Source organism: Lithobates pipiens, unplaced genomic scaffold (genome assembly GCF_037356315.1).
Source record: "Lithobates pipiens isolate NorthernLeopardFrog02 unplaced genomic scaffold, aLitPip1_a1.2 Scaffold_28, whole genome shotgun sequence".
Classification (NCBI taxonomy): Eukaryota; Metazoa; Chordata; class Amphibia; order Anura; family Ranidae; genus Lithobates; species Lithobates pipiens.
The window spans coordinates 188981744-189125922 of NW_027507789.1; the positions used below are offsets into that span (position 1 = coordinate 188981744).

General features: G+C 44.8%; 2 protein-coding genes across 3 annotated transcripts; one reads left to right on the forward strand and one right to left on the reverse strand.

Moving 5' to 3' along the window:
- The first annotated feature begins 3727 nt into the window (after nucleotides 1-3727).
- Nucleotides 3728-17680, forward strand: PSMC5 (proteasome 26S subunit, ATPase 5). 2 transcript variants are annotated; one of them, XM_077460166.1, is made up of 12 exons: nucleotides 3728-3884; nucleotides 5874-5945; nucleotides 6751-6820; nucleotides 9826-9923; nucleotides 10012-10068; nucleotides 10149-10379; nucleotides 10456-10582; nucleotides 10906-11096; nucleotides 11615-11713; nucleotides 14273-14383; nucleotides 15371-15457; nucleotides 16522-17680. In XM_077460166.1, the coding sequence occupies exons 1-12, from the start codon at nucleotides 3837-3839 to the stop codon at nucleotides 16573-16575; spliced, it is 1245 nt and encodes a 414-aa protein (XP_077316292.1). In that variant the 5' UTR covers nucleotides 3728-3836; the 3' UTR covers nucleotides 16576-17680. The 2 variants fall into 2 exon arrangements, with proteins under 2 accessions (XP_077316292.1, XP_077316291.1); XM_077460165.1 differs by having other exon boundaries at nucleotides 3758-3890.
- Nucleotides 17681-23874: 6194 nt separating this feature from the next.
- SMARCD2 (SWI/SNF related BAF chromatin remodeling complex subunit D2) lies at nucleotides 23875-109303 on the reverse strand. Its single transcript, XM_077460167.1, has 13 exons — nucleotides 108568-109303; nucleotides 58992-59176; nucleotides 57030-57072; nucleotides 55206-55328; nucleotides 51075-51194; nucleotides 49215-49310; nucleotides 47401-47502; nucleotides 45256-45417; nucleotides 44240-44337; nucleotides 36630-36765; nucleotides 35427-35549; nucleotides 31209-31310; nucleotides 23875-27386 (listed from the first exon to the last, which is right to left on the reverse strand). The coding sequence occupies exons 1-13, from the start codon at nucleotides 108667-108669 to the stop codon at nucleotides 27333-27335; spliced, it is 1446 nt and encodes a 481-aa protein (XP_077316293.1). The 5' UTR covers nucleotides 108670-109303; the 3' UTR covers nucleotides 23875-27332.
- Nucleotides 109304-144179: the final 34876 nt, after the last annotated feature.

Below are 144179 nucleotides of genomic sequence, written 5' to 3' on the forward strand. Positions count from 1 at the left end.
CACTGACAGGGGGGACACATTTTTTATTCAGGCAGGCAAAGCAGGGGGCAGGTGGGCACTGGCAGGGGGCAGGTGGGCACTGGCAGGGCTGGCCGTGATCGGGACTGATGTCTCGATCACGGCCGCCGGTGATCGGCTTTTTTTTTCTCCTCGCGCTGTCAGCGCGAGGAGGAATAATAGCTGATTACTGGCTCCGTTATATCACATGATCAGCTGTCATTGGATGACAGCTGATCACGTGATAAGGGGTCGGGATCGACCCCTTGCACGGATCGGTGATCAGGCGAGTCTCGTAGACTCGCCGATCATAGAGCACGCCGCGCGCGCCCCTCAGGGGGCGCGCAGGCCGCTCGTGCACGGGACTACGTCAATAGACGTTGTCCCGGAAAAGGAGATCCGCGCTGTAGCCGTCATTCGGCTATAGCGCGGGTCTCAAGTGGTTAAGTAAATTTTCACTTTGCCCATTCAGCAACAGTTTTGCTTTAAAGCTGCAGTGTAGCTAAACTAATGCCTCGTACACACGTAGCAGACTATCCGGCGGACTTAGTCTGGCGGACTTCCCGCCGGACTGTCCGCCGGACTTTTCGAACGAGCTACTTGCCCACACACGGCACTTTTTCAGCGTACTAAGTCCGCCGGACTATCCGCCGTACTTTTGAAATGAACGGACTCGCCCACACACGCGGAGGAAAGTCTGCGTCTCCAGGTAGCCGGGGCCAGCGAAGGAGGCGTCACTGGCCTCGTCACCTGGTATGGAATTAAAGGGGAACCCCTACGCCAAAAAATCGGCGTGGGCCCCCCCCAGTCCATATCAGACCCTTATCCGAGCACGCAACCCGGCCGGCCAGGAAAGGGGGTGGGGACGAGCGAGCGCCCCCCCCCCTCCTGAGCCGTACCAGGCCGCGTTCCCTCAACATGGGGGGTGCCTTGGGGAAGGGGGGGTCGCGCAGCCCCCCCACCCCAAAGCACCTTGTCCCCATGTTGATGAGGACAAGGGCCTCTTCCCGACAACCCTGGCCGTTGGTTGTCAGGGTCTGCGGGCGGGGAGCTTATCGGAAACCGGGAGCCCCCTACAATCACTTTAACTTCTCTTATTTGTTCTCATTTGGGTCTAATAAGTATACCATTGAAAGCATGTTATATTTTTTCGATAAGTAAAAAAACCCTGTTGGTCCTGTCAGAATTTCAGCTTTGTCCTGTGCACACATCCTGCGTTATTTCAAGGAGTCCTCAGTTCTTATCTTGGACGACAGAAGCCTTAAAGTGTTACTAAACCCACAATCAGCCTGTATATGCAGTAAAGCATGCTTGTTATACTCACTGTGGAACTAAAGGGGGTTAATCCTGTGTATTGTGTAAAAAAGCTGTTTGACACTGTCTTCTCTGATCCTCTCTTTTTTCCACAGTCCCCAAATCATCTCCTGATAGAACAGAGTCTTCTTGCTCAATTTGGTCTGTATTGCTAGAAAGTTGTTTTTTTATTATTATTATTTTTTATCTGCATTAATTACAGGGATGGACTACAGATTTACAAAGCCTTGCCATATACTTTAACCCCTTCGCAACCGCGCATTAGCCGAATGATGGCTACCGCATGGCCGCACTTTGCTGGGAGTCCATCATAGGATGTCCTCCTGTGCTTGTGCTCCCTGCGCACACGCTGCGATCGGTGGTCGCTGCATCCTTTGGACGTGGCTTATTACAGATCGTGGTAGAGAGCCAATCATGGTGGCTCTTTACCATCAGTGCTTTCTCATCAGTGTCTCCATTAGTGCCGCCTTATCAGTGGCCATCATTGCCGCCTATCATTGTCGCCTATCAGTGCTGGCCATCCGTGCCTCCTCATCAGTGTCTCCAACAGTGCCGTCTTATCAGTGTCTCCATCAGTGCCTCATTAGTGTCTCCATCAGTGCTGGCCATCAGTGCCTTCTCATCAGTGTCACTTTATCAGTGTCTCCATCAGTGCTGCCTTATCAGTGTCTCCATCAGTGCTGCCTTATCAGTGTCCCCATCAGTGCCGCCTTATCAATGTCTCCACCAGTGCCTATAATTGCCGTCTATCATTGTCGCCTATCAGTGCTGGCCATCAGTGCCTTCTCATCAGTGTCTCCATCAGTGCCACCTTATCAGTGTCTCCATCAGTGATGCCTTATCAGTGTCTCCATCAGTGCCACCTTATCAGTGTCTCCATCAGTGATGCCTTATCAGTGTCTCCATCAGTGCCACCTTATCAGTGTCTCCATCAGTGATGCCTTATCAGTGTCTCCATCAGTGCCTCCTCATTAGTGTCTCCATCAGTGCCTTCTCATCAGTGTCTCCATCAGTGCCACCTTATCAGTGTCTCCATCAGTGGCGCCTTATGAGTGGCCATCATTGCCGCCTATCATTGTCGCCTCTCAGTGCCATCCATCAGTGCTGGCCATCGGTGTCACCTCATCAGTGTCCATCAGTGCCACCTCAGCCGCCTTATCAGTGCCCCTCTGTGTAGCCTCATCCATGCACATCAGTGAAGGAGAAAAATTACTTATTTACAAAATGTTATAACCAAAACTAAGAAAACCTTTTTTTTTTTTTAAGGTTCTGTCTTTTTTTGTTTATTTAGGGAAAAAATCAGTGGTGATTAAATACCACCAAAAGAAAGCTTTATCTGTCGCACAGAATGATAAATATTTAGTTTGGGCATAGTGTAGCATGACCGCGCAATTGTCATTCAAAGTGTGACAGCGCTGAAACCCGAAAATTGGACTGGGCATGAGGGGGGTGAAGGTGCCCGGTAGGCAGGTGGTTAAGGTATAACCAAAGCCCAGACTTTTTTTGGAGGGATTTTTGGGATAGAGTAAAGAGGGATTACAACATCTGTCCAGTTTTTTATTGCTGTCTGTGTCCCCGTTAGGGAGATTCACCCTTTCTATCTGTCATATCACTATAAGTGACAGTAAATCTTCCAATGAGGATACTCATAGCTAACAACTGTCCCTGATTTAGAGGGACTGTCCCTGATTTGTTGCAATGTCCCTCTGTCCCTCATTCCTCCTGATTTGTCCTTCATTTTGGTCTGATCTGTATAGTTGCACATTTTATCTATCACAAAGTGTTTTCCGGTGCTAAACCTTTCATCTGATTTCTAAATTGCTGCATTTGTAAATCCAAAAAGCCGATATAAAGGAATATTAGTGGTAAAAAAAGCACTTGTGTGTTTAACCAATCTTGTTTTTTGTACAATTCCCCTTTAAAGGGGGTGTGGCAAGGGGTGTGTCCTATACCTGAATACTTTTTCTGATAGGTGTCCCTCATTCCCATCCTAAAAAGGTGGGAGAATACTGGTTCTGATGACACCCAGGAATTTCCTTAACGTGGGGGGGATTTCCTCTCACTTCCTGTTTTGGCTGTGGGACAGGAGATGAAGGTAAAAAAAAAAACCTGTGTTGAGACATAAATGTCAACAAAGAAACTGACGGGGATATAACAATCTCTGACACTATCCAAAATAGAAAAACAAGGTTTCCCTATAGTTCTACATGAAATGCTTGAATTTTTATAGATATATATAAATGGAAGGAGGACAGAGGGGTTGGAGGCTGACATGTCATACTAAACATCTGTATACAGTGAAGAGAACCCCTCTAGGGGCGCCACTGCACCTCCTCTTCTATCTGCAGAGAGCAGAGGGCGCTCTCGCTAGTTCCGCCTCCGTCCATAAGGGGGCGCTGTGTCAGCTTAGCGCTCCGGTGTGCTGTAGTGACATGTCTATGGCTCATGCCGGGAGGCCGGAAGTACGTCAGGAAGGGGACTCGTCGATTTCCCGCTTCCGGTCCTGAGTCACGGTGAAGCAGAGAATGGCTCCGCCGGGCGATTACAAGATGGTGGGGGAAGCGGTGGAGCAGGTGCGGGTAATATGCGGCTGTTTTGTTGCTTAGAGCGGTCATGTGTTGTTGTGTATCCTCCTCCCTGTCCGTAGCGGGCATGTCGTGTACCTGTGCCCGTGTACTCCCGGCTCACACTTCCCGGGGCCGGTTGGTCGCTGTGGGGACTACAGATCCCAGCAGTCGTGCCGGTCCTCACAGCACACCGAGACCTGTGCAGTTCATGTAGACGACCCCGGCTCACCCACATTCAGTGTGCATCAGAAATCATTCCCATTTATAGTCCTGAAATACGGGCTACACACGTTTTTGTTTTTAATGTTTTGTTACATCTCTGTGCTGCCGATCTCCTGCAGCCTCTTTACAGCCACTTCCTGTCTGCATACCCTCCGGGCTCCTGATGGTGACAACTCTGAACCATGCATGTATGAGATGGGCACTGGGAGGCTTCTTCTGAAGACCGGGTGGCAACACAGGGGAAGGGGACGGAGCGGTGTCACCCCGTAACAGGAAGTGCCTGAGCAAGAGGAGCCTTCATGGCAGGATCATCAGTTATTTTACCACCTGATGACTGGGCACTTTTATCCCCCTTCCTGCCCAGGCCGATATATTCAGCGCTGTCGCACTTAGACAATTGCGCGGTCATACAACACCCTACTCGCACATCACATTTTATCTTCCGTTGTTTTTTTTCCCACACAAATAGAGCTTTCTTTTGGCAATATTTAATCACCCCTGGCTTTTTTACTTTTGCTAAACAAACGAAAAAAGAGCAAAAATAGATTCCGTTATAAAATTTTACTAACGGGTCATTTTTCTCTTTCACTGATGTGTGCTGATTGGAGGCTTCTCTGATCACCAGGGTGCTGATTGGGGGCTGCATCGATCACTGGGGGGGGGGGGGGGGCTGCACCGATCACCGGGGCGCTGATTGGGGGCTGCACCGATCACCGGGGCGCTGATTGGGGGCTGCACCGATCACCGGGGCGCTGATTGGGGGCTGCACCGATCACCGGGACGCTGATTGGGGGCTGCACCGATCACCTTCTCTGATCATCGGGACGCTGATGATCAGTGCCCTAATTATCGGTGTAGATGTCTCCTTTCACACTTGCCGCTTACAGCATGAGAAAAGTACTGCCGATAACCAGTAAGTGTGATCACGTGGTAAAGGGCTGCAGTGATTGGCCCTTTACCCCAATCTGTGATCAGCTGTGTCCAAAGGACGTCAATTGAAGGTTGTTTGGCTATAATGCGGTCAGCAAGTGGTTAATGAATTTTGCAGATTTAAAAACATTGAGCATTACTTTTTGAAATATTAAAGAGTAACTAAAGCCAACTCTTCATTTTCGATAGCGTAAGAGAGACATAACCCATCTCAGTTAATTTTTTTTTTGCCATCTGTGTCCCATGGGGAGCTTTCCCTTCACTTCCTCTCCCATAGTGAAAACAGGAAGTGAGAGGAAATCCATCCAAAGGGAAGAGAATCCCTGGTTGTCACCAGAACTAGTGTCCCCATCAGAAGATTCCCGCTCTATTCCTGTTCTGTGGACAACCCCAAAATTTGTGACTTTCTTTCACTTTTAAAGATAATGGTAAACCAGACAAATAGGGTGAAGCTCCCTAACGGGGCACAGAAAATGATAAAAACTGACAGGTGTTCTAATCCCTTTCCACTTCATCCACAATGGGGGGGAAAAAAAAGAGTTTTGCCTTTGGTTATACTTTAAGTCCAATAAAAAAACTGATGAATCGTGGTATAGAATGCATGAAGGTAAAAAAATAACCTTCAGCTTTTACTGCCACTTCAATCTTATATCCCACAGTTATTTACAGCAGATATCCCGTTGTCTTTTTATTGCCCATGTGAGGTTTATTATCAATGTGATCTGCCAAAATAGGACAGAAGGGCTTTCCTTGTGTTTTATATGCCAGCAATAATTGTGCACAGTTTATTTATACACAAATGTTATACTGACCTACATTTTTATTTTTTTCTGTCTGTAACAGATGGATATGGACGAGTCACGTGGCGGCACTGGCTTACGCCAGTATTATTTGTCTAAAATTGAGGATCTCCAGGTAAGGTTCTTCAATTTCATATCATCATCCTAGATAGTAAGCAAAATTCTCAAGGAGAATATAGAAGAATTCTAAATCCCTTCTTTTGACCACAGTTTGTATTTTAATGTCACCTGTCATTGTCGGTGTGTATAAGTTACACGTTTTTTTTTTTTTTTTTTTAAAGGGGTTATAAGCATTCATGTTTTTTCACCTTAAAGCGGTTCTCGACCCTAAAGTGGAAGTTCCGCTCATCTAATCCCTCCCCCCCTCCGGTGCCACAATCGGCACCTTTCAGGGGGGAGGGGGGTGCAGTTACCTGGATAATCCAGTTATCTGCACACACTTCCGGGACAGACCGCCGCAGATGCCCCCCCCCCCCCCCCCCCCCCCCAGTTGTGTTCTGGGAAACACACAGTTCCCAGGACACAGCGGGGACCAGCGACTCGCGCATGCACAGTAGAGAACCGGGCAGTGAAGCTGCAGCGCTTCACTTCGCGATTCCCTGACAGAGGATGGCGGCGGGGGCAGCAGAGAGACGAGCGATCGCTAGTCATCTGCCGCCGACATCGCTGGACCCTGGGGCAGGTAAGTGTCAATTTATTAAAAGTCAGCAGCTGCAATATTTGTAGCTGCTGGCTTTTAATATTTTTTTTTAAGGTGCAGAACCACAGAGGGAAAAAAAGTCTTCAAAAGGAAAACTAATGCAGCCACCATGTTATTGAACTTCTGTTTTTTTTTTTTTTTTTGGATGGTAAGCTTTTGACTGCTTAGGCGTTTTTTTTTTAAGCCGCCTTTGTATAACCATGTTTTTTTTATTCTCTAGTTGGTTGTCAATGAAAAAAGTCAAAATTTAAGACGTCTTCAAGCTCAAAGAAATGAGTTGAATGCTAAAGGTAAACACAATATTTATTCCACATTTACCAGATATGACTCTGATTGGGGGCCTTTTTAATAAATGTATAAATTCCTAACAAGTCTAAAAAATGACATTCAAAAATAAACCTTTTATTGATGAAATGCAGTGTTTTAACTCCAGTCAAGTGATTATACCCTGGGATGGTTTCTCAGTCTGCCTGGGAGCGAGAATTTCATTTGCTGCAGGCAGGCTAGGAAATGTCATCTTTTTTGCTCAGTAATCAGTTGTGTTCTGTCAGGTCACCCAGTAATGTGACCTTGCTCTCACCCAGGATTGTCCTCTAAGAACACGACATCTGTTTGTAAAAAAAAATATTGGTATTTTGTGGCGGAGAGAACGCTGTTAGTGACAGTCCCTTGTGACCTAGAAAAGATGAGGTAAAATTGTCGTACCTTGAAGGGGGACCTATCAGACGCTCAGCAGAAAAAAAATGACACAACACTTACAATAATATAACACTTAATTTTTATTCATAAAATCCTCCTCCTGCTGCTCTAAAGTAAAATTGCAACAATATAAAATCTGCTTCTACAGTGCCTTTAAAGCATTCCTATCCCTTGAAATTTTCCACATTTTGGTCATGTTACAATCAAAAACATATTTCATGTGATAGACCAAGACAAAGTGGCACAGAATTGTGAAGTGGAAGATAAATGGTTTTCAAAATATTATTTATTTATTTACAAATAAATATCTGAAGTGTGGCGTACATTTGTATTCATCCACCTTTTTACTCTGATACCCCTAAGGCCTCTTTCACACGGGGCGGATCAGTAATGATCCGCCCCGTGAAGATCCGCTCGCTCAGTGGGGATCGCTCAGTTGTCCCCGCTGAGCCGGCTGCGGACAGGGCGTTCTCCGCACACTGTGCGGGGACCGCCCTGTCAGCTCTCCGCTCTCCTCTATGGGGATCGGATGAGCACGGATCGTGTGTCCGTGTTCATCCGATCCGCTCTGCAGACGGACAGAAAAATAGGATTTTCCTCCGTCTGCAGAATCGGACAGTTGCGGAGGCGGACAATAGCGGGTGTCTGCGGATGCTCATCTGCAGACACCTGCTATCCCATAGGGATGAATGTATGGCCCGTATTTCATCCGCAAACGGATGGAATACGGACATACCATCCGCATGTGTGAAAGGGGCCTAACTAAAATGGCTTTCAGAAGTCACCTAATTGGTAAACAGAGTCCACCTGTGTGTAATTTAATCTCTGTATAATTACAGCTTTTCTGTGAAGCCCTCTGAGGTTTGTTAGAAAACCTTTGTGAACAAACAGCATCATGAAAGCCAAGAAGACGTTTAAAGCAGGGTTAGCTTATATATCCAAAGCTTTGAACATCGCACGTAGCACTGTTCAATCCATTATCTGGAAATGGAAAGAGTATGGCACAAATGCAAATCTACCACTACATGGCCGTCCACCTAACCTGACAGGCCGGGCAAGGAGAACATTAATCAGAGAAGCAGCCAAGAGGCTCATGGTAACTCTGGATGAGCTGCAGAGATCCACAGCTCAGGTGGGAGAATCTGTCCACAGGACAACTATTAGTCGTGCACTCCACAAATCTGGCTTTTGTGGAAGAGTGACAAGAAGAAAGTCATCATGAAATATGGTGATGACAGCATCGTGTTGTGGGGATGCTTTTTTTTCACCAGGGACAGGGAAGCTGGTCAGAGTTGATGGATGGAGCCAAATACAGGGCAATCCTAGAAGAAAACCTGTTAGAGTCTGCAAAAGACTTGAGACTGGAGCGGAGGTTCACCATCTAGCTGCACAGACAGTGAAGGTTTTTTTTTATTCACCCTACTGCATACCATGCATTAAAGCGGAGTGCCGCCAATTTTTATTTTAAGTCCGCAGCTACAAATACTGCAGCTGCTAACTTTTTAAAATATGGACACTTGCCTGTCCACAGCGCCTGCAGTGTCAGCACCCAAAGCCGATCTGGCTCTCTGGTGGAGGCGTCACCATCTTCAGTAAGGGAAGCCTTGTGGCTTCACAGCCTGGTTCCCTACTGCACAGTCTCCAGAAGACAGCGGAGGAGGCGCCGGACATGGTGTAGATATCCGCAGGTACTGTGGCTATCTATCCCTGGAAGTGGGAGCAAATACCTGGATTAGACGGGTATCTGCTCCCCCTGAAAGGTACCAAATGTGACACCGGAGGGGTGCAGGATTCCAAAAAGCGGAAGTTACCTTTTTGGGTAGAACTCCACTTTAAGGTAAAAAAATCCTTTTAGCTTTAGGACCACTTTGACGTGACTGAGACAAAGCTGATGGATGTTAGGAGCCATTAGCTATTGGTCTTCAGAACCAAACTACAGCAGTTTCATTTAAAGATTTTGTCTTAGTGGAAGATTTTTCTCCCTTAGGCCGCGTACACACGGGCGGATTGTCTGTCCAACTTAGTCCGCTGAACAGTGTTTCAGCGGACAATCCGCTCGTGTGTGGGCTTCAGTGGACTTTTTCAGCGGACAATCTGAGGAACAAAGTCTTACGGAATTTCCGTAAGACAGTCCGTTCAAACTTGGTTTTGTCCGTCCAAACTTGGTTTCAGCGGACAGTCCGCTCGTGTGTAGGCAAGTTGGACGGACTAAGTATGGCGCATGCTCAGAAAGGATTTACACGGCCGAAGGTTGCATTGCAGTGTATAGGACGTCGTTTTTCTAGTCCCGTCGTACGTGCTGTACACGTCATCACGCACGCTTTCAGCGTACTGTCTGCTCATCGTATGTGGTCAAGTCCGTTCATGCAAATTTTGAACGGACTGTCTGTCGGATTGTCTGACGAACTTAGTTGGGCAGACAATCCGCCCGTGTGTACGCGGCCTTAAAGTGTCTGGCTGGTCTAAAATTCCACAGATATTTGCACTCTCCTGTTTTTATGTATAAGGGGCTATCTCAAAAACATGTTATACTTTCTAATATCGAGAAGACCCATGTTTTAAACTACTTGTATGCATTTTTTTTTTTTTTTTTTAGTACGTCTTCTGCGTGAAGAACTGCAGTTGCTTCAGGAACAGGGCTCCTATGTGGGCGAGGTGGTCAGGGCAATGGATAAAAAGAAGGTTCTGGTCAAGGTAAGCAGTTCAATCTTACCAGCCTAATTTTGGTCCTTTTTTTGTTATGTGAACTATCCATAAATCTGTCTGTATAATCTTCCTCTAGGTCCACCCAGAAGGGAAGTTTGTGGTGGATATTGATAAGAATATTGACATCAATGATGTGAGTATTTTAGATGGATCAAAATGATGGTTTGGTAACATCATATTTACTATATTATTGACCTCAGCCTCTCTCCATAGGTAACACCAAATTGCAGAGTAGCTCTGCGGAATGACAGTTACACCCTTCATAAGATTTTGCCCAACAAGGTGGACCCATTGGTGTCACTGATGATGGTTGAGAAAGTTCCAGACTCCACCTATGAAATGATTGGTGGCTTAGATAAGCAAATCAAAGAAATCAAGGAAGTTATTGAGCTGCCTGTTAAACATCCAGAGCTATTTGAGGCCCTGGGGATTGCCCAGCCTAAGGTTTGTTCTTTGTCCTAAAATTATAACATTTCCTTTTTGTTGTCGCTTTTTAAATCTTAACACTTTGTCCTTGCAGGGAGTGCTGCTTTATGGGCCACCTGGTACAGGGAAGACTCTGCTGGCCCGTGCAGTTGCTCATCATACAGACTGCACATTTATTCGTGTGTCAGGATCTGAACTTGTACAGAAGTTCATTGGAGAAGGTAAAAGAACAAATCCAACCACTGTGTCATATTTTTAAAGGGAACCTGTCAGCGCTTTTACCAAACTGCATGAATACATTCTCAATGTGTCATAATATGCAGCGATAGCATAATAAAATAAAAAGTATAATTAAGCTCCTGACGTGACATGGCTTGAATGAAGAGAAGATGGGGGGGAAAAAAAAAATATATTATAATAAAAAGGGGGCCATGTTTGATGAATCACTTGGACCTTTTTCTGCTGTCACTCTACTATGTTTCTATTGACTATCAGGCTAGTGTGTGGGCCTGTATACTAACCAATAATAATTGTACATCTGCAGGAGCCCGCATGGTGCGTGAACTCTTCGTAATGGCTCGTGAACATGCTCCCTCAATTATCTTCATGGATGAGATTGATTCTATTGGATCTTCGCGGTTAGAAGGAGGGTCTGGTGGTGATAGTGAGGTCCAGCGTACAATGCTTGAGCTGCTGAATCAGTTGGATGGCTTTGAGGCAACCAAGAACATTAAGGTAGATCACATAATGCACAGAGATAACAACGATCCCGAACAATTGTCCTTAAAGTGAATAGGTGCTTTGCCTACTGGTTCAAATCAATACACTCCTTCTTGGCCCCACATACTTTCCTTTCTTAAGGGGGTCTAAGTATACGCAGTTACTTGTTTTTGTTTATTTTTTTTATTTTTATTTTGTACTGCGTTCTATTTTTGGTTTTCTTGGAGCGCTACCTACAGGTGAAATCTGGTATTGTGAAACAATCTGAAAGTACAGTTGTTATTTGTGTCAGAAGTCACACCTTGTGGGCAGGCTTCAGTCTGTCAACAAAAACAGATTTGGGTGCCTGCTTTAGGTAGAGGCATTGGAAATTGGGGTCACCTGTGTTAATATATAGAAGATCCCAGTTAAACTTGGTGGGAAAATGTTAGATTTGTAAGGTAGTCAGCTGCGAGTATGTAACAGAAGCTTAAATGAGGTGCAAATGCATGTATTAACTATCATTATTTTAATCGCTGTTATTTGTTTCTTAGGTCATCATGGCAACAAACAGAATTGACATTTTGGACTCCGCTCTCCTGCGTCCTGGTCGTATTGATAGAAAAATTGAGTTCCCCCCTCCTAATGAGGAGGTAATTCGTTAAAGACTTGCTCATGTCTTCGTTTTAACGTTTTTTTAATCCCTCATTTTCATCTACTTGATTTTCTGTTTCATTTTATTTAGCATTTTCTTTCCCGTGTGATTTTTTATTTATTTTTTTCCTTCATTTCCTGGAAGATAATTTTTCTCGCATCAGACCTGTACTATTTATTTTATATATAGTTTATCTTTCAGTAATACAAAAGAACTGATATACAAATGTAAAGAAAAGCAGATCCTAGGGGGTACAGACTATAGTCCAGGGTATACAGGTCCATTGTATGATAAGACAAGGCCTAAAAGCTAAAGGTGCACAGGACATACAGTAGTAGTCGTTTGTAGTATGCGCAAAACGTACTCTTTTGATTCATCTTGAAGAGCCAAAATTAAAACAGTCCAGTGATGCAGTGAATAAGTAATTATCTCCTGTCTGCCCTACAAAACCAAACACTGGCAAAAATAATGGAAGGAACAAGAATGGGAATGGGGGCAATGCGATAATCCGGAAGCAGAAAGGGTACAAGAAGCCTACGATTTAAATATTACTAAAACTATAGATAATGACAGCCTTACGGATTCCTACCTACAGCGATGCATAAAATTGTTTATGGCTGGTTCTCTTTGGTAGTTATAAAGTGTGTTCAGGTTGCCCACTTTTCATAAAACTTGTCAAATCTGTCCTGACAGGTATGTACACATTCCTCTGCCTTCATGATGTCATTGACCTGTTTCATCCAATGCTCTATGGAGGGCATCTGTGTCCTTTTTCCAAAAGTTTGAAGTTAACCCCTTGGGAGTTTAGTAAATGAGGAATAATCATCATCATTTATTATTTTTTTTTTTTTTTATGCCCCAGTGAAGCTGGTGGTGACTTGAAGGAGAAATTGTACAGTAGTGATATTTGAAATCATTTTCCTAATTACAGCCCAGTACGGCCTTATTTTGGAACACTCACACCATATGTGCACACTAGACCCCTGCTGGCCACAAACTTGCCATCTATCTGAGACTGAGGGACACACTAGAGCTAACAGCTTTGGGACCCTATACAACCTTGTCATGAGTTTATAGTCACTCTTGTATTTGTGTACAAATAGAGGAGGTATGCACCAGTCTTGGCTCTTCTGAGAGTCTGTAAAATGACACCTGCGAATCTAAGACCGTGAGGGCGCTATGGTGGTTTAAAAGTTTATTAGTAGGGGATTGCATAGGGACTCAAAGGCGGTGAGAGAATCCACCACTCTAATGCCCCTCAGGTAAGTAATGTTGTAATTGCTGGTACCTCCCAGGCATCCATAGGGAACCTTCTATACACCTCTCTGACTTCCTCCAGTGGGCATCATTTACCACCCTACAGGAATTTGAGGCAAACTGTTTCACCATCAGTTGCTTATGTCCTGAAAAAAGACAGATTCACCTGGAGGGAACCAAAGGAGGCCACATAGTAGGAGGTGTGAAACTGGTGGGCAAGAGTCTTCCAGCTCATTAACGGAGTCCTAGAGTTTGGATAGTGAGAATAAAGGTGGTGTCCGAAAGGCCTTGAGGGGCATGAGTAAACTTAAGACTTTCCAACATTTTCTCCAGCATCACCCAGACTTTTTGAGTAACCCGATGCATGCAGCTAAGAATTCTGGTCAATGCTTCTGCTCTATAATAGTTCCTCAAATTGAGGAGGCCTAGCCCACCTTCAGATTTAGGATTTGGCACACTCCAGTTTAGGCTTTGCCTTTATGACAGGCAAAATACGTAAATGTCTGCCTAATGCCAATCTTCTTCACTTTTAATAAAGACTGTTAAAAATCGGTCTGCATGATATTGACAATGTTTAAGGAAGCGGTGAAGGGAACTTGGCAAAGTGTCCCATGACCATTGCCAGAACAGAATTTAAAATATTGCCTCTGCTCTTTGGGAACTGAAGTTCAGGTATAGCTGATTAATCAACAGCTCTACAGTCACATTGTTGGAAACTTGTAGGGTTATGTATGCTAGTAATGTACAGCAATGGTGCTACTCATGTGCCCAAGGAAAATGGTGAATGTTACTTTCCTTGCTTTTATTCCTTATGAAATGCTTACGACTTTCCATTCAGTTGAGCTTCATTGTTGCTGTTATTTATACTAGGCTATAAGCAGCCACACAGATTGAACCAGTTGTAGGCACAAGATTCCTTTATAGAAAAAGAGTTTGTCTCTGCAGAAGACTGACCCCCTCCTATGTAAGCTTATGCCTGGCTGTAATTTCCGGGTTTGTCTCAGTAGACAGTCTCTTTGGAATCAACAAGATAGGGGGAGACTCTACTTTTGAAATAAGGATAATCCTATTTATGTACTTGGGTCTTTTATGCAGTATTGGCACCACACTAACCCATCAGAATTTCTGATTTACATGAATGGTTTTCTGTAAAACAAATTAATTTTGCCTAGTGTTCAATCCCTTTAAGGGTTTTATTTCATTTTTTTTTAAGTGAGACGCTTTGGTTAATTAAAATTGCCACCATCTCACTCTGTGTATTGGCCATGACTGTTCTACAATGATCTATCCTTTCATGCAGGCACGTTTGGACATCCTCAAAATCCATTCCCGCAAAATGAATCTGACTCGCGGTATCAACCTGCGCAAGATTGCCGAATTGATGCCTGGCGCATCCGGGGCTGAGGTGAAGGTAAGCGTGCCCTTAATAAGTGGAGGGACTTGCAATGTACTGTGTGGAAGACAAACTTGGTGACGTGTCTTTGGGCTGGAACCCAGGTCCTTGTAAACAATAGATTAATAGGGAGCAGATGAATTTTTGTAGCACTAGTTGCTGCCTAGAGTCCCAGAATGGAGCTTGAGCACTGGAAACCAGATGTTGTTGTGCAATCATGTGCCCCCCCCCCCCCCCACACACCCCCCCCCTCCCCCCCACACCATTCTGTGTTCAACACCCATTCCCAAAACCACATTCTGAGAATCCCTTAATCTCAAATGCTAGTGGGAATTGAAAGCTTTTTATTCCAGTCCAAGTATTGCTGGGAGTTGTACAAAAAATTACTGTGTTCTCTTATAATTATTAACAGGCCAGATTCTCAGTGATTAAACGGAACCTCAGCAAGAATGACAGAACCCTTATATGTAGATATTAGAGCAGTACTGTGTCTGCTACATCAACAGTCATTATATAGTAGGCTATCTATCTAGTTAAGTGCCCCAAAATATTAATTTATGTAAAAAAGAAAAGATTGCAGACTCCCAGGCCTGGCTGCTCTGATGTCATTGTTGGCTAAAGAAAACAGGGCTAACTTGTGATGTCAGTTAGAACAGATTCTCTTTAGAGTCAATCTCGGCATATAAAGAATGCGAACTCCCTTGAGTCACTATAGTGCCTGGATGCAGGAAGCTACTTTTTTTTTTTTTTTTTTTTTTCTCGAGTTTCTGAAAGCAGCTATATTCACTCTAGGGACCATTGCCTATTCCCAAAAAATAGCTCCAAATGCTATTGGGAGATTAACTCTTCATTCCAGTACATCAGTAAAATGCCATTGTGCATAACAAAATGATTTGTCTGCCAGATAGTAGCTTAATTGTGCTAGGCTCACCTTTCAGGTTGTATTACAAAATGTGCGCCCTCATGATTCAGGTTGATCTGTGTAACATACTAATGTGATTCCAGGGTGTGTGTACGGAGGCTGGGATGTACGCACTACGGGAGAGGAGAGTACACGTCACACAAGAAGACTTTGAAATGGCGGTAGCAAAGGTAAGACTCCTGTTGTTATATTTGGAAATAAGTTTATCAGCGACTAACCAAACCATTTTGTCCATGAGTGCCTTATCCCTGGACAATATTCCATTGGCAGTAAACGGCTTTGTTCAGCAGCTTAGAAAAAGCTGTAGCAATAATGTGAATCCTACCAAGTGTTGTCATTAGTGGTATGTGCCTCATTGTATAAACAATATGCAAGGTCGTCCTCGTGCCCTCAGCATAAATTATGACCATTCCACAGAATTAATCTCCAATCCTCAATCTGTAAGAGCGGAGGGAGAGACTTCAGTTGTTCTGGACTGTAAATCTCTTGCCAGGTAGAGACATGGGTACTTTTAAAAAGAATAGGAAAGGCAAATAAAATTCTGCCTGTGGAAGGGAAATCGTAAAGTGGAGCTAACCCTTTTTTTTTGGGAGTTTATTTCTGCTTTAACATTTTACACGGTTCATAAAGGTCATTAGAGACCCTTGGATGAGGGTCCCTAATCTCCTGTCCTATTCCACCCCCCCGGACCTGTTTCTACCTGCTCTCCCTCCCCTCATAGTTCTGTTTTTGCTTTTCTTCACAACCCCCTTCCCTTCTCCACCATCTGCCTTCCCCCTCTGTCTTCTCTCTTCTCACCCTGACTCCTGTTACTCGCAGACTACCCTGAACAGGCCAGATCCGCTTGTGTGCAAAACCAACTCCACTCACACTACCTATAGTAGCCTATCTAGTTTCCTCAAACTTTCAAGCCCAATACCCTTAGTTGTATATATCCCATATGTTACCTTGCAAAATACTTCATGTGGGTTTAGCTGTCGTGAAGGGTTGTCCTTCTCCTTCCCTACACAACCTAGCTGGACATTTTGGGGTTTACCATACTCCCCTATAAAGTGCTATACTTCAGTCATTAATTGTTTTAATGTCATTGCTTTCCCTACTACTTTGTTATGGGCTGCGTCCCTACTAAATTGGTGCAATAGTGTAAACACTGTTTTACACCCTTTCTCGTTGGGGTTAATCCTCCTCCTCCTCCCCCCAAAACTATAACTAAAGCTTTCATTCTCTCTTTCAGGTGATGCAGAAAGACAGTGAAAAGAATATGTCTATAAAGAAACTATGGAAATAACAATATGATGGGCAAATCCTTGGAAGATGTCAGCAGTTCATTTTGTGTCTGTGTACAGCGGCTGCATTGTGATGGTGCAGCCTGGGTGAAACCTCACTTGAAGACTCCTGCCACCATACTGTAACATTCAAGCAGCCAGGGGGAGTTATTTTAATGAAAACCCATGGGAAATTTTGAATCCTATCTGTAGCTGATGGCAGCACTAGGGGGCACATTGTGGGGGTGGTTTATGCTATCAAATTTTGGCTTATTTAGATTTTTCACAAGTTTCCTTTTACCTACTTTTTTTTTTTTTTTTAAGGAATCTTGTATCAGTTTTTAAGCATTGATATAAGATTTGATTGGAAAAGTCAGTAATTTTCAGTCTCTGCTGCTGCTCCCCTTTTGTACCCCAGGAATCTTATTTAGGAAACCAATTGTGAGAGAAATATGCAGGCTGCCATTGTTGACTTGGGACAAGTATTCAGATAAGGACTCTTTGCTTCCCTGATCTGCATGTTTGTTCTGGGGCACTGACTCATGGAGGCTGATTTGAGAATCTTCACATAATATGTTGTCTGGATAGTCACTTCAGTTGTGCAGCCGCACAAAAAGCAAATTGTGTTTACTTGTTTTCATCTGCACATGATTGAGTAATTGAAGTGAAAAATCATACAATTTATTGTTTTGAAGCTCCTCAATTCCTTTAGTAAATCAGCCCAAATGTTTTGAAGCCAGAGGAGTCGGCATTACAGGATAAAAACTTAAATTTTCAGAAAAGGATAACAATGGCAGCCCCCCCTGTTATGAAAAGTTTACTTTAAGATAGGTGTCCATATGATCACTGTAGTGTAGATGGTAAGGATGTATGTAAGTGGGAATGGGTTTCAGTATTGTTCTTTTCAGTAATCGTTAAACTAAAAAATGGCATTTCTTTTTGTAACATTAATAACCACATTCTGTGATCTGTTTTTAATAAAGAACAGAACAAGTTAAAAAAAAAAAGACAAAAGCTTTTATTTGTTAACATTCAACAGTTTTTGCAAACAATTCTTTATTATACACATTTGGTCCCCACTCCCACAGCTATGTAAACTACACAACGTATTAAAGTCATAGATAAAAATATATTGTCATTATTTGTTGTACCTGCAGCCGTTTTGTGTCCTATGTCTACGTAATGTTACTTGTTCTGTGTGGCTGCACCAGAGGCCTTGACTTTACCTAGTCTGTTTTTTTTTTTTTTTTTCTTGGAAATTTTTTTTTTATTTTTTTTTTTCAGGGCTGACAATTGGTAGGAAAACGCATTAAAATGCCTGCTTATTGGAATGTTAACAAGGCACATTTTACAGGCTTTGTTAGAAGATCTCTCTTACATATTTAAATTATACTGCCAGTATTGGTCCTTGTTCACTGTTCTTGTTTGACAGTGATGGGGTAATTTTCCACAGGTTTATGCACCTATAAGCCGTGTCTACTTTAAGGCAACTACCTAGATAGCTGATTTCTTTTGTAGTTGACCTGTGAGGTTGCAAATTATGAAAACTGACATTTTTTTTATGATGGAAATACACCCAAGTACTCAAATCAGAGTGTACTCACACTAGGCAATCTATACTGTGCCTGAGAACATTTGACCCAAAGTCTAATTTGGTTGACTAATGTCCTCGCTCTTTATTGTGCCCTGGCCTTCTTAAGGAGGTGGGCTTGGGTACTTTACACAAACACTGTGATCGCTAACCACACCCGAGCATGGAAAGCTCAGTTTACTGGGCTTTACAGAGCACAGGAATTCCTGTGGTCTGACTAAACCACATACAAAAAAACTAAACAGTTATCACATTTGTCAAATTTCTAAGTGCCCGTTCACACAGGGGCGACGTGACTTGCAGCGCGTCTCACAGACGCGACCTGCACACGATTTCAGCGGCGACTTGCAAAATGACTTCTGTATAGAAGTCAATGCAAGTCGCCTGAAGTCGCCCCGAAAATACTACAGGAACCTTTTTCTAAGTCGGAGCGACTTGTGTCGCTCCTATTAGAACGGTTCCGTAGTACAGAACGGAGCGCGACTTGTCAGGCGGCTAAGTCGCCTGACAAGTCGCGGTAGTGTGAACCGGCACTTACTGTTTAAGAGATATCACTTATTGAACTTTCAGGAAGTCAGTTTTGTGACTCAAAAAATGCAGCCTGTATTCTGGGAGGTGTTAGAACAGTGATTGCATCATATCCTCTGCTCCCTCTAACTGTAATCGGCCTACATTTCCCATGAATACTTGGGATGGGAGTGAATGTGGGAGGTACACTAGGTCTGGGCATGTGAACTTGCCCACTTCAACATAAATCACGCCTCTTGTTCTGCAGCCAGCAAGCCATATATAACACATGGTATGATAGGTTACAGCCTTTATAAATACAAAGCAGTGCAGCGTGTCAGGGACCACCAGTGCCTCCTGACAGTCCCACCAGTGCAGAGCATGGATTATTATCCGTATACATACCCTTTAAATCTGCTAAATACATGCTAAGAGCACCTCCACTCTGCCTGCTAGCTCCATGCAGAGTGGGCATTCTCATCAGTAATGAGTTGTATGACACAGCGGGGATCTCTCACTGTGTCAGGTATAGTATACGAGAACACCGCTCGCTGATCTCCCACCTTTATGATTGACAGCGCACTGTGCCAGTAACGGCACAGTGCGTGGTCAATCATAAAGGCGTCAGGCTGGGCACCAGCAATCAATGTTCTCGTATGCTATACCTGACACAGTGTGAGATCCCCCTCTCTGCCCAGAGATAACAGGCAAGGGGCGGACCACCAAGCCCGAAAGAGGAGGACACCTCCTCCCTTGGTGGCACAGACTGTGGGCTGGGAGACCCCCTCTGTGACATAGAACTCCCTTCTTGGCTTTAAGAGGACTTACAAAGGGGGCATTGCCAGACTGCTGGCTGAGCTTAGGAGAGGGGCAGCGGTCTTACAAACAAGAAGTCAGCAGCCTATTACAGAGCTCAGAAGAACATGGATGGCAAAGTTGGTGAAGGTAGGAGATCAAGGACATGGGGAAAAAAAATTTGGCCGGAGTTTTGCTTTAAGCGTGCTCGGGCCCAGAGCTCAGGTCAACGGGGGACAATTGTTCCTAATGCGTATGATGTAAAACATAAAGTTGTATGAAACCTAGAACATTATACAATGCCTTGCAAAAGTATTCACCCCGCCTTGGCATTTTTCGTGGTTTGTTGCCTCACAACCTGGAATTAGCATGGATTGTTTCAGGTTTTACATCATTTAATTTACAGAACATGCCCACAATTTGGAAGGTGTGGGTGTTTTTTTTTTTTTTAATTGTGAAGCAAACAACAAATAGGACAAAATAACAGAAAAAGGTCAATGTGCATAACTATTCACCCCCCTAAAGTCAATACTTTGTAGAGCCACCTTTTGCGGCTATCACAGCTCCAAGTCGATTTGGATAAGTCTGCTTGCCACATCTTACCACTGGGATTTTTGCCCATTCCTCCTTGCAAAACTGCTCCAGCTCCCTCAAGTTGGATGGTTTGTGCTTGTGAACAGCAATCTTTAAGTCTGACTACAGATTTTCTATTGGATTGAGGTCTGGGCTTTGACTAGGCCATTCCAACACATTTACATGTTTCCCCTTAAACCACTCAAGTGTTGCTTTAGCAGTGTGTTTGGGGTCATTGTCCTTCTGGAAGGTGAACCGCCGTCCTAGCCTCAGAGCACCATCCATCTTTCCCTCAACTCTGATCAGTTTCCCAGTCCCGACTGCTGAAAAATCCACACAGCATGATGCTGCCACCACCATATTTTCCTGTGGGTATGGTGTTCTTTGGGTGATGTGATGTGTTGGGTTTGCGCCAGACATAGCGTTTTGATTGCCAAAAAGTTAAATTTTAGTCTCATCAGACCAGAGCACCTTCCTCCATACATTTTGGAAGTCTCGCACATGCCTTTTCGCAAACGCAAAATGTGCCATTTTGTTTTTTTGCTGAAAGTAATGGCTTTCTTCTGGCCACTCTGCCATAAAGCCCAACTCTATGGAGCGTACGGCTTTTTGTCGTCCTATGTACCGATACTCCAGTCTCTGCTGCGGAATTCTGAAGCTCCTCCAGGGTTACCTTAGGTCTCTGTGCTGCCTCTCTGATTAATGCCCTCCTAACCGGGTCCATGAATTTTGGTGTGGCAGGTTTAGCTGTTATGCCATGTTCTTTCCACTTGGTTATGATAGATTTGAGGGTGCTCCTAGGGATCATCAAAGATTTGGATATTTTTTTTTTATAACCTAACCCTGACTTGTACTTCTCAACAACATTGTCCCTTGTTTAGAGAGTTCTTTGGTCTTCATGGCAGTGTTTGGTTAGTGGTGACTCTTGCTTAGGTGTTGCAGCCTCTGGGGCCTTTCAAAAAGGTATGTATATGACAGATCATGTGACACTTAGATTGAACACAGGTGGACATCATTTCACTAATTACGTGACTTGTGAAGGTAATTGGTTGCACCAGAGCTTTTTATGGGTTCCATAACAAAGGGGGTGAATACATACGCACATACAAATCAGTTTTTTATTTCTGAAAAATAGTTTTATGTATATATTTTTCTAATTTTACTTCACCAACTTAGACTATTGTGTTCTGATCCATCACATATAATTCAGATTAAAAAAACAAACATTGAACTAAAGGCTGTAATGTAACAAAATAGGTAAAAAGCCAAGGGGGGTGAATACTTTTGCAAGGCACTGTATATTGCAGATTACCAATCCTTAAAGTAATTCTAAAAGTATTTTTTTGTCCATTTAAAATAACAAACATGATATACTTACCAGCTTTATACAATAGTTTTGCACATAACAGCCCCCCCCCCCCCCCCTTCTAAGTGCCCCTATAACAAGCCCTCCTCATGCACAGACTGACAGCAGGACTTACCCCCGTCAATGGCTGTGATTGACAACAGAACAGCAGGAGCCAATGAGGAGGGAGACAGCAGAGAGAGCCTCTGCTCTCTAGCCATTGCTGGATCAGGATCAAGCTTAAGTATAAGGGGCAGCTGGGGGGGGGGGGCTGCCTTTAGACCCCTTTCACACTGGGGCTGCATTAGCACTAAAGCGCCACTCGGTGTAGCGCTGTTTAAGCAGCGCTTTTCGGCCCTTAGCGGGGAGCTTTTAACCCCCAAAAAGTGGTTAAAAACTCCAGTTTTGTGGCGCTTTCAAAGTTATTTGAATGCGCTGCCCATTCATTCCAATGGGAAGGGGTGTTTTGGGAGCGCGCTGTATACAGCCCTGTTTTAAGCTCTGTGTGTATATAAAGCCTAAGGATAAAGTTTAGTATCACTTTAATGTGATATAAGATACAAACACTGGGGCTTTTAATTGATCCTGGCTTCACTATATAGGGCCATGTCACACAAGTGAACCGTGTAATAGTCTCTCCCTCTGCTGCTTGGCAACACATCACTTGTGTGACATCTGCTTTTCCAAGACATTATCGTCTTGGGGAAAAAAAAGAGAAGGTATGCGGGGGCAGCTTATTTAATGTTAGGTCAGTAACCTGCTAGGTAGTGAAACCAGAAATAAAAGATTACAGTTTCTGAAACCAGTATCTTTTAACCACTTCAGCCCCGGAAGCCCCCTTAATGACCAGAGCATTTTTTTTGCAATACAATTATTGCGTTGCTTTAACTGACCATTCTGCTTTTTTTTTGCGCTATAAACAAAAAATACCGACAATTTTGAAAAAAAAAAAAGAAAAAAAACTTTTTTTTAGTTTTTGCAATAATAAATATCCCCCAATTAAAAAAAAAAAAAAAAAAAAAAAACGAATTTCTTCATCAGTTTAGGCAAATATATATTCTACATATTTTTTGGGGGAAAAAATCGCAATAAGTGTATATTGCTTGGTTTATAGCGTTTACAAAATAGGGGATAGTGGTATTTATTTTATTTTTATCAGTAATGGCGGTGATCAGCAATTTTTGCGACATTGCGGCGGACAGATCCGACACTTCTGACACTTTTGGGACCATTGACATATATACAGCGATCAGAGCTAAAAATGGCCACTGATTAGTGTATAAATGTCACTGGCAAAACTGGGGTTTGTGTGTTTACACACAGAGATCCCCATTCTGTCTGTTATTCCCACGATCACTGGTGGCCGGTGGTCATCGAGGCCACACGCATCGAGTCCCCCGCCATGCAGCACGTGCCTGCTAAGGCTCTTAAAGGAGCCAACGTACCTGTACGTCTTTTTGCGCAGGAGAGCCAACCTGCCGATGTATATGTACGTAAGCCGGCCGGGAAGTGGTTAAAAAATTGCTGCCAATGGTAGCTTTCATTTTTTTTTTTTTTTTTTTTTAAATCCTCATTGGTTCTTTTGGAACTGTTACTAGTACCTGATAGGAGATAATAATCTTTCATTTTCAAATGTTCTAAAAATGGCATCAGTTTGTTTGGCTTGGCAAACCAAGTTTCCTTGCTTCTACTTTTTTGTATGTGTAGATGTTCCCTATCCTATAGGCCAGTGATGATGAACCTTGGCACCGCAGATGTTTTGGGACTACATTTCCCATGATGCTCATCCATTCTGCAGTGTAGTTGAGCATCATAGGAAATTTAGTTCCAAAACATCTGGGGTGCCAAGGTTCGCCATCACTGGCCTATAGGCTTACTGAGGGCCCTTTCCATAGACTTGGATTATTCCTAGTACAACACCCAGCGGCTCCAGCGCTGTATGATGCTCCAGAATGCCGTTTGAACTGGGTCTCTTTGTTTCCTGTCTAGAAGCAGCATAGCTATTCTATTTTCCTACACCCACCAACAGTTTTACATCACATTAGTCCACCTCATGTAAAAGAACTTAGTACAAAATCGTTTAAACCTATGAAGTATTCGCATGGCTTTTTTTTTCTTTTTTTTTCTTTTTTTTTGGATTCTTATTTGGTCCAAAGTCATGATTTTGCACTTGCATATATCAATAGCACACACACACATACACACACACCCTGAGATACAAACAGTATGGCTCCAGGTTGCAAGTTGCACATTCAGCATTTTGCGCAGCAGATTCACAGCATGTACCTCCCCATTTCCACTTTTTGCTGGAGGGGTAATAATTGCAAACACAGAAAAGGCTACAATGTCACCAAGCAGTGATCTGGCTTATTCCCGCCATCTGGCAAAACATCACTGCTGGAAATTTGCAAAACTTAGTGCAAAAGTATTCATAAGAAGTTGCATATAAAAGACTATAAAACAAATGGTCACCTTAGACATTTAAAAAAAAAAAAAAAAAAAAAGAACATATAATAAAAACTCTGAACCTTGTATTCCTCAGGAAGCAGAGATCCTTCCCCAGCAGTACCATAGGAAAAAAAAGCTTTAAACCCCTTCCCCACCATATAGTGCAAATAGTACACTTGCATATAGAAAACATCAAACACAAATCCTAAAACTACGCCTAAACTGACTGAAATGCTACTATTGCCTTATAATAAAAAAATAAAAATAAACGTCAAGTACTGGATTCAATTAAGTTGGCATTATTTGAATAGGGAAATTCCTGAGTTTTAATTTAAAGGATAAGGTTATAGGGGGCTGTTTATTTATTTAATTCGCACAGTCTCATAAATTTGGCATTATAGTAATTGTGGCTTTCCAAATTTATAATAAAAGCATTGTACGCCATACACAATGTGGAGTTGATGTATGGTGGTAAAAAAAAAAATTCATGTCTGATGCCGCGTACACACGATCAGAATTCCGGACAGAAAAAGACCGTTGAGAGCTTTTCATCAGAAAATGCGACCGTGTGTATGCTCCATCGGAAATTTAGCTGTCCGAATTCCCGCCAGCCAAAAATTGATAGCATGTTCTCAATTTTCCCGACGGAAAAACTTTCTATCGGAAACCGATCGTGTGTATGCAATTCCGACACGCCAAAAATCACGCATGATCAGATTCAACTACGAGACGGAAGCTATTGGCTACTGGCTATTGAACTTCCTTTTTCTAGTCCCGTCGTACGTGTTGTACGTCACCGCATTGTAAACAATCGGAATTTGGTGTGACCGTGTGTAGGCAAGACGGCTTGAGCGGAATTCCGTCGGGAAAACCATCTGAGGTTTTTCTGATGAGAATTCCGATCGTGTGTACGCGGCATTAGAATTAAAGAACAGCTCCAGGAAATGAAAAACTCAACAGGGCAAAGTGATTAAATTATTACCAGAAATATAGCTTTAGGCCCCGTTCACACCTATGCGAATGAGATGTGGCTTACACTGCATCCAATTCGCAGGACATTTTAAAATACATTCATTTGAATGCATCTGGTTCACATATGTGCGTTGTGTTTGCACACGTTTTTTGGGCATTGCGGTGCGAATTACAAGCACATTATCTTCTATGGGAACGCATCTGATTCTCAGATGCATTCTGTTGTGAACACAAATTCTCTCTTTCTTCTCACTACACCTCCCCCTCTCCCTGATCCGCAGCTACAACGGAGAGGAACCGCTGAACAGCTGTTTTTTCTCTTCGCAGGGAAAACGGAGCTGTAATTCGCACCGCACATGTGTGGAACCCAGCCTTATAGTGAATTCCCACACCGGCTAAAAGTTTAAATCAGACTTGCAGTGCAAGGGTCTGCGCTGTAAACTGATAAGGGGACAAGGAAGTACCCGTTCACAGATTTTCTGCAAATTTTTGTCTTCAGATTTACCAAAACCATATACTATGAGGTCAAATCTTAAGAGTTTCTGTTTGTATGCAATCAGGCAGGCCCTTACACTACATGGATTTGGTAAATCTGAAGACAAAAATCTCCAGAAAATCTAATAGTGTGTATGGGGTCTTGTGCTTCATACACACGATTAGACTTTCCGCCAACAAAACCATAGAATTTTGTCCGAAGGGCGTTGGCTCAAACTTGTCTTGCATACACACGTTCACACAAATGTTCTAAACGTACTACGTGGTTTTTCAGCTGTTTAGCGCCACCCTTTGGGCTCCTTCTGCTAATTTCATGTTAGTAGAAGTTTGGTGAGTGTTGATTTGCGCTTTTTGCGTTTTTCATTTTGCGCTTTTAAAGTTTGCGCTTTTCATTTCATGCTTTTCAGTTTTGTTTCTGAACGGCCGTTCGCCAACCAGACATGTTACTGACTCGGAGGAGATAATGTGTTATTTATTATTGGCCTTGGCGTTATTGCTTTGACATAATTTTTTTAGTTGAATAATGATTTGATTTGGTATATTTTCGATATTTTTGGATGCATAGAATGCAGTTTTTGGTTAAGTTCTTTTGGCAGATTGCAGGTCTAATTTTATTTATCTGATAGCTTCTATGCAGAGCTGCACCAGATTTTGCATGCTCTCGTTTTAGTAAATCCCACCCTAAATACTGTAACAAAAATGGAAGCCTTTTTTTTTTTTTTTGGACCTGTAGGGCCCTAAAGACTGGATGGAGAGCCAAAAACTGCCCACGTATTCCTCACACTCCATTCTGGGCCTCTGTGTAAAAGTGTGTCACATGTTGGCTGACAATCAATAACAGGAATTAAGCTGTACACAGGAAACGTATCAATGAAACAAATCCATGGGGTTAACTGTGTTTAAACCCACAGCACCCAATTAGATAATTCCTTTAGAAACCAACAAGGTCTAATTGGATTGAAAATGCAACCTTTTCCTTATGTTGCCAGAGACAGAATTTTGCATAGTTTCGGTAAATGAAAAGGCAGCTAACTTTTATCGTACCTGAGGACTGACACACAGCTTTTCTAAGGTGACAGAATGGGGGTTATTTACGAAAAGGCCAATCCACTTTGCACTGAAAGTGCACTTGGAAGTGCAGTCGCTCTAAATCTAATAGCGCGTACACGCGATTGGAAATCCCGCCAGCAAAAGTCCGATGAGAGCTTTTGATCGGAAAATGCGATCGTGTGTATGCTTCATTGGACTTTTGCTGGTCGCATTCCGGCCAGCAAAAGATTGAGAGCATGTTCTCAATTTTTCGGTCGGAAAAAGTTCAGATGGGAAATTCCGTCTGCACAAATTCTGACGCGCAAAATTCCTACACATGCTCAGAAGCGTTAAACTTCATTTTCTTTGCTCGTCGTAGTATTGCACATCACCGCGTTCTTGACAGTCGAAAGTTCAGAGAATTTTTGTATGACCGTGTGTATGCAAGACAAGCTTCTGCCGGAAAAACCATCTGAACTTTTTCCGATCAAAATTCCGATCGTGTGTATGCGGCATAAGGGGTAGATCTGAAATGAGGGGAAGCTCTGCTGATTTTATCATCCAATCATGTGCAAGCTAAAATGCTGTTTGTTATTTTCCTTGCATGTCCCCCTCGGATCAACAGCGACTGCATTTCCAAGTGCACTTAGCCTCCGTTCACACAGGGGGCGACGCGAGGCGACACGACTTGCCGTGCCGCAACCTGACAAGTCGCCCCCGTTCTGTACTACGGAACCGTTCTAAGAGGAGCGACTCGAGTCGCTCCGACTTAGAAAAAAGGTTCCTGTACTACTTTTGGGCGACCTCGGCCGACTTGCATTGACTTCTATACAGAAGTCATTTGCAAGTCGCCGCTGACGTCGCGGCAGGTCGCGGCGAGGCAAGTCGTGTCGCCTCGCATCGCCCCCTGTGTGAACCGAGGCTCACAGTGCAAAGTGGATTTTCCTTTAGTAAATAACCCCCTATGTATATAACATGTATATTAAGGCACATGAAATTTAAGTACAAGCTGCTCCAGACTGCGCTCATGTCAGACGTATTCCCAGAACCTGCTCAAGCTCTTGTCTCCGCTGCTGGACCTGGAACATAATAGACAATAGTACAACTCCGATTAATAAAAAACCTTATAAATAACATTTTCTCTTTCTCATGCATTGAGGGACACAGGAATTTAGATACCATTTAGTTATACTGCCTCCTGCAGGGGGATCTGGACACTGGCAATTAAATAAATCTATGGGCTGGTCCAGAATAACCCCTTCTCTAAAGGCCCGTACACACGGTCGGACTTTTTGACAACAAACATGCAAATTAGCTGTTTTGGAGCAACATCCGACTGTGTGTACGCTCCATCGGACAAACTTTTTCTGTTTTCATCGGACTTTTGTTGGCTCTGCGAACGGACAAACTTTTTGACAACAGAAGTCCGATGGAGCAAAGTCCTACCGTGTGTACGCAAAAGCATCGGACTTTTGTACAAGGTACAAACACGCATGCTCAGAACCATTGCAAACGATCAGACTACAATACAGAAGTTGACCAAAGGTGGCGCTGGAGTCATTGAACGTCCTCTTTTGAAGCGGCGTCAGTACGTTGTGACGTCATTACGTTCGTGTTTGTTGTCAAAAAGTCCGACCGTGTGTATGCAATACAAACTTGTGGACAACACACTTTGTACAAAAGTCCACGGAAAAGTTTGTACAAGTCCGACCGTGTGTATGGGGCTTTAGGATCGGAATATTATCATCATTCCAAAAACATTTCATACATGAAATGAACAAAACTAGGTACTTGGACCCCAGTGAATAATAAAATAAAAAAAAAAAAATATGTACGCGTACGTATAAAGTTAAACATTTGAAGATAAATAATAGTAATTATAAAATTAACACCAATTTATTCAATGTGAGCAACAACTACACATAAAAAGCAGCAGGATGCGCAATATGATTGCAATATTGTCGATCATAAAGTTCATTATTATCATGTGAAATTGCAGGGATGCCAGAGATGAAATAACACCGATAATGGCAGCAATAGCTCAGGGTGATGCAGAATATGTCAGTCTCACACTGCTGGGGGGGGAGGGGGGGAGAGTGGATTAGCTGCAATGATAGTGACCGTCTCTAGTAGAGATGTAGAGAAAAGTATTGTTGAAGGGAAAAAAAAATAAGAAAAATACCGGCAAAAAAATGTTCATTAACAAAAGAGCTGAAAAAATACAGCCTACTGAGGCTTGCTGGAAGTAGGAGGAGTTATCCTGGGCCCGCCTACATGTTTTTTTTTTGTTTGCAGTGTCCTATTTGCCATCATTAACGTTTAAACAGGAACTGCAGTCTGCTCACCTAATTTGTGATAAAAACATCTTTGACATTCTGAAGCTTCCCTCCCACCTCTTTGCATCTCATTTTATATATACTGTGATTCTGTACTTGCCACTAACACTCCGGCCTGTCAGTGCCCATGATTAATTCACGGGCACCCGGCACCGCAAGGAAGTGGTTGTATGTTTAATATTGTTATCTGCAAGTGTCTGCGTTATATAACAAAACTGCAGCTATAGAACCTCATTAAGAGCGCCACTCGGCACCTTTCTCCTCCTCCCCTCCTGACTGATGTCATTTCTGGCCCCACCCACTGAATTGTCAGACGAGGAGAAGAGAATGACGGTGAGTAATCTGAGCACCGAGTGGAGCTCTTAATAAGGTAATATAGCTACAGTTTTGTTATATAATGCAGCCACTTTTGCAGATAACAATATTAAACATCTTTATTGTTGTTTGCACCCAGTCCACAGCCACCACTGTACCCCCCCATCCACAGCCACCACTGTACCCCCCAGTCCACAGCCACCAATGTACCCCCCTATCCACAGCCACCACTGTACCCCCAGCCCACAGCTCCCACTTTCCCCCAGTCCACAGCCACCACTGTACCCCCAGTCCACAGCCACCACTGTATCCACAGCCACCACTGTAGCCCCCCCATCCACAGCCACCTCTGTACCCCCCCATCCACAGCCACTACTGTATCCCCCATCCACAGCCACCACTGTACCCGCCATCCACAGCCACCACTGCACCCCCCAATTCTCAGCCACCACTGTACCCCCCCATGTCCACAGCCACCTCTGGATCCCCCAGTCCACAGCCACCTCTGTACCCCCCTTTCCACAGCCACCATTGTATTCCCCAGTCCATAGCCACCACTGTACCCCCATCCACAGCCACCTCAGTACCCCCATCCACAGCCACCTCAGTACCCCCATCCACAGCCACCTCAGTACCCCCATCCAAAACCACCCTCTGTAACCCAGACCACAGACACCACTGTACCCCCCAGTCCACAGCCACCACTGTACCCCCATCCACAGCCACCACTGTACCCCCATCCACAGCCACCACTGTACCCCCCAGTCCACAGCCACCACTGTACCCCCCATCCACAGCCACCACTGTACCCCTCAGTCCACAGCCACCACTGTACCCCCCAATCCACAGCCACCGCTGCACCCCCACAGTCCACAACCACCTCTGTACTCCCCCATCCACAGCCACCACTGTACCTCCCAGTCTACAACCACTTCTGTAACCCCCCTGTCCACAGTCACCTCTGTACCCCCCATGTCCACAGCCACCTCTGTACCCCCCCAGTCCACAGCCACCTCTGTACCCCCCCAGTCCACAGCCACCTCTGTACCCCCCCAGTCCACAGACAGCTCTGTACCCCCCCAGTCCACAGACAGCTCTGTACCCCCCCAGTCCACAGACAGCTCTGTACCCCCAGTCAACAGGAACCTCTGTACCCCCCAGTCCACAACCACCTCTGTACCCCCCCATGTCCATAGCCACCTCTGTACCCTCCCAGTCCACAGCCACCGCTGTCCTCCCTAGTCCACAGCCACCTCTGTACCCCCCAGTCCACAGCCACCACTGTACCCCCCAGTCCACAGCCACCACTGTACCCCCCAGTCCACAGCCACCTCTGTATTCCCCCCCCTGTCCACAGCCACCTCTGTACCCCCCAGTCCACAGCCACCACCACCCCCAACCTCATTTAATATCAAGTGACTGTGCACCTCCTTGCATTACACATACATTGAATCTGGCCCTTAAGTGGAAAAAGGTTGCTGACCCCTGCTCTACAGTCTATGGGGCTGATTCTTGCTTTATATGATAGTGCCAATCAATTATTGGTGATACAGGTATATAGGCAGTCACTTACGTGTTTTTTTGTTGTGTTACGGTAGGGTGAAAATTTGGATAAAGTTACCTTTACTTGTAAAGATCCACATTAAAAGAATTGTAATGAAATATAGACTTTACATATGGATCTTTTCCATTTAGTTGGTTTTGAAGCCAGTGCCCATCAATATTTGCTAAGTCTTTATCTGAAATATAGTTGAGTATCTCTTTTTGTTTAAACATTTCACATTTTGGGTGAGGGACACGAGCTCTAAGTCCCGGTTCACACTTGTGCGTGGTGCGAGATCGCATGCGATTCGCACCGCACTGCATGTCTCCTGTCCTGCCCGATGTAGTTATGCTGTGTGGCAGAGCTGTGTAAAACTGAGGACTGAAGGAGCAGAAATACAAATCCTTTATCTGTATTTCATCTGTATATTTAGCTGTTTGCCTGAAGTTCAGCCTTTACATACAAATACATATGAAATATCTTACAGCCTTCTATACATATCAATATTCCAGCCCTTGGCTTTCATAATGCAGCTACTACCACAATTGAGATATCATTCTTCATTTAGAAAATGGGTCAAACCATTTTAACATTAAACATGTCCCCTTTCAGCTAAGTATACTTAGTTCTTGAAAAGGAAACAGTCGTTAGGAAATGTAGTTAGAAATGGATGTAAGGTTCAATAAGAGAGAATAAGAAAAGCAGACCTTGAAGAAAACATATCTCCCCACAGCCTCCTGAGTCCATGGCTCTTCATAGAACTCTGAATGTCTCTCTTCCTCTGGATTTCCCATCACATCCGTCATGATCTGGAAATACATCATCTCTTAATTACAATGCAGAATTTATATATAATAAATGATTTCAATAACTTTAATTTTATCATCTGTAGACTGTATTAAACCAACCTTCAAGTTACAAAATATGACCTTGTGCAGCACCTGTTAGCCACAGGACCTTTTTTAAGATATACAGAAATTGAATTTTTCTTTTGGAAATAGGTTGGCGCTGCCTCATTCAGGTTTACAAATGCCTGAATATCTGGTATAAATTGTATATGTATGTATATATATATATATATATATATATATATATATATATATATATATATATATATATTGAGCAAAATTATAAACGCAACACTTTTGTGTTTGCCCCTAATTATGATGAGCTGAACGCAAAGATCTACGACTTTTTCTATGTACACAAAAGGCCTATTTCTCTCATATATTGTTTACAAATCTGTCTAAATCTGTATTAGTGAGCACTTCTCCTTTGCCGAGATAATCCATCCACCTCACAGGTGTGGCATATTAAGATGCTGATTAGACAGCATGATTGTTGCACAGGTGTGCCTAATGGCCCATACACATGATCCAAAAATCGGATGAAAAATACCGCTTTCGACGTGCTCATACGATAATTGGATGGTTAGTACAGAGCTTTTGCCGATCACGACAATTCATCCGATATTATTTGATCGGAGAAGCAGGAAAATGTTCCTCGTACGATACCAGATCATATGATCTTCGTTTAGTTGGTGCAGTTGTCATCCGAAAATACAATACAAATACACTACAACACACGACATCACTTGCGATTTTTTTTTCTGTCGTATGAGAATTTTTGTGACTTTAGTAACCTATTCAATTTCTACTTGCATCTATAAAGCGAAAAAAGTTGTACGATCTGTCGTACAATATTCAGATTGTGTGTACAGGCCACTAGGCTGGCCGCAATAAAAGGCCACTCTAAAATGTGCAGTTTTATCACACAGCACAATGCCACGGATTTTGCAAGTTTTGAGGGAATGTGCAATTGGCATGCTGACTGCAGGAATGTCCACCAGAGCTGTTGCCCTTGAATTGAATGTTAATTTCTCTACCATAAGCCGTCTCCAAAAGCATTTCAGAGAATTTGGCAGTACATCCAACCGGCCTCACAACCACAGACCACGTGTAACCACACCAGCCCAGGACCTCAACATCCAGCATCTTCACCTCCAAGATCATCTGAGACCAGCCACCTGGACAGCTGCTGCAACAATGGGTTTGCATAACCAAAGAATTTCTGCACAAACTGTCAGAAACCGTCTCAGGGAAGCTCATCTGCATGCTCATCGTCCTCATTGGGGTCTCGACCTGAATGCAGTTCGTCGTTGTAACCAACTTGAGTGGGCAAATGCTCACATTCAATGGCATCTGGCACTTTGGAGAGATGTTCTCTTCACGGATGAATCCCAGTTTTCACTGTACAGAACAGGTGGCAGACAGCGTGTATGGCATTGTGCGGGTGAGTGGTTTGCTGATGTCTACATTGTGGATCGAGTGGCCCTTGGTGGCGGTGGGGTATGTTATGGGCAGGCGTATTCTATGGACAATGAACACAGGTGCATTTTATACATGGCATTTTGAATGCACAGAGATACCGTGATAAGATCCTGAGGCCCATTGTTGTGCCATTCAATGACCATCACCTCATGTTGCAGCATGATAATGCCCGACCCCATGGTGCAAGGATGATCTGTACACAAATCCTGGAAGCTGAAAACATCCAATTTCTTGCATGGCCAGCATCATCACCGGACATGTTGCCCATTGAGCATGTTTGGGATGCTCTGGATTGGCGTATACCACAGTGTGTTCTGTTCCTGTCAATATCCAGCAACTTCGCACAGTCATTGAAGAGGAATGGACCAACATTCCACAATCAACAATCAACAATCTGATCAACTCTATGCAAATGAGACATGCTGCACTGCATGAGGCAAATGGTGGTCACACCAAATACTGACTGGTTTTCGGACCCCCCCCCCCCCCCCCATACAGTGAAAGCACATTTTAGAGTGACCTTTTATTGTGGCCAGCCTAAGGCACAGCTGTGCAATAATCATGCTGTCTAATCAGTATCTTAATATGACACATCTGTGAGATGGAAGGATTATTTTGGCAAAGGAGAGGTGCTCACTAAGGCTGCTTTCACACTGCAGCGGGAGCGGCGTCGGCGGTAAAGTGCAGCTATTTTTAGCGGCGCTTTACCGTCGTTTTAGCGGCGGTCTGCGGGCGCTAGCGGGGTGGTTTTAACCCCCGCTAGCGGCCGAAAAAGGGTTAAACCCGCCCGCAAAGCGCCGCTGCAGCGGCGCTTTGCCGGCGGTATTGCCGCGGTGTCCCATTGATTTCAATGGGTAGGAGCGGTTTAGGAGCAGTGAATACACCACTCCTTCACCGCTCCAAAGATGCGGCTAGCAGGACTTTTTTCACCGTCCTGCCAGCGCATCGCTCCAGTGTGAAAGCCCTCCGGCTTTCACACTGGAGAGAAAGGGGCCGGTTTTTTCCAGGCGCTACACAGGCGCTATTTTTAGCGCTGTAACGCCTGAATACCGCCCCAGTGTGAAAGCAGCCTAACACAGATTTAGACAGATTTATGAACAATATTTGAGAGAAATAGGCCTTTTATGTACATAGAAAAAGTCGTAGCTCTTTGTTTTCAGATAATGATAAATAGGGGAAAAAACAAAGGCGTTTATAATTTTGCTCAGTGTAATATGGTATAGAATAACTGTAGGGAGCTGCACCAAGATATAATACAGAATTAAAGTAGGCAATCAAGAAATCACTTAAGCCCTTCCTTTTGTGTCTAAAATAACTGCATAACAAAACATCATTGTCATGTTAGAAAAGAAGCTGCACCATTTCTGCTAAAAGGGCTTTTGTGATACAGAGCTCAGGTGTTATGTGTAAGGATAATGACACAGGGCCAACTCTGCCCCCAGCAATCCTGCAGATGGCAATTTGTGGAACTCAGCAGTGGCTAAGAGGTTGCCTCTGTGTCTCTATGGAATCGCTCCCATTCCTGCTGAGGCAATGAGATGTCATGCACATCATTAATTATTGATTCAGCAGCATTTGGGCCAGGGATAGAACGGCACCTCGCTGCATCTGTCTACCGAGGGAGAAATTCCATAGGTACAGATAGGCAGTCTTTTTAGTGATCCTGCCACTGGCAATCTGTTGCTAGTGGAAGAATTGCCCGTGTGTTACCAGCCTAACAGAAATAATGATAAAGCTAAATTTCACAACATTCCTGTGCTATTAACCCTTTTCATGCCTTCAATTTGTGGATTAACAACCCCCTGACCAATTACCTGTGCTAAAGGTATGTTTAGGTATGTTTATTTATGTCCTCTCTTCTAGAAGTAGTAGCAACAGTTTGCATGGATGCAGTTGGAAGTGCAACAGCATGTACTATGGATTCTGGACTATAGATGGCACTGTAGTTAAATACTAGCATCTGTATGTTTATATATGCTTGTATATTCTTCACAGGAATTGAAAAAAAAAAAAAGTATAGGTTTACTTTTTATTTAATGCCTACCTAGGGGGATGCTGCATCTGTCCCCCGGCGCCTCTAACACAGAGAACCGAGCGATCTAACACCGCCGATCACTCACTGGAGAGCTGGGCTGTGGAGGGGGGCGGGGACAGAATTCCGCTCAAGCTTGCCTTGCATACACACGGTCACACAAAAGTTCTCTGAACTTTCCAACTTCAAGAACGCGGTGACGTGCAACACTACGACGAGTTGAGAAAATTAAGTTCAATGCTTCCGAGCATGCATCGAATTGTTTCTGAGCATGCGTAGGAATGTTGTGCGTCAGAATTTGTACAGACGATCGGAATTTCTGATCTGAACTTTTTCTGACCCAAAAAATTAAGAGAACCTGCTCTCAATCTTTTGCTGGCTGGAATTCTGGCAGAATTTCTGATCGTGTGTATGGGGCCAATGACCTCACAAAAGGAGTCTGCTGCTACTACACAGACCTTATTTCCGTGACTACGTTTTGCTAAGTATAACTGTGCAGACAACCAAAATGTTTAGTATTCACAGATCTAATCAGTGTTTTGCCCTTGTGATGTGCAAATCACCTTGAGATCCCTGCTTTGAGATTTTAGCCAGTCTTGGATAAATTCCTGGGGGGTGTTGCTAAAGCTTAACATGAAATCCCTCTGTGTCTTCAGCTGGTTGATGGATTCAATCGTCTCATGAATCTAAAAAGAAAAAAAAAAAAAACAACACAGTTAGCAAGTATAAAATGATGTGACATAAAGTGACATAGGTCATCTGAAATACCAAATCACTTTGCAAGATGCCGGACTGGAATGGGACAATTGCTCAGATATTTTAACTTTTGTCCTGTCTACTGCAATTTAACTCACCTTTCAATTGATATACAGTAGTTGAATGTTCACCTTTAAAAAAAAAATGCACTTTTTTTTGCGGGTAAAAAAAAAAAAGTGAATTTACTATTTTTTGTAGGAGCAGATCTCGGGTGCAATGCAGGGCTCCTGTAGACTGTCAGTGTAAGTATACATCGTACAGGCAGGCAGTTACACGATAAAAGGAAGAATCAATGAACTGCCACAGCACAACAACAGCGACCTGGTAGTTCACTGAGAGCTACAAGACGTCAGCTGCAGAGGTTGTCAGTACTTGTTGTTCATTCATTCACTGAACACTGTGAAGGAATAAATGATGTGGCAATGTGGGAGGAGCCCCGCACGGCCACTCTCTTTTTAAATAGTGACCATCCCTGGTCCACTGTCACGGAGGGGAGTGGCTGCAGGAGCGGGAACATGTAAGCCCTTGTACACACGGTCGGACATGTCGAACACCAAAATCCGTCGGATTTTGTCCGAAACTGGTGTTGCATACACACGGTCGGACAAAGTTGTTGGAAAATCCGATCGTTCGTAACGTGATGACGTAATTTAGTTACGACGGGACTATGTTCAGGCTAGTAGCCAATAGCTTTGGTCTAAGAATTTGATCTGAGCATGCGTGGCACTTTGTCCGATCGGAATTCTCTACAAACGATCGGAAAAAGTCAGATCGGATCATGTTGTCTCTAAAACTTTGTCGGTCGGATATTCCGACGGAAACAGTCAAATGAAGCCCACACATGGTCGGATTATCCGACAACACGGTCCGGTCGGACATTTTCCACGGAATGTCCGACCGTGTGTACAAGGGCTTACATATTCTACCCTAAACACAGGTGGAACATGGAGCATGTTCTCAAAGGTGAACTTATCCTTTAACAAAATTAGCAGAGTGTAGGTAACTCTAACCTTGACATCCAGGTTGGCGATCTCCTGCTGGTTAGTAGTCGACTGAAGAAAGTTGCTCATTTGGGCCTTTAAGGGGTCATCCACCTCCACATCAATGTCGTAGCACGCTGTCTTCTTCTGATCGTTAGGGTCCACACTAAACCAAAAGGGTAAATAAAGCATTAAAATCCAAACTGATTCTTATGGAATAATTACTAATAACACTAGCAAGGAACCAAATGAACCATTGAATGATTGATATTTCAGTTTTGAGTGGGTGATGGTGTATAAAAGCTCCTGATATTTTAATACTTTAATGGGAACCTGTCAGGATATAAATATGTAGGCTGCCGCTGCTGATTTCTCTTTCTGGCTTGTGATGCTGATGTTTAGCCTTCAATAATCTGTAATGCCCCGTACACACGATCGGAAATTTCCGACAGAAAAAGTCAGACGGGAGCTTTTTATCGTATATTCCAACCATGTGCATGCCCCATCGGACTTATTACGCCGACATTTCTGACGGACCTAGAAAGAGAACATGTTCTATATTTTTTCAGACGGAACAAATTGCTATCGGGGAAACCGCTCGTCTGTATGCTGTTCCGATGGACCAAAAACGACGCATGCTCTGAAGCTAGTACGAGACGGAAGCTATTGGCTACTGGCTATTGAACTTCTTTTCTAGTCCCGTCGTACGCATTGTACGTCACCGCGTTCATGATGGTCGGAATTTGGTTTGATCGTGTGTAGGCAAGACAGCCTCAGTGGAATTCCGTTGGAAAAACCTTCAGAGTTTATTCCGACGGGAAAACCGGTCGTGTGTACAGGGCATAAGTCACTGACCTGAAATAAGTACTGAGAAAAACAAGAGAAACCTGGTGCCATACGGCACGGTTGTACCCCTCCGGATACCCCTCCGGATTTTAGTAGACAGACCAGATATGCATAAAAAAAACGAGGTTTATTACAAAAATATATTGTAAATACAGATAATGTTCATCATAAAATACATCAGTATACTATACTATACAGGGAGTTACGATCATCCAACTTCCGGCGAATGACTCCTACTTATGAACAGCAGGTGGCGCCAGCAGGCACATTGGAAAACAGCAGAAAACTACGTTGGAAAACATTAAAAAACATCAGAAACGCCACTCTGCGCATGCGTGTCCGGATTACGAACAAATCCAACTTCAGAACACACAGGCAGTCCCTAACCTGTTGGTAACTCGGGGACTGCCTGTACTGATGTATTTATAATGAACATTATCTGTATTTACAATATACATATATATATATATATATATATATATATATATATATATATATATATTTTGTAATAAACCTACTTTTTTTTATACATATCTGGTCTGTCTGCTAAAATCCTGAGGGGTACAATTGTGCCGAATGGCACCAGGTTTCTCTTGTTTTGCTGCTTTATTGGATTAGACAGACTGATTTCACACACATTTACCAATCCTCTCCTTTTTTTCTAAGTACTGCGATAAGGAATTATTGACTTGTCATTGAAAGGTCAATCAAAGTATCAGGAGTGGTGGAACCCTCCACACCATACACATTTAAATTTCTCTCAGTGGCACCATCCCACAATTATGAATCAAATTTAAAAACCTCCCCCAAAAGAGCGGAGCATATGCTCCCTACTTTTGGGAGATTGGGGGGGGGATTTTTTTATTTGACTCGGAAATATGACCTGATGACCTCTAGTTGGCTGGAAGTCAAGATAATCCTTTTTTTTTTGGTGAATTCTGAGTCAGACTCGTTACATGCTTTTAGTAAGTGTAGTCAGATTTTTTTTCTGTGCCGATGACTCAAAAAATACCGTATTGTAGCCGTTAGAAGGGCATGGCAGCCAGGCAGGGTGCCATTTCTGTCTTAACTGCAGGAAGATTCGTGCCAGCAAAAGCAGATGGACTATTTCCAACCTGTGTCTCACTCTCTTCTCCAGAATGTGTGGGTATATGGCTGTGGAATTTTCATTAGTGTATGGATTCCTGATTGTGGCTTTTAATAAGACCTAATAAAGATGTTGATGATTTTCTTTTTCTTTTCCTTCATACATTTTTTATTTAAATAGCGTCAGCAGAGCAACCAACAAAACATCTGTGAACAGTGTAACATAAAAAAAGCAACAATACAATGTTTTTTTGTTATACTAAAAGAAATAGTACGTTCCCCTAGAAGAAAAGAGGCCAACTATAAGCCCTTGTACACACGGTCGGACATTCTGACAACAAAATCCGTCGGATTTTGTCCAAAACTGGTGTTGCATACACGCGGTCGGACAAAGTCGTTGGAAAATCCGATCGTTCGTAACGTGATGACGTTATTTCGTTACGACGGGACTACGTTCAGGCTAGTAGCCAATAGCTTTGGTCTAGGAATTTGATCTGGGCATGCGTGGCACTTTGTCTGACCGGAATTCTCTACAAACGATCGGACAAAGCCCGATCGGATCATGTTGTCGGAAAATTAATGTTACAGTTTTTTTACGGGACCCGTCCAGACCCTTCATTGCCCTCTATGGAATGGCGGATGTAAACGAACATGTGTCTATTTACACCCACCGACATCCGATCTGCTAAAAATAGACAGATCGGGTCGGAGGCTGTGTCTGCTCTGCATAAGCGGAGTGGACACGGACCTGTCATTCACCTGCTCAGTGGGGTTAGGCAGAGAGATAGCTCAGAAGGCTATCTCTCTACTTAACCCCACCGAGCAGGTGGACCCGCTGGCATAGTCCACCAGTGTTAAAGTGCCCCAAAGAGAGTGGATGCATTTTACTTTTCTTTTTTGGACCATATACAGTATATTTCAACCCTTTAAAGCTAACCTCCGGGAAAATTGAAGGTCCCCCTTGCAGTGGAGCTGCCCCTGCACTGCAATAGTGAACTGCTCTAGGAAATGATAAAAGCACTTTTAATTACCTGATCCTCTGCTCCTCCAGCAGACGGTACTCCCCTACACTCTTGTAGTGGATTGTCCATTGGAGTCCTTATGTCCAGTACAGGTCTATGGTCCCTGCACTAGTCTTGACTACATCAGAGGCATCTGACTAGTGGAGTACATGGGGAGGAGAGGCTGCAAGAACTGGTCTAGCAGCATGAAGAATCCTGCGGGAGTGGAGGATCAGGTAAGTAAAACTGCTTTACCTGGTCCCCCCTAGACATAAATGAGCTGCAGCCCGAAATGCAAGGGGGGACTTTAAGGCTGGGTTCACACTACTGCAAATAGTGGATGCCAGTTCACATATCTCCGCTGTGGCTCCAGTGCAAATTTGCAGAGGAGCTCTGTGTGTCTTTTGCTCTGTTTCAGGTCCGAATTCAGACAAAAATGCGGGCTGAAATTGGACCTAAAATGGTGAACGGGGATGCACCGGACCCCTGCTGTGAGCCACATGTGAAGATAGTGTGAAGATAGTGTGAACCCAGCCTTAAAGAGAACTATAGGTTAACAAAAAAAATGTATACTCACCTAGGTGGATGCAGCATCGGTTTCTCGCCAACTCTAATGCCGCGTACACACAATCGGAAATTCCCCCAGCAAAAGTCTGATGAGAGCTTTTGGTCAGAAATTCTGACAGTGTGTATGCTCCATCAGACTTCTGCTGGCGGAATTCCCGCAGGTTCTCTATTTTGATTGAATGCAGGTTCTCTATTTTTCGGTCGGAAAAAGTTCTGTACAAATTCCGACGTGCAAAATTCCTACGCATGCTCGGAAGCATTGTTGATTTTCTCGGCTCGTCGTAGTGTTGTACATCACAGCGTTCTTGACGTTTGAAAGTTCAGAGAACTTTTGTGTGACCGTGTGTATGCAAGCCAAGCTTGAGCGGAATTCTGTCCCCGCCCCCCTCCACAGCCCAGCTCTCCAGTGAGGGAGCTCTGAGAATTGAGTAATCGGCGGTGTTAGATCGCTTGGTTCTCTGTGTTAGAGGCGCCGGGGGACATCCGCTTGTGCGTACGGGGCAAAAGACTGAGAACTGAGCGGTCAAAGACCACTGATCGCCCAGTGTTCCTTGAGAAGAGAGCTGGGGACTGTCAGTCTATGACTCTCTGCTCTGCCCCTCCAGCGCTCACTGGAGTGCTGGGCTGTGGAGGGGCTGGCTTAGGCTCTCAGCGGATCGCTGAGAGGCTGAGCCAGCTGCCAAGTCCAGGCTTCTAGGTGGATCCCGACCATATGGTTGAGATCTTTTCAGAGCCTGAACCAACTCTGTGACTGAAAACGGGTCACAGGAGTGCAGTTCGTTCAGCCCCAGAAGAAGTATAGCCAAAAGAGCTTTGGTTATACTTCTCCTTTACGTTTTCCAGAAGTTCACCTTTAAACAAAATTCCTTCACATGTATGTATATAAACTTTTTCTTTTTTTAAGTACAGTTCCTTTCTAGCAACGTATACATTACAAAATGTATATGTTATGAACTGATATTTCCCTTTAGAGGTATAAAAAATAAAAAAAACAGATGGTCCTGTATAGCAGTGTGCATACTTTGCGGCATCGGTTGCGGCGGTGGTTGGCAATCCCCCCAGCAGTTTACAGCTCGTCCGGTGATGAGTGGAGCGATGAAGGCACAACGAATGTTATGCACATCATATAAGTGTATAAGTGTCAGCCCCAGGTGCATTACACCCTGTCAGGACTTTAACAAACCAGATTTGGATGATCCTAAAGGGAAATAATTTTAGTACAAATCAATTTTGCGCCAAGCTGAGCATATGTTGCCTGTCAAAGGGAAACGTGTTGAAATTTAAGCATGAAGTTTCACTTCTTTAAAAACACATATGCTTCCTGTTGTTCAGTAAGCAGCATGCTGGTGTTTTTTCCTCCATATACCAATCTGAAAATGATTAATCTGTGAAATCTCTGTTTTGTGTGTGGGGGTTTTATGTAGATTGCAGTTGGGTGTCAAGAAAACATTCTGAAAATAGGCGAATCCCCTGCACTAATATAGAGTATGTGCTTCCTAAAACAGAAGGCACTACAGCCCATAATCTCTATCAAAATAAGACATCTGTCTTCTAAAACGAGGGAGGAATGTATAGTATTGCCTGCCTTTCACAGTTCACTTTGCATGTTTGTCTATAACACTCGGTAGTGTTCAATTAAAGCACAGATGTACTTTTGTAATAAACACAACGCTGTAAAGGAGAATGCTAGTGGAGCCAGACACTGTATTGTGTTCTTCCATTAGAAGAGGTTTTAATGTATTGTTTTGGAACTGCCATACCTACTTGCTTGCAGGCACCAGGAGGTGCGCTACTAAAAGGCAACTAGGCCCAGGAATGTCCAGATCTAGGATGAATGTGTAGACCACCCATCTTTCCGAAGATTGACCACCCTCTCCCCAAAACCTCCACTCACACACTACCTAGGGGACATGCTGGAAATGTAAGGGGCTCTACTGTATTCATGAATTACATATGGGAGGAAAGAAATTGTTTAAGTGTATACCAGTGATAGATTTACTTTGAGATCGGAATCCTTAGCTTTTCCAGAATCCCGTGAGAAGTCCCATTGACATCACCCTGGCCTAGGTAGGTGCACCAGAAATCAGGGTGTAAGGCAAAATGGGGTGTACAATTCACAGGGGTCCGATCAGTAAAACTTTCCTCCAGCAGAGGTCCAAGTCCTTCACATCACAGCCCCCTCTCCTCTTAGATCACAATCCTGTTCTTTCATCAGTGTCCTCTGCCCCTCCACAGTAGTGTTCTGAACCCCCATTCACAATATTGCCCCCACAGTAGTGTCCTCCTCTGCTCCCCTAACCCTTTCACAGTAGTGTTCTGAACCCCCATTTACATCACCCCCCCCCCCCCACATCACTGCCTTCACAGAAGTGTCCTCCTCTGCTCCCCTCCCCCTTTCACAGTAGTGTTCTGAACCCCCATTTACATCACTCCCCCCCCACAGAAGTGTCCTCTGCCCCTCCCACATCACCCCCCAGTAGTGTCCTTCTCTGCTCCACCCCCCTCCCCTAGTAGTGCCTTTTGCCCCTCTCACATTGCCCCTCCACAATGGTCCTCCTCTGCTCCCCCCACACACATCAGCCACCCCCCCCCCCCCCCCGTAGTCCTTTCTGCCCACTTCACATCACCCCCACCCACACACACGGTACACCCCCCCCCTCCAGTACACAAAAGTGTGCTCTGCTCCTTTACATACCCCCCTTCACACCCACCTACCCCCCACCATTAGTGTTTTGTGCCCACTTCATCTCGCCTCCCCCACACACACAGTAGTGTGCTCTGCCCCTTTGCATCACTTCCCCCAGCAGTCTTTTCTGCCCCTTCACATTAATTCCCCACCCCAGTAGTGTCCCCTGACCCTTTACACCACCCATCCCCCTCAGTAGTCCTTTTTGCTCCCTTCACATCACCCCTCAACATACAGTTGTGTGCTCTGCCCCTGTACATCACCCCCCCAGTAGTCCTATGGCTCAAATCACAATGGATTTGCATGAAAAAGGTGCAGGAACCTTTTTTTTCCCCACACTGGAATCGGACTGCATAGGTGTTCACATCCATGCGATCCTGTGCAAATTCCATGCGATCCATGCAATTCCTGTGCAAATTCACAGTTAGCACTGCGATCTGCGAACTGATCTGGGGGTGTCATTAACTTTGTATTGACATCAGAAGCAGTTCGCATTGGGCAGTGTGAACTGCCTGCAGGAGAGATGAGACGCAGGAAACGGCACTGAAATCGCATTGGTTCCTGTATCACAATAGTGTGAACCCAGGCTTAAGGCAACACAAAAGGTTTGCTTTATTCCTCCCAAAAACATATACTTACCTTTATTTTGCTCTCCACTCTGTTCAGTGTCAGGAGCTGAAGGAAGGACTTCCATGTGACAGGGCTGGTCTAGCAAATTGTAATTTAAACAGGTTTTTTGTTTGTTTTTTCTCCTAGGGACTGACCAAGACAGTGGGTGAGCAAAATGAAGATATGTATATGCTGGGATAGATAAATAAAGTAAACCTATTACTTTGTCCTGTTTGGGCAAAGCACAGGTTCACTCTAAGCCCTTGTACACACGGTCGGAAATTCCGACGGAAAATGTCCGATCGGACCATGTTGTCGGATAATCCGACCGTGTGTGGGCTCCATCGGACTTTTTACGTCGGAATGTCCGACCAACAAAGTTTGAGAGCTGGATATAAAATTTTCCGACAACATGATCCGATCGGACTTTGTCCAATCGTTTGTAGAGAATTCCGATCGGACAAAGTGCTACGCATGCTCAGATCAAATTACAAGACCAAAGCTATTGGCTACTAGCCGTAGTCCCGTCGTAACGAACGAACGTCATCACGTCCCGAACGATCTTTGTCTGACCCTGTGTATGCAACACCAGTTTCGGACAAAATCCGTCGGACAAAATCAGACGGATTTTGTTGTCGGAATGTCCGACCGTGTGTACAAGGGCTAAGAGAGGTTACAGTTGGCATTATGACTGGGCAGGAAATCAGCAGTTATCACCATACTAGTTTCACTTTTTATATGATCTTTTCTAACAAGGTTCTAAACTTTTTACAAATGTATGGGAAGAATTATTATTGTGCCATAAACTAACTTGCAGTTCTTTCAGTGAAGTGTTTTTTACTCACCTAATATTGTGGTTAATTATTATGGGATCCGGGTGCTGCAAAAGACTTGCCAGCTTCATGGGGATGTCGGAGAACTTCATTCGGATGCAGTTAAAGATCTGTGTTTGTAAGTACCCAAAACAGATAAGCACAAAACTGAACAAATTCAGTATATTTTTTTTAACAAATTCTGTATATTTTTGTGTATATTTATTGCTAAGTTTAAAAAAACAATATATCTATACATACAAAGTATTTATGACATATATACCAGTGTTGCCAACCGTCAGTATTTTTACTGGCAGTCAGTAAAAAACAGGCAATTTTTCTCCTGCCAGTAAAGGGAAAAATTTGCCAGTAAAAAATATGGCTGTGATATAGGGGTCGGTCCAAGCAGCTCTGGCGGAGGTGGTGCCCGAGTGTGTCGTGTGATGTCATGGTGCAAGGTAGCTAAACAGAGCCAGAGCCTAGTGTGTGGGTCTACAGGACAGGAGCAGGGCAGGTCAGGAGCGGGACTGTCAGAGCTGTTTAGACTGAAGGGACCAAGAGTCGTGTGTGTGTGTGTGTGTATGTCTTCCTATTCTAATTTCTTGCCCTCCTGAGTGCTGTCCTTGAGCTACTTACTATATCTAAAATAAAATAAGAAATCATTTTTTTGCCCTAATATCTACCTTAAATCACATTGCTAATTGCATATTGTACTTGTTTGTAGCCTAAATACTAAAATTTGCACTTAAAACTGTAATTTTGTAACTTTTGGAAATGCCAGTAAAAACTTGGCTGTGCCTGGAAATTTTGGGTGCCGTGTCAGTAAATTTCAATCTGGTAGGTTGGCAACACTGATATATACCTAGAGATGAAATTAATCATGAAGGTCACAGAAAACCATGAAATGCCAAGAGGTGTGGCAAATGCATAGGTAGACACACGTGTGTAGGCTTTGGTAATGGATATATGGGAAGGCCATGCATGCATGCTAGGACTTGTTATTCCATAACAAATGGAGAGTCGCTCCTGCTACTGCAGGTGTTTCTTACCTGCCTGAAATACCGGTTACAGTTGATGTACTCCTTCTCATGGCTGTCCTGAAGCTTGTTATTCTTGATGTACAGCCACAGAGCTTGCATGATGTTGGCACGAGTCTGAGTGTGAACACCCAAGAGCCGAGCCAGGCGGGTGTCCAATTTATATTGGGGAGGCTGCCAAAGCACAATGGCACAATGGAAGGCATTAATAAGGAACTGTTTGTATCCAGATTATGTACCCTATCTTAGCTACACACTACATGGACAATCACTTTTATGCAACTTGTACTCCTAGAATAAAAAATATTTCCATTATACATACAAGAGCCAAATACAGAGGTTTATTTACAGGCCATCTTTAGTTAAATCAGTTATTTCTTATTTGCATAGTCACCAGCAAGCAAACTGACATACGGTTATACAAATTTTGGATTTTCACTACTATTGGAATCCGTTGTTTTTACCATATGCCATGATCAATACAAAGCCAAATGATTGTGCCACGTGCCTCCATTGACTTGTAACGTACAATAATAATAATAAACACAAAACTGAAGATTTACACCTTCATTTTGATCTTGTAGGACAGAGTGGGGTAAAGTAATACTACCAGATCTTGTTCCTCGCCCAAACTTGTGATTGGACAGTGAAAGGAGAAGCAGAAGACTAAAGCCTAGTACACACAATGAGATTATCGGACGTTTATGTGCATCGGAGGAATGATTGTCTCTTAGGATAAATCAACGGTGCCATGTCATCTCTAATTGTTAATGAACTGTAGGCCATATCAGTTCTTGGTGAACATCCTGCTGCCATGCAATTTCTTTTTTAGTGTTGATCTTCTCTTTATGAGGCCCATTTACTGAGTGAATGCAATATTTTTGATCCCTTGTTGGTTGAATATTGGTTTAGCCCGAGTATGAAGCTAGTCATCTAATTATTTATGCTCCTTTGTACAGGATAAATCCATTTTCATTTTTGTGTATCGTACTATTATGCTGCGCCACAGGGTATACTATAGCCTAGCGCCACACGGCACACCATTGGTCTTTGCTGGGCTCATAACAGGTGCATGTAAGGCAGGCCATACATGGGTCGAATTTCGAGGTAAAATTGAAGGCTTGGTTGGTGGAATTTCGAAATCAATAGTGGCACCATCAAATCACAAAATGCACAAATTTTCTGATTTTCAAAAGAAAATTCTTTCCAAAATTTGACCATTCGGATTAGGTTGTCTAGATGAACATAGTATATCTTGCTGCTATATATTATGTAGTATATTACCTACTCATATTGATTTGTTGTGCATTTTCTTTTGCATAGGCCATTTTTGTCTTTGCAGTCAAGATAATAAGGCCCTAAGGAATCAATTTTGTGAAACACATCAACCTCTTAAAACAATAGCAAAGAATATTATGCACAAGCACTGAGTATTTGGCCTGTATCATCCAAATAAGCACCTGATCGATGTTTTTACAGATATAAGTTTATTCCTATTTTAAGGAATTTTTTGTAATAAAAATATTTGATATGAATGTCTGTTTTACTGTCCTTCTCTGGTACCAGTAAAGTCCGCAAGGTTCTATAGTTCTTTTTTGAGTATTTAAATATGGATGAGGTATATCGCCTAAATTAAATTTTTCGGAAGATCGTTTGTCCAATTTTCTTTTCAGATGCTTGTCTTCATATCCAAAACAAATAGGTTACTAAAATACGAAAATTCTCGTATGACAGAATAAAATTTCGGAAGTGATGTAAAGTATATTTGGCCGAAAACGGTGCCGATTAAACAATAACCATACGGTCTGGTATTGTACGAGAACAATTTTCGATTTTGTCCCTTTCGGACAATTTTGGATGAAAGCTGTGTACTAATGATCAGATTATCGTATGATCGCTTCGAAAGCGGTATTTTTTGTACGATATCCTGATCATGTGTACAGGGCTTAAAAAGCAAATCTTTATGTCACTCTGCTCCCTCAGCATGTTAGGAAGTTTTGTAAATGTTAGATCTGTTAAAAAAATGGCTAAAGTTGAACTTTAGTTTTGCCCCCAGTTTGTACCAGAAAAAAATAGCATGGGATATTGTTCTGGTTATTTCAACAGATGGATTTATTCTTTTAACACTGCAAAATCTCAACATCTCAGTGTTCTTACTTGGTGGTCCAACATTAGAAGCAAGGTGCATTTCACGTTCACGTCCCCTGGTCTCTTCACCTGGAATCCATCTGTTTCCTGAGTGGTTGCCATTCTGTGCCACTGGAGGGAGAGGAGTTTTCTTGTAAAAATGTATTTAGAGAGTGGAAATCGTTTTGATTCCCTCACTAATGCCATAGGATTATTTTTGCTCCATGTATAAAAAAATTGCTCTGTGAGCCAAACAAAACAGACACTAGAGGACACTGACACTGCTGTGTTGTAATACCCACACAAACTATTTTATGGTTAATTATTTTTCTATTAATAGCAATAAATGTAACTGTATATGTGATAAAAAAAAAAAACCTTGGATGGCCACAATTTCCTTCACAATTGAACTGTGACAAGACTAAAGTCATGCTTATTGGCACCCCCCATAAATTATGTAAGGCCAGTCCTAATAGCTTGTATTTGAGCTTCAGTTTAAAATGGAAAATCTAGGGGTATATTTGATGCTAGTTTAACCTTTGATCCACAAGTACAAAATGTTGGCATCTTTTTTCTACTTGGGAAACATTGCCCGGCTTTGTCCTATGCTATTATACACTGTAGCTGAAAAGCTGATCCATACATTTGCACAGCGCCATTGGCTCCCGTCAGTCAAACTCAGTCAGCCAATGAGGAGAGAAAGGGGGCAGGGCCGAGCCACAGCTCCATACACAGGGAGCTGTGACTCGGCTCGGGTGCCCCAATAGCAAGCTGCTTGCTGTGGGGGGCACTCAACAGAAGTGATGGGGGCCAGGAGCACCGACGAGGGACCTGGGCTGCTCTGTGCAAATACATTACACAGGGCAGGTAAGTATAAGATATTTGTTATTTTTAACTAAAAATAAAGGAGAATTTACAAAAACTTTAAAGTGGTTGTAAACCCTTACAAACCACTTTGACCTACAGGTAAGCCTAGATTAAGGCTTACCTGTAGGTCCAAGAAATATCTCCTAAACATACACGATTTAGGAGATATTTGCCGAAAGACAGGCACCGCTGTCTACGGCGCATGCGCACAGGCGCACTGAGCGCGCCGCAGTTAACGGCGTTATGCCGCGAGTGGCGGCTCCCGTGCACATGCGTGGGAGTAACGTCATCGCGGCTCCGACGAATGACAGCGCAGGAGCAGCGAGACCCACCGAGAAGATGGATGCGCCGGACTACAGGGGACAGCGGTGACTTCGCTGGCTCCTGTGTCAGGTAAGTGACACATAATGGACTACTATGCGATGCATAGTAGTCCATTATGCTTTACCTTTGCAGGGAATCAAAGAGGAAGTAAACCCATCAGGGTTTACTCCCTCTTCAAGTAGGGGAATGCTAGAATCCCTGTTACAGTGTTATTGTTGTGCTTTTCACAGATATTCCCTCGCTTCCTGTCTGATAAAACCCTGTCCCCAGAACAGGAAAGTGAGGGGAAATCTCTTTAACTGAGCCCCAGATAGCAGTATAACCTGACAGAAATTCTAACCTTTCCTTACTCTATCTAGAACAAAAACAGTTTTGGCTATAGATACACGTTAACCTACATGGACTTTAATCGGTGTATTATATTATACTGTGCTGAACCAGTACAATTTAGCAGAGGGGTTAGCCACAGGCACAACATTTTTTTAGATGTAAGTCTTGGTCTAACATATAAGCCAAGCCATCCAGGGTAAAAAAAAATAAAAAATTTTGTATCCAGTAATTTATTAAACAATATTCTTTTTATTTTATAGGCATGTGATGCTTTTTGCTTATGATTTAAGAACAGGACTTCTTTCAGTTGGTATTTTACTTACCTCCACTAAGTGGTTGTCTGGCCCATAAAGATCTTTATCCAACTCGATAACAAGGCTCTTAAAGAATGAAGAGAACTTCCTCTTCTGCTTAGTGGGCTGTTAAAATACAGGAAAAATCTGGCTGTTACACCATCATACCAATCAAAGCCTCGCCTAAGGCCACCTATACAACAACTGTTACCTACTCATCCCACCCAGAGACTGAGTAAGGCAGAATAGGCCCCTAGTCAAAGTAGCAGCTTTGGTACCCCTCCATCCCTTTCATTGACAATGAAAATGATTGCAATCGGTACATAAATACTGCCCCATCTGCATTGTCTGTGCTGGCATAGCCCTCAGCCCTTCTTCTGATATCAAGTGCATCCTCCCCTGTGAAGTGACAAGCAGGTGCACAGCTTTGACCAGTTGCGCTATTACCCTGGTTTACTGCAGGAACATGTCTGCATGACATCTATGGGGGGGTCCTAGGCTCTTACCTAGATAGCCTTGTGGAGCACCTGGCTCTGATTCCCCCCCACCAACAATGCCAATGGTGTACAGAACTCCCACTAGATATGTGTGATTGGCTTACTGATTTCCCCTGAAGTCTGCACTAACATGCAAGTCAGAGTTTGAACATCGTCTGCAACAAAAATGTCATTTTTGGTGATATTCCCAGTAGGAAATCACGTCTAAATAGATGCAGACCCTGCCACATTCCTTATTAGAACCCTGCAGGTGCAGCAGCTGATTGACAATTATAAAACCACAACCATACAGATTCACTTTACACATGGACACAGACAAACAAGCTATTTCTTCAGAATAACAAAAGGTAGGAATCTGCAACAAAGTTTAAAGCGGTTCTGCACCTTTAAAAAAAATATTAAAAGCCAGCAGATACAAATATTGCAGCTGCTGACTTTTAATAAATTGACACTTACCTGTCCCAGGGTCCAGCGATGACGGCGGCCGATGACGAGCAATTGTTCGTCTCTCTGCTGCCCCCGCCGCCATCCTCTGTCAGGGAATCGGGAAGTGAAGCATTGCGGCTTCACTGCCCAGTTCCCTACTGCGCATGCGCGAGTTGCGCTGCGCGTCTCTGCTGGTCCCCGCTGTGTCCTAGGAACTGTGTGTTTCCCAGAACACAATGGGGGGGGGGGGGGGGGCAGGGCATCTGCGGCGGTCTTGTCCCGGAAGTGGGTGCAGATACCTGGATTATCCAGGTAACTGCACCCCCTCCCCCCTGAAAGGTGCCGATTGTGGCACCGTAGGGGGAGGGATCAGATGAGCGGAACTTCCACTTCAGGGTGGAGGACCGCTTTAAAATCTCTGCAATGTATATAGATCACCCAGAGGGAAAAGTTTTTATTTTCTTTAATTAACCAGAATCAAACGCCTGTTTCTTACTCCTGTGAAACGAATGCCCCGTACACATGATCGGAAATTCGGCTAGCAAAAGAGCGGTAAGAGCTTTTAGTCAGAAAATGCAACCGTGTGTATGCTCCATCGGACTTTTGCTGGCGGAATTCAAGCCAGCAAAAGAGTGAGAGCATGTTCTCTATTTTTCGGTCTGAAAAAGTTCAGATCGGAAATTCCAATCGTCTGTAGCAATCCCGACGCACAAAATTCCTTCGCATGCACAAAAAAAAAATTGGTCGCATGCTCGGATGCATTGAATGTCATTCTCTCAGCTCATCGTAGTGTTGTACGTCACCGCGTTCTTGACGGTCGAAAGTTCAGAGAACTTTTGTGTGACCGTGTGTATGCAAGCCAAGTTTGAGCGGAAGTCCGACGGAAAAGTCGCTCATGTATACATGGCATAAGGCCCAGGTGTTTCAAACTTTGTCACGATCATTACAATAGTACAATCTTACTCACATCATCCAGCAGTTTTCCTTCAACCCGCAGCTCCCAGGAACTGACTCTCTCTGCTTCCTCTCCGTCAGGTTTCCCGGGAGTGTATGTGTTGGAAATATATATCCTCAGCTTCCGCTTTTGCTGGAAAGTGAAATTCTTTGTCAGAAACTCGTGTCTCAGGCAGTGTGAGATCTGCACTAACTCCGTCTAATTAAACCTCTCAAACAACGGGTAGATCAAAAGCACACATTTGGTTTTGGATAATGAGGATAAGGGACTGATTTGTAAAAATAGAATTAAAACCAGAGCACATCAACCAGGCTTCATCAAGAAGCTGACTCCATCAAAGCCTAATGAGCACCAAGAAATTCTTTTTTTTTTTTTTTTTGACAGGCAGCTAGACTATAGTCACCATTTAAGTGATTACATGGATTAGATTGTAAACTTGTTTGAACAGAACTCCTTTTCCACACCATTGAATAGTCTTTGTTTAAATAAAACTATACAACACATCTCTGCCATACAACATGCACATTTCTTCATGTTTTAGTCTCTTAAGACCCCATTCACACCTGAGCGTTTTGTAGCTTGAAGCCTGAAGCTACAAAACGCTAGAGAGGAAAAAATCTATTATTCTCAATGGAGATGGTTCACATCTCCACTCCATATCGCCTGAAGCCGAACGCCTGAAGCTCAAACAAGTTCCGGACCCTTTTTTGTCGCTTGAATTGATCAGATTTGGGCGTTTTTCTACTTTTAACATTGGTGACCTTTTGCCCTGCACAAAATCGCGGCAAATTGCGGTAAAAAACACAGCGAATCGTGGTAAAAAACGCTGCAAAAAACGCCGCAAAATCACAGTAAATTTGCACGATTTTCTGCTTGAAAACGCTGCGCTCAGGTGTGAATGCAGCCTAAAACATTGCAAGCACAGGAAAAAAAACAGTTGACCCTGCCAGAAATCCAGTGAGCTCCTAACTGTGTGTAGTGAGTTGACAACACGATGGCAGCTTCTGTTATGTTATGAAGATAAGTAGAGGGGTGGGCATTCTGTTGTCCAGCAGAGAAAAGTGCTGGGGCTGACAACACTGCTTGAGATTTCAGTGTAGCAGAGGCAGTGTTGTTAGCTTCAGCAGGAGGCGAGGAGCTCACTGGATTTCTAATGCCGCGTACACACGACCGGACCTTCCAGCAGACTAGGTCCGAAGGAATCAGTCCGTCGGACAATACGATCGTGTGTGGGCTAATCCGATCGTTTTTCATAAAAAAAAAAAAAAATCAGACGGACCTAGAAATAGAACATGTTTCAAATCTGTCCGACGGACTCAATTCCTATTGGGAAAACCGTTAGTCTGTATGCTGGTCCGACGGAACAAATATGACGCAAGGGCAGCTATTGGCTACTGGCTATTGAACTTCCTTTTTTAGTCCCGTCGTACGCCATCACATTCAAAACTAAAGGACTTTCGAATGGACTTAGTCTGTTCGTGTGTGTGTGCAAGTCCATTCGTTCGGAAGGTCCGTTGGAACTCCGCCGAAAGTCCGTTGGGAAGACCGTCGGACCTAGTCTGCTGTGTACATGGCATTACAGTTCAACTAGGGTTGCCACCTGTCCAGGACTCACCCGGACAATTTGGGTTTTGAATCATGTGTCCGAGTTTCAGTCCACCTGAAACCTGGACACATTATTCAGACCAGGCTGTGCCCCCCCAAGTAACCAAGATAGTCATACACAAATACTACTACTCTCCTTGGAGCAACCAAATGTAGCCAAGGTCTTTTAGAATACTATAGTGTTTACTGCAAAAAAATAAAATGTCCATGTGCTGCAAAAGTGTTCGGGTTTGGCTTGAAGAAAAGGTGGCAACCCTAAGTTCAACAGGTGTACAGTATGCAGTGTTTTTAAGAAGAAAATAAACACGTGGATACAGTCCGCAAGGGGCCCTTCTACAAAAACACTCTTGCCCCTATTATATTACAGTAATCAGTACGTCAGTTAGAATGTCTCCCTCTATTCACTGACCTTAGCGGTGTACAGTGTCCTTGTCTATGTGGCAGTGGAAGGTGTCCCAGCACCTGCCTGACCTACATGTCTTGTAAAGGAGCCCTATAAGTTTTAGGCCCATTGTGGGAGATTGTGCAGCCAATCTTTTTTATTGCACTACAAAGAGCATGTTGCAGAGAAGACAATGCAGCATTAGGTAAACAAAGATACTGTGGCCTGAGAGAAAAATCACTTCTCAGATAAGTTACATTTGAAATGCAATACAGGGCCTTGAAAAAGTATTCATACCCCTTGACATTTTCCACATTCTGTTATGTTACAACCAAAAATGCAAATGTATTTTATTGGGATTTTATGTGATTGACCAACACAAAGTGGCACATAATTATGTAGTGGAAGGAAAATGATAAATGGTTTACAATTTTTTTACAAATAAATATGTGAAAAGTGTGGCGTGTATTTGCATTCAGCCCCCCTAAGTCAATACTTTGTAGAACCACCTTTCCCTGCAATTACAGCTGCAAATCTTTTTGGGGATGTCTCTACCAGCTTTACACATCCAGAGAGTGACATTTTTGTCCATTTTTCTTTTCAAAATAGCTCAAGATTTGTCTGATTGGATGGAGCGCGTCTGTGAACAGCAATTTTTAAGCCTTGCCACAGATTCTCAATTGGATTTAGGTTTGGACTTTGACTGGGCCATTCTAACACATGAATATGCTTTGAACTATTCCATTGTCGCTCTGGCTGTATGTTTAGGGTTGTTGTCCTCCTGGAAGGTGACCCTCCACCCCAGTCTCAAATCTTTTGCAGCCTCTAATAGGTTCTCTTCTAAGATTGCCCTGTATTTGTCTCCATCCATCTTCCTATCAACTCTGACCAGCTTCCCTGTCTCGGCTGAAGAAAAGCATCCCCACAACATGATGCTGCCACCACCATGTTTCACGGTGGGGGTGGTGTGTTCAGGGTAATGTGCAGTGTTAGTTTTCTGTCACACATTGCATTTTGCTTTTAGGCCAAAAAGTTAGATTTTGGTCTCATCTGACCAGAGCACCTTCTTCTACATGTTTGCTGTGTCCTCCACATGACTTCTTGCAAACTGCAAACTGGGCTTTTTATGGCTTTCTTTCAGCAATTACTTTCTTCTTGTCACACTTCCATAAAGGCCAGATTTGTGGAGTCCACGACTAATAGTTGTCTTGTGGACAGATTCTCCAACCTGAGCTGTGGATCCCTGCAGCTCATCCAGAGTTACCATGGGCCTCTTGGCTGCTTTTCTGAGTATTGCTCTCCTTCCCTGGCTGTCAGTTTAGGTGAACGCCCATGTCTTGGTAGGTTTGCCGTTGTGCCATACTCTTTACATTTTCAGATGATAGATTGAACAGTGCTACGTGAGATGTTCAAAGCCTGGGATTTTTTTTTAAAACCTAACCCTGCTTTACACTTTTCCACAATGTTATCCCTGACCTGTCTGGTGTGTTCCTTGGCCTTCATGATGCTGTTTTTTCACTAAGGTTCTCTAACAAACCTCTGAGGGCTTCAGAGAACAGCTGTATTTATACTGAGATTAAATTACACACAGGTGGACTCTATTTACTAAGTGACTTCTGAAGGTAATTGGTTCCACTAGATTTTAGTTAGGGGTATCAGAGTTAAGGGGGATGCATAAAAATGCAAGCCACACTTTTCAGATATTCATTTGTAAAAAAATTCGAAAACCGTTAATCATTTTCATTCCACTTCACTATTATGTGCCACTTTGTGTTGGTCTTTTATATAAAATCCCAATAAAATATGTTTACATTTTTGGTTGTAACATAACAAAATGTGGAAAATTTCAAGGGATATGAATACTTTTTCAAGGCACTGTACATGGAAAGCACCCTAAAATTCAGATTTTACTTTATATAGCATTCTTCTCTAATTATTTAAAGACTTTGCTTTGTTTACAAGCAATCTGATTAAAAAGAAAATGGGGAACTAAAAGAAGTTTAACAGTCATATACACTTCATCTGAATATTGTTGCCATTATTCCACTTAAAAAATGCATTCATTTTTCAATACAGTAAGTGATTGTGTTTGTGGCCAGTAAAATAGTTTTTCCTATAAATTCCTAATTGAATTCCCAATATCAGGAAGTACTTACGGTCAGGGGCTTTTTAATGGCATCCTGGATCTCCATCCTTTTCCTGGCTATTGTCTGGTCTAGTTTTCTTTCAAAAGCCAACAGGTCCATGTATGCCTGTGACTCGGGGACCAATTCTCGGATCTGTACAGACAGAAGTTATGAAATGTAATGTTAAGTGCATTAACCTGAAACAACATATATTATCAAGCAAAACTGATCCAGGGTTCAAGTTGATCAAAACCATAACTGAATGACATTTAGTTTGCCAAAACACTATGTTTTTAGCCACTTCCTGTCTACATGGACTCCAGTGTCAGCTATACATTATTGCTCTGGATTGACTTTCTGACAACATTAAACCATGCCTGCACAGCTGCGTGTAGTCTCTGCCAGCAAAGTATGTAACAGGGTGACAGTTAAAGTGGAAGTAAACCCCCCTATCGTTTTCAGCCAAGGAAGCTGCCATCTTTGCCTCTGTTTAATCTTCAACTGCTATGGTGCTGCACATGTGATTCATTATGACACCAGCCATTGGATGGTTTCATAGTTTGGCTGAGAGCACAGCCAATGTGCAGTTAGCATTCCTGGCATGCCCCTTTTTTTTTTTTTAACTGTTTAAATCGATGGGTTTACTTCCACTTTAAGGTGCACAACTGGGAGCTGTCAACCCTTAACAAGAAGTACACCAACAAGGACCTAGATGGCAGGACCAACACGTATTATATTTAACAAAAGCTGACGTTTTTAAAAGATTGAGAGCTATTTTTGAAATGACAATAGCATATTAAAGTATATACAGTATTAGATGATAGTGATTGGGTTCTGATCTATTCCCTTCGTGCAAATGGACAGTCAGCCGAAGCAGAACTTTATCCTTTCTGCCTCTCTTAACCACCAGCGGAATGCCTCTTGTAGGATCATGGTGGCAGGCCGGCTCTCCTGTGCCAGATCACAATATCTAGACTAATGATTGCCCTCCGGCACCCGTTGATCAGCAAGGAGGAAAACCGGACAGAGCTCTGTCAATGTAAAAAATTAGAGAAGCAAAACCGACACATCCCTTAGTGAAAGCACCTCACAGCACACACATAAACACTGGTTAGGCACACATTTACTTTTTGATCGCCCTAGAGGTTTACTCTCTTCCCAGCTAGTCTCATTAGTACAGTGACAGTGTACATTTTTAGCACTGATCACTGAATTGGTGTCATTGGTTCCCACAAAGTGTTAAAAGTGTCAGATTGCCTTCCATATACTATCGCAGACCTGCTATAAGTCCCTGATCGCCACCATAAAAAAATAAAAAAAATAATACAAATTCAAGTATATATACCATAGTTTGTAGATGCTATACATTTCAAGCAAACCAATCAATATACGCTTACTGGGATTTTTTTTTTTTTACCAAAAATATGTAGCAGAATACATATTGGCCTAAATTTATGAAGAAATTTGATTTTTTCAATTTTTTATTGGATATGTTTTATAGCAGAAAGTAAAAAAAATATATTTTTTCAAAACTCAGTCTGTTTTCATTTATAAACGCAAAAAATAAAAAACCCAGAAGTGCTCAAATACCACCAAAAGAAAGCTCTATTTATGTAAAAAATATTAATTTTATTTAATTTGTGTACAGTGTTGCACAACCATGCAATTGTCAGATAAAGTAATGCAGTGCCAAAAAGCAAAAAATGGCCTGGTCAGGAACGGGTGGGTAAATCGTCCGGAGGTCAAATGGTTAATAGATTATAGCTGAAGGAACAGCACTGATCTTGAAGTTATCTTTTATCACATTACCTAAAATGTTCCCTTTAATATCATCAGCATTAATCTGTTACCTACCCTCTGGGGCAGAACCTTGTCAGCCATTTTCCTTCTCTTCATTCTAAAAAAAGAAAATTCAGTGTTATAACATTGCAGAAAATATTAAGATCCAACTCCAGCCATACATTTATATTTTGTTTTGGGTAGGACCGGTAAGGGATAAGAGCCTCTGCCACGTTTTTACTCTGCGCTGTGTCTATATAAGGGACCTTTCCCCCAATCTCTTGGCAGGACAGGAAGTGACAATAAATCTCTTCAACTGTGGCAAATACAAATACCTTTTTTAGTGGACTAAAGCCATCCATAGAAGGATCAAATTCAGCCAGTTCAGCAGGAACAGGACAAATTTCCATCCATCTATGGGCTGGCTGGTTGTACTGAAGTCTATTGATCATCTTCAGTACAACTAGCCTCCTTTTTTTTTTGTTTGTTTTTTGGCTGGATATAGCCGGCAGCAGGGATTATTGTGTATTGACGCAGGAGGAAACCAGCTGGAGGGATCCTGCTATCAATACTGACTGTGTTGATGGGGAATGAAGTGATTTTCTTTTCTTCAACCACAGAAAATTGCATAATGTGTGGCCTTAGGAAGGGTTATTATTTATTATTGCCTCCTGTGTTTTCCTGTCTAAGTTTACCCATAGCTCCCAACTGTCCCTGATTTCAAGGGACTGTCCCTGATTTCGAGCAATGTCCCTCTCTCCCTGTTCCTCTTCATTTGTTCCTCATTTTGGTCTGATCCATATAGTTGTATATAAAATGCACTTTTTATCTTTCAAAATGTATTTCCCAGTGCTAAACCTTTTATCCAAATTGCTGCATTTGTCAATTTTAAAAGGCAATATAAAGAAATATTAGTGGTAAAAAAAAAGCAATAAAAAAAAAGGATTTAAATAACCTTTTTTTTGGGTTATGTCCCCTTTAAGGGGGTGTGGCAGGGGGCATGCCCTATGCCTACATACGTTTGCTAGTAGGTGTCCCTCATTCCCATCTCAAAATGTTGGGAGGTATGGTTTACCTCTACCACCCATTTCTTTTTCTTTTTTTTTTTTATCTTTATTTATGAATTTCAAGCCATACAGGAACAATTAAAGCGGGAGTCCGCCGGGACTCCGCGTTTTTTTTTTTAAAAGTCAGCAGCTACAAATACTGCAGCTGCTGACTTTTAAAATAGTGACACTTACCTGTCCAGCGCGCCCGCAATGTCGGCACCCGAAGCCGATCTCTAGTTCGACACTCGAGTGCTGCCGCCGCCATCTTGGGTATGGGAATCAGGAAATGGAGCCTTTCGGCTTCATTTCCCGGTTCCCTACTGCGCATGCGCGAGCCGCGTTGCGCAATGAGGACGGTCCCCGCTGCCTCTGGGATCTGTGTGTTTCCCAGCAGGCAGCGGGGCACTTGCGGAAGGGGGCGGGCACTTGCGGAAAGGGGCGTAATGTACGCCCCTTTCCGCAGAGAGCTAGCCCGGAAGTGGGTGCAGTTACCTGAATTATCCAGGTAACTGCACCCCCCTCCCCCCTGAAAGGTGCCAATTGTGGCGCCGGAGGGGGGGAGGAATCCGATGAGCGGAAGGTCCATTTTAGGGTGGACCTCCGCTTTAAATCCAGTATACTTCAAAATACAACATGGTATGGTCAGTGAGCTTTGTACATATGCCTATTCGAAATTGTCTTTGGATTCCACACAGGAAAGTATTACATTAGTCAATATCAGTAGACCAGGATTGTAAATGATAGAATCAGAAATAGTAAAACCCATTATGCCCCATGACTGCTACCGGGGGCTCTTTCTGTACCCGCCCCATTTCTTTTACTGTCTTCAAAGGGACGGGAAGTGATGACAAATTTTCACTATAGGATCATAGACAGAATTGAAAACCTGATAAAAATTTTAGTTCTTTGTTTTATCCAAAATGAAATAAATATAACTGCAATTGGGCTTAATAAAATGGAAAACTCAAGAAACATCTGCATTACTTACCCCCTCCTGTGGGCCACTACAGAAGGATGCCCTTGTGGGGCCATAAGTCTCTTTCTAAATGGTTCAATCAACATAGGATTCATTCCAGGCCTCATGGGAGAACCTGCACCATATCCTGGCATCATGGGTGAACCAACCGGCATGCCTGGCACTTGCATCCGTGCTCCGGGAAGCATTCCAGGTCTCTGGAAAAAAAACCATAAAAATAATATTAGCAGTGGAAAACACTACACCTGAAGAAGAACTAGAGGAACGGAGAAAAATAGGTGATTACTCCATAATGCAGACATGCTATACATCAAAAGACAATGCAGTCTGTGACCAGTATTAAGCCAGAAAATGACAGTAACTTCTGCATTTGCATCTAAATTGTTACTATAAATTTGCTGTAGCAAGTGTACCAATGGCTGCACGGGGCAGACCTCTTTGGCTGCCACATCCACTTGCAGGTGGGTGGTTGGGGAGCAGTAAAAATGGGGATCAACCACTTGCTTTTATTGCCCCTGTGTGAAGAAGGAGTACTAAATAGCATAGGTGGACGAATCTCCACCAAAGATGAGCTCAGGCGTTCTCCAAACTCATGGTGGGTTTACTTCCTCTTTGGTTCCCTGCAAAGGTAAAGCATAATGGACTACTATGCGATTATGTGTCACTTACATGACACAGGAGCCAGCGAAGTCACCGCTGTCCCCTGTAGTCCGGCGCATCCATCTTCTCGGTGGGTCTCGCTCGTCCGCCGCTGTCATTCGACGAAGCCGCGATGACGTCACTCCCGCGCATGGGAGCCGCCACTCGCGCCATATCGCTGTTGACAGCGGTGCCTGTGTTTTGGCAAATATCTCCTAAACCGTGTAGGTTTAAGAGATATTTCTTGGACCTACAGGTAAGCCTTAATCTAGGCTTACCTGTAGGTCAAAGTGGTTTGTAAGTGTTTACAACCACTTTATCTTCCTCATAGCCCAGGTGAACAAATGGGCAGGATGGTGACATCAGAGTCATTATATGGAGACATGCCCACTTTTAATCAATATGGGCATGTCCCATATAAAGGAACTAAAAACAGGGTGCGACAAATCCCAGGCGCCAGGTCTACTAGAAGTTGTGCCCTGGTGCCTGGGCTTTTGTTGGCCGCCTGCTTCATTACTGAAATATAGTCGATAGATGGCTACAGCATGGCTCTGTTGTTCTGGGAGGGCATCCATGGACCATGCCCCCTGGGGACACAGGTGACTACATGCGCTGTCACAGCGTGAGGAAAGCAGAGCCGGTAACCGGCAAGTGTGACAGGGGATATGTATACAGCGCATCAGTGCCCACCAGTGCAACCTCATCAGTGCCCACCAGCGCAGCCTCATCAGTGCCCACCAGCGCAGCCTCATCAGTGCCCACCAGTGAAGGAGAAAAATTACTTATTTGCAAAATTTTATAACAGAAACTTAAAAAAACAAAAAACTTTTTTTTTTTCAAAATGTCATTCAAAGCGCGACTGGTCAGGAAGGGGGGTGACAGTGCCCAGTATTGAAGTGGTTAAATGTGCCATCCCGGGCCTGCCCACATAGAAAGCTAGACTGGGACTCGAGTTATTCCATGTGAAGTCAAGAGGGAAGGACTTAAAAGAGTACTTCAGCTACCCATTGGCTAAAGAGGTAGCAGGAGGCGAGCTGAACCGTCTCCCACTTCCGCTCAGCCAATGGGTACACGGGATGTGGTGTCCATCACTTTACACTAAGGTCCAGAACAGGAAGTGAGCGGAAATCTCTGTAACAGAGCCATGTGCAGCTTATAAACCTGCCAGGAGTTCTAATTCCTACCCGGGCTACCTAAAACAAGGAAAAATATCTACACTTTAAATCACTTTTATCCAATATAAGCCCTGTAAAGTCAACTCAATATACACCCATATTGTAGCTCTTATGCCGCGTACACACGGTCGGATTTTCCGATGGGAAACGTTTCGATGGGAGCTTGTTTTCGGAAATTCCGACTGTGTGTAGGTTCCATTGGACATTTTCCATTTGAATTTCTGACACACAAAATTTGAGATCTGGATCTCAAATTTTCCGACGACAAAATCCGTTGTCGGAAATTCCGATTGTGTGTACACAATTCTGACGCACAAAGTTCCACGCATGCTCGGAATCAAGCAGAAGAGCTGCACTGGCTATTGAACTTCAATTTTCTCTGCTCGTCGCACGTCACTGCGTTCTTGACGTTCGGAAATTTCCGACAACATTGTGTGACCGTGTGTATGCAAGACAAGTTTGAGCCAACATCCGTCGGAAAAAATCCCATGGATTTTGTTGTCGGAATGTGCGATTGTGTGTATGCGGCATAACACATTTTCCAGCACATGTTCTGGTGTTGTTAAAGCTAGGAGCGTTATAAACGGACCTTTATTCCATGTATTCATACAGACACCCCCTATACACCCAAAACCAAAACCTTGCTGACAGACTACGACACCTTCCTCAGCATGCTCAGTGCTGAGCTCTGTGGAGCCCGCCTTTTTCTCTGCACTATGGAGTGGAGCTCTCAGGCGGAGCTGGTGTGAGGGAGTAGGTCTGTGTGATAACGGGGGGAGGTTGGTGATATTTATGTACAATTATACTTAGCAGACATTGTAGTTCATGATTTGGATGTGTCGGGTCTGACTTATGGCGGTTTTATAGTTATATTTGGTGGAGAAGGGTGAGGGGCTGTATGTATGCAGCAGGTGTTGTATGTGAGGTAAAATCACCTTCCGGAGGAGAAATAATCTTCAATGAGAACCCTTTCACACTGAGGCATTTTTCAGGTGCTTCAGCACTGGAAATGGCCTCTGCTAAGCGCTTTTCACACTGGGGCGGTTCGATTGTGGGACGTTAGGAAAAGTCCTGCAAGCAGCATCTTTGGGGCGGTCTGGGAGTGCTGTATTTAGCGCCCCCAAAATGCCCTGCCCATTGCAATGAATGGGCAGCGCTACCAAAGCTCCTGCAAAGCACTATGAAAACTGGAGTTTTTACTTTTTTTGGAGGGTAAAAAGCGCCCCGCTAGCGAATGTAAATTGCGGCAAATATGAGCGGCGCTTTAGCTTCAACAGCCGGGCAACTCAGCGTGAAAGTAACCTTAATCTCAGTGAGGCGGAGTTCACATTGGCATTGAAAGCAGGCGGTTTTAGTGCCCCTCAAATGCCTATGTGGAGGAGGACCCAGGGAGCCCACAAAGGACCTAGAAAGCCTGAGGAGGACACGTGGGACAGTCAGGGGTGATCAGTGCGGCGGTGGGGTCAGTTATAAGCATCAATCTACCTGTATAACTTTCAATAGAGCAGCTGACAGCGGTGGGAGGGAGAGGAGGGGAAGCGGCTGTCAGATGCTTTATTGAAAGCTATACAGGTAGATTGATGCTTATAACTGACCCCACCGCCTCACCAATATAGGGTGAAGCATCGGAGCAACGAGTACAATTATTCGTGCAAATGTTTGGTATCGGCACCGATACTAGTATCGGTGCAACCTTAATTTAGGGCCCCTTTCACACTTGTGCGACCGTCACATGAAGCCTGTGTAATCTTGAGGTTTATGGACCTCAAGTCACATCTAAGTCAACCAATGTAGTGCAGGTACTACTTTGAAGTCGCACAAATATGAACGGTACTCATTGGAAATCATGGGGTACGACTTTTCATGCGATTTTGCATTCCCAAGTTGCAGGACAAGTCGCACAAGTGTGAAAGGGGTCTTAGCGGTAGTAAACTCAGGAACACAAATGCACAGCAATCATAAGGCCACAAAGCTAAACATTTTCCAACACACTGAAGTAGTAATTCTCCTCATAACATGTTTCTTACTGTTTTTACAGATTTTTTTCCCTTCCAGCTGAAGCCGGGGCCATATTGGCGGTGGTCTTCCGATTTAATGTTTATTTCTGCCTTCTCTGTTCTCATTCCCATTAATCTCGTGCATTCGCGGTAACTATTAACCAAGCCTCATTTTCGTGGCGACATAACCAACTGGATTGTGTGTTGATGCATAACGCCAAAGTTCACACCCCTGTGACATGGCAGATCATACTCTCGCAGCATTGCAATACCATGGAGTGATGCTGAGGGAGGCAAACCACCTGTATGTATAGACTGACGGCACAGTGCGCGTGCTGACAATCGGGGGGGGGGGGACAAAATGTGCATGCGCAAGTGATGTTATTGACATCAATGCATTTCTGTGCCTCTGCGTTTTTAGAAAGGGTCAAAAGCTTCATTTTTTTTTTTTTGCTTTTGTGGTTCAATAGACTTCAGTGGAGAAGATGCAGAAACGCAAATCGCAGCAAAACACGGAAAAAAAAAAACTGCAGAAAAGCTCAAAAGCAAACTGCATAGGTGTCAATGAATTCTTATGCCACATAGACACAATCGTAATATTGGTCGGAAAAAGCTCTGATGGTTTTCCCGACAGAATTTCGCTCAAGCTGTCTTGCCTACACACGGTCACACCAAATTCCGACCGCCGAGAACACGGTGACGTACAACACGTATGACGGGACTAGAAAAAGGAAGTTCAACAGCCAGTAGCCAATATCTTCTGTAGTCGAATCGTGTAGTTGAATCTAAGCACGCGTGAGTTTTTGCGCGTCGGAATTGCATACACACGAACGCATTTTTGGATAGGAACTTTTTCCGACCGAAAAATTGAGAAACTGCTCTCAATCTTTTGCTGGCCGAAATTCGGGCAGCAAAAGTCTGATGGAGCTTACACACGATCGCATTTTCCGACCAAAAGCTCTCATCGGTCTTTTGCTGGCTGAGTTTCCGATCGTGTGTGCGCGGCATTAGACCCCTTTCACACCGGTTGGTTTTCAGGCGCTTTAGCTCTGAAAATAGCTTCCGCTCAGCACCTGAAAACCGCCTCCCAATCATTCGAGTGTAACTTTTCACACTGGGGCGGTGCGCTTGCGGGAAGTTCCAACAAGTCCTGCAAGCAGCTTTTCTGCGGTGGGTTGGGAGCGCTGTATTTAGCGCTCCAAAAATGCCCTGCCCAATGGAATGTATGGGCAGCGCTTCCGAAGCGCCTGAAAAGTGATTCGGAAGCGCTGCAACATGGTCGTTTTTAAACCCTTCTCTGTTTAAGTGGCTGAAAAGCGGCGCTTAAACAGAAGTAAAGCCTCGCTAAAACAAGCGGCGCTTCTCCGTGAACACGGCCCCAGTGTGAAAGGGGTCTCACTGCATGGTTTGTGGTGCGCTGAAACACTGGTGCATTGGGGTGCGATTCAGAATGAGTTTAGCACCTGTTACCTCAGCACACTGGTATAAATGGGCCCTTATAAGATGAAAAATGCAGCGGGGGGTGTGAGACTGCTGGAGAAGACCTCACCGTGGAAAGATAGAAGCTATTTGGAGAGTCCAAAAATCAGGGTCCCTCCTGTAGCTATATATAAAAAAAAAAAAAAAAAATGAAGTATAGTTGACTTTTTTTAATACAAAAAAAAATAAATAAAAATGAAGTATAGTTGACTTTTTATTAATACTAAAAAAAAGAAAAATTTAAGTATAGTTGACTTTTTTCCTATTTTTTTAATATGAAAAAAAAATTGAAGTATAGTTGACTTTTTTAACACAAAAAAAAAGAAAAATTGAAGTAAAGTTGACTCTTTATCAATACAAAAAAAAAAAGAAAAAGGGAAAAAAAAAGAAAATTGAAGTATAGTTGACTTTTTTTCCTATTTTTTTTTAATACGAAATAAAAAAAGATTGAAGTATAGTTGACTTTTTTTTTAATACAAAAAAAAAAAAATTGAAGTATAGTTGTCTTTTTTAACACAAAAAAAAAAGAAAAAATTGAAGTATAGTTGACTTTTTATTAATACAAAAAAAAAAAAAAGAAAAGGAAAAAAAGAAAAAATTGAAGTATAGTTGACTTTTTTTCCTATTTTTTTTAATACGAAAAAAAAAAAGATTGAAGTGTAGTTGACTTTTTTTTTAATACTAAAAAAAAAAAAAAAAAATTGAAGTATAGTTGACTTTTTTAACACAAAAAAAAAAAGAAGAAAAAATTGAAGTATAGTTGACTTTTTATTAATACAAAAAAAAAAAAAAGAAAAAGAAAAAAAAAGAAAAATTGAAGTATAGTTGACTTTTTTTCCTATTTTTTTTAATACGAAAAAAAAAAAGATTGAAGTGTAGTTGACTTTAAAAAGAAAAAAAAAGTAAGTATATAGTTGACTTTTTTAACACAAAAAAAAGAAAAATTGAAGTATAGTTGACTTTTTATTAATACAAAAAAAAAAAAAATATATATATATATATATATATATATATATATATATATATATATATATATATATATTGTAGACATGTCACTGGAGAAGTGATCGAGGGGGTGTACATCTCACCTAGGTTGCTACACAGTGTGAGATGGTAAATCCAGGATGGATCAGTTTCTCAGCAGCGATATGCTGCTGAGTTGTTATTTAATTTTGCCGGGCCTGGGTTTATATGGAATGGCAGGTAGGTTTGGTAGAGGGACCTGTCATTCCACATCCCCCGATCCAGTTCTGGGTTTGGGATCAGGTGAGCTTTGATCCTAATTAGCCTGGGAAGCTAAAGGCTCTGCAGGGTCTGCAGGTGATTGCTCTCAGCCAGGGAATGAACAATCTGTGTGTTGAAGGAAGCTGCAAGCACAGCCACTGCTGGAGCTAAAACTAAAACTCACCCTGCGATATCCAGGCGAAAGACGCTGTGTTTGTAAGTGTCAGATAGGTGAGCAGAACCTGTTAGTAAGCGCCCAGCCGGGCTAGGACTTTTATTTTTGTTGTACTTAGAAAGCACGGTGTTGCTGTATATTTTGTTTGCTGGACTGTTTGTACCACGAATAAACGCCAAGATCTGCTTTATAAATTCCAAGTCTGCTGTGAACTGTGTCCAAACACACCCTACCCCGGGAAGATCCCTTACAATTGGTGGAGGTAGCGGGCAACACGGTTGCTAGGGGCAACGGTGTGGACAGACTTGGCTACAGCTGCTTATGTCTTGGGTGAAAGCTGCAACTACACTCCAAGAACAGTCCAGCAACATGGAGGAGATGCTGAAGCAGTTTATGCAAGTGAGTTTGCAACAACAGCAACGACATGAACAGTCCATGGCTGCACAACAACAACTTATCGAGCACCTGATAGCAATTCGAGAGGCTCCTGTGGTTGCTAATCCACCCACAGTGATGGGAGCCGCTCCAGAGATTTTTTTTGGGAGAAGGACTGTGCAGAAAGCGCTGCAAAAGATGACTGCTGAGGACGATGTTGAGGCCTTTCTAACAGTATTTGAGCGCGTGGCTGAGCGAGAGAAGTTACCAGCCGCTGAGTGGGCAGAGGTAATTGCGCCCTATTTAACAGGTGAACCCCAAAAGGCCTACTATGACCTCAGTGAGCAAGAGGTTAAGGACTATACTCGGCTAAAAGAGGAGATACTTGCCCGACTAGGAGTTACTACTGCAGTCCGTGCCCGGAGGGTACGCAACTGGAGCTACAGTCTGGACAAATCAGCGAGGTCCCAGATGTATGACCTAATCCATTTGGCAAGAAAGTGGTTGGAGCCAGACACTTCTACTCCTGCACAAATCCTAGAGAAGGTCGTGATGGATCGCTACCTCCGAGCACTTCCTACTGACCTGCAACGCTGGGTGGGACAAGGTGATCCTAAGAATGCAAACGAACTTGTCAACCTTGTGGAGAGGTTCCAGGCGACTGAGGACTACCTCCGTGATGTTCCTGCAGCATCTTCACCTCCCCGGAGCGCCAGATCTGTGCCGTCAGCTGGTAAGAGACTTCCATCTATTGGGGGAGTGTGGAGGGGTGCTGATAGAGGGAAAAGGGCTCAAATGGTGTCTCAGGGACAAAAGACTGGTGATGGTCCCGGGTGGCTAAGGGGCTCTGAAAAGGACTCCTTGCCAAAGAGACCAGGCCCTATCCAGTGTTGGAGATGCCATGAGGCGGGACACGTGTCGGCCCATTGCCCTCTTACCTCTGAACCCATGGAATGTGACGCTAGCCGGCGTCAGTCGCTATTTGCGGAACCATCTTGTGCTGCAGTTCCTGGACTAGAGACTGAACCGCAAATCTGCAACATCACAATCAATGACTTTCCTGTTAAAGCGTTAATGGACTCAGGAAGCCTTGTAACCTTGGTGCATGCTAGCCTGGTGACTGGGGACTTAGAGTCTAAAAAGCATATGAGCGTTGTGTGTATACATGGTGATACAAAAGTGTACCCTATAGTGCTGGCTAAAGTCGGGACTGAACAAGGCACAGTACAATATGAAGTGGGTGTGGTTAAAAACCTCATGCATAATGTAATATTGGGGCGCGATTTTCCTTTATTCTGGGCTCTCTGGGAAAAAAGAAAAATCCCCAAAAGGAGTGAGGATACCTCTAAGGTGGTTGCCTTGTCCACTGTGAATGATAAAAGTATGCAGGATGAAAATGATTGTTTTCCTTTACAGGTCCTGGCTGGGGAGGAGGAGGCTCCTCCCACTGAGCAAAATATACTAGACTTAGAGGTGTCTAGGGATAATTTTGGGGCTGCACAATTACAGGACCCCACTCTCAAAAATGCGAGAGAGCAGGTTGCTGTAATGAATGGGGTACCTCAGGAACCAGATGCTGAAAAAAGGTTTCCACATTTTTCGGTGACTAATGATCTTTTCTATAGAGTCAATAAGATTAAGGATGAGATTGTGGAACAGCTTCTGGTACCTAAGCCGTACCGGCGTCAGGTGCTTGACATGGCACATAACCATGTTCTTGGGGGACACTTGGGGACTGACAAAACGCGAGAGAGGGTTCTCCAGAGGTTTTTTTGGCCGGCCATATATGATGACATTAAAAAATACTGTGAGTCGTGCCCCACATGTCAGGTTAGTGCCCCAGTGTCACATTTTCGCAGTCCTTTGGTTTCGCTCCCTATTATAGAGGTGCCTTTTGAGCGTATTGCCATGGATTTAGTGGGTCCCATTGTAAAGTCAGCTAGAGGACACCAGTATATTTTGGTAGTCCTGGATTATGCGACCCGCTATCCTGAGGCTGTACCCTTAAGAAACACTGCATCTAAAACAATTGCACGTGAGTTGTTTTATATGTTCTCTAGGACTGGGATCCCCAAAGAAATCCTAACTGACCAAGGTACGCCATTTATGTCGAAAGTAATGAAGGAATTATGCAGACTATTTAAAATCTCACACATCCGTACCTCTGTATACCACCCCCAGACGGACGGATTGGTGGAGAGATTTAATAAAACTTTGAAACATATGTTGAAGAAAGTGGTGGCAAAAGATGGTCGTGACTGGGATCATTTATTACCCTACCTCATGTTTGCTATTAGGGAGGTGCCCCAAGCGTCCACAGGGTTCTCACCATTCGAGTTGGTCTATGGTCATCACCCTAGGGGTCTACTAGACATTGCAAAAGAGACATGGGAGAATGAGTCCACCCCATACAAGAGTGTTATTGAGCATGTAGCACAAATGCAGGACCGTATAGCCACTGTAATGCCCCTGGTAAGGGAACACCTCCAGAGGGCTCAAGAGGCCCAAAGTAGAATTTACAACCGGTCCGCAAGAATCAGGACATTCAACCCAGGCGATAGGGTCCTTATACTAGTCCCCACTGTTGAGAGTAAATTCTTGGCGAAGTGGCAAGGTCCCTATGAAATTGTTGAAAAGGTCAGTGAGGTGAACTACAAGGTGCACCAACCAGGTAGAAGGAAGCCTTTCCAAGTTTATCACATAAACTTGATCAAGCCCTGGAAAGACAGGGAATCCTTGGTGGCGACAAATACTGTTAATAATTTGTCACCACCAATCCCTCCAGTCAAGGTAGGTGATACTCTATCAGTGTCACAGAAACAGGAGGCTCAGGAATTTTTACAGAAAAACAAAAACAAGTTCTCTGACCTCCCAGGGCGTACACACCTCATCCATCATCACATTGAAACTGAGCCTAGAAGCAGAGTAAACCTTAAGCCCTATAGGATACCCGAGGCACGTAGGGAAGCCGTATCGGCCGAGGTAAAACGTATGCTTGCTCTGGGGGTAATTGAGGTGTCACAGAGTGAATGGTCCAGCCCAATTGTGCTAATCCCAAAGCCCAATGGAACTTGGAGGTTCTGTAACGATTTCAGAAAGTTGAATGAGATCTCCAAGTTCGATGCGTATCCTATGCCCAGGGTAGATGAGTTGATTGAGAAGTTGGGTAACGCCAGGTACATAACCACCCTCGATCTCACAAAGGGCTACTGGCAGATTCCACTTTCTGGTGAGGCTAAAGAGAAAACTGCATTCTCCACCCCTGATGGGCTATTCCAGTATGTAGTGATGCCATTCGGGTTACATGGAGCGCCTGCAACTTTCCAGAGGTTGATGGACTTGATTCTGCGACCACATCGTGATTACTCAGCTGCCTACCTCGATGATGTGGTCATTTTTAGCCCTGATTGGGAAAGTCACCTCTGTAAGGTACAGGCCGTGTTGGATGCCATAAGTGATGCGGGGTTGACCATAAATGCCGAGAAGTGTGCTCTAGCCCTAGAAGAGGCCAAATATCTGGGCTACATTATTGGGAGAGGGTTGATTAAGCCACAGCTAAATAAAATTGAGGCAATACAGAGTTGGCCTAGACCCCTGACAAGGAAACAGGTTAGAGCTTTCCTGGGTATTACGGGGTATTACCGTAGATTTGTGCCGAACTTTGCCTCAGTTGCTGCTCCACTAACTGACTTGACAAAGGGCGGAAAGACAGCAATGGTCACGTGGACCCCAGAGGCCGAGAAGGCTTTCCAAAGCCTTAAGTCTGCCTTGTGCCAACCACCTGTCTTAGTTACCCCCGATTTCAGGCGAGAATTTCTGGTCCAGACAGATGCCTCTAACACAGGCTTAGGTGCAGTACTCTCACAAGTAGTGAATGGTGAGGAGCATCCAGTGACGTACTTGAGTAGAAAACTAACCCCGGCCGAGAAAAATTATGCCATTGTGGAGCGAGAATGTTTGGCAGTAAAGTGGGCCCTAGAATCGTTAAAGTATTACTTGCTAGGCAGGAAATTCAAGTTGGTGACAGACCATGCCCCCCTAACATGGATGAAGTTAAACAAGGAGAGAAATGCAAGAGTGACTAGATGGTTTCTCTCCCTACAAAACTTTAATTTCACTGTGGAACACAGGCCAGGGAAATTACAGGCAAATGCTGACGCATTGTCAAGGGTAAGTTGTCTGTGGGGACAAAAGGCTCAGCCCTCCGGTCTGAAAAAGAGGGGGGGGATATGTAGACATGTCACTGGAGAAGTGATCGAGGGGGTGTACATCTCACCTAGGTTGCTACACAGTGTGAGATGGTAAATCCAGGATGGATCAGTTTCTCAGCAGCGATATGCTGCTGAGTTGTTATTTAATTTTGCCGGGCCTGGGTTTATATGGAATGGCAGGTAGGTTTGGTAGAGGGACCTGTCATTCCACATCCCCCGATCCAGTTCTGGGTTTGGGATCAGGTGAGCTTTGATCCTAATTAGCCTGGGAAGCTAAAGGCTCTGCAGGGTCTGCAGGTGATTGCTCTCAGCCAGGGAATGAACAATCTGTGTGTTGAAGGAAGCTGCAAGCACAGCCACTGCTGGAGCTAAAACTAAAACTCACCCTGCGATATCCAGGCGAAAGACGCTGTGTTTGTAAGTGTCAGATAGGTGAGCAGAACCTGTTAGTAAGCGCCCAGCCGGGCTAGGACTTTTATTTTTGTTGTACTTAGAAAGCACGGTGTTGCTGTATATTTTGTTTGCTGGACTGTTTGTACCACGAATAAACGCCAAGATCTGCTTTATAAATTCCAAGTCTGCTGTGAACTGTGTCCAAACACACCCTACCCCGGGAAGATCCCTTACAATATATAAACTATAGTTGATTTTTTATTAATACAAAAAAAAAGAAAAATTGAAGTATAGTTTTAATACAAAAAAAAAAAAAATGATGGTTATATTCACAGTGTGCATGTGTCACACAGATGTCCTTATGATTTATAACCAGAAGATTGTAAATTACGCTGTGTACGGTGAAATCTACATTGAAGATGGTTCAAATTTGCAAAGCAGTGCGATTTACACAAGAAGATTTTTGAATTATGCACGCAAATAATGTGATTTATATGTAAAGAGAGGGAAATTATACCCAGAGATATAAATTATAACCAGAGGAATGTGACTCCTGCTGCGATGGAAAATATAATGCACAGAGGGATGTGGATTACACGTTCAGATGGGATTCGCACACAAACAACAAAATTATGGCAGCGCGGCTGGAGGCTTTGCAGTCAGACAGTAAACTGGGTCCTGTTGTAACCTATTTTAGGTGCTTTAAACATCAGCAGTGCTTCTGTGGCTTTCTTTAGACCTTGTGCTGCCCTCAGGATGATGATCACCACCTGTCACCAACCACATTACTTGTTTATTATTGTAAAAACGAAATCCAACATTTTTAACCAGGCTTTTAAAGTGAACCTTTCATTTGCCCATGCAAGGTAAAATAATGTATGTATTTAGCATTCCCCCCAATACCCCCCCCCCCCCCCACGCAATATAAATCACTTTCTTTACTACCCCACAGGTGTGTTCAGCAAGACGGAGGGAAGAAAATCCTGTGCAAGCTCTAAACTGAATTGTCAGTGCTTACACTGACTTTGGACGCCTTCCTAGGACCCATGTGATAGACCCCATACACACTATTAGATTTTCTGCAGATTTACCAAAACCATAGAGTTTCAATTTGTATGCAGTAAGGCAGACCCTTGCACTACACCTGTTTTGTAAATCTGAAGACAAAAATCTGCAGAAAATCTAATAGCGTGTATGAGGCACCTAAAGCTGAGTATACAAGACCGGACTTTCTGGCAGACTAGGTCCGACGGTCTTCCTGACAGATTTTCGGCGGAATTTCGAATGAACGGACTTGGCCACACACAATCACACCAAAGTTCGACGGATTTGAAAGTGATGATGTACGACCGGACTAGAATAAGAAGGTTCATAGCCAGTAGCCAATAGCTGCCCTAGCGCCGGTTTTCGTCCGTCGGACTAGCATACAGACGAGCGGATTTTTTCGACCGGACTCGAGTCCATCGGAAAGATTTGAAAGATGTTCTAAATCTAAAGTCCGTCTGATTTTTTGACAGCAATGGTCCGATGAAGGCCACACACGGTCGAATTGTCCGTTCCGTCTGACCTTTGCTGTGGAAAAGTCCAGCTGTGTGTACACGGCATAAGGCTCCATGCACACTGGAGCTCATGAACTGCAGTTTATTGGAGTTTGGGCGTTTTTTTTTTTTTAAAGCCCATAAACTCCACTCTATGTCAGCCTATGTGTCCATGCACACATGGACGTTTTTCAGCTTTAATGAGCAGTGGAGTTTATGGGCTTTTTCCTGAACGCCAGAAATTCGCGTTCAAAGTGCAGTTTTTCACCGCCAAAAAACGACAAACGCTGATAAACGCTCATAAACGCGCGTTAGTGTTCGGCATTCTATTTTTTCAATGCATTGTGGGAGTTTGGAATGCACTGTGGGATTTTTGGAGTGTCCTCTGTGTATTTTTATTGAAAACGCCCATAAACGCTAACGCTAATAAACGCTCATAAACGCTAGTACAAAACGCTGTTAAAAGCAAGTTTTTCAACCAGCGTTTTCTGCCAGCAATCTGGCGTCCAGAAAAAGCTTTTTTGAGCTTCAGTGTGCATGGAGCCTAAGGCCTCATGTACACTGCTGCTGGTAAACGGACGTTTAGGAGCAGTTGGGTATTTTTTTCAGCTGCCCCTGAACTCTCCTCTATGTTATCTTATCAGTACATGTACAGGGAGTCGTTTATAGTGGTTTTCAGGCAGTTGCGTTTACAGGCTTTTTTTGGAACCCCAAAAAAAAATGCGTTCAGATGCATTTCAAATGCCAAACGCAGGTAAACGCTGTAACTCGCGTTTAGCCACGCTTTGTTTAGAAGCGTTTTTCATTTTTGGCTATTTTGAAAAAAAAAATTAAAAATTTCCAAATGCTTCTAGATGCAAATGCGGCTAAACGTGACTAAATGCGGCATGTAAACGCGGCTAAACGTGACTAAATGCGGCATGTAAACACGGCTAAACGTGACTAAATGCGGCATGTAAACACGGCTAAACGTGACTAAATGCGGCATGTAAACACGGCTAAACGTGACTAAATGCGGCATGTAAACACGGCTAAACGTGACTAAATGCGGCATGTAAACACTGCTAAACGTGACTAAATGCGGCATGTAAACACTGCTAAACGTGACTAAATGCGGCATGTAAACACTGCTAAACGTGACTAAATGCGGCATGTAAACACGGCTAAACGTGACTAAATGCGGCATGTAAACACGGCTAAACGTGACTAAATGTGGCATGTAAACACGGCTAAACGTGACTAAATGCGGCATGTAAACACTGCTAAACGTGACTAAATGCGGCATGTAAACACTGCTAAACGTGACTAAATGCGGCATGTAAACGCGGCTAAACGGACATTTTTAGCTGTCACGTTATATCGTTCAGGAGAGGTTGAACAACATTTACATTTCCGACGACAAAATCCGTAGGATTTTTTCAGATGGATTTTGGCCCAAACTTGTCTTGCATACACGGTTGCACAAAGTTGTCGGAAAATCTGATCGTTCAGAACAAGGTAACGTCAAACACGTACGTCAGGACTATAAGTGGGCCAATAGCTTTCGTCTAGTGATTTATTCTGAGCATGCATGGCACTTTGTCCGTCGGAATTGTCTACACACGATCGGAATTTATGCGATCGGATTTTGTTGTCGGAAAATTTTAGATCCTGCTCTCAAACTTTGTGCGTCGGAAAATCCGGCGGAAAAAGTCAGATGGAGCCCACACACAGTCTGATTTTCCGACAGCATGATCGCACATTTTCGGACGGAAAATCCGAACGTGTGTATGGGGCATAACGCTGTTACAAGGGAGAATAAATCACATATGCTGGCCTGACTAGGCCATTTTTTTGTGATATGGCACTGCGTTACTTTAACTAACAATTACGTGGTTTTGCGACGCTGCGCCCAAATAAAATGTATGTCCCTTTTTTTTCCCCACAAATCAAGCTTTCTTGAGGGTATCTGATCACCTCTGCGGTTTTTATTTTTTTGGGCTATAAACAAACAAAAAAAGAAAATTTTGATTAAAAAAAAAAAAAAAAAAAAAAAAACAATATTTCCTGACAGACTCCATGGCAGCAACGTGTGGGTTAAGTCCCGCCTCCACTACCCTATAGGACACTACTCCCATAAATCTTTGCTCCCTGCCCATGGCCGTGTTCTTTTTTTGTCCTCCTCCGTAGGACCCATTACGGTCTTTCTACCTGAAGATTGCTCCCACATGATTCCGTCGTTGGTTTGGCCGAAAAGCGACTGTGGATGAAGTTGTCGCATATCTCCGTTAAGCCCTAGCTACTAGCGGGGTATGGAGTGGGCAGTTGGATATAAGCGCTGGAGGAAAGCCAGGAGCCTAGCCACTGGCAGGCAGGCTGCGCATTTGGTCGGATAGCCCAGCTAAATAGCAGGTGACCTATTGTGCCCTAAGAAGTCCGGTATGTATTGTGCTTACCTTCGGCCTGGAGACGTTCGTGTGGGAGCGGTAAGATTGTTCCTCTTTTTTCATGGCAGCAGTTTGTGTTTGTTCCTTGCCTTCTTCCCTTCTTTTCTGTTCGTTTTTTCCTGTGTATAGGTATATGGGTTTAGACATTGCGGTCGGATTAGCCTGCGTTTGTTAATACGTTCGTACTGCGCATGCGCGAGTACGACTCAGGATCGAGGCTTGGTTCGCGCATGCGCGATAGCGGCAAAGTGACGCTATTCGCGCATGCGCGGTAGCGGCGCACGGGACGCGGTGATGACGTCATTAAGGCGCCTTATTTAAACATGGGATATAGCCTGCAAGCCTTGGGAATGCTTGCAGGTTATTTCGTGACTTCCCCTTGTCCAGGTTCTCTGCTGTGGAGGTAGGTGGCCTTCTGGGAAGATGGGGGTGGGCATGTGTGTGTGTTTATAGCATCCTCAGCCTTACTTATATGTCTTTGCAGCAGTTATGGAGACCCTTAGAGATACGGATTCACCTCCGCCTGTATGTGGCCAGCCCTCTCATAATAGGTACTGTCTGGGGGGGAAGTAAGGGGGGGGGGGGGAGGGGTCCGGTATTAGTCAGTCTGTTATCTTTCCTTATCTGTATGTCTCTTCTATCTCTGTCTTAGCCCATCTAGATCAGAACAGCAACGCAGCTCAACGCACAGAGGAAGCGATTCTTCTAAATCTTACCACCGGCACTCATATTCCAAGTCTAAGCATCACGGCTCACCCTCTAGATCTGGGCGCCGTAGCGAGGATCGATCTCGCTCCTCCAGGGCTCATTCCAGCCACTCAGTTATCAACTCTTGCTGGGGATGCAGATCACAAGTTCCCATTGGAAAATCCCTGTGTGACCTCTGCTTTTCCAAAGCCTCTAGTGAGAGAGGGGGTACGGACCAGCAACTAAGATCCCTTGTGGAAAAAGTGGTGAAGGAGTCCCTCAAGGGGATCGGGGCCAATCAGACCCCTGTGCCTCAATCAGAGTCACCTCAGTCACCAGTCAGGGAGTCGCATGCTCAAGAGCTCTGGGAATCCTCTTTAACCAGCCATCATTCAGCTGCTGCTTCAGACAGTGAATCTGAGGAAGATAGTCCCTGTGTGGGTTTTGATTTTGCTTTACTTTCCCCCTTGGTGAAGGCCATCAGAGAGGCTTTGAACTGGGAAGATGAGGTGGCTAATCCTTCCAAGCAAAGGAAGTATTTTAAGCAACTTAAAAGGGAGCGTCTTAACTTTCCATTTCTGTCTGAACTTGGTGAGGTCATCACGGATGAATGGAGTAAAGTGGAGAAAAAGAATAGTATGCTCTCAAAAGTCCTAAGGTTATATCCCTTTAAGGAGGATGAGGTCAAGCATCTGGAATCGGCTCCTCTTGTGGATGCAGCGGTGATGAGACTAGTAAAACATGTGACCCTTCCTTTGGAGGATACAGTTTCATTTAAGGATGCTTTAGATAGACGGATTGATTCCGATTTAAAGAGAGTCTACCTCACTGCCGGTATGGCATGCAAGCCAGCATTGGCTTTAGCGGCAATGTCCAAAGCCATGGAAGTCTGGACGGACGGTGTGGATGATACCCTCAGAAACATTTCGGAGGAAGTCGCTAAAAGTTCTCCTATTCAGGAGTTACGGCTTGCTTCGGCTTTTCTGGGGGAGGCTTCGATTGACATCATCCGCCTAGTGTCCCGGGTTATGCTTTCGGCTGTAACCGCAAAGCGGGCCCTATGGCTCCGTCCCTGGCTGGCTGATCCAGCTTCAAAACAGGTGTGGTGCCGTATCCCTTTCGAAGGTTCTTCCCTTTTTGGGAATAAATTGGATAGCGCCATATCCCGGGCCACTGGTGGTAAATCGGGGTTTCTTCCTCAGGACAGACGTCTAAAAAGCCAGAAGAGATTTTTTCCTAAAAAACAGTATCAAGAGCAAGCCAGGGAGGCCCGTAGCTATAGACCGGGTCGGGAATATTCTAGATCATGGAAATCAAGGCAGTCATCCTTCAAGAAATCTGCCAAGAGCAGTGCGACAGGAGAGAGGGAACCAACCAAATCTTTTTGAGATTGGGCCCGCTCAGATAGGCCAGGTGGGGGCTCGTCTTCTACATTTTCGGCATGTCTGGGCGGCCTCAATCAAGGACTTCTGGACCGTCAGAACGGTCTCTTCAGGCCATTCTTGGACCTTCAGCAGGTCCCCAAGACTAAAGTTTGTTCCCACCTCCCTTCCAGCCTCAGAAGAAAAAAGGCAGATCTTGTTGGCCTACGTGAAATCTTTATTGGCTCAAGGCGCTGCCGTACCCGTGCCAGACGATCAACGAGGGAGAGGAATTTATTCTCCTCTTTTTATGGTCCAAAAGAAAAACGGTTCTTGGAGACCAGTCATAGACCTTACACATCTGAATCATTTTATCAGAAAGGAAAGGTTCAAGATGGAAACCTTGTCGACAATACAACAGTCAGTCCAGTCAGGCGACTGGATGATTTCAATAGATCTAAAGGACGCGTACTTTCATGTCCCTGTGGCAGAAGATTTTCAGCAGTTTCTGCGATTTTCAGTAGGAAAACTACATCTCCAGTTCGTTTGTCTCCCGTTCGGACTTTCAACATCCCCCCGAGTGTTTTCAAAAGTGTTGTTGGCCGTAGTGGCTCTATTGAGAACCAAGGGAATTCGTCTTCACCACTATTTAGACGATCTTCTGCTGCTAGCCCAGGACAGAGACCGTCTGTTAGTGCACAAGGAGCAGGTCATCTCCACTCTTCAAGAATTCGGTTGGATCCTGAATCTAGAAAAGAGTCAGTTAATTCCTTCCCAGTCTCTGGTATTCCTAGGCGCACTCTTCAACACAGTGAGGGGTACCATCTCATTACCCGAGGAGAAAGTAGTGGTAATTCGGGACAGAATCCGTCCGGCCCTCTCAGCCTCCCATCTTCCGGCTCTTCAGTGCTTGAGAATTATTGGCACCATGGTGGCAACGATTCCGATGGTGAAGTGGGCCCAATGGAAGATGAGACCGTTTCAAAAAGGTTTTCTTCACCAATGGCTAGGCGACAAGACTCAACCTATCCGGATCACATCTTCAATGAGAATCTCTCTGCCCTGGTGGCTTCAGAAGGTGAACCTATTCAATTGTCATTCCATTCTCCCCATCTCGTGGATAACAATAACTTCGGATGCCAGCAACAGGGGCTGGGGCGCTCACTGTTTGTCGGAAGTAGCACAAGGCACCTGGGACTTCCCTTCCAGGGGGACGGTGTCGAATATTCTAGAATTGAGGGCAGCCTTTCAGGCACTCCTGGCCTTTCGTCATCTGGTCTCAGGAACCTCGGTCCTACTCAGACTAGACAACACAACAGCAGTGGCATATATAAGGAGACAAGGAGGTACTCGGAGTCTCTCCCTTCTTCAGGAAGTAGAGCCAATCATGTCTTGGGCTCAGAAGAACCTGGTCAACATTACAGCAACTTATGTTCCAGGAACACAGAATGTCCAGGCGGACTTTCTGTCTCGAGTCAGTCTGGACAACAACGAATGGTCCCTTCACGTAGAAGTTTTCAGGTGGATTCTAACATTGTGGTTCGTCCCAGAGGTCGACCTATTTGCCTCCCCTTGCAACAAGAAACTGGCAAGATACTATTCCAGGTTTCGGGATCCTCAGGCCTACGGAGTGGATGCTCTGACGGATCGATGGTGGTTCAACAAAGCCTACGCCTTTCCTCCAACTCCTATTATTCTACAGTTCCTGCGGAGACTCAAATCAGAAGCAGTAGAGGTGATAGCTGTAATACCTTATTGGCCCAACAGGCCATGGTTTCCGCTTCTAATGCTCCTCAGTGTCAGGGATCCGATTCCCTTACCTCTCAGATCCGATCTTCTGTCCCAGGGCTCGAAGCTCCATCCCTGCCCGGCCCATCTATGTCTGAGGGTCTGGTTTTTGAGAGGGGAAGGTTAGAGGCTCTGGGTTGTCCAAAGGAGGCCATCCCTACTCTCATGAGTGCTAGAAGGAAAAGTACCAACCAGGTGTATGAGAGGATTTGGTCTAGATTCACAAATCACTTCTTCCAGGTCTTGCTCCAATGGTAATTTGACGGTTCAGGATGTTCTGAGTTTCTTACAGTCCGGACTAGACATTCCCCTATCTGTCAGCGCTCTTCGTGTGCAAGTTTCGGCAATTTCAGCCTTTTCTGGAGTATCTTGGGCTAAACATCCTTTGGTTCAGCAATTTTTTAAAGGAGCAATTAGACTTAGACCACAGAGGAAACCCAGATTCCCCAAGTGGGATTTGCCCTTAGTTCTCGACTTCTTTTCTCAACTGGACAGATCACTTTCAGTCAAAGAATTGTCCCTAATGACATCTTTTTTGGTAGCCATATCCTCAGCGAAGAGAGTCTCTGAGATTCAGTCTTTAGGATCAAAGGAACCTTTCCTCACATTCTTCCCTGACAGAGTGGTCCTAGTGCCAATGCTGGGTTCAAACCCAAAGGTTACCTCTGTCTTCCACGAAAATCAGGACATTACTCTTCCTACCTTTAATTCTGCTGGGAGTCAGGATCTTCATCCTCTCGACATGGGAATTATTCTGAAACGGTACCTGGAGGCGACAGCTTCTTTCCGGCAATCGGATTACCTTTTTGTTCTTTTTCATGGCAAAAACAAAGGCCTTAGGGCTTCGGTCAGATCCATCTCCACGTGGGTGGTTCAGGCGATCCAGTGGGCTTATAAAGAGAAGGGCTTGGCTCCTCCTGAGGCGGTCACGGCACATTCCACGAGAAGTCTCTCTACTTCTTGGGCAGCTTCACGTCATGTGGCTCCTGAGGTTATCTGCAAGGCTGCCTCTTGGTCGTCCATTCATACATTTATGGCTCACTATTGTGTCGAACCTGCCAGTTTATCTTCTGTTGATTTTGGTTTAAAGGTGCTGTCAGTGGACAGTGTTAAATAAATCTTGGTTCAGCATTTTTGCCCACCCGAGTGTGTTTGGCGAGTTATTTCCCACACGTTGCTGCCATGGAGTCTGTCAGGAAAACGGAAAATTCCTATCAAAATACTTACCGTAATTTTCCTTTCCTGATGGACTCCATGGCAGCAGGAGTTCCCTCCCAAAATGGCTGGAGTAGGCTAGTTATCGAACACGGCCATGGGCAGGGAGCAAAGATTTATGGGAGTAGTGTCCTATAGGGTAGTGGAGGCGGGACTTAACCCACACGTTGCTGCCATGGAGTCCATCAGGAAAGGAAAATTACGGTAAGTATTTTGATAGGAATTTTCCGTTTTTTTACTTTTTGCTATAAAACACACCCAATAAATAATAATAATAATAAAAAAAAAATTCTTCATCAGTTTAGGCCAATATGTATTCTGCTAAAAAAATTCCAATAAGCGTATATTGATTGGTTTGCGTCTACAAACTATGGGATATATTTATGGAATTTTTATTTATTAATTATTTTTTTTATTAGTAATGGCGACGATCAGTGATCTTTAGCGGGACTGCAACATTGCGGCGGACAAATCAGACACTAGTGCCGCGTACACAGGATCAGACTCTCCGGGGGACAATCCGCTGGACTTTGCAGCGGAGGTCCGCCGGACTTTCCGAACGAGTGGACTTGCCCACACACAACCGGACTTTTCCGGCGGATAATCTCCCGGACTTTCCAAATGAACGGACTTGCCCACACACGGAGTAAAGTCCGTTCATTTTGAACGTGACTCCCAGTAGACGGGACTAGCGAAAGGACGTCAATGTCGCCGCCTCCATCGGCGAGATTGACACCTCGTGAGCCCCGTGGCCTGGTATGGATTTAAACTGGAACCCCTACGCCGAGAAAACGGTGTGGGGGTCCCCCCAAAGTCCATACCAGACCCTTATCCAAGCATGCAGCCCGGCCGCACAGGAAAGGGGGTGGGGACGAGCGAGCTTTGTCAAAACACCTAGTCCCCATGTTGATGAGGACAAAGGCCTCTTCCCGACAACCCTGGCTGTTGGTTGCTGGGGTCTGCGGGCAGGGGGCTTATCGGAATCCGGGAGCCCCCTTTAATAAGGGGGCCCCAGATTCCAGCCCCCCACCCTATGTGAATGAGTATGGGGTACGATGTACCCCTACCCATTCACCTGGGGGAAAAAAGTGTAAATAGAAAAAAAAAACACAAGTTTTTAAAGTAGTTTATTAGACAGCTCCAGAGGTCTTCTTCCGACTTTGGGGGTCTTCTCACTGGGCTCCTCTGCTATCTTCTGCTCTTTTACCGCTCTTTTACTAGCGGAGGAGCCCGGCAATCTGCCTTGTTTGCATAGGTAGACCGCTGTCTAATGACAGCGGGAGCGGGTCGTCGGCGGTGCGTGTGCGCACCCCAGACACGGGAGTGCCAGATTGCTGACCTAGTACGCGATCTGGCGCAGAGCAGCCACCCTGCCGCGGTAAATCTGCGTGGGGTGGTCCTGCACCGGTTAAACATTTTACTTTGCCTTTATTGTTAAGTCAGCTTTCGCTTTGATTTATATGCAGAACTCCAGTTTGAATATACAATAAATTCTGCATTGGTCAGACACCTAATCTGATCCCTGATCCATGGATATTACATTTTTATTATTTATATTATCATTTAATATTACATATCTATTTTACTTATTTGTAATGTATTTTACTCATGAGTCTGATTCTCTTGCAGAAAGTTTTCCCATTTATGTCATCCAATGACCCTTGGGTAATTCAAAAGAAACCTGTACCTAAAGAATATAACACTGGCCAATGCTAGCCTCTGAAAATACTAGTTGCCTGGCTCTCTTGCAGATTCAGTGGCTTCAATTATTACTGAGCCACGTGTGCAGATCCTGTAAGCCGATCATGAGTATTCATGCTGCTTCCTATAATTGGCTGCATTATACGTAAAGCGGAGCTCCACCCAAAAGGGGACGCTCCACTTTAAGCACTCCTCTCCCCTGCCACCTTTGGCATGTCATTTTTTTTTTCGGTGGAGTGGGTGCCTTGTTTTGACAGGTACCCACTCCTTCTTGATCCGAGCGGAAGTTCATCCTCTCCCCCTCACTCCTTGCAGTCTTTTGGGACACGTCACAGGTCCCAGAACGCTGAAGGTGCAACGCAACACGCGCATGCACAGTGCACACCCGGCTCTGAAGCTGCACGCTGTCACAGCTGGGTGCCCACGGTTGAAATGCCGGTGGCGGGGAGAGGCGACGGTTTGAGCGACCACATCGCTGGATCCTGGGAAAGGTGAGTGTGTGTTTATTAAAAAGTCGGCAGCTACAGTTTGTGTGTGGGCAGCGTCTGGAAAGCGCTGCAAAACCCCACTAGCAGTCACTTAAACAACGCTAAAGCGCAGCTAAAACAAGCGGCACTTTAGCGCTAAGGGCCGGCACTTTCAGTGTGAAAGCACTCTAAAAACATAATAATAATAATAGTGATGTATCAGCTTTGGCACGACATACTGTACAATATTATTGTTTTATTAATGATGTGAAGTATATTTTATATATGTCAACTATTCCTCAAGAAATATTTATTACCGTCTCTCCTTAGATATAAATTTTATTCAAGGCCAAATTATTCTAGAAATATGACTCAGAATAATATATACGTGGACCATAAAATGTTACCCTGATATATGTGATTTTTTATTTTTTTTTCCCTATAGCAAGAATTTGAATTGTGTCCAGTGACGAGACCTGAATACAAGTAAATGTGAATTAAATTCTTCCATGTGATTTATATCCAGAAAGATGGAAATTCTGCTTGGAAGTTGGAATCACATGCATACAAATGTAAGTTTTATCATAGCAAATGTAAATTTTATGGAGAGGAATCGGTTACTTACATACGGTTTATATGCAGGTGGCGTTCAGTAGATTTTGAGTACCGACATAAATCTTTTTACTTAAAATTTGTAGTAAAGAAGATTTTGAGATATGGCAGGGGTAATTTTACCATGTAGCACACTTATGCCCCATACACACGGTCGGAAATTCCCACGCAAAAAGTCAGATCGGATTATGTTGTCGGAAAATCCGATCTGACTTTTTCCGTCTGATTTTCCGACGGAAAAAGTTTGAGAGCTGGATCTAAAATTTTCCAACAACAAAATCCCATCTTTTTCCGATCGCGTGTAGAGAATTCCGACAGACAAAGTGCCACGCATGCTCAGAATAAATTACGAGACCAAAGCTATTAGCTACTGGCCTCTTTATAGTCCCGTTGTACGTGATTTACGTCACCTCGTTCCGAAACGATCGGATTTTCCGTCAACTTTGTCCGATCGTGTGTATGCAACACAAGTTTTGGCCAAAATCCGTTGGAAAAAATCTGACGGATTTTGTGGTCGGAATGTCCGACCGTGTGTATGGGGCAATTAGTTGCCTTTGACTGATTACAATGTGTTGGTAAAGTGGACCTAAACTCTAAATTCACATGTGAAATGTGCAACTGGATCATGTTGTCGGAAAATCCGACCGTGTGTGGGCTCCATCTGACTTTTTCCGTCAGATTTTCCGACGCACAAAGTTTGAGAGCAGGATCTAAAATTTTCCGACAAAAAAATCTGATCGCATAAATTCCGATCGTGTGTAGAAAATTCAGACGGACAAAGTGCCACGCATGCTCAGAATAAATTAAGAGACGAAAGCTATTGGCTACTGGCCCGTTTATACTCCCGACGTACGTGTTTGACGTCACCTCGTTCACAACGATCGGAAATTCCGACTACTTTGTGTGACCATGTGTATGCAACGCAAGTTTCAGCCAAAATCCCGTCGGAAAAAATCTGATGGATTTTGTGGTCCGACCGTGTGTACAGGGCATAAAAGTAAGAATATGCTATTTTCTAGGGGAGATCCAGAAATGTTACATGGTTACATAGTAGGTGAGGTTGAAAAAAGACACAAGTCCATCAAGTCCAACCTATGTGTGCGATTATATGTCAGTATTACATTGTATATCCCTGTATGTTGTGGTCGTTCAGGTGCTTATCTAATCGTTTTTTTAAATGATCGATGTTCCCCACTGAAACCACCATCTGTGGAAGGGAATGCCACATCCTAACCACTCTTACAGTAAAGAACCCTCTACGCAGTTTAAGGTTAAACCTCTTTTCTTCATATTTTAGTGAATGGCCATGTGTCTTATTAAATTCCCTTTCGCGTAAAAGTTTTATCCTTATTGTTGGGTCACCAGGACGGTATTTGCACATCGAAATCCTATCCTCTCTCAAACGTCTCTTCTCCAGAGAGAATAAGTTCAGTGCTCACAACCTTTCCTCATAACTAATATCCTCCAGACCCTTTATTAGCTTTGTTGCCCTTCTCTGGACTCTCTCCAGTTCTAGTACATCCTTCCTGAGGACTGGTGCCCAGAACTGGACAGCATACTCTAGGTGAGGCTGGACCAGAGTCTTGTAGAGCGGGAGAATTATCGTTTTATCTCTGGAGTTAATGCCCTTTTTTAATGCATGCCAATATTCTATTTGCTTTGTTAGCAGTAGCTTGGCATTGCACGCCATTGCCGAGCCCATCATCTACTAGGACATCCAGGTCCTTTTCCATCCTAGATTCCCCCAGAGGTTCTCCCCCTGGTGTATAGATTGCATTCATAATTTTGCCACCCAAATGCATTATTTTAAATTTTTCTACATTAAACCTCATTTGCCATGTAGTTGCCCACCCCATTCATTTGTTCAGATCTTTTTGCAAGGTTTCCACATCCTGTGGAGAAGTTATTGCCCTGCTTAGCTTAGTATCGTCCGCAAATACAGAGATTGAGCTGTTTATCCCATCCTCCAGGTCATTTATGAACAAATTAAATAGGATTGGTCCCAGCACAGAACCCTGGGGGACCCCACTACCCACCCCCTGACCATTCCGAGTACTCCCAATTTATCACAACCCTCTGAACTCGCCCTTGTAGCCAGTTTTCAATCCATGTACTCACCCTATGGTCCATGCCAACAGACCTTATTTTGTTCAGTAAATGTTTATGGGGAACTGTGTCAAATGCTTTTGCAAATTCCAGATACACCACGTCTACGGGCCTTCCTTAATCTAGATGGCAACTCAAGTCCTCATAGAAGGTTAATAGATTGGTTTGGCAAGAATGATTCTTCATGAATTATTATTATTATTATTATTGGTGTGTCTTGCCTGCAGTCAAGCATGGTGGTGTGAATGTCATGGTCTGGGGCTGCATGAGTGATGTCGGCACTGGGGAGCTACAGTTCACTGAGGGAACCTTGAATGCCAACCTGTACTGTGACATACAGAAGCAGAGCATGATCCTCTCCCTTTGGAGACTGGGTCGCAGGGCAGTATTCCAACATGATAATGACCCCAAACACACCTCCAAGACGACCACTGCCTTGCTAAAGAAGCTGAGAGTAAAGGTGATGGACTGGCCAAGCATGTCTCCAGACCTAAACCCTATTGAGCATCTGTGGGGCATCCTCAAACGGAAGGTGGAGGAGCGCAAGGTCTCTAACATCCACCAGCTCAGTGATGTCATCATGGAGGAGTGGAAGAGGACTCCAGTGGCAACCTGTGAAGCTCTGGTAAACTCCATGCCCAAGAGGGTTAAGGCAGTGCTGGAAAATATTGGTGGCCACACAAAATATTGACACTTTGGGCCCAATTTAGACATTTTTTTCACTTAGGGGTGTACTCACTTTTGTTGCCAGCGTTTTGGACATTATTGGCTGTGTGTTGAGTTATTTCGAGGGGACAGCAAATTTACACTGTTAGGCTCGGTTCACACAGGGGGCAATGCGAGGCGACACGACTTGCCTCGCCGCGACCTGCCGCGACCTCAGCGGCGACTTGCAAATGACTTCTGTATAGAAGTCAATGCAAGTCGCCCGAGGTCGCCCAAAAGTAGTACAGGAACCTTTTTTCTAAGTCGGAGCGACTCGAGTCGCTCCTCTTAGAACGGTTCCGTAGTACAGAACGGGGGCGACTTGTCAGGTCGCGGCACGGCAAGTCGTGTCGCCTCGCGTCGCCCCCTGTGTGAACGGAGCCTTATACAAGCTGTACACTCACTACTAATTTCACATGAAAAGATATAACATAATGACAAAAATGTGAGGGGTGTACTCACTTTTGTGAGATACTGTATCTAGCACCTTCATATTCATACCTTCACCTTTGTATCTAACACATGTGCGGTATCGCCGCAAACGTTAGAGTGAGAGCAATAATTCTAGCACTAGATCTCCTCTGTGACTCTAAACATGTAACCTGTAAAAAAAAAATTTAAAGCGTCACCTATGGCAGGGCTCGACAAAACCCGGGCGCCCGGTCGCATTTGCGACTAGAATTCCAGACCTGGCGCCTGGGGCAGCACAGCTGGGGGTATGCTGTCTCCGTGGCCCCCCCCCGGCGCGATCGCGTCGGGCCGCGCCGCCGCCGGCCGGTAATTTAGCCCCCGGCTTTGAGGCCTTCTACGATCCTATGGTTCCTTCTGTAATCTGGCGCCCTCTTGTGGTGGCCGTTGGAATTACAACCAGCAATGCTAATGGATGTAATGCTAATTTTCCCTGCCTGCCAGCCTATCTTTCTTCCCTTTACTCAGAACCCCTAAAAATTATATATATATTTTATTCTAACACCCTAGAGAATAAAATGGTGGTCGTTGCAATACTGTCTGTCACACCGTATTTGCACAGCGGACTTACAAGCGCACTTTTTTGGGGAAAATGTATTTAATAAAAAAAAATAAAATAAGACAACAGTAAAGTTAGCCCAATTTTTTTTAATATTGTGAAAGATAATGTTGCGTCGAGTAAATCGATACCAAACATGTCATGCTTCAAAATTGCGCCCGCTCATCGAATGGCGACAACCGATCGCAGCGATACCTCACATGTGTGATTTGAACACCGCTTTCATATATGCGTTCGCTTCTGCACGCAAGCTTGGCGGGACAGGGCGCGTTTAAAATATTTTTTTTTTATTTTAACTTTTATTTTTATTTTTTTCACTGTTCTTTAAAAAAAAAAAAAAAATGTGTGTCACTTTTATTCCTATTACAAGGAATGTAAAAATCCCTTGTAATAGAAAAAAGCATGACAGGTCCTCTTGTATATGAGATCTGGGGTCAGAGAGACCTCACATCTCATATTTACACTAAAATGCAATTTAAAAAAAAATTGTCATTTGAAAAAAATAAATAAAATGTCCCTCTAAGAGCTATGGGGGGCAATGACTTGGAGACAGGTGGGGGGCTTGGGGCTATCTTCCCCTCACTTGTCTCCATGTCAGGCCAGGGACAGGTCCGGATCGCCGTCACGGACCCGGCTCCTAACTTTTTTAGCTGGCTCCTAGATTCCAAGCAAATTTGTCAACCCCTGACCTATGGAAATTTTTAAGTATCGAAGTTTGGCCCCATTCCATAAGTGTGAGCAATTTTTTTTTTCCTTTTTTTTTCAAATAACAATTTATTTAGTTTTCGTGGTCGCATAACAAAAGTAGTAGTGCAGGCATACAGCAATAGTAACATGGCTTCCAAAACACAGGAGGCCCATTGTAAGTGGGCAGTGCAAAAGAGTACAGTACCGGGAAATACAGCGGGATCAGACCCACCGACCCAGGGTGCACAGCAGGACGGAAGACACCAAAAGTCAGTTATCCGTGCTGGAAACCGAAAGGCCACCTGGGGTCTGCTGCTTAGCTTACATGCCAAACTTAAAAAAAAAACAAGCACCATCAGTAGTATGAGCGAGAAGAGTGGAGGAGAGAAGAGGAGAGAGAAGGGAAGAAAGAGGGAAAGACAGAGAAAAGGAAATAGAGTGCCAACGGTCCACATCACCATGTCCACACCGGTTCACCATCAATCCTCCAGCAGCCGCCATCTCACCCAGACCAGGTCATGCTCCTCAAGCCTGTCCCTCACTCTGGCAGTCATCTTCTCCATGAGCTCAACGTCCTTGATCCTGGAGTAAAGGGCCTCCCTAGACGGGAGCAATGGATTCTTCCAGTTAAGGGCTATCAGGCAGCGGGCCGCTGTCAGGATGTGCCTAAGGAGCTTCCGGCTCGGCCTAGTCAGAGCGGGTTGGGACAGGCCCATCAAGAAAAATTTGGGGGAGTGGGGTACAGGAACGTCGAATAGACGCTGGAGCAGCCCACAAGTCGTAAGCCAGTATGGGGCAATCAGGGGACAGGCCCAGTAGATATGGAACAGGGAGCCCCGCTCCCTCAGACATCGCCAGCAGCGATCCGAGGTAGAGGGGTATATCCTGTGGAGAATATCCGGGGTCTGGTACCAGAAGAAAAGAATTTTGTAGAAATTCTCTTTGTACAATGTACACAGAGAGGATTTGGCTGCCTGGCGCCACACCCCCTGCCAGGTCTCAAGGGGGAGCTCCTCACCCAATTCCCCCTCCCAGCGTTTCATGTAGGAGTGCTTCCCCTTCGTTTGAAAGTGGTATGCGTTGAGGACGCGGTATATGTCTGAGATCAACCCTCTGCGATCCCGCCCTGCCAGGATTATCTGTTCAAAGGGAGAGGGCGGGGAGAACCGTAGGTGAGGGGCCCTAGATTGTGCAAAGTGCCTAATTTGTAGGTAGCTGTAGAACGTCTGATGGGGGAGGTCATGCTTAGCCTGGAGCTCCGAGAAGGACAACAGCCGTCGTGTTCTGGGGTCCACTAGGTGCCCCAAGTGGAACAGGTCACGCGAGGCCCAAGGCCAGGACATCTGGTGGGTCAAGCTGGTCGGTAGAGTCGGGTTATAGAGGAAGGAGGTCAGTAGGGAGAACTCCGAGTGGAGGCTGTGGTCGCGGGAGAGCTTCCGCCAGAGGAGACGAAGCTGGGCCATCGGCCCCAGTAGTCGACCCGAATCTATATCAATCCTCGCTCCCCATAAGAAAATGTTCGGGTGTACAGGAGCCAGCCAGATCTTTTCAATCTCCGACCACCTATTATAAGACTTCTGCGGAAACCAGGAGGCTATGGCCCGCAGCTGAGTGGCCTGGTAGTAGCGGACTAGGTCGGGGAACGCCAAACCGCCGTCAGAGCGCGAGGCCGTCAGGACAGAGCTCGGGACCCGGTGTTTTCTGTAGTTCCATACGAATTTCAACAGATCCTTCTGGAGCGCGCGTAACTGTGCATACGGGACTGGGATCGGCAATGTCTGGAACAGATACAGGAGCTTGGGGAGGATCACCATTTTAATAGACGTGATCCGTCCTATGAGCGATATGTGGTGGGCCTTCCATTTACGTAGTAATTCCCTAATCGCCCGAAAGAGGGGGGGGAAATTAGCCTGATACAGGGAGTGGAATGATGGCGTAAGGAGGACCCCCAAATATTTAAGGGAAGAGCTTTCCCATTTGTACGGGAAAGCGGAGCGTAGGCGGGTCGTCTCAGACGCCCCCATGTTTAGGGGGAGGGCCACCGATTTGGACGGGTTAATTTTGTAGCCGGAGAGTTCCCCATAGCGGTCCAGCTCGGAGTGGAGGTTGGGGAGTGAGATCCCGGGCTGAGCCAAGGTAAGGATAACATCATCTGCGAAGAGCGAAATCTTGAATTCCTTGCCCCTGACCGGGATCCCCCGAATATCGGGGTTGCTTCTAACGGCAGCCGCCAGAGGCTCCACACATAGAGCAAAAAGGAGAGGAGAGAGCGGACAGCCCTGGCGGGTGCCATTAGTGATAGTAAAAGTAGAGGATGTGGCGAAGGGGGTTTTAACCTGCGAGGAGGGGGTGGTGTAGAGGTGCCGCACCGCTCGCAGATACGGGCCCCGGAAGCCCATGCGGTGTAGCGTGGCCTCCATAAAAGGCCAGCTGAGGCGGTCAAACGCCTTCTCGGCGTCTAAACTGAGAACCAAAGATCCTATGTTATCCCTATTCACCACATCAATAAGATCAATGATCTTTCTAGTGTTATCCCCTGCCTGTCTCAAGGGGACAAATCCCACTTGGTCCTTGTGTATTAGGGAAGGGAGGATTGTGTTAAGGCGATTCGCTAGGAGCTTCGTAAAAATTTTCAAATCAGCGTTCAGCAGGGCTATAGGTCGGTAACTAGCGCAAACAGTCGGGTCTTTGTCTGGCTTGGGAATAAGGGAGATAAACGAGCCTAGCATGTCGGTCGGGACCGGGGTCTGCTGGAGAAAGGAGTTAAAAAGCTTGGTCATGTACGGGCTTAAGAGGGGTATAAACGCCTTGTAGTATTCATAGGGGAGCCCGTCCGGTCCCGAGGACTTGTGGGCAGGGAGGGTCTTCACAGTCTCCAAGAGCTCCTCTTCAGTAACAGAGGCATTCAGTTCTCGGAGGTCCGCGGCTTGCAGTCGGGGTAGGACTATATTGTCCAAGTACTGGGTGATGCGGGCGGACTGGTCCGAGGTTGGGGGATTGTGGGGGATGTCCGGTCTGTTGTACAAGTCAGTATAATAGTCCGCGAACGCATCCACTATCGCCTGGGGGTGGGTCAAAAGGTCCCCCCCCTTACTTTTAATTTGGGCCGGGGCAGAGGTCGCCGTACGGTCCGCCAGTTTCCGGGCCAGTAGCGACTGTGCCTTGTTCCCCTTGTCATAGTACAGTTGTCGTAAGCGGACTAGAGCTTTCTCAACCGATCCCAACGCCAGGTCCCGAAGTGTCTGCCTAGTCTGGACGATTCGCTTAAGGGTGGGGACGGAGGGGGAGACCAAGAGACGGGCCTCAAGGGTCTTAAGTTGCTTTTCCGCCAGCAACCTGTCGGTCCGTGCGTCCCGCTTCAGGGCTGAAGACAGAGCTATACAGCGCCCCCGGATGACAGCCTTATGGGCGGCCCAGAGGGTAGTAAGGGAGACGTCTGGGGTGTCGTTCTCAAGAAAGTAGTGCCGGAGCGAAGACTCCAGCTCTGCCTTTGCCGGAGCATGCTGCAGGAGATAGTTATTCAGCCTCCAGGTGCAGGGCTTATAAAGGGGGTAGTCCAGCGCTAGAGTCAGAGTTATGGGGGCGTGATCTGACCAGGAGATGGGGAGTATATTTGCAGATTGGACCGCCCGCAGTGTCGCGTTATTAACAAAAAAGTGATCAATGCGCGAGTGCGTGCCGTGGGGAGCGGAAAAGAAGGTGTACTGGCGGTCTTGCGGGGGTGCAAAGCTCGCCAGGCGTCAAAAAGACCCCGTCGTCTGGTAATTTGGCGGAAGAGCCTGGAGTCTCTCAAGGTCCTAGCCTGAGGCATCCGGGGGCCCACCACCAGGCGATCATGGAGTGCGGACTGAGTAAGGTTAAAATCCCCCCCTATCACCAGGAGCCCGGGGGGCGTCTTAAACAAACGGGAAAACACCTTAGACAAGAATTTATGTTGATGGACATTGGGGGCGTAGAGGACGCATAAGGTCAGTGCCTGCGTGCGCCACAGACCACGGAGTATAATGTAGTAGCCCCGTGGATCTAGGTGCACAGAGGTACAAGTAAAGGGGACTCCCCGCTGGAAGAGAATGGCCACTCCCGCTCTCTTCCGCGGGTTGAAGGCCTGATAATCCTGAGGGAAATGCCTGGAGGCAAACGCAAAGTAGTCTCCCCGGTTGAAATGCGTCTCCTGGACCATTACTATATCCGCCCCCGCCTGTCGGAACTCCCTAAGTGCCAGGTGCCGCTTTTTGTTGGAGTTTAGGCCATGAACGTTAAGGGACAGGATCCTAGCCATGGTCAAGTAGGGGTGGAGCATAGGGCATACTTAGCTCGGTCCGTTGGAGGCCCAGGTGCCTCGGGAGGAGCGGCGACCACCGGAGGAGAGACGGCGACCGAGAGGACCACTGGCATGGCACTTCTGAAGAGACAAGAAGAGGAAAGAGCCTAGAAAGAGAGGAAAAAAGAGAAACAGAAACACAGTACAAAATAAAAGAAAACATAGTCAAATAACAGGTCCGGAGGTCCTATAGGGACACCGGATCTGCACGGTTCCTTATCGACTCCCCAACCCAAAAATAAAAAAAATAAAAGTCGGGTTAGGGAGGCACCAACAGTCCACTCCACCAAAGGAACCAACAAGTGGAAAACCACAGGGGGGGCAGTAACCCGGGAGTCGATCCGGTTCGAGACTCAACCTAGGCCAGCCCGAGGAAAAAAAACTGGTAAAATATGTAGCTCCGGCAATCGGGGGGGAAAAAAGTAGCAAAACCCCAAAAATAGGGGAAAAGGAAAAACCGTAGAGGGGAGACGTCCGTTGGACAGGGCCAGTGCTTCAGTCACGCTTGGGTGACCCGCGGTGGGGATCCGGGCCTTTGCGCCGTTTGGCTGAAGGGACTTTCTGCCAGATCATCGGCATCGGAGGGGGAGAGGCGACCAGATCCCAATCAGGCAGATGAGGGACAGGGATATCAAGAGTGTCACAAAAGGGGACAAGATCTTCCGGGTAGCGGAGAGTTGCCGACTTTCCTTGGTGTCTCGCGGTCAGGCTGAAGGGGAAGCCCCATCTGTATAGAACGTGTTTGTCTTGCAGGGCTCTGAGAAGAGGCTGCAACAGCCTCCGTTTTTGGAGCGTGATCCAGGAGAGGTCCGGGTAAAGCTGAATCGGTGAGTTATCGAAGGCTAGATTTCGGATGGTGCGGGACTTGCGCATAATGTCTTCCTTGAGCGGGAAGGAGTGAATTCTGCAGATAACGTCCCTGGGTTTGGAGGCCGGGCCTTTGGGTCTCAGGGCCCGATGGGCTCTATCCATTTCAATATGCTTGTCCGGGTCTTCCCCCAACATCTCGTTAAATAGCGTTTGTAGTGAAGACTGAAGGTCCTCGGCGCCCTCCGACTCAGGCAGGCCGCGAATGCGGATGTTGTTTCTGCGGCCTCTATTGTCGAGGTCTTCCACGTGGCGTTGCATATCCCGAAGCAGGAGGCGGTGGTCCGAGGTCTCCACCTGAGCACGATGGACCGCCAGCTTGGTCTCCTGGACCTCCTCTTCCACCATCTCCACACGGTCAGACAGATGTTTGAGGCCAGTGTGCAGGGACTGGATCTCAGCGCGGCAAGTGGCCTGTACCTCCGTAATAAGCTGTTTAAAGTCCTCTTTCGTCGGCATAGATTGCAGGTATATCTGCCAGTCAGGGCGGACGGCCTCATGGCATCGGGATGAAGGCAAGGAGGGCGGAGAGTGGAGAGGCGGCTCACCCCGCTGCAGTTTCCGGGTGGGAGAGGGGGGCCACGATGGCAGAGGTCCCCTGGGGTCAGCCCAGGAGGTAGCATGGGGGGGCAGGGTGAGGGGTCCAGTTGGGCAGTTCCTCGGAGGCGGCCAGGGGCCCGGGCCACCTGGGCATAGGAGGGGGTGGCATCTGAGCGGACCCTGACTTCACTAGAGTCCCGAGAACGGGGGGGCCTCTGCGCCTTAGGAGAGGCAGGCCGCGGCCATGTCACCGGGGCCCCCCCACAGCCGCCAGGGGCGTTCCAGCATCCCCACTAGGGAGACAGTCCGAGCACTCCCGAGAGTCCTCCAAAATGCCCAGGGATGTGGGGGACAGGGATGAGCTGAGGGCCGTGCTCGGGAGAGGGGCTGAGCGGAGAAGGCGGGGGAAGGCCTCTGAGCACTGGGTATGCAGCAGGGAGGGTGGTGGATCCATGGCCTGCTCCCCCCAGAGCACAGAGGGGGGAGTGGGAGATGGGGAGCCCTGGGTGGCCTCTCCTGAAAATTGCCTGCCCTGCAAAACGTCCTGGGAGAAGGCAGACTGGGACAGGGGCTGTGCGGTTGCAGGCAGGGGAGAGGGCTGGCATACCTGGGAGGACGCCGGGCGCCCGATCCGCGCCATCTTGCCATTGCGGCCTAGCGTGAGGAGAGGATCCCTGGCCGGCCCATCCGGGGCCTCCTGGCAGTCCAGAGCAGGGTCCGAGGGGAGGTAGAAGGCTTCCCGCTCCCCCGCGGGCTCCGGGGGGAGCGGGGGCTGATGTGTGGCGTCCGTCCGGAGGTCAGAGGGGGCCGAAGGAGTCCGTCTGTGAGGCTCCGCGCCGTCCGGCGCCATCTTGCTTCCTCCGCCCGGCAAGGCCTCGGGCGGCTGGAAATAGCTTTTAAAGGCCGCGGCGGGTCCCGGCGGAGGCTGAGGCGTTCCCCGGAGTGAGGAGGAACGAGTGGCCCGTGATCTCCCCATAAGGCGCAGGTGGGTCCCCGATTTAGTGCCTTGTAGCGGCGGGCTGGAGGAGAGCACTCACAATGTGCGTCCTTCCAGGTCGGCTGCCGGACACGCCCCCCCGTGTGAGCAATTTTAAAGCGTGACATGTTAGGTATCTATTTACTCAGTGGAACATCATCTTTCACACTGTACAAAAAAATTGGGCTAACTATAGTGTTTTTTTTTGTTTTTTTTTTTATTCATTAAACTTTTTTTTTTTTTTTTAATTGCTCTGCAAATACTGTGTGACATAAAAAGTTGCAACGACCTTGTAGTTAGGAGGTCTGGGCTGGAAGGGGGTATGTGTCTTTTAGACACATGCCCCCCTTCTATGACACTGCAGTGAGAGGCGTGCCTTCACTTTTATTGGACAGCAATAAAAATAAAACAAAGAGTGACAATTTTGAAAAAAAAAATAAAATATTTTTTACTTTTTGCTGTAATACATATCCAAAAAAATAATAATTATATTTTATATATATATATATATATATATATATATATATAAAAACTAATTTATTCATCAGTTTAGGCTGATATATTTTTGGCAATCGCATCTACAAACCATGGGATAGGTTTAGGTTAGATTTTTATTTTTTATTGTTTTTACTAGTAATGGCGGTGATCAGTGTTTTTTAGTGGGACTGCGATATTGTGGCAGACAAATCTGACCCCAAATGACACTTTTTTGGGGACCAGTGACATTATTACATTGATCAGTGCTATAAAAATGCACTGATCAATGTAAAAATTACACAGGCAGAGAAGGGGTTAACAATAGGGGGCGATCAAGGGGTTAAGTGTGTCCCTGGGTGTTTTCTAACTATAAGGGGGATGGGCTGGCAGAGACATGACAGAGATCACCGTTTCCGATGACTGGGAACAGTAGATCTCTGTCATGTCTGGGTAGCACAGTGGTGTAGTGGTTAGAACTCTCACCTAGCAGTAAAAAGGGTCGCTGGTTCTAATGCCTGGAGTTTGTATGTTCCCCCTCTGCCCGTGTGGATTTTCCTCCGGGTACTCTGGTTTCCTCCCACACTCCAAAGACATGCTGGTAGGTTAATTGGATCCTCTCTAACTTGTCCCTAGTATGTGTATGTATAAATCTGAGTTAAGGACCTTAGATCGTAAGCTCTTTGGGGTAGGGACTGATGTGAATGTATAATGTAGCAGGTAAAGCTGTGTAAATTGACAGTGCTATATAAGTACTTGAAATAAATAAAATATCCCCTGCAGAATGGGGATCCGTCTTGTTTACAAAGGCAGATCCCCATTCTGCCTCTGTACTAGGCGATCGCGGGTCACTGGCAGACATCGAGTCCACCCGATCGGCGTGCACGCTCCCATCGCACAGCTACAGAGATCTATGCAGGAGAGCTGACCTTCTACAGGATTATGACTGATCGGCAAGTGGTTAAACTGGCTGCTCCGTATGTAGCTTTTGATAGGCTGTGCAAGGAGCCCTGTATCTCCGGAATGCCTCATAATTTGCCGAGCTATGACCCTCGAAGCTCGATCGCTTTTTTTTTTTTTTTAATATGTTATTGGAAGGCCTCCCCTGACTGCACGTCCCTGGTTCACAGTCAGCGAAGTGACCATGAACTTACAGCAGGAGGAGGAATGAGGCCTGTACGGTGTACGGACCTGGCAGTGCTGTAGGGCCATAGGGACCTGCCAGTGAAAGGGTTAAAATTCTTTCTGTGCTTCATGAGGATGGTTATTTTTATTTTTTATTTTTTTGGGGGCTGCTGGTAACCATGCTACAACTAACATTTAAAGGAATAACATAGGTAATAGTTTGACTCCTGGGAGGTATGATGAGTAAATGTGCTTGCAACACGTGCATTTGCCTTCTTTCCCTTCCTTCCCTCCCTCCTTTTCTTTTTCACTTATAAATGTATTTGCATCTCTTCTCCCCTCCTTTCTTCTCCCCCCCCACTCAGGTGTAGAGCGTGCATATCTCACCTAGCCGGAAAGACCAGATTCTTCTCAAAGGCTGTGCAATGCTTTCTGGGTAACGTCTGTTACACATAACACCTCTTTCACTAAAGTTAGAGAAAAGTCCAGTGTCACTGTACCAGAACGCGTTAGAGTAAAGCTGCACACACCATTGCAGAAATACACTTTTATTGGCAATGCACTTTTGGAGACGCAGAGCGTTTGTCTTTTCAGCATAGAACATGTTAATTGTGTGGGTGGCCCTACCCTGTCCTGTCCTGTGTCATGAGATAGTCATATGAGAGCTTTGGTTTTGAGCCAGAGAGAAGCATTAAATAAGTGAAATCTCAGCCTTCAGTGCCGGGAGGTCATATTAGCTACTATATGAGCAATGTAAATCATGTATATCCATTGCATAACATAGGGGACCTTAACTTGCCGCTCTCAAAGGCCCACTGTACTGACTCTCTTCACTTCACTGGATCAGTTTAAAGCCAAATTCCACCCAAAATTTTTTTTTTTTAAACACTGTAGCCACTGACTTTTAATAAGGACACTTACCTGTCCAGGGAGCCCGCAATGTTGCCCCCCCCCCCCACCCCCTGAGGCCGATCCGTCCAACCAGATCGGGTGCAGGCACCGCAATTTGAACTAAGGGAAGCCTTCAGGCTTCACAAGTGGTTTTCCTACTGTGCATGCGCGAGTCGCACGGCACTTTCTGGTATACAGAATTCAACGCTTACAAAACATGAGTACATTTTCTAATATTCGAAAATTTTAACCTTTTCATAATATAGCTAGGCTCTTAATCAAATTGTAGTCTTTTTTTTCCAATTTACAATACAGGTCCTCCTTGTGCTAGTTAGCTTGTTTTTCTACTCACGCTGGACATAAAGAAGACGTGTAGGGTTAAAAAAAAAAAAAAAAAAAAAAAAAAAAAACATACTCGCCTCTATGCTGCAGCATCAGTGTGATGCTGCAGCTGTCCCTTGCAGGTTTTCTGTCGATATGTGCCCACCGTCAAAAAGTGCCCACGCACGGAAGGGCACTCCAGCTGAGTTGCCGATCAGCTGGAGTGATGCCCCATAGTAAATGCGCACATCGCAGGAGCGTTTTTTCGACAGGAGATGCAATTTTTCAGGTACAAGTTTATGTAAAGAGCGGAGGGACACCGTATTTGTCATATTGTGCCTCGCTGTTGCCCCACAGGTTTACAGCAAGGCACAATTTGAAATCTACCGTGTCCCTCCGCTCTTTGCATCGCTTTCAATTTTGCCCTAGAAATGGTATTGCCCGTCGAAAAAAAAAACGCTCCTGTGATGTGCGCATGCGCTATGGTGACGTTACTCCAGCTGATCGGCAACTCAGCTGGAGTGTTCTTCCGTTCTGCGCATGCGTGGGCACTTTTTCGATGGCGGGCATATATCGACAGAACACCTGCAAGGGACAGCTGCAGCATCACACTGATGCTGCAGCATAGAGGCGGATATGTATGTATGTATGTATGTATGTATGTATGTTTTTTTATTTATTTACTTTTCGATGGAGGGCACACATCGATAGAACATAGGCTCAAAGCCCAAGAACTGAGCAATCACATGCTCACTGATCACTTTGTTTTCGATCTTCTCATAGTGGAGAGCAGTGACTGTCAGTTGAGAGTCAGAGCCAGCAGCCAATTAGGCAGATAGGTGGATCCCAACAATTTGGTTAGGATCCTTCCAGAGCCTGGAGCGGCTCTGTGACATCAGCTGACAGCAGTCATTAGCGTACCGTCGGCTGGTTATGGGTCACAGGAGGGCACCCCTATGAAAGAGAAGATAAGTATAGCCAGAAAAGCTTTGGCCATACCTCCATTTTAGTTTAAAATCAATGTATTAACTAGATATTGGTTAATCACAGAATTGCAGTAAAAGGCCGATGGTAGCGGCTGTTTACCGCGCGATCGCTCTGTCAATTGACGTGACATGACATGACGCCGGTTCCTCCCTCCCCTCTCTGTACCGATCGGTACAGTGCGAGGGGAGAGGGGGAGAGATGGCAGCGCTATGGGCTGGATGTGTAGTGCCAACAGCGCTGCTCTGTGACAATACTCTGCCATACTCTGCAATACTCTGCCAATACTCTGCCAATACTCTGCCAATACTCTGCCAATACTCTGCAATACTCTGCAACGCGCCAATACTCGCCAATACACTTTAACAGTCTTTTTTGATTTATAGCACAAAAAAAAAAAAACCTAGCGGTGATTAAATACCACCAAAAGAAAGCTCTATTTGTGTGAAAAAAAGGACAAACATTTCATATAGGTACAGTGTTGCATGACTGAGTAATTGTCATTCAAAGTGTGAGAGCACCGAAAGCTGAAAATTGGTCTGGTTAGAAAGGGGCTTTAAGTGCCCAGTGGTCAAATGGTTAAAGTGGACCTTCAGTAATTTTTTCCATCTATTAAATCTTCTGCCCTTGTTTTAACTTTGGATAGTAAAGCTCGGTTCACACTTGTGCGACGCAGGAACCCTGCGAATCCACTGCGGTTTCCCGCATCGCACCCGACTCGAACAGCAGTTCACGCTGCCATATGCGAACTGCCAGGAGTGTCAATACATTGTTAATGACACCCCCATTTCAACTCACATATCGCACTGCGAACTGACGGTTCGGACATAAATCGGATCACATGGGTGTGAACATCCATGTGATCTGATTCTGGTGAAAAAAAGGGTCCTGTGGGAATTTGGTCTGAATGCGATGTGATATCAGCCATACCATCGCATGTGATTTTGACTGCAGTGCGGTGCGAATCACATGCAATCTCGCACCACGCACTGGTGTGAACTGGCACTAATGCCGCGTACACGTGACCGGACTTTCCGGCAGACTAGGCCCGACGGTCTTCTCGAATGAACGGACTTGGCCACACACAATCACACCAAATTCCAACGGATTCGACTGTGATGACGTATGACCGGACTAGAATAAGGAAGTTCATAGCAAGTAGCCAATAGCTGCCCTAGCGTCGGTTTTCGCCTGTCGGTCTAGCATACAGACGAACAGATTTTTCGACCAGACTCGAGTCCATCGGAAAAAATTTGAAACATGTTCTAAATCTAAAGTCCCCCTGATTTTTTGACGCAAAGGTCCGATGAAGCCCACACACGATCGAATTGTCCACTGGATTCGCTCCGTCGGACCTTTGCTGTCAAAGTCTGGCTGTGTGTACACGGCATTTTCTTTACTGCCAGTAAATATCTTATACAGCCCACTTCCTGTTTCTTCTCTGGTAATAAGCCTAGGCTTATGGCATCACGCACAGCTCTCTCTCTCTCACTCTCGTGAGTGTTTGCCAGGAAGAGAGGGGGGTGAGTCATAAGAGGGCCAATGAGAGCTGCAGAGCTGAAGGTGTGTCTGTGTAAGGCTCCATGCACACTGAAGCTGATAAACTGCAGTTTATTGGAGTTTGGGCGTTTTTTGTAAAAGCCCATAAACTCCACTCTATGTTAGCCTATGTGTCCATGCACACATGGACGTTTTTCAGCTTTAATGAGCAGTGGAGTTTATGGGCTTTTTTCTGAACGCCAGAAATTCGCGTTCAAAGTGCCGTTTTTCAGCGGCAAAAAACGACAAACGCTCATTAACGCTCATTAACGCTCATTCATTAGTGTTCGGCATTCTATTTTTCAATGCATTGTGGGATTTTTGGAGTGTCCTCTGTGTATTTTTATAAAAAACGCCCATTAACGCTAACGCTGTAAAACGCTCATTAACGCTAGTATAAAACGCTGTTAAAAGCAGGTTTTTCAACCAGCGTTTTCTGCCAGCAATCTGGCGTCCAGAAATAGCTTTTTTGAGCTTCAGTGTGCATGGAGCCTTAATCCAGAAAGTGAACAGGCAGCAGATTCAGCTGCCCCCGGTTAGAATTGTTGCAGCCAGACTTAGTCTAGAGAGATTTCTGCAGCATATGTGGAAAATACAGAATCACAGTATCTATAAAATAATATGCAAAGTGGTTGGAGGGAAGCTTCAGAATGGCAAAGATGTTTTTATTACAAATTATGAAAGCAGACTGCAGTTCCTCTTTAAATGTATTTTTTTAAATAAAGTTTGTATAAGTATCCGAGTATGTCCTTTGTTAGTCTCGAAGGGGGTGGGGGGGATTAACTAAACTATCATTCAGAGTGCTGTCAATCTAATCCTGGCAGTCTGCTGACTGGATAGAGGAGCAGACAGATTACTTCCTGAGTGGGGTAATGCTACTCCATTGTACAGTCAGTAGGGTGAGGGTGGGTCAGTGATCAAGCTTTTGGAGGAAAGGGACATAACTTACCTGTACCTGTCATGCCGCGTACACACGACCGGACTTTCCGGTCCGACGGATTTCTGACCGAATGGACTTGCCCACACAAGATCACACCAAAGTCCATTTGTTTTGAACATGATGATGGGACTAGTAAAGGAAGTTCAATAGCCAGTAGTCAATAGCTGCCCTTGCGTCGTATTCGGACCAGCATACTGACAAATGGTTTTCCCGATAGAAAGTGATTCCGTCAGACAGATTTGGTACATGTTCTATTTCTAGGTCCGTCAGAATTTTTGAAGAAAAAAGTCAGATGAAGCCCACACATGATTGGATTATCCGACGGAATGATTCCATCGGAACCTTTTCTGACGGAAAGTCCGGTGCTGTGTACGCGACATTAGGGGAGCCTGGATCATTAGATTGGCTGTACAGAGTACTAACCTTTTGTCAGATAAGACAGTTCCTATATATGTATTTCAACTGTATGCTTATAATCTTAATGCAAATTAATAACTAATTATTTACAACAGAAAAAAAAATCTAAATGTTAAGTTGTTTTTTCTTTTCTTTACCCCAAGTTACAAATCCCCTTATAATACTCTGTAGCGTTAATTAGGAGAGGTAGAAAGGTATATAGTTATTTTGACTACTTTGCCGCTTCAGAGTCTGTCTGCAGTCCATTACAACATCCCAAACCTGCCAAGGCAAGTTCAGACACACGCATCAAACAAAGGCCTGCTTAGTACCACTGCTCCCCAGTCAAATCAATGTGTTAGCTTCTAGCTTTTGGTTTTAGGATAATCCTCCCTCAAAGGCTACATATTCAACAACTGGACACTTCCCGTCACGCCACTATAGGCTGAAAATTGAAAATATAGATTGGTTCTGTTTCATAGAGCTATACAGAGATAATACATTAGGATTGTTGTATATACAGTAGAGCTGCACGATTCTGGACAAAATGAGAATCACAATTTTTTTACTTAGACTAAAAAGATCACGATTCTCGCAACGTAAAATCTTTCACATTATACAAAAAAAAAAAAAAAAAAAACTTTACTGGTTAGTTTTTTTTTTTTTCATTAAAGTAATTATTTAAAAAAAAATTGCATTTGAGAGACTGCTGCGCAAATACAGTGTGACAAACTATTGCAACAACCACCATTTTATTCTCTAGGGTGTCTACTAAAAAAATATAATGTTTGGGAGTTACAAGTAATTTTATAGCAAAAAAAAAAAAACAATTTTAACTTGAAACCAACAAATGTCAGAAAAAGGTTTATTGTTTAACCACTTGCTTACTGGGCACTTAAACCCCCCTCAGTCCCAGACCAATTTTCAGCTTTCAGCGCTGATGCACTTTGAGTGACAATTACGCGGTCATACAACACTGTACCCAAATGAATTTTTTATCATTTTTTTCCCACAAATAGAGCTTTCTTTTGGTGGTATTTAGTTACAGCTCGGAGTTTTATTTTTTGCTAAACAAACAAAAAAAGATGCAAAAAAAAAAAAAAAAAAAAATCATGTTTTAATAGTTTGTTATAAAATTTTGCAAACGGGTCATTTTTCTCCTTCATTGAAGTGCGCTGATTAGGCGGCACTGATAGGCTGCATTGGTGGGCACTGATGGGCTGCATTGGTGGGCACTGATGGGCTGCATTGGTGGGCACTGATAGGCTGCACTGGTGGGCACTGATAGGCATAGTTAAGGCGGCACTAATAGGCACAGATAAGGCGGCACCGATGGGCACAGATAAGGCGGCACTGATGGGCAAAGATGGGCACAGATAAGATGGCACGGATGGGTGGCACGGATAAGTGGCACGGATGGGTGGCACGGATGGGCACTGATAGGTACCACAGATAGATGGGACTGATGGGCACTGATAGGTGGCACTGATAGGTGGCTCTGATAGGTGGCACTGCTGGGCACTGATGGGCGGCACTGCTGGGCACTGATGGGCGGCACTGCTGGGCACTGATGGGCGGCACTGGGGTGCAGCACCTGAGGCAGATTTTGGGTGGCACTGTGGGTGGCACTGCTGGGTGGCACTGTGGGTGGCACTGTGGGCACTGCTGGGTGGCACTGTGGGCACTGCTGGGTGGCACTGTGGGCACTATGGGCACTGCTGGGTGGCACTGACAGGGGGGCACTTACTTTATTTCAGGATGGCACTGCGGGTGGCAGGTGGGCACTGGCAGGGGGCAGGTGTCCTTTTAAATTGCTGGCCGTGATCGGGACTGATGTCCCGAACACGGCCGCCGGCGATCGGCTTTTTTTTTTTCTCCTCGCGCTGTCAGCGCGAGGAGGAATACTAGCCGATTACCGGCTCCGTTTTATCACATGATCAGCTGTCATTGGCTGACAGCTGATCACGTGATAAGGGGTCGGGATCGACCCCTTACACGGATCGGTGATCAGGCGAGTCTCACGGACTCGCCGATCACAGAGCGCGCCGCGCGCGCCCCTCAGGGGGCGCGCAGGCCGCTCGTAACCGGGACTACGTCAATAGACGTAGTCCCGAAAATGTGGGTCCGCGCTATTGCCGTCATTTTGCAATAGCGCGGATCCCAAGTGGTTAAAGAGGAAGTAAAGGCTATTTAAAAAATAAATAAATAAAATGCAACCTGCAAGGCAAAGGCATAATGAGCTAGTATGCATAGCATACTAGCTCATTATGAATAACTTACCAGTGATTCGCCGGAGCTGCGATGACGTCACTCCCGCGCATGCGTACAGGAGCCGACACGAGCGGCATATCGCCGTGATCTGCGGCCTGCTCAGTGCGCCTGTGCGCCGCTGTCCACGGCAACAGCGGTGCCTGTCTTTTTGTAAATATCTCCTAAACAGTATAGGTTTAGGAGATATTTCTTGGACCTACAGGTAAGCCTTAATCTAGGCTTACCTGAAGGTCAAAGTAGTTTGTAAGGGTTTACAACCACTTTAAGTGGTTAAAGGGGTTGTAAAGGTAAATATTTTTTCAACTTAATACATTCTATGCATTAAGGTGAAAAAACATCTGACACTGCCGGCGCCCCCAGTCCCCCCGTTTTACTTACCTGACCCCTTTGAAAATCCCGCGCTCGCCCCCGCCGTCCTCTTTGCTGCTCAGCCTGGCCGCTGATTGGCTGGAGTGGATTGATTGAAAGCAGCGCAGCCATTGGCTCGCGCTGCTGTCAATCACATCCAATGACGCAGCGCGCCGGGGGGGCGGGGCCTTATGATACAGCGAGCGGCTATAGCCGCCGGCTGTATCACGGGAGCGCGCCCGCAGGTGCTTCTCACCAATGCGAGGGAGCTCGCATTAACGTGAGAAGCACCTGCGGGAGGAAGCAGAGACAGCCGCCGAGGGACCCCAGAAGAGCAGGTTTGGGGCCACTCTGTGCAAAACGAGCTGCAGAGTGGAGGTAAGTATAACATGTTTGTTATTTTAAAAAAATAAAAAATTTTACTTTACAACCCCTTTAAACTTTTTTTCACTAAGGGCCGGTTCACACAGCGAGGCGATGCGAGGCGACACGGCTCGCCTCGCCTCGCTCCCGCAAGTCGCCCCCGTTCTGTACAATGGAACCGTTCTGAGAGGAGCGACTCGAGTCGCTCCGACTCAGAAAAAAGGTTCCTGTACTACTTCGGGGCGACTTCGGGGGCGACTTGCATTGACTTCTATACAGAAGTCCTCTGCAAGTCGCCGCTGAGGTCCCCGCAGGTCGCGGCGAGGCAAGTCGGAGACGCCTCGCCGCGCCTCACTGTGTGAACCGGCCCTTACACACAAAGGCTATTCCATTGACAAATTGTTACAAAGTTTATACTTCAACTGATAAAGAATGTTTTGATTCTTGGCAGACTGCCCAGTTTTTCTCTTCCTTTCTTTTGAGGGCTGTGGCTTCAGAAGAGCAGAGAGAATTATTGAAAGAATTGGGAAACGCTTTAGTCAAGATCACGATAACGATTCTTGACGATTAATTGTGCAGCTCTAATATACAGTATCTCACAGAAGTGAGTACACCTCTCAAATTTTTGTAAATATTTTATTATATCTTTTTCATGTGACAACACTGAAGAAATGACACTTTGCTACAATGTAAAGTAGTGAGTGTACAGCTTGTATAACAGTGTAAATTTGCTGTCCCCTCAAAATAACTCAACACAAAGCCATTAATGTCTAAATGGCTGGCAACATAAGTGATTACACCCCTAAGTGAAAATATCGAAATTGGGCCCTATTAGCCATTTTCCCTCCCCGGTGTCATGTGACTCGTTAGCGTTACAAGGTCTCAGGTGTGAAACTCTCTCATACTGGTCACTGGAAAGTTCAGCATGGAACTTCATGGCAAAGAACTTTCTAAAGATCTGAAAAAAATAATTGTTGCTCTACATAAAGATGGCCTAGGCCAGTGATGGCGAACCTTGGTACCCCAGCTGTTTTGGTACTACAATCCCCATGATGCTCAACCACACTGCAGTGTAGTTGAGCATCATAGGAAATGTAGTTTCAAAACATCTGGGGTGCCAAGGTTCACCATCACTGGCCTAGGCTATAAGAAGATTGCCAAGACCCTGAAACTGAGCTGCTGCACGGTGACAAAGACCATACAGGACAGGTTGCACTCAGAATAGGCCTCGCCATGGTTGACCAAAGAAGTTGAGGGCACATGCTCCGTGTCATTTCCAGAGGTTGTCTTTGGGAAATAGACGTATGAGTGCTGCCAACCTTGCTGCAGAGGTTGAAAGGGTGGGGGGGTCAGCCTGTCAGTGCTGAGACTATGGGCCACACACTGCATCAAATTGGTCTGCATGGCTGTCATCCCAGAAGGAAGCCTCTTCTAAAGATGATGCACAAGAAAGCCCGCAAACAGTTTGCTGAAGACAAGCAGACTAAGGACATGGATCACTGGAACCATGTCTTGTGGTCTGATGACCAAGATAAACTTATTTGGTTCAGATGGTGTCAAGCATGTGGTGGAAACCAGGTGAGGAGTACAATGACAAGTGTGTCTTGCCCACAGTCAAGCATGGTGGTGAGAGTGTCATGGTCTGGGGCTGCATGAGTGCTTCCAGTACTGGGGAGCTACAGTTCATTGAGGGAACCATGAATGCCAACAATTTACTGTGCCATACTGAATCAGAGAATAATCCCCTCCCTTCGGAGACTGGGCTGCAGGGAAGTATTCCAACATAACGACCCCAAACACACCTCCAAGATGACCACTGCCTTGCTAAAGAAGCTGAGAGTAAAGGTGATGGACTGGCCAAGCATGTCTCCAGACCTAAACCCTACTGAGCATCTGTGAGGCATCCTCAAATGGAAGGTGGAGGAGCTCAAGGTCTCTAACATTCACCAGCTCCGTGATGTTGTCATGGAGGAGTAGAAGAGGACTCCACTAACAACCTGTGAAGCTCTGGTGAACTCCACGCCCAAGAGGATTAAAGCAATGCTGGAAAATAATGGTGGCCACACAAAATATTGACACTTTGGGCCCAATTTGGACATTTTCACTTAGGGGTGTACTCACTTTTGTTGCCAGCAGTTTAGACATTAATGGCTGTGTGCTGAGTTATTTTGAGGGGACATAAAATGTACACTGTTATACAAGCTGTACACTCACTACTTTACATTGTAGCAAAGTGTCATTTCTTCAGTGTTGTCACATGGAAAGATAGAATAAAATATTTACAAAAATGTGAGATACTGTAGCTGGTTAATAGAATCAAGAAAGGAAAGATTCATTTTCAATATATTGTATATGTAAACCCAATCCCTAAAATCTTACATAACCTTTCTCATGAGGGTATATTCACACCAGGCGCTGCATTCCAGGATGTAATGGGGTGACTGCCACATTTACAAATTTGTTTTCTTAAACGTTTATTGAAACATTAGACGGTAACATTTCATTATGTTGTATTGGCCACTGCGTGATGCAAGGTGATGGTTTGCCTCATACTGTATTCCTGTACACAGCACTGCATACACTGTGGTGTGAACTGGACAGGTATGAGACGAGGCATTTTACCTTGTCTTATGGTGTGTTTTGCACTGGAATAGCGGTCACACCTGGTGTGGAGGCACCTTTAACCTGTTTACAACCGTGTAACACATATATACATTGTCCAGGGAGTGGGCTTTATTCCTGGGTGCTGCATATATGTGTTCCTGTGTTTGTGCTGGATGTGTGCTTGATGGCATACTCCCAGCACTGAGACCGAGCTGTCAGTGACAGCTCCCAGTCTCATACTAATGATTGTGAGCTGGTAAAACCAGATCCCAATCATGTGATTGTTGTGATTAGCCACTCACTTTGCCCTCGACTGACAGTATAATGATGGATATAATGGCAGAGTTTGGGGTGCACTATGTACAGAGTGCAGTGTTCAGGGGTGTGTTATGTACAGAGTGCTGAATTCAGGGGTGCACTATGTACAGAGTGCAGAGTTCAGGGGTGCGCTATGTACAGAGTGCAGAGTTCAGGGGTGCGCTATGTACAGAGTTCAGGGGTGCGCTGTGTACAGAGTGCCGAGTTCAGGGGTGTGCTTCATGCAGAGTACAGTGTTGAGGAGTGGACTGCATACAGAGTGCAGAGTTCAGGGGTGTGCTTTGTACAGAGTGCAGAGTACAGGGGTGTGCTTTGTACAGAGTGCCAAGTTCAGGGATGCTCTATGTACTGAGTGCAGAGTTCAGGGGTGTGCTTTGTACAGAGTGCAGCATTCAGGGGTGCCCTATGTACAGAGTGTAGAGTTCAGGTGTGGTCTGAGGAGTGGGCTACATACAGGGTGCAGAGTTCAGGGGTGCACTGTGTACAGAGTGCAGAGTTCAGGGGTGCCATATGTACAGAATGCAGACAGAGTTCAGGGGTGCCATATATACAGAATGCAGAGTTCAGGGGTGCCCTATGTACAGAGTGTGGTGTTGAGGAGTGGGCTACATACAGAGTGCAGCATTCAGGGGTGCACTGTGTACAGAGTGCAGCGTTCAGGGGTGCACTGTGTACAGAGTTCAAAGGTGTGCTTTGTACAGAGTGCAGTGTTCAGGGGTGCCCTATGTACAGAATGCCGAGTTCAGGGGTGGCCTATGTACAGAGTGTAGAGTTTAAGGGTGGTCTGTGTGCAGAGTGTGCTGTTGAGGAGTGGGCTACATACAGAGCGCAGAGTTCAGGGGTGTGCTATGTACAGAGTGCCGAGTTCAGGGGTGGTCTGTATGCAGAGCGCAGTGTTGAGGAGTGGGCTACATACAGAGTGCAGGGTTTAGGGGTGTGCTATGCACAGAGTGCAGGGTTCGGCTCTCTGTTACAGGCTGTCCACATCTCACCTCCACCATGAGTGTGGCCCTCGCCGGGGCCCGTCGTGTGGCCCTGGCGAGGGCCACATGATGGGCATTGTGTTTGACACATGTGGCCTAGAGGGAAACCTCTGTACAAAAAAAAAAAAAGATTAGTTAGATCAGGGCTTGATCTACAATAGTTTAGTGAGTGTTAGGCCTCATGCACACTGCTGCTGTTAAACTTAAGTTTTTTGTGAGTTTAAGTGTCTTTCTTTTTTTTTTTTCTGCCCTTAAACTCCCCTCTATGTTATCCTGTCTACATGCACACATGGATGTTTTTAGCAGTTTATCATCACAGGAGTTTATAGTCAGTTTTTGGAAACACCCTAAAATCGCATTCAAGAGTGGGAATTCCAAGCACAAAAACGCTGAACGCTGTTGAACGCTTATAAACGCTAGGCACATTTAATACTTCCGGACCACCCACATACTGTCATTTTTGACGCCTTTTTGGGAACCAGTGGCATTATTACAGTGATCAGTGCTAAAAATATGCCCCAACATTGTACTAATGACACTGGCAGGGAAGGGGTTAACTTTAGGGACGATCAAAGGGTTAAATGTGTGTCCTGTTTGTGTTTTCTAACTGTATGGGGGGCGGTGTGACTGAGGAAGCACAAAAATCTCTATTCCTGCTCAGCAGAAAGACAGGATCTGTGTGATCCCTGCTGTCAGAACGGAGATCGGTCTTGTTTACACAGGCAGATCCCCGTTCTGTCACTGTGGGGAAGGATCGTGGGTGACCGGTGGACATCGAGTCTGCCAGACCCCATAATTGGTTCCTCCCCCCCCCCCCCCCGCTGGCCAATGGGAGCTCTCGCAATAGCGATTCCCTGAGCCGACGTACAGCTTTTGGCGATTTGCGGGACCTTGCCGCAGTATAATGGCGACGGCTGGTCGGCAAGCGGTTAATATTCATGCATTTTCTGTATAAACTGTGGACATGCAGGTCCAAATGTCAGCGCAGGTCTACATATTTGCTTTATATGCTTTATATAAAACAATTCTTGGAAATAATTTGCAATTGAAAAATAATGAAGATATTTTTGCTCACACACGTCATTGGTAAAAAAAATAAAGAAAGAAATAGATAACACATTGGATGTAAATAAATATAAATTCGGGGTAATTATTACCGGCATATTGCAGAGCATTAGAAATAATAAGCTTGTCCTATAAGTACAAATAGAAGGTTTGGGATAAGAATCTCATTGGAACCTCCTATATATTTATTGTTATAGCGCCTTACATTATTCGGCAGATATCGGTGCAATCTGAATAGTAATGATTAATAACGATGGTACAATCTGCAGATTACCTGATAAGGTCCAGGCGGCGGTCGGTATAAACCCGGATTTGGTCCTCTCATCATATGCATTTGGTTTCCAAGAGGGAGAGGCAGACCACCCCTTGTGGACATTGAGGTAATAAAGGGGCGCTCCTCCTGCCAATGGGCTTCTTGGTCACCTTTGGTGAAAGTCCTGGAAGTGTTGGAGATCTCAGGGTAGACCCCTCAACTCCTCTCCTTTTCTGCAACTTTTGTGTTGGGTGTAATGCTGGCACCCTTCTCTTCTTCCTGGAACTTCCCCCTACACACAGTGTGTAACTACTACTATTACTACTACTACCTTCTGATCAAATGAGTAATCCAAGTTCTGTGTATAGGTCAGTCCAGCCTGTCCTGTAAGTCAGTCCTGGGTCCAAGCACCTCCGATGTGTAACCTTTGTGCAAGTCCTTTCTCTTCTTCTCAGTTCAGCCACTTCCTATATGTATCTCCTGTAGAGATCAGGTCTCTTCTCATACCCTGCACCCTCCTCCCGTGTCTATGTGCAGTGCAGCTCCCCCCCCACCCCCCCACCACAACCACTGGGAAACTTGTGCAGTGCAGTTTCTTCCTTACTGCTGTTGCTTTCATAGGAAGTTATTGGAAGGTTTTTCTGTTGGTGTCATCACTTCCAGAGAGCTGTTTTGCAACAAACCTCCCATCTCATCTCTGCCCTCCCTCTCCTCCTTTCCTTATCTCTCTCCTCCCTCTTTTAGTGTCACCCTCCCCTTGGTCACCTCCTCTCTCACTGTGTTCTTTCATCTTACCCAGCCCTCTCTCCACCCCTCCCTATTTCTGCCACACCTACCCCCTCCCCTCCTGTGTCTGCCCTCTTCTTGCTCAAGTCATCTGTCATCTGTGAAGGCTTTCATCTGCCCCCCCCCCCCCTCCCCCTCCACTCATCTTCTGCCTCCCTCCTTTCCCTGCATTTCCTTCTGCCTCTGGTTGTCTTGTGTGTGTTCTGTGTTATCTGTCACCCCTCCCTCCCTGCGCTGCCCCCTCACCCTCCCTGCGCTGCCCCCTCACCCCTTCCCTCTCACCCCCTTCTCTGCTCCTTCCCTGATTTCTGCTCCATGTGCTCAGCAGACTTTGATCTGCTCCTGACCTCACCTCTCTACTAGTGCTGCTCCTGATTGCTGGAAGAGGAGAGGTGTGTGCGCTGTGTGTTGTGTGTGTTGTGTGTGTGTGTTGTGTGTTCCACATACATTCTGACACTCACTGTAATAAAATACTATAGGGGTCAGAATGTGGAAGAATCTTTTTTTTTTATTTTTTTTATCTTTTTTTTTTTGCAGTATTGTCTTTGCAAGTAAGTGATTTTTAACACTGGGAAATTACAATTATAATATTGCCATATTATGACACTTTGCAGGAATTTGTAAGTCTATTTTTAATGTGCCGCGGATTTAGTAAATAACAATATTTATTTATTTATTGTTGCTGGTCAATTGTTATTTATTGATCAATTATTATTTATTTTTATTTATTGATTAATTATTATTTTTATTTATTGTTATTGGTCAATTATTTTTTTATTTTATTTTTGTTATTGGCCAATTATTATTTTTTATTTATTTATTGGTCAATTATTATTTGTTTTTATTAATTTAGTGTTGTTGGTCAATTATTATTTGTTTTTATTTAGTGTTATTGGTCAATTATTATTTTTTTATTTATTGTTCAATTATTATTTATTTTTATTTATTTATTGGTCAATTGCTATTTTTATTTATTGTTTTTGTTATTGGTCAATTATTATGTATTGTTATTGGTCAATTATTATTTATTTTTATTTATTTATTGGACAATTATTATTTATTTATTGGTATTGGTCAATTATTATTTATTGGTCAATTATTATTTATTTTTATTAATTTAGTGTTATTGGTCAATTTATTATTTATTTATTTATTGGTCAATTATTATTTTATTGTTATTGGTCAATTATTATTTATTTTTATTTATTTATTGGTCAATTATTATTTATTTTTATTTTTTTATCAGTCAATTATTATTTATTTTTATTTATGTTATTGGTCAATTATTATTTATTTTTATTTATTGGTCAATTATTATTTATTTTTATTTATTGTTATTGGTCAATTATTTATTTTTATTGTTATTGGTCAATTATTTATTTATTTTTATTTATTGTTATTGGTCAATTATTATTTATTTATTTATTGTTATTGGTCAATTATTATTTATATTTATTTATTGGCCAATTATTATTTATTTTTATTTATTGTTATTGGTCAATTATTATTTATTTATTTATTGTTATTGGTCAATTATTATTTATTTTTATTTATTAATTGTTTTTGTTATTGGTCAATTATTATTTATTTTTATTTATTTATTGGCCAATTATTATTTATTTTTATTTATTGTTATTGGTCAATTATTTATTTATTTATTGTTATTGGTCAATTATTATTTATTTTTATTTATTTATTGTTATTGGTCAATTATTATTTATTTTTATTTATTGTTATTGGTCAATTATTATTTATTTTTATTTATTAATTGTTTTTGTTATTGGTCAATTATTATTTATTTATTTATTGGCCAATTATTATTTATTTTTATTTATTGTTATTGGTTTTGTTATTGGTCATTTATTATTTATTTTTATGTATTTATTGGTCAGTTATTATTTATTTGTATTTATTTATTGTTTTTGTTATTGGTCAATTATTTATTTATTGATATTGGTCAATTCTTATTTATTTGACCAATAACAATAAATAATAATTGACCAATAACAATAAATAAATAATAATTGACCAATAACAATAAATACAAATAAATAATAATTGACCAATAACAATTAATAAATAAAAATAAATAATTGACCAATAACAATAAATAAATAATAATTAACAAATAACAATAAATAAATAATAATTGCCCAATAACAATAAATAAATAAAAATAAATAATAATTGACCAATAACCCCTGCTGCTAACCACCCATTTATGTGCAAAACTCAACCTAAATTAAAAAGAAATAACTATCTTTGTATGAACAAATAATGGATAAAAATCAATGATTTATTTTTTATTTTATTTTTTTAACTGCTTGCTGACCAGCCACCGCAGTTTCACTGTGGCAGGTTGGCATGGCTGCACAAACTGCCGTCATTGTATGTTGGCCGCTTTAAGAGCTATTGGAGACGCTCGCGATTGCCTGAGCCAATGTGTGTGGCCGGCGCCCGCAATGTCCACCGGCCACCCGTGATTGCTCCTCGGAGAGCCAGAACGGAGATCTGTCAGACTACTTCCACACTGAGGACAGGCGTTACCGTGCGGCTGAAAAAAGGTTAAAACCGCCCGCAAAGCACCGCTGCAGCGGTGGTTTGGCGGCGCTGCCCTATTGTTTTAAATGGGCAGGGGCGCTTTAAGATTCAGTCTGACCTAGCATTTTTATAGCACTGATCGCTGTATAAATGACAATCGTCCCAAAATAGTGTCAAAAGTGTCCAATGTGTCCGTCATAATCTCGCAGTCATGATAAAAATTGCAGATCGCCGCCATTACTATTAAAATGAAAAATTCATAATAAAAATGCCATAAATATATCCCCTATTTTGTAGACGCTATAACTTTTGCGCAAACCAATCAATATACGCTTATTGCGTTTTTTGTTTTTTTGTTGTTTTTTTTGTTTTGTTTTCACCAATCAGCCTAAACTGAGAAAGAAATGTGTGTTTTTTTTTTTTTTTTTTTATATATATATTTTTGGGGATATTTATTATTGTTTTTGTAGAGTTTCTTATCACGATCGGAATTTTGGTCGGAAAAACCATCAGAGCTTTTTCCGACCAAAATTCCGATCGTGATAAGAAACTCTACAAAAACAATAATAAATATCCCCAAAAATATATATAAAAAAAAAAAAAACACACATTTCACTCAAGCTGTCTTGCATACACACGGTCACCCCAAATTCCGACCGTCAAGAACGCGGTGACGTACAACACGTACGATGGGACTAGAAAAAGGAAGTTCAATAGCCAGTAGCCAATAGCTTCCATCTCGTAGTTGAATCTGAGCATGCGTGAGTTTTTGCGTGTTGGAATTGCATACACACGATCGGAATTTCCGTCGGGAAAATTGTGATTGCTGGTGGAAATTTGAACAGCTAAATTCCGCATACACACAGTCGTATTTTCCCGACGAAAAGCTCTCATCTGTCTTTTTCTGGCCAGAATTCCGATCCTGTGTACGCGAAATTAGAGTGTTTTTCCAGAAGAAAAAAAGCTGCCCCTTGCAGCTTTTTTTTGAGCTTTTTCTTTTTTTGTCCCCTCTTCATTTACTGCAAAAACGCCCAAAAAATTCTAATGCTCCTAAAAGCTTCTAAAATGCTACTGGAAGCTGGTGTCCTATCATATAAGGTCTCCCATCCGATAGTGTCCGCTGTGTACTGCGCATGCGCAGTACACAGCAACACAGATTCCGAAAATTGCAGAGGATGAACGGCGCCTGCGCCGTGAGTCCAGGTTCTATCCCCACTATCCAAGTGGACATAGAGTAGGAATATAAAAGAGCCGAGCACAGCGAGGCCGAGTCCGAAGCGTGGCGAGCGAAGCTCGCCCGCGAGGGGCCCTCCAATATTCACAACCCTGTGTCCGCTTGGATGGTGGGGCTACCACCTCCACTCACGGCGCAGGCGCTGTTCAGCTTCGGAGATTTTCCGAAGCTTCGTCTGCTCCGTACTGCGCATGCGCAGTACAAGGCGGACGCTATATGATGGACAGACTCAATATGCCAGAACACCGGCACAAAAGTGCTGTTATCAGCAGTTTTTATCCAGCATTTTTTTGGCTTATAATGTCCATGGAGCCTCACAAAGAAGAATTATATAATTTGATGATCACAGGCAAAAATGATTTTCTGTGTCGCTTTGTGATGCATTGTGGTTGTAACAATCTATCACTGAAGATACAGTTCAAACTAACCAGCATATTGTTAAGTGGGTGAGAGGAGTTGTCTAGGATTGAATGTAACTTGGACAACATTCTCCTCTGTAACACAGTTACATAGTAGGTGAGGTTGAAAAAAGACACAAGTCCATCAAGTCCGACCTATGTGTGTGATTATATGTCAGTATTACATTGTATATCCCTGTATGTTGGGGTCAGTATTACAGTGTATATCCCTGTATCTAATAGTTTTTTTTATCAAAAACTATGTTGTTAACCCCTTGCTTACCGCCTCACGCCGATATACGCCGGCAGAAGGGTACGTACAGGCATATTAATGTACCTGTACGTTGCCCTTTAAGTCGCAGCATTTGCGTGTGTGCCCATCCGCGTGCTCAGTTAGTATGATTGCGGGTCCCACAGACTTGATGTTAGTGTAGTTACCCGTGATCGTCTCACGGAGAGGAAGAATGGAGGAAATGCTGATGTAAACAAGCATTTCCCCATTCTTCCTAGTCAGAGGACACTGATCACAACTTCCTGTGACCGGGAGCGGTGATCAGTGTCGTGTCACACGTAGCCCCTCCTCCCCACAGTTAGAATCACTTCCTAGGACACACTTGCAGCACCCCCGAGTGGTTAAACCCTTCACTGCCAGTCACATTTACACAGTAATCAATGCATTTTTAATCGTACTGATCGCTGTATGAATGTGAATGGTCCCAAAATAGCACTAAAAGTGTCCGATCTGTCCGCTATAATGTTGCAGTCATGATAAAAATCGCAGATCACCGCCATTAGTATAAAAAAATATATTAATAAAAATGCCATAAAACTATCCCCTATTTTGTAGACACTATAACTTTTTTTTATTTTATTTTTTATTTTTTTTCTCTTTTTAAAAATTTGCTTCCCATTGAATTGGGGGTGAGGTTTCATCTCCTTCATGGATTATTAAGAACTCCTTTATATTTTGTTGAATCTCCATTTCACATTTTTTATCTTTAATTAGATTATCATTTAACCTCCATACTGCATTCCTTTTCTTTATTTCATTTATTTTAAGTTCTACAAATATTGGGGCATGGTCCGACCATAAAAACCCCCCAATCTCTGTTGTTGGTTTTATCACCAGACCATGCTGATTCACAATAAAATATAATCCAATTTGTGATAAGAGTTATGAATATTTGAATAATATGTATCATTTTTTTCAGTTTAATGCTGTGCCCTCCATATATCAATGAATTTACATTTTTTCAATAAGTTTTTAAATTCCTTTATTTTAAGATTATTTTTCCTTTGGGTTTGAATGTTGGTTGTATTTTTTTTTTTTTATATCCATTAAAAAGTTTAGATCTCCAGCCACAACTACTGTTCCCTCCGCTTTCTCCATTGCGTCCGATAGGGCTTTCCTTCCAGCCTCTATTTGCCCATAGTTAGGTAGGTAAAGGTTAATTATTGTACATTTTTTACCATAGAGCATCACTTATATTATTAAAGACCTTCCATCCTTACCCTTGTATTCTTGTATTATTTGGCATGGCAGATCCCTATGGAACGCAATCGATACTCCTTTTGATTTAGACTATAAGAATGTGTCATGTATCCATGTACTATAGTTTCTGTTATTTATTTTGTGTATGTGATCTGAGCGAAAGTGAGTTTCTTGAAATAAAGCAATACCTACTATATACCTACGCTATACCTACTATATACCTACGCTATACCTACTATATACCTACGCTATACCTACTATATACCTACGCTATAACTTTTGCGCAAACCAATCAAACGCTTTTTATTTTTTTACCAAAAATATGTAGAAGAATAGGTATCGGCCTAAACTGAGGAAAAAAAAAGTTTTTTTATATATTTATTGGGGGATATTTATTATAGCAAAAAGAAAAAAATAATGTTTTTTTTTTTTTTTTCAAAATTGTTGCTCTTTTTTGGTTTATAGCGCAAAAAATAAAAACCGCAGAGGTAATCAAATACAACCAAAGGAAAGCTCTGTGGGGGAAAAAAAGGACGTCAATTTTGTTTGGGAGCCACGTTGCACAACAACGCAATTGTCAGTTAAAGCGACGCAGTGCTGAATCTCAAAAAGTACTCTGGTCAGGAAGGGGGTAAATCCTTCCGGGGCTGAAGTGGTTAAAGGGGTTGTTATTAAAAAAACAAAAAACAAAAAACTAACATGTCATACTTGCCTCCTCTGTGCCGCTTTCCATGGGGGCACCTGTACAAGCGCGCTCCTGAGTCCTGTTGCTGCGTTCTATTGACACAGATAGCATGACTCGGCCCCACCCCTGTGTCACTGGATTTGATTGACAGCAGTGGGAGCCAATGGCTGGAGCTGTTGAGCTCGTTCCCATCGCTGGAACGATCAGGTTCAGGTTAATAAAAGGGGGGTGCTGCACTACAGAAAGTTTTTCACCTTAAAACATAGAACACATTAAGGTTTTCAAAGGGTTTACAACCCCTTTAAATAGATGGTATTCACTTCCCCTGCTTGTGCATTTTCATCATTTGCTTCATTTGAATTGACCGGGTATTTCTTGTGTGTAGGGTATAAATAAAGCCAAAATGTTTTTTTCATTTTGGATGGAGTGGGGAATGGTGAAAACCCCTGTGAGTTGTTTTTTTTTAACCCATATGTGCTCATTTGGGGAGATTTCACTTTACCTTCTGTTGCCCATTGGAACATTTCCCCTCTATTCCTGTTCTGGTGGCAACTCAAAATTTAGGTTTCTTCCGTTATGCCGCGTACACATCACCAGACTTTCCGGCGGAATAGGTCAGACAGAACGATCCCATCGGACATTCTGATCATGTGTGGGCTTCATCTGACTTTTTTTTTTTTTTTCAAAAAATCAGACGGACCTAGAAATAGAACATGTTTTAAATCTTCCCACTGGAACTCCGCCGGACCCAGTTCCTATCGGGGAAACCCATTCCTCTGTATGCTGGTCTGACAGACCAAATACAACGTGAGGGCAGCTACAGCTACGAGAATGTTTCAGGATCGTGCTGGTTCTCGGCTACAGGATACTGTACATCTCACACTGACTGCAATGGGAAAAACACATTTTCCTACTGCAGCGAGCGCGAGAGAGAAGCGACAATGTCCCTTAGGTCTGGTACGTCAAAAAAACAGCATGGTGGCCCCCCCAATGGTCCATACCAGACACTTATCCGAGCACGCAACCCGGCCGGTCAGGAAAGGGGGTGGGGACGAGTGACCCCCCCTGAACCAGGCCGCATGCCCTCAACATGGGGGGTGGGTGCTTTGGGGAAGGGAGGCGCCCGACGGCCCCCCCACTCCAAAGCACCTTGTCCCCATGTTGATGAGGACAAGGGCCTCTTCCCGACAACCCTGGCCATTGGTTGTCGGGGGTTTGTGGGCAGGGGGCTTATTGGAATCCAGGAGACCCCTTTAATAAGGGGCCCCCCAGATCCCAGCCCTCCCACCCTATGTGAATAAGTATGGGGTACATCGTACCCCTACCCATTCACCTGGGGGGAAAAAAGTGTCAATAAAAAAAACCTCACTAGATAGGTTTTTAAAGTAATTTATTAGACAGTTCCAGAGGTCTCTTCCGTCTTCAGGGGCCTCTATCGACTCCTCCGCTCTCTCCGGCTCTTCTCCCGCGCTCCAATTCTTCTCCCGCTATCCAATTCTTCTCCCTCTCTCCAATTCTTCTCCCGCTATCCAATTCTTCTCCCTCTCTCCAATTCTTCTCCCTCTCTCCAATTCTTCTCCCTCTCTCCAATTCTTCTCCCTCTCTCCAATTCTTCTCCCTCTCTCCAATTCTTCTCCCTCTCTCCAATTCTTCTCCCTCTCTCCAATTCTTCTCCCGCTCTCCAATTCTTCTCCCGCTATCCAATTCTTCTCCCTCTCTCCAATTCTTCTCCCTCTCTCCAATTCTTCTCCCTCTCTCCAATTCTTCTCCCTCTCTCCAATTCTTCTCCCGGGCTTCTCCGCTATCTTCTGTTCATTTGCTGCTCTTTTGCTAGCGGTGGTCTTTTCCATCGCCTTCCTCCCTGTTCTCTTCTTCTGATGTTGACACAACGCTCTCTCCCGCTGTAATGCTGTGTTTGAGGTGCATAACGACTTTTATAGGCATGGGGCGGGGGTCACTGGGTGATGTCACCTGGTGACCCCGCCCCTTATGATGTCACAGTCCCAGCATGCCCGGGGACCCCACCCCTTATGATGGCACAGTCCTGGGGCATATATTTGTTGTTGTTTTTTTTATTAAAAGGAGATTTTATGATCAGATTGTATTGTATATGGCCACCATAACAGGGACACAGACAGCAAGAAATACCTAAATACCTGGTAGGGGTATTTGTTCCATTCTATTCAAATATAAAGAAAAGTTTTGGCTTTAGATGCTCTTTAAGCAAGAGAGTGAAAAAGTATCCATACTCAAACTGAGATGGTGACATCAATTAGATCCTGTAAAATCAAACGGCATGAAACAATTACATAAAATGAATTAATTAATTGTTAATATGCTGATATGAGCCAGGAACCTTTCAGAAACCATCTGCGGAAGAAAGAAAAAAGTGCAGTAACTCGCAGCATGTAAAATAACTCTCCACACTTTATGATTAAACAGATTATTGAAACCTACATTATACGGTAGTTAGTTCCTGTGGATTTCTGCTTACCTTTTACTTTTTCTTTATTTAAATTCAAATGCCCATATTTCGTTTTCAGCTACTGTATTGTCAGTCGACACCACTTAACCTTTCTAATTATCGGTGATATATAAAACAATCCAGACCGCTCTGGATACTTGGGAGCAGTGATTTTCATGATGATATATTGGATGGCATATGGGGTTTATTCACTAAAACTGGAGAGTGCAAAAGGTGTTCATGGTAGCCAATCAGCTTTTAACGTCAGCTTGTTCAATTGAGCTTTGGCAAAAAAAAAAAAACCTCTGAAAGCTGATTGGTTTCTATGCAGAGCTGCACAATATTTTGCATACTCTAGTTTTAGTAAATCAACCCTTGTGTGTTAATTTAAAGTTGAAGTGCAGGATATAAAAAAACAACAAACATCTGTACTCGTCTATGAGCCTGCAGCATCGGATTGATACTGCAGGCTCATAGACGAGTACAGATGTTTGTTGCTGACCCTTGCTGGCTCTTAGGCCGCGTACACACGGGCGGACTGTTCGCCCAACTTTGTCCGCTGAACAGTGTTTCAGCGGACAGTCCGCTCGTGTGTGGGCTTCAGCGGACAGTTTCAGCGGACAGTCTGACGAACAAAGTTTTTCGGAATTTCCATAAGACAGTCCGCTGAAACTTGGTTTTGTCCGTCCAAACTTAGTTTCAGCGGACAGTCCGCTCGTGTGTAGGCAAGTTGGACAGACTAAGTATCGCGCATACTCAGAAAGGGTTTACACGGCCGAAGGTTGCATTGCAGTGTATAGGATGTCGTTTTTCTAGTCCCGTCGTACGTGCTGTACACGTCATCACGCTCGTTTTCAGCGGACTGTTCGTTCATCGTGTGTGGTCAAGTCCGTTCATGCAAATTTTGAGCGGACTGTTTGTCGGATTGTTTGACGAACAAAGTTGGGCGAACAGTCCGCCCGTGTGTACGCGGCCTTAGTCTGAGAACCGAGCGTTCACGTGAACACTGATCGCTCAGTTCTCCGGTCTTCACTGAGCAGAGAGTGGTGATTGTCAGTCGGTGGCTCTCTGCTCTGCCCCTCCATGTTTTACTGGAGTGCTGGGCTATGAGGCGAGTAGGAGCATCTGGATCAGACTCTCAGAGGCATGGTGAGAGGCTGAGCCGGCTGCTGGTCAGGCATCTGAGTGGATCCCAAAATGAAAAGGATCTTCAGGCTGTATGAAAAAAAATAAGTCAGCACCTGCAGTTATTGCAGTTATTTTTAAATAAAGACACTCACCTGTCCAAGGATCAAGCTCCGTCCTCAACAGTGTCAGTTCTTCACCAGTCTTCGGGTCCCCGTCACAGACGTTTACAAAGTAAAGCTAGCTCTGACTCCTTGCGGCTTCACAGCAGGCTTCCCACTGCAGCCTTCTGAGACCTGTGACGTGTCCCAGAGGTGGGGGACTGAACTTCCTCTCGGATCGTCTAGGCCAGGGGTGTACAAACTTTTTTAAAAGAGGGCCAGATTTGATGAAGTGAACATGCGTGAGGGCCGACCTTTTTGCCTGACATTCTTTGAACCATTAAAATTCGGTCTAAGTGTGTTCGTCTGAGCACTAATACATTGCCCAACAAGAATTCTCTTGCCTTTGTGACTGTGTGTGTTGAAGGGATGAGCTTGGGCGTGTTATTTGGCTAGGGATATATATATATATATATATATATATATATATATATACTGTATCTTTTGTGGCCCCCAAGCACTGTTCAGGACTAAGGATGAGCGTGGATGTGTTATTTGGATATACTGTATTTATTGGCGTATAACATGCACCTTCACTTTAGGAGGGAAGTTTCTGGAAAAAAATAAATAAATACATTTAAATAAAACAATTTACATTTTAAATAAAGAACTGTGAAGCAAAATAAGGGTCAGTGCCCATCAATGCAGCCTAATCAGTGCCAATATGCAGCCTCACCATTGCATGAATGCAGCCTTTCCATTGCCATCAGTGCAGCCTGACGATGCCCATCTGCAGCCTCTGAGGAGACAGGGAGGGGGATGAGCGCCAACAGATTGCATAGAGGAGAATCTCCTGTTTTCTCAGTGGCCTCTTTAATACATAGTCCTGCCTCCTAAGATAGACAGAACATTCATCCAATGGCAGCCCAGGAGAGGGAACTTCCTATTATGGAGGCCGCAATGTAAACAGGAAAGTCTCACTGTATGTATTCTATCGTCGCTCGTCCCGCCCCCTCCGAGGCACATATATATGTGTGTGTGTGTGTGTATATGTATATGTATGTGTATATATATATATATATATATATATATATATACACACATATATATATGTGCCTCGGAGGGGACAGGGAGGGGGCGGGACGAGCGTCACGCTTGAAAAAAAAAAACGCACACACCCTGTGTGTCCATGCACATATAGGCCTTCTAAGGACTATTAACCACTTCAGCTCCAGAAGAATTTACTCCCTTCCTGACCAGAGCACTTTTTGCGATTAGGCACTGCGTCGCTTTAACTGACAATTGCACGGCCGTGCGACGTGGCTTCAGACCCCCCCCCCCTCTTTTTTCTTACCTGAGCCCGATCGTTCCAGCAACGGGGATGGGCATTGGACGCAGCAGCAGGACTCAAGTTGGGAGCCCATGAAAAGCAGTTTTCCGTGGGGGCACTGAGTCGAGAAGAGGAGGACCGAGGGGACCCCAGAAAAGGAGGATCAGGGCCACTCTGTGCAAAACCCTTGCACAGAGGAGGTAATTATGACATGTCTGTTATTTAAAAAAAAAAAAAAAACAAAGCTTTAAAATCACTTTAAGTTTAGCTTTGGACTTTTCAATCTGTTCAGATTGGCCAATGCTTTACTTCCTGTTTTCTAACTGCTTCTATTGTGTGAATCTGTAAAGCAAATGAGCTTTTGCTCAAAAAGACACAATGAAAATCTAAGTGAAAGTTCACCCTAGATTTACTTTATGAACGTTAACCAGCCATACAACACGTGTATCTTGATAGCACCATGTTTGACTTTTGTCTGCACTCTGTTTGTCCAGCAGTTTGTGACACCATGCAACATGTGGTAGCTGATTTATTAAAGTGATTGTAAAGGTTAGATTAAAAAAAATAAAATAACAAACATCATACCTCCACTGTGCAGCTTGTTTTGCACAGAGTGGCCTGAACCTCGTCTTCTGGGGTCCCCCGGCGGCTTCTCCCCACTCTTCCGGAGGGGGTTACCTTGCAGGCATGCTCCCGAGCCCAGCATTCGGCGTCCATAGACACCAAATGTATGACTTGGCCCCGCCCCGGCTCATTGGATTTGATTGACAGCAGCGGGAGCTGCGCTACTATTAATCCATACCCATACCAGACCCTTATCCGAGCACACAAATCTATCCAATCAAGAGCCGAGAACCCCGAGCAGAGGGAAAGCGCATCCCCGCCAGGTGAAGTTCCAGGGCTCGAGTAAGTAAAACGGGGGGGCTGGGGGACTGTCACTGCCAGGTGTTTTTTCACCTTAATGCACAGGATATATTAAGGTGAAAAAAACACAAGGGTTTACAACCCCTGCAAAGGAAAATACACTGTGAATATTGCAAGTGCCATTGCACTCATTTTCCCCAGAGCTTAATGAATGTGGTGAAGCTCTGCTGATTTCTAAGGATGAGCTCAGGCGTTTTCGCAAGTCCACGTGCCCGCGCCAGGAAGCTGACACTCCTCAGCGCTAATCACAGGCAATGAAACATTTCCTGATCCGCAGCTGCACAGATCGGGAACTGTCTCACTGCACGTGATTAGTGCTGCAGGGTTTCAACTTCCTGCCGGACATGGGGAGTTGCGAACACACCTGAGCTTATACTTACTGATTTCCATCAATCATGTGCAAGCTTTTTTTTTTTTCCTTGCATCTGGTTGGGTATTCTTTCAAAGTGAAGTTTCACCACATTCACCATCCACCCAAAAATCCATACCAGACCCTTATTTGCGCCAAAATTAAAAAACAAATAAAAAAAGTGGGGGTCCCCCTCAAAATCCATGCCAGACCCTTCAGGTCTGGTATGGATTTTAAGGGGAACCCCGTGCCAAAATAAAAAAAAATGGCGTGGGGGTCCCCCAAAAAATTCATACCAGACCCTTATCTGAGCACGCAACCTGGCAGGCTGCAGGAAAAGAGGGGGGACGAGAGAGCGCCCCCCTCCTGAACCATAACCAGGCCACATGCCCTCAACATGGGGAGGGTGCTTTGGGGTAGTACCCAAAGCACCTTGTCCCCATGTTGATGGGGACAAGGACCTCATCCCCAAAACCCTTGCCCGGGGGTTGTGGGGGTCTGCCAGACCCAGATGCCAGCCTCCCCCCTGTGTGAAATGGTAACGGGGTACTAATGTACCCCTACAATTTCACAAAAAAGTGTCAAAATAGTAAAAATTACAATACACGGCTTGGGACAAGTCTTTTATAAAAAAATAAAAATAAATAAAAATGTCCATGAAGTCCATTCATCTTCATCATTCAAAAGCCGCGACCGACCCGCCTCCTCGGGAGGCTACCGCCACAATGACCGTCCTCGCAAGTGACAGTGACAAGGACTTCCCTATGTCTTCCCCGTAGCGTCAAAGGGGTCACCCGTTTATGTTACCTGCAGGGATGGTCATTATGGCGGGAGCCTCCCATAGAGGCGGGTTGGTCGCGGCTTTTTTTTTTCTTTTTCAGTCCGTCGGCGGAGCGAGAGAAGAAGATGAATGGACTTCTTGGGGCATTTTTATTTTTTAATAAAGGACTTGTCCCAAGCCGTGTATTGTCATTTTTACTATTTTGACACTTTTTGTGAAATGGTAGGGGTACATTTGTACCCCCTTACCATTTCACACAGGAGGAGAGGCCAGGATCTGAGGGCCCCCTTGTTAAAGGGGGCTTCCAGATTCTGATAAGCCCTCCCGCCCGCAGACCCCCACAACCACTGGGCAAAGGTTGTGGGGATGGGGCCCTTGTCCCCATCAACATGGTGACAAGGTGCTTTGGGGGGCTACCCCAAAGCACCCTCCCCATGTTGAGGGCATGTGGCATGGTATGGTTCAGAAGGGGGGACACTCTCTTGTCCCCCCTCTTTTCCTGCGGCCTGCTAGGTTTGCGTGCTTGGATAAGGGTCTGGTATGGATTTTTGGGGGGGCCCCACACCATTTTTAAAAAAAATATACCTGAAGGGTCTGGTATGGATTTTGAGGGGGGCCCCTTTTCAGGTGCGTGTATGGAGATTGAGATGCTAAGAGGGCTCCCCTTGCGGCTAGGTGCAGCGCGCTCCTGAAGTTGGGAACAGGAAGCGTGGTGCCCGAAGAAGCACGGGTGGCCAGGTGCTTGCTTGTAGTTCGATGAGCTTGGCCACTGCGGGATGGATGGAGCAGGCGGAGCTGAACTTGCTGTGTTCAGATGAACAGAGAAACCAGAAGCCAGGCCAGAAGTCATGCACAGATAGATCAGTTCGGCTCATCCCTAGTGTTATATAGCCGTTTATTGTTCATAGAGTATATCTTGGAGGAACTTTCACTTAAAGTGGGGTACCCCCTAAAAAAAAAAATTAAAAGTCAGCAGCTACAAATACTGCAGCTGCTGGCTTTTAATAATCGGACACTTACCTGCCCCAGGGTCCAGCGATGCGGGGGAACGAAGCCCCCCCCTCGCTCCCCGCTCCGCTCGCGGCGCCGTCATGCATACTGTGGGCACCCGGCTGTGGCTTCACAGCCGGGCACCCACTGCGAATGCGCGAGCGGCGCAGGGCGCCGTGATACGCCGTACAGTCACCTGGGACACGTGACAGGTCCCAGGTGAATGTGCGGCGCGAGGGGAAGTGATGTCACCAGCCCGGGCAATGAAGAAGGCAGACTACGAGGGACCCCCTAGCAACCGGTATTTAGAGGTGAGTAAAAAATTTTTTTTTTGCCAATTTATTTTTTTTTGATTTTTTTTTAAGAATTTTAAGTAGTTTTATTTTTTGGGGGGCAACACCACTTTAAGTACTGGTTCACACTACAGCGACTTGGGATCCGACTTGTGAGACCTCAAGTCGCCCCAAGTTTATGGGCATAAGAAATTCCATTGCAGTGAATGAGAGCTGTCTTAATGTACACTACTGAAGTCGCTCCAACTTCAGAAAAGTCTCCTGTACTACTTCAAGGCGACTTCTAGCTGACTTGTACCCATAGATTTCAATGGAAATTGCCTCCAAGTCGGATCCTTAATTGATGTGATTTGGATCCGACATTACAAGAAGATTACCCAGGAATTCCCTGAAGTTGCCTCAAACTTGCCTCCAGGTTGCCTCCAAGTGTCCTAGATGTTGCGTTCAAGTTGCCTCCAACTTGAAGGCAACTTGGAGGCAGTTGCCTTGAAGTTGCCTCCAAGTTGCCTGGCAAAGTCGTGCCGACTTTCAGGTAGCTGTAGTGTGAACCAGCACTTAGGCTAGGTTCACACTACCATGACTTGGGATCTGACTTTTCAGACCTCAAGTCGCCCCAAGTCGCTTGACATCAGAAATTCCATTATAGTCAATGAGAGCCATTTTAATATACACTACTGAAGTCGCTCTGACTTCAGAAAAGGTTCCTGTACTACTTGAAGGCGACTTCTAGCATGCCCTGGGACTGTGACATCATAAAGCGCGGGGTCACCGGGTGACATCACCCGGTGCCCCCGCCCCATGCCTACATAAGTCGTTGCGCACCTCGCACACAGCATTACAGCGGGAGAAAGCGTTGTGTCAACATAGGAAGAAGAGAAGAGGCAAGAAGACAGCGGAGGAGACCGGGCCAACGCTAGCAAAAGAGCGGCAAAAGAGCAGAAGATAGCGGAGGAGACCGGGAGAAGAACCCGGAGATCGGGAGAAGAGGGCAGAGAGAGCAGAGAAGTCGGAAGAGACCCCCGGAGCTGCCCAATAAATTACTTTAAAAACCTGTCTAGTGTGTTTTTTTATTGACACTTTTTTCCACCAGGTGAATGGGTAGGGGTACGATGTACCCTATACTCCTTCACATAGGGCTGGGGGCTGGGATCTGGGGGCCGCCTGCAGACCCCGGCAACCAACGGCCAGCTTTGTCGGGAAGGGGCCCTTGTCCTCAGGGAGCCCCCCTTCCCCAGGGTTGTCGGGAAAGGGCCCTTGTCCTCAGGGCTTCCCCCTTCCCCATGTTGAGGGCATGCGGCCTGGTACAGTTCAGGAGTGGGGGGGGGCACTCGATCGTCCCTACCCCCTTTCCTGACCAGCCGGGCTGCGTGGTCGGATAAGGGTCTGGTATGGAATTTGGGGGGACCCCCAAGCCATTTTTTGGCGTAAGGGGTTCCCTTTAAAATCCATATCAGACCTAAGGGCCTGGTCTGCTCTTGGAGGAGAACCCATGCCGTTTTATTATTTAAAATTTGGCGTGGAGTTCCCCCTCATGATTCATACCAAGCATAGTGCCTGGTATTGGCGGGGATCCAAGTCGGATTCCCGCACCAGTGTGAACCCGGCCTCAATGTCAGCAATGCTTGTCGCTCATTGGGAAAGGAAAAAAAACTAATTTTTCCCGTTGAGCGAGCCAGCTCGGCGCTGGCTCCCGCAACGGGGCTCGCGAGGTGTCTATCTCGCCAATAATCGAGGCAAGATTGACACAATATCGTGGGCTGGGAGAGAGGCAAACCCCTCCCTTCCAGAGAGCTGATTATTCTGTGATTGGCCACAGCCAGTCGCCTGGCCTGGGGGCGACTTGAAGTCATGTTGTAAGTCGCTCAAAATCACGTTGAAGTTTCGTTGAACTCGCCTTGCAAAGTCGCGCTGTAAGTTGTGTTGCCACAGTGTGAACCAACCCTCAATGTTCAGTGGGGTTTATTTACTAAATCTGGAGAGCGCAAGCTCACTTCTGCACAGGGGCAGACTGACAACTCATGGGGCCCCCAGGCAATCAGAGATTATGGGGCCACACAGTATACAATCACACAGTATACACAGACATGTTTCTATTGGCTGAGAAGGTACTGGAGAGGTGGGGCAGCTATAATCTCAGGATTTTTAGACCAAAAGGGACAGTTCAGAGACAGATGTAAAAAAACACACAAATGTTTACATACTGTCCCTGGTTTTACTGAGGCTGGCAACCCTGATGGGGCCCCCTGGTGGCATGAGGCCCTCCGGCAGTGCACGAGTGGCCCAATGGTCAGTCCGCCCCTGCTTCTGCATAGAAACCAATCAGCATCTAACCTCAACTTGTTCGAATAAACTTTGGCAATAAAACCTGGAAGCTGATTGGTTTCTATACAGAAGTGAGCCTAATTTTGCATTCTCCAGCTTTAATAAATAAATCCCATTGTGTCCCTAAAGCAGAACCTTATTTGCTTTACAGATTTGCCCACTTAGAAGCAGTTAGAAACAGGAAGTAAAGCCTATTGCGTAGAATGACTGTTGGCTAATCTGAACGAGAAAAAGACCAAACTTAACCTTAAAAGACTATCTTTAACGGCATATGAGACCAGGATTCATATTTGCAGTGACCTCAAAGAACAATACTGAATCTGGACAGAGGGAGTCTGCAGCATATGTGAATAACGATCCTCCCTGCCTTTCACTAACGAACCTGTAATTACTAGCATGCCGAAACATCTGTCAGCTTCTAATTATAGTGTGGGTGTGAGCATCTGCTGTCATATAAATAAGGGACAAACCAGGTAGTAAATGAGCTTAGCATAAGACCACGGGACTATTGAAAAGAGTTCTTGAATTTTTTACAAGAGAGACATTTTAGCCTATAATGAGCTTCACCAAAAAGCAGATTATTTTATTTCTTATACGGCATTGTAGCAGAAACCTTTTGTTTGTAGTTTGAATAGACATTGTGTGAGAGCCAGGACCTGTTAGATGTTTATTGCAGTCTCTGGATAGGAAGTGGGGGTGAAATGTCCCAGAAGACTCACAGGCACAAAAGCAATAAGATCATATTTTAGTAGTATGGGCAGTGGTTAGAACCTATGCCTTTTTTTTTTTTTTAATTATACACTTCGAGATGTCCTCATATTTTCGTTTTCAGTGACCTGGTACAGGAAGTGGGGAGAAATCTCCCTAACAGGTCAAAATATAGCTAAATAAATCTAATAGAGATTCTCTGATTACAAATAATTCTTTACTTTTAGGCCCCTTTCACACGGGCGGACCGCTCAGATCCACCTGTCCGTTTTTTTTTTTTTTAGGTGGACCTGAACGGATGCTCCATACATATCTATGAAGCAACGGATGTCAGTGGTGACATGTCCTTAGACATCCGATCTGATCCACTCCGCTAAATCTAGACGGATGGAAACCTTATTTTCCATCTGTCTGGCAGATCGGATTGGATGAAAACAGACAGACGGACCGTTTTCATCTGATCCCCCTATAGGGGAGTGCAGAGATCTGATAGGTCCATTTCTTGTCATCTGCCAGCTCAGCAGGGATCAACGGAGCGATCTCTGTTGAGCAAGTGGATGCCTGAAAACGGATCCGCCCGTGTGGCCTAAAACACGTTTACCTAAACATGTGCTTATGGACTAGCTGTTTATGTATGTTATTTCATGGAGAGGAAACAAACATAAACAGATGCCTTTCGAGGGGTTTATCTCAGGATTAAGGATGGGCAGAACACCCCCTGTTTGGTTCGCAGAAGAACTCACAAACAGGGCAAGTGTTCTAACCCAAATGGCAAACCCCATTGAAGTCTATGGGAGCCGAACAGGAAAAATCAAAAGTGGCCATTTTGAAGGCTTGTATGCAAGTAATTGGCCATAAAAGGGGGTCTGGGTACTGTCCTAGGAGACATGTATCAATATATATATATATATATATATATATATATATATATATATATATATTTTTTTAACAATTGTTTTTTGCAGGAGCAGTGATTTTATTATGCTTAAAATGCAACAATAAAAATGAAAAATTACTTTAAATACAGTGCCAGGGGGTCCCCCTTAATGTGCCTGTAAAATGGCGCATCTGTAGCATGCATAAAACATGCTTCAGCAAAAATGAAATTTCTAAAGAAAAAAGTTGAATCCCATTTAAAATGACTAGCGGTTGCAATTGCCATCACCCGGCTATAGAAAAAATAAAGGAAAAAAGGCGTGGGCCTCCCCCCCCACTCCATACCAGATCTTCCAAGACTGGTATGGATTTGGAGGGGAACCCCACACCAAAATTAAAATAAACAGCGTTGGGTCCCTCCCCCAAGATCCATACCAGACCCTTATGCTAGCATGCAGCCCAGCCCGCCAGGTCAGGAAGGATGAGGGAGATGAACAAGCGCACCCCCCCCTGAACCATACCAGGTCGATTGCCCTCAACAAGGGGGGTGGATGTGGGGGAAGAGCTTCTACCTGACAACCCTAGGTTGTGGTTGTCAGGGCTCTGCAGGCGGGGGCTTATCGTAATCTGGAAGCCCCCTTAATGAAGGGGGCCCCAGATCCGCCCACCCTTATGTGAATGGGTATCGGTGCATAGTACCCCTACCTATTCACCAAAAAAGTGGTGAAAAGTAATAAACACAAGAGACGGTTTTTAACAAATCCTTCAATAAAAAAAATTGTGTCCCTTGATGTAAATCCATCGCCAATCACGCTGCCCCCGGACGAGAAAAAATAAAAGATGCTCCGCCTCCCGCCGACTGCCTGCTCTGTGCTTTTACATTTCTTATATAAGGGGCGGGGCCACCTAGCTTCATCACTCGGTGGCACCGCCCCTTCTGACATCAGAAACTAGTGCATACTGGGCATGTGAGGTCACATGAGGGCCACCAGATGACGTAGCTAAGTCATCCTCCTTACCTATATAAGAAATGTCAAAGCAGAGAGGAGGCATCCTGCGGGAAGCCTCCCAGGAGGAGGCAGATTTGATTTCGATTTTTTTAATTCATTTTTTTTATTTTTCAGGCAGCGTGATTGACAATGGTTAAAGGGAGCTTCCAGATTCCGTTAAGCCCTCAGACCCTGAAAACCACAACCCAGGGTTGTTGGGAAGAGCCTCTTTTCCCCACCAACATGGGGACAAGGAGCTTTGGGGCAGAGTCTACCCTGCCCCAAAGCACCCACCCCCCCATGTTGAGGGCATGTGGCCTGGTATGGTTCAGGAGGGGGGGCACTCGCTCGTCCCCCCCCCTGCATGGCCAGATAAGACTCTGGTATGGATTTTGAGGGGACCCCATGCCAATTTTTTCAAACATTTTTGCATGGGGTTCCCCTCCAACTGGGGGGTACCCCATGCTTTTTTTATCTTTATTTTTTAACAGACACTTTTTTTAATTGTTCAGCTGTCAGTGGGGAAACCTATTGACAGCTGATGACTCTGATGACAGCTTCCCGACCCCGCTCCTTAACAACCAGCGTACACTGCACCCTGATTGGACAAAGCTTTGCCCAATCAGGATGCAGAATACACTGTGCAGTGCTCAGTGCATTGCAGGGTGTTCGCTGGAGCCAACACCCGGTGAACACCCTGAAAATTCGGATGTTCAGCAAACGGGCAAATGTTCGGCCCAAACTGAGGCTCGGGCCGAACCGTTCGCCCCAACCCTTCTCTGGATACTGTAACAATAGTGATTCGCTGAAGGTATCAATTGACTGCTATTTACCTCAAGGTCAGTTGGCTGGGGGTTGTCTGAAAGTTTTGATGTTAAAATTGTCAATTGCTCTGGCCGAAGTCATCTCGGGTCTAAGGGTTGGGTGGGTACCTTTAGACCGTAGCTACGTTGCCTCCAGGTTGGAACAAGGCATACGATTCAAAAATATCAAGTTTTGAAATAGAGATTCTTGTCTTGCAGCAATTTATAATGCTTTCTAATCAATGTTAAAATACAAACAGCACTAGCACAGTCACATAAAATGTACCAGGTTAGTGATAAAAGGGAGTGGGGTGGACATCAGCAATGCCAAGCGATATAACTGAAGCATAGAGCAAGATGGGCTATGCTGCCTGAAGGTATCTTAGTTTTTCATTGTTGACTGGAGTGTACCTTTTAGTGATTCTAACATTTATACATGAGTAAAAAAAAAAGTTAAGGTATTGTAAAAGTTAAAGTTTTAATAACGCAAGCTTTTGGAGAAGTAAGACCCCATTGTTAATGTAGTTCTAAAGGCTACATGTTTTTACCTGAATGCATTTCCTATGATGGCACATGCAGAAGAGGAGGAGCCAGGAGTGCTGGCAGGGGTCCCCAGTAAAGAAGGATCTGGGGTGTTCTGTGCAGGGGTCCCCAGTAAAGAAGGATCAGGGCTGTTCTGTGCAGGGGTCCCCAGTAAAGAAGGTTTGGGGCTGTTCTGTGCAGGGGCCCCCAGTAAAGAAGGATCAGGGCTGTTCTGTGCAGGGGCCCCCAGTAAAGAAGGATTGGGGCTGTTCTGTGCAGGGGCCCCCAGTAAAGAAGGATCGGGGCTGTTCTGTGCAGGGGCCCCCAGTAAAGAAGGATCGGGCTGTTCTGTGCAGGGGCCCCCAGTAAAGAAGGATCTGGGGTGTTCTGTGCAGGGGCCCCCAGTAAAGAAGGATCGGGGCTGTTCTGTGCAATTGTTTTGGTAATAATAACATGCCTATTATTGAGAAAAAAAAAGGTTTACAATCACCTTAACCTTCATTCAGGGACGAAACACACTTTTTCACTGCGGTGCATTGTGGTAATATTATTTGTGTTAACACTTTGTCATTCATCGTACTAAAGCAACATCGCTCCAACAGAGGTATATGCAGTGTGCCAAAACATTAAAAAAAACAGACATGCACCATTTTTGGCAATGCAATATGCCACAATGCATTGTAATACATTACTATGCGTTGTGGTGTGCTGCATTGCCAAAATACATGCGTCTGTTTTTTGGTTGTTTTATTGCACCACAAAGTCCATTTATTTGAATGGGCTGCCTTGATGCAACGCATGATAATGTGCAAAAAAAAGTGCGATGACACGATGAATAAAGATGCCAAGGTCTGAATAGACCCCGAGGTCAGTCTGACTAAGGGTCCTTAGTGCTAGTGAATTTGTGCATTTCTTTTTTTTTAATTATCAAATACAACGTGACTTGCTATAATTCTGTTTTTCAGATTTGGATTTAGCATAGCAATGAGCAACAAAACTTTCCAGTATTTATAAATCTGTGCGTTATGTGGTTACGCAGTAATAGTACCATTGACAGTTTGATAGCCTTGTGTAAATAAGCAGTCCTACTTTGTACTGAATTTGACTTAATTTCACATTTGTAGCCACTCATTTTTAAATGATTTCAGTTTGCAGAGCTGCAGTGCCCTCTAATGGATTCGATTACTGAGACTACTTTTTTCTCTTTTTCTGTCTGCAAGTATGTACTATACGGGAGTGCGTTTTTTGTATGTGTGTGTGTGTGTGTGTGTTTATAAATTTATACACATTTTTAAGTCTATTTTGATGCTTTCCTGAAAAGCAGTGAACTAGCACACCATCAATTCCATCAAATTTGTAAGGCTAAGCTCATAACTCCCAACTGTAACTGATTTAGAGGGACTGTCCCTGATTTCAAGCAATGTCCCTCTGTCCCTCATTTCTCCTCATTTGTCCCTCATTTTGGTCTGATCCTCATAGTTGTATATAAAATGCACTTTTTAGCTTTCAAAAAGTTTTTTCCAGTGCTAAACTTTTCATCCAAATTCTAAATTTGCTGCATTTGTAAATTTTTAAAGCCAATATAAAGGAATAGTAGTGGTAAAATACAAAACTTTGTGGATTTAATTAACCTTTTTATTGGTTAATTCTCCTTTAAGGGTGTGTGACAGGGGGGCGTGTCGTATTACTGCATACATTTGCTAGTAGGTGTCCCTCATTCCCATCTCAAAATGTTGGGAGATATGCTAAACTATCCTAAAAAAAAAGCCAAAATAGAGTGTATATAAATACTAAACTGGCCACATCATGTATAAACAGTGCTATACATACACACTTTCTTGTCCTTAAGGGCCGGTTCACACAGCGGGCGATGCGAGGCGACACGACTCGCCTCGCCTCGCTCCCGCAAGTCGCCCCCGTTCTGTACAATGGAACCGTTCTGAGAGGAGCGACTCGAGTCGCTCCGACTCAGAAAAAAGGTTCCTGTACTACTTCTGGGCGACTTCGGGGGCGACTTGCATTGACTTCTATACAGAAGTCCTCTGCAAGTCGCCGCTGAGGTCGCCGCAGGTCGCGGCGAGGCAAGTCGGAGACGCCTCGCCGCGCCTGCAGTGTGAACCGGCCCTTAGGCTCCGTTCAAATCTCCGTGTAGGAGGGGGGGGGGGGGGGTGCGATAATTGTGGTAAAAACTCACAAATAGAATCATGGAACACTCATCGCCCAATAAGGAAGCTCCTGTATTTCTTTTTGGGCGATGGGCGTCCCGCGATTCTGTTTGCATGCTTTTAACGCGATTGTCGCCCGGCGAATTTCAGGAAAATCACGCCGTGTTTGGAGTGCTATTAAAATCAGCGGGCAATGCACCGGGAATGCATAGGTGTCCCACTAATTGCTGATATTGTGGATTGCAGGCAGAATCGCGCCAATTCCACCCACAATTCTAATAGAAAATAAACACTAATAGAAATAGACAGTCTGTAAAAACATTGTTTTCCTATTCAAGTTAGTGTTTCTACAGATTATCTGTTAAAGTGGTTCTAAAGGCAGTAGTTTTTTTTTAATCGTAATGCATTCTTTGCAATCCCTCATTGGCTGAAAGAGCAGTGGGTCCCCATTGGCTCTCTCTGATGTCAAAGTCAGTGAGCCAGTGAGAGAGAGGGGGCAGGGCCGAGCCCTGACTATGTGTCTGAATGGACACACAGAGTAGAGGCTCGGCTCAGAAGCCCCCATAGTAAGCGGCTTGCTGTGGGGGCACTCGGCATTATGAAAGGGCCAGGAGTTCCAGAGAGGCACCCGAGAAGAGGAGGAACTGGGCTGCTCTGTGCTTGTTTGTTATAAAAAAAAAAAAAAAAAAAAAAAAGCAAAGACTTTAATATCACTTTAAGTTATTACTAAAACCAGTAATAATCAAATGTAGAGACAATTATTTAGTATGATAAAGAATAAATACATTTACTGTATGTAGTCTTACAGATACAATCGGCCCTTCTTTAAGGACAACCATTAAGCTGATGTGGCCCACAATGAAATTGAGCCTGACACCCCCTGTCTAGAAATTGCTGTCTAGAAATTGCTTCCTTAGAAGACCAACTTTGCAGAACATACCCAGATCCAAGCCTGATACCAGCCCTGGACAAGGAACGTGCAGGCCCTCCACATGCGAGCGTAGGGACTGTCCTCCTACCACGGTCACCACTACCAAGGAGTATGCAAAAAGTCAGGTTTTTCTTCACAAGTGAAAGTAATGAGGATATTTTCAAGCTCGGAGATCTCATGACATAAAGTCTAAACTTGGCCATTACTGCAGTCTTATCAGCTGAAGCTGATAAGTCTGACAAAGGGAAACATTAGACATCAGCACAAGTAAATACTATGAAATAAAACAAGTCAGCTATGAACAGGGAAGCAGGGTTGCCATAGAAACGTTGGATTGAGAAGGAGGCTTGGTTAACAGTACAGGAAGAGCTCAATGTAAGGGCGGAAATACACTCCACTGTGGACTCAGAAAACAATACTTAAGATGGCGCTGCCTAACCCCTGGAAACAAGTTTTTTTAAAGTTTCTTTAACTAGTTGCTGACCGCCGGCTGTCAAATGATGGCCAGGCGGCGCACCTATTGTGGCGGGAGGCCATCATATGACGGCCTCCCGTTTAAACAGGGAATGCGCGCGATCGTGCACGCGCATCCCTGTTTCTTCGGTGGCGGCATGTCACGGAGACACCGCTCGCCACCGAAGGGGGTGAACAGCCATTCGTTATGGCTGTTTACCACGTGATCGGCCGTGATGAAGTCACGGCCGATCACAGATGGTCACACCCCGAACGTGCACGGCGCATGCGCGCGATCGCGAGCTCGCTGCGCGTGCACGTCGGTAGCGGCGTGTTCCCCGGGAACACTGCTCGTCACCGACGCTGGTAAACAGCCATTGGCCGGCTGTTTACCCACGTGATCGGCTGTGATCCTTTCACAGCCGATCACAAAAATGTAAACAAACTGCGGTAACGGGATGTTACCGGGTTCTCCTCCTCACACACCGATCGTGTGTGAGGAGGAGATTGCGGTAACATCTCGTTACCGCATACAGTGTACACCAATCATACTGATTGCCCCCCCCCCCCAATAAAGAGGACCTGTCACCACCCCTCATAGTACCTGTCAATCACAGTCCATCAGAGTACCTGTCACAGTCCATCAGAGTACCCGAGTACCTGTCACAGCCCATCAGAGTACCTGTCAGCCCATCAGAGTACCCGAGTACCTGTCACAGTTCATCTGAGTACCCGAGTACCTGTCACAGCCCATCAGAGTACCCGAGTACCTGTCACGGCACATCAGAGTACCCGAGTACCTGTCACGGCACATCAGAGTACCCGAGTACCTGTCACGGCACATCAGGGTACCCGAGTACCTGTCACGGCCCATCAGGGTACCCGAGTACCTGTCACGGCCCATCAGGGTACCCGAGTACCTGTCACGGCCCATCAGGGTACCCGAGTACCTGTCACGGCCCATCAGGGTACCCGAGTACCTGTCACAGTCCATTAGAGTACCAAGTACCTGTCACAGTCCATTAGAGTACCGAGTACCTGTCACAGTCCATTAGAGTACCCGAGTACCTGTCACAGTCCATTAGAGTACCGAGTACCTGTCACAGTCCATTAGAGTACCGAGTACCTGTCACAGTCCATCAGGGTACCCGAGTACCTGTCACAGCCCATCTGAGTACCCGAGTACCTGTTCCAGTCCATCTGTGTACCAGAGTACCTGTCACAGTCCATCTGAGTACCCGAGTACCTGTCACAGTCCATATGAGTACCTGTCACCGCCCTTCAGAGTACTCAAATACCAGTCACCAAACCATCAGAGTACCTGTCACCAGGCCATCAGAGTACCCGAGTACCTGTCACCAGGCCATCAGAGTACCCGAGTACCTGTCACCAGGCCATCAGAGTACCCGAGTACCTGTCACCAGGCCATCAGAGTACCCGAGTACCTGCCACCAGGCCATCAGAGTACCCGAGTACCTGCCACCAGACCATCAGAGTACCCGAGTACCTGTCACCAGACCATCAGAGTACCCGAGTACCTGTCACCAGGCCATCAGAGTACCCGAGTACCTGTCACCAGGCCATCAGAGTACCCGAGTACCTATCTCCAGCCCATGTCTCATAGAATATACGTTGGGGTGATTGCTTTCCAAAATGGGGTCATTTTGTGGGTAATTTCACTGTCCTGGTGGTCCAGGACCTTCAAAAGTGTGATGGGTAGGAATGAAATGAGATGTGTCATTTATGCTCCTAGAACGCCTGAACGTACTACTTCAATGTTCGGCCTCTCTATGTGGCCAGGCTGTGTAAAAGTCCTACACATGTGGTATCGCCATACTCGGGAGGAGTAGCAGAATGTATTTTAGGGTGTAATTTTTGCTATATACATGCTATGTGTTAGAAATATCTTATAAATTGTCAATTTTGTGTAAAAAAAAAAATGCGTTTTAATTTTTTTTCCACATATTCCAAAAACTTCTGGAAAAAAATGAACCGTTCAAAAGACTCATTATGCCTCACAGATTATACGTTGGGGTGTTTGCTTTCCAAAATGGGGTAATTTTATGGGAAATTCCATTGTCCTGGTACTCCAGGGCCTTCAAAAGTGTAATAGGTGGTTGAGAAATGAGATGCGTAATTTTTGCTCGTAGAACGTCTGAAGGTACTACATCAATGTTAGTGCTCTGTATGTGGCCAGGTTGTGTAAAAGTCCTACACATGTGGTATCACCGTACTCGGGAAGAGTAGCAGAATGTATATTGGGGTGTAATTTGTTGTATGCATATGCTGTGTGTGAGAAATAACCTGATAATATGACAATTTATAAAAAAAAAAAAAAAAAATCTTCATTTTGCAAAGAATTGTGGGAAAAAATGACAACTTAAAAAAACTCACCATGCTACTTACCTAATACCTTGGAATGTCTACTTTGTAAAAAGGGGTCATTTGGGGGGTATTTGTACTTTCCTGACTTGTTAGTGTCTCAAGAAATGAGGTACACCTGATGTACTGAAGGCCTCATCAGAAGTGATCAATTTTCAGTGATTGGCACCATAGATTGTAGACTCTATAACTTTCACAAAGACCAAATAATATATACTAATGTGGGTTATTTTTACCAAAGATATGTAGCAGTATAAATTTTGGCCAAAATTTATGAAGAAAAATTACTAATTAGCAAAAATTTATGACAGAAACGAAGAAAAAGGCATTTTTTTCACAAAATTTACGTTTTATTTTATTTATAGCACAAAAAATAAAAAACCCACTAGTGATTAAATACCACTAAAAGAAAGCTCTATTTGTGTGGAAAAAAGGACGCAAGTTTCATATGGATACAGTGTAGGATGACTGAGTAATTGTCATTCAAACTGTGAGAGCGCTGAAAGCTGAAAATTGGTCTGGTCAGGAAGGGTGTGTAACTGCACTGTATTGAGGTGGTTAAACAGTAAGTAATATGCGATTTGCGCTGGATTACAGTGGCTATAGTCTGATAATGACTTATTATAATGGACTAAATGAAAAGAAGCATCGGAGTGGGAGAGTTTACTTCCTCTTTAACCACTTTCAGACCGGACCAATTTGCTGGTCAAAGACCAGACCACTTTTTGCGATTCGGCACTGCGTCGCTTTAACTGACAATTGCGCGGTCGTGCGACGTGGCTCCCAAACAAAATTGGCGTCCTTTTTTTCCCACAAATAGAGCTTTCTTTTGGTGGTATTTGATCACCCCTGCGGTTTTTATTTTTTGCGCTATAAACAAAAATAGAGCGACAATTTTGAAAAAAACGCATTATTTTTTACTTTTTGTTATAATAAATATCCCCCAAAAATATATAAAAAAACATTTTTTTCCCTCAGTTTAGGCCGATATGTATTCTTCTACATATTTTTGGTAAAAAAAAATCGCAATAAGCGATTATTGATTGGTTTGCGCAAAAGTTATAGCGTTTACAAAATAGAGATAGTTTTATAGCATTTTTATTAATAATTTTTTATTATTTTTTTTTTACTAGTAATGGCGGCGATCAGCGATTTTTATTGTGACTGCGACATTGTGGGGGACCCATCGGACATTTTTGACACATTTTTGGGACCATTGTCATTTATACAGTAATCACTGCTATATAAATGCAGTGATTCCTGTGTAAATGACACTGGCAGTGAAGGGGTTAACCAGTGGGTGGCAGTGTAGGGGTTAAGTGTTCCTAGGGGTGTGTTACTAACTGTGGGGGGGTTGGGCTTTCATTTAGTGAACACTGATCTCTGCTCCAATCACATGGAGCAGAGATCAGCGTCACTAGTTGCTAGGCAGAATGGAGAAATGCTGTTTACTCAGCATTTCCTCCATTCGGCCGCTCCGTAAGACGATCACGGGGATGCCCGCGGCGATCGAGTCCGCGGGTCCCGCGACCGGACTCACGGGGGTCCCGACCAGCGCGGGAGCGCGCCGCCGGCGGCGCGTTTCCGATGGCAGGGCGGCATTGAATATTGGACGTACCTGTACGCCAATATGCCTGCCCGTGCCATTCTGTCGACGTACATTGTCGTGTGCTGGTTGGGAAGTGGTTAAGGAGCAATCAGGATGACTGGGGTTGCGACTTTACATGAAGCAGGCAGGTGTAAAACATTTAAATTTATTGGAAAATCAATGGTAAGTTGCATGAGGGTAATCATGAGTACACCAAGAAGACCAATATATTCCATTCAATGGATAAACATACAGCAATAACAATTGACCACTAAAAATACAAATCACATATTACAAGTGATCATTAAGTAAGTAAAACATATAGTTTTAAATAGGCTAATATCCCTGGCAGTTGCATATGTCACATGTTTTAGATAGGAGCAGTTGCTCCATCACCTTGGGAGCTGCGAGGCGTAGCGTGGGCCTTCCTCCTCCCCTCTCTATAGGGTGGGTGGACCACCCTGCACTACGCATCAACGTCACGCTTTATGTGTTGGAACCACTGCGCCATGTCTTTGGCGCCGCCGCCTTCCATCACTTTTTACATCTAGCAGCCAGGTGGAGGAATAATTTGGCACGGTTTTGCTTGGGGGCGGTTCCGCCCGGCTGCAGCTGCCTATCCTCCTTAGTGCTTGCTCCCACGTGACATTGGTGGGTGTGGCAGACTAGCCCTTATAAGTCTTCTGGGGCAGATTGACTCACATGGTGGTTCCAGCCCTTTATCTGCACACTTTGTGGATCACTCAACACTGAAGTGTCTATTAGGTAATTTGATCTTCACTTTTTCACTAATTGATTTATGCTGCACTTCTATTTTATTTCATCTACCGTATATACTCGAGTATAAGCCAAAATTTTCAGCCTCTTTTTTGAGGCTGAAAGTGCCCCCCTCGGCTTATACTCGAGTCATCGCTGTCTGCCCGCTCGATCAGCGTGTCGAGCAGACAGACAGCGGCCATTCTATTCAAAAGCCGCGCCTCCGGCTCCGCCTTCGCCTGTGATAGGCGGAACACTGAATTTCCCAGCAGCCTGTGTTCCGCCTATCACGGACATCGTATCATCCTCGTACTACGGACGAGGATGATACGACGTCTGTGATAGGCGGAACACAGGCTGCTGGGAAATTCAGTGTTCCGCCTATCACAGGCGAAGGCGGCGGCGCAGCTTTTGAACTTTACAATGGCCGCCGACGAAGAGGGCACGGGACGGCACGGCACGGGACGGGACGGGACGGGGGCAAGGCAAGGCACGACACGGGACGGATGCAAGGAGGCAAGGCACGGCACGGGACGGAGGCAAGGAGGCAAGGCACGGGACGGAGGCTCGGGACAAAGGTAGGCTGGACACACACACACACACACACACACACACACACACACACACACACATGGATGGAGACACACACAGGGATGGATGGATGGAGACACACACACACAGGGATGGATGGATGGATGGATGGAGACACACACACACAGGGATGGATGGATGGATGGATGGAGACACACACACACAGGGATGGATGGATGGATGGACACACACACACACAGGGATGGATGGACGGACACACAGGGATGGACGGACACACAGGGATGGACGGACACACAGGGATGGACGGACACACACACAGGGATGGACAGGCATGTCTCACCCTCGGCTTATACACGAGTCAATAAGTTTGCCAGTTTTTTTGGGGGTAAATTGGGGGCCTCGGCTTATATTCGGGTCGGCCTATACTCGAGTATATACGGTAATCTCTTTGGTTGATATGGTTTCTTAAAATATTCTATGTATTTCACTTTTCCAATCATTCTAACTTTCTACTCTCACTAAGTTAACCTTACCTATACACTCATTAGCATCTCATTATCCTATCCTTTACCAAGTTTAGGACAGATGACCTATTGTACCACATACTATGACCCTCCAACTTATTTTACAATCTTTCTTTTATTTTTAGCACATATGGTCACTGTTGACCATTATTAATTTTTGGAATTTCCTTTTTTGGAAACCATCTTTGTCCAGTCCTGGTCTGCCTTAACCACCTCAGCTCCCACCAGTGATACCCATATGGGATTATTCTGATTCATTTTGGCACATTGCTACTGCATAGATACAGATAATGTAAGTACTTTTGAGAGTGGTTTTGGGGGGTTTATCCTAGCCAATATTACTTCTAATTACTTTATTTTAATCTCTGCTTTCCGTGACAGGGTCAGACCTTACAGATATTCTTATTAATATACTACAGCATTCAGTTCTCCACATGCATGCTCCTGAAGAGTGGAGGAATCCACGAAATGCATAGAGCTACTATATGCCATGTTTTATGCCAACTATATGTTTTACTTACTTAATGATCACTTGTAATATGTGATTTGTATTTTTAGTGGTCAATTGTTATTGCTGTATGTTTATCCATTGAATGGAATATATTGGTCTTCTTGGTGTACTCATGATTACCCTCATGCAACTTACCATTGATTTTCCAATAAATTTTAATGTTTTACACCTGCCTGCTTCATTTAAAGTCCCAACCCCCAGTCATCCTGATTGCTTTATTCAAATAGGGATGAAGGCAATTGACCTAACTCGGTCGCCTCATTTAAAGTCTCTTTTTCCCCTCCTCTTTAAGGTGGTTGGCAGCACTTGCAGCTGTGGGGAACAAACGGGGTACATGCCTGGCATTTCAGCCAAGCTAACATAGTCATTAGCCTGTGACTATCCATGTGTACTGTATATACCAGCCTTTTTCAACCTTTCTAACGCCAAGAAACCCTTAAAATCCAGTCTGAGGGAACACCTATAAAAAATGACTTCATCACACTAATGTATCATGAGTTGTAGATAATCAGTGGGAGGAATGCTCCTTTACATTGGGGGTCATTGGGAAGAATTACAGATAGCTAAAAAGATCAGTGGTGTCAGTAGGAACTTATCTGAGGGGCAGAAATTGGTCATTGCTGAAGGAACCCCTATCAACTCTGGGGGAACCCTAGGGATCCATGGAACCCTGGTATATACTAATAAAGGATTCACTAGAAGATGCAAGACACCAACGCTTCAATGTACAATAGGCATTATTAATGAATGCATCATACCATCCTACTTCTATCTATTTGATAAAGTACTCAATAGAGCTTGTGTTATTCAACAAAGCACAGAACCATCTTGCTCCGTTATTTTTTTATCCAATGCCCTTTTTCACATGAGTTTTAGATACATCTACTTCTTGCTTGAAATTGGGTGGTCTTCTAACCTGATTGTGACCACTTGCCCTCCAGAACATTTACCCTCCCCCCCTTCATGCCTAGGCCATTTTTTTGTGATATGGCACTGCGTTATTTGAACTGACAATTGCACGGTTGTTCAAAGCTGTACACAAATAAAATTAGTAATTTTTTCCCACAAATGGAGCTTTCTTTTGGTTATATTTGATAACCACTGGGTTTATATTTTTTGTGCTATAAACAAAAAAAGACCGACAATTTTGAAAAAAACAAAAAAAACGTTCTGCTATAAAGCATATCCCATAAAAAATAATTCAAATCTAATTTCTTCATAATTTTAGGCCAATATGTATTCTGCTACATATTTTTGGTAAAAAAAAATACTAATAAGCGTATATTGATTCGTTTGCACAAAAGCTATAGCGTCTACAAACTATGGTGAAACTAATACAGTGATCAGTGCTAAAAATATGCACTGTCACTGTACTAATTACACTGGTTGGGAAGGGGTTTAAAATCTAGGGTAATCAAATATGTGTGTAACAAGTGTTTATGTGTACTATGTGTGGTGTTTTTTTACTAAGGGATGTAATTGACTTTATTCCCTGCAGGTATCCTTTGCAGGGAAAGAAAATCCATCACCTTCCCACTGATAAGATGGAGCTCTGTTTAAATAGGCAGAGCTCAATCCTGTGTCTCTCCTTGATGATTAGCGGGTGTCGGTGGAAATCCATTGGCTGGAACCCACTGATTGGCCTCTGCCCCCTAGGCTGATCTGCACGTGCGTTCCTGCTAGGCGAAAGTGCAGAATCAAGTGTATATATGTATATATATATACACATGAGTCTGCACAGAACGGCCACCCTGTAGCAGTAATCTGCTATGACATGGTCTGGAAGTGGTTACATTTTCTCCCAGTGTGTTCTCTGCTTGAGTAAGGAATGATATTCGGTGGATGTTTAGTGGTTGATTTACTAAAGGCTGTTCACTTAGCAAGTTGCACTTTGAAAGAGTATTTGCCCCAAGTGTTTAACGAATAAGACGAAGCTCTGCTGACTTCTAGCTAGGGCTGAAATGATGAATCGATTAAATCAATAATGAAAATCATTGTCGACGATTTTCATTATCGATTCGTTGGTCTGCACGCACCTTCCTCCCTGCCTGTCAGTCCTAACTCTATCCGAGTGTTACACAACCACCTGTGAACAAGCCGCTTTCTCATGGCGGCGCTCATGTGACCGGGCATGTCCACCTCGCACGTCCACCTCTCTCCTCTTCGCTGATGCCAGCATTGTATTTTCAGCCTCGCCCGCTTTGCTGCCCTCGAGAGAAAAGAAAGAGAGAGAGAGAGAGAGGAAAGAAGTAGCGGTGAGCACCGAGCTGTAATACGGTAGCGCCTTATAGTGCCAAAACATTCATGCAATGACAAGTGCCCCATCATAAATATTTCTGGGGGGATAGTGCCCCATCATTGGCGTTCCTGAGGGGGAGGATAGTGCCCCATCATTCGTGTTCCGGGGGGGATAGTGCCCCATCATTGGTGTTTCTAGGGGGTAGTACCCCATCATTGGTGTTCCTGGGGGGGGGGGGGATAGTGCCCCATCATTGATGTTCCTGGGGGGGAAGAGTGCCCCATCATTGGTGTTTCTGGGGGAAATAGTGTCCTATCATCGGCGATCCTAGGGGAGGGAATAGTGTCCCATCATTGGTGTTCCTGGGGAGGGGGGGATAGTGTGCCCCATCATTGATGTTCTTGGGGGGGGGGGATAGTGCTTCCATCATTGGTGTTCCTGGGGAGTGGGATTAGTGCCCCATCATTGGTGTTCCTGTGGGGGGGGGTATAGTGCTCCATCATTTGTGTTCCGGGGGGATAGTGCCCCATCATAAATATATCTGGGGGGATAGTGCCCTATCATTGTTGTTCCGGGGTGGGGGGAATAGTGCCCCATCATTGGTGTTCCTGTGGGGGGGTATAGTGCCCTATCATTTGTGTTCCGGGGGGGATAGTACCCCATCATTGGTGTTCCTGGGGGGAGGATAGTGCCCCATCATTAGTGTTCCTGGGGGGGTAGTGCCCTATCCTTGGTGTTTCTGGGGGTATAGTGCCCCATCATTGGTGTTCCTGAGGGGGGTAGTGCCCCATCATTGGTGTTGCTGGGGGAAATGGTGCCCCGTCATTGGTGTTCCGGGGGGGTGGATAGTGCCCCATCATTAGTGTTTGTGGGGTTAATGGGGGGAATAGTGCCCCATCATTGGTGTTCCTGGGGGGAAGTGCCCCATCATTGGTGTTACTGGGGGGGAATAGTGCCCCGTCATTGGTGTTCCTGGGGGGGGCAATATTGCCCCATCATTGGGGTGCCTGGGGAGGATAGTGCCCCATCATTGGTGTTCCTGGGGGGAATAGTACCCCATCATTGGCATTCCTGGGGGGGGTAGTGCCCCATCATTGGTGTTCTGGGGGGATAGTGCCCCATCATAAATATATCTGGGGTGGATAGTGCCCCATCATTAGTGTTTCAGGGTGGGGGGGAATAGTGCCCCATCATTGGGGTTCCTGGGGGGAGGATAGTGCCCCATCATTGGTGTTCCGGGGGGATAGTGCCCCATCATTGGTGTTCCTGGGGGGATAGTGCCCCATCATTGGTGTTCCTGGGGGGGATAGTTCCCCATTATTGGTGTTCCTGAGGGGAATAGTGCCCCATCATTGGTGTTCCTGGGGGAGGGATAGTGACCCATCATTGGTGTTGAGGGGGGGGGGGATAGTGCCCCATCATTGGTGTTCCTGGGGGGAGGATAGTGCCCCATCATTGGTGTTGAGGGGGGGATAGTGCCCCATCATTGGTGTTCCTGGGGGAGGGATAGTGCCCCATCATTGGTGTTCCTGGGGGAGGGATAGTGCCCCATCATTGGTGTTCCTGGGGGAGGGATAGTGCCCCATCATTGGTGTTCCTGGGGGAGGGATGATAGTGCCCCATCATTGGTGTTCCTGGGGGAGGGATAGTGCCCCATCATTGGTGTTCCTGGAGGAGGGATAGTGCCCCATTATTGGTGTTCCTGGGGAGGGGTGAATAGTGCCCCAATCATTGGTGTTCCGGGGGGATAGTGCTCTATCATTGGTGTCCTGAGGTGGAGGGATAGTGCTCCATCATTGGTGTTCCTGGGGGGGGGGGG

What these genes read in the sequence shown, in the direction of transcription:
- PSMC5 (XM_077460165.1), top strand. Translation starts at nt 3,837, where the DNA reads ATGGCTCCGCCGGGCGATTACAAGATGGTGGGGGAAGCGGTGGAGCAG. An exon ending in AAGCGGTGGAGCAGGTGCGG is followed by an intron (nt 3,891 to 5,873) that starts GTAATATGCGGC and finishes TGTCTGTAACAG; the next exon opens with ATGGATATGGACGAGTCACG. An exon ending in CTAAAATTGAGGATCTCCAG is followed by an intron (nt 5,946 to 6,750) that starts GTAAGGTTCTTC and finishes TTTATTCTCTAG; the next exon opens with TTGGTTGTCAATGAAAAAAG.
- SMARCD2 (XM_077460167.1), bottom strand. Translation starts at nt 108,669, where the DNA reads ATGTCCACAAGGGGTGGTCTGCCTCTCCCTCTTGGAAACCAAATGCAT. An exon ending in ACAAGGTTCTGCCCCAGAGG is followed by an intron (nt 55,329 to 57,029) that starts GTAGGTAACAGA and finishes CTGTCTGTACAG; the next exon opens with ATCCGAGAATTGGTCCCCGA. An exon ending in AAGGAAAACTGCTGGATGAT is followed by an intron (nt 49,311 to 51,074) that starts GTGAGTAAGATT and finishes GTATTTTAACAG; the next exon opens with CCCACTAAGCAGAAGAGGAA.